Source organism: Impatiens glandulifera, chromosome 3, assembly GCF_907164915.1.
Source record: "Impatiens glandulifera chromosome 3, dImpGla2.1, whole genome shotgun sequence".
Taxonomy (NCBI): domain Eukaryota; kingdom Viridiplantae; phylum Streptophyta; class Magnoliopsida; order Ericales; family Balsaminaceae; genus Impatiens; species Impatiens glandulifera.
The window spans coordinates 63,885,989-64,030,167 of NC_061864.1; the positions used below are offsets into that span (position 1 = coordinate 63,885,989).

The 144,179-nt window shown below is 30.3% G+C and overlaps 9 protein-coding genes and 3 non-coding genes across 14 annotated transcripts; 3 read left to right on the top strand and 9 right to left on the bottom strand.

Annotated features, from left to right (window-relative positions):
* Nucleotides 1-2,338: 2,338 nt before the first annotated feature.
* LOC124931162 (cytokinin riboside 5'-monophosphate phosphoribohydrolase LOG1-like) lies at nucleotides 2,339-6,760 on the top strand. Its single transcript, XM_047471559.1, has 7 exons — nucleotides 2,339-2,516; nucleotides 2,960-3,057; nucleotides 3,129-3,159; nucleotides 3,420-3,519; nucleotides 4,690-4,760; nucleotides 5,095-5,238; nucleotides 6,612-6,760. The coding sequence occupies exons 1-7, from the start codon at nucleotides 2,382-2,384 to the stop codon at nucleotides 6,696-6,698; spliced, it is 666 nt and encodes a 221-aa protein (XP_047327515.1). The 5' UTR covers nucleotides 2,339-2,381; the 3' UTR covers nucleotides 6,699-6,760.
* Nucleotides 6,761-10,168: 3,408 nt separating this feature from the next.
* LOC124931058 (putative HVA22-like protein g) lies at nucleotides 10,169-13,309 on the top strand. The gene is made up of 7 exons (XM_047471447.1): nucleotides 10,169-10,305; nucleotides 11,562-11,602; nucleotides 11,701-11,799; nucleotides 11,880-11,936; nucleotides 12,029-12,092; nucleotides 12,169-12,378; nucleotides 12,668-13,309. Exons 2-7 carry the CDS (start codon nucleotides 11,571-11,573, stop codon nucleotides 13,136-13,138), a joined length of 933 nt encoding a protein of 310 aa, XP_047327403.1. The 5' UTR covers nucleotides 10,169-10,305; nucleotides 11,562-11,570; the 3' UTR covers nucleotides 13,139-13,309.
* A 7,349-nt stretch (nucleotides 13,310-20,658) lies between these two features.
* LOC124932557 lies at nucleotides 20,659-31,790 on the bottom strand. Of its 2 annotated transcripts, XR_007098760.1 has the most exons (3): nucleotides 31,654-31,790; nucleotides 24,016-24,194; nucleotides 20,659-21,799 (listed from the first exon to the last, which is right to left on the bottom strand). XR_007098760.1 is itself a non-coding variant. In XM_047473207.1 (2 exons), exons 1-2 carry the CDS (start codon nucleotides 24,078-24,080, stop codon nucleotides 21,547-21,549), a joined length of 318 nt encoding a protein of 105 aa, XP_047329163.1. In that variant the 5' UTR covers nucleotides 24,081-24,285; the 3' UTR covers nucleotides 20,659-21,546. The 2 variants fall into 2 exon arrangements, 1 of the variants encoding a protein (XP_047329163.1); XM_047473207.1 differs by lacking the exon at nucleotides 31,654-31,790 and having other exon boundaries at nucleotides 24,016-24,285.
* Nucleotides 31,791-34,525: 2,735 nt separating this feature from the next.
* Nucleotides 34,526-36,087, bottom strand: LOC124930619 (serine/threonine-protein kinase MHK-like). The gene is made up of 6 exons (XM_047470948.1): nucleotides 35,815-36,087; nucleotides 35,515-35,653; nucleotides 35,299-35,401; nucleotides 35,129-35,181; nucleotides 34,901-34,967; nucleotides 34,526-34,670 (listed from the first exon to the last, which is right to left on the bottom strand). The coding sequence occupies exons 1-6, from the start codon at nucleotides 36,085-36,087 to the stop codon at nucleotides 34,541-34,543; spliced, it is 765 nt and encodes a 254-aa protein (XP_047326904.1). The 3' UTR covers nucleotides 34,526-34,540.
* A 21,292-nt stretch (nucleotides 36,088-57,379) lies between these two features.
* On the bottom strand, nucleotides 57,380-62,491 carry LOC124931337 (transcription factor E2FC-like). Of its 2 annotated transcripts, none has more exons than XM_047471780.1 (14): nucleotides 62,121-62,491; nucleotides 60,928-61,069; nucleotides 60,767-60,820; nucleotides 60,522-60,607; nucleotides 60,320-60,408; nucleotides 60,195-60,246; nucleotides 59,812-59,864; nucleotides 59,683-59,733; nucleotides 59,538-59,586; nucleotides 59,393-59,458; nucleotides 59,235-59,311; nucleotides 57,841-57,988; nucleotides 57,676-57,733; nucleotides 57,380-57,606 (listed from the first exon to the last, which is right to left on the bottom strand). In XM_047471780.1, the coding sequence occupies exons 1-14, from the start codon at nucleotides 62,373-62,375 to the stop codon at nucleotides 57,557-57,559; spliced, it is 1,230 nt and encodes a 409-aa protein (XP_047327736.1). In that variant the 5' UTR covers nucleotides 62,376-62,491; the 3' UTR covers nucleotides 57,380-57,556. The 2 variants fall into 2 exon arrangements, with proteins under 2 accessions (XP_047327736.1, XP_047327735.1); XM_047471779.1 differs by having other exon boundaries at nucleotides 57,841-57,991; nucleotides 62,121-62,490.
* Nucleotides 62,492-72,475: 9,984 nt separating this feature from the next.
* LOC124930884 (T-complex protein 1 subunit beta) lies at nucleotides 72,476-78,834 on the top strand. Its single transcript, XM_047471254.1, has 12 exons — nucleotides 72,476-72,528; nucleotides 72,833-72,898; nucleotides 72,991-73,047; nucleotides 73,152-73,217; nucleotides 73,304-73,415; nucleotides 73,781-73,909; nucleotides 74,082-74,153; nucleotides 74,672-74,787; nucleotides 75,460-75,536; nucleotides 76,143-76,628; nucleotides 77,398-77,713; nucleotides 78,441-78,834. The coding sequence occupies exons 2-12, from the start codon at nucleotides 72,893-72,895 to the stop codon at nucleotides 78,585-78,587; spliced, it is 1,584 nt and encodes a 527-aa protein (XP_047327210.1). The 5' UTR covers nucleotides 72,476-72,528; nucleotides 72,833-72,892; the 3' UTR covers nucleotides 78,588-78,834.
* Nucleotides 78,835-81,285: 2,451 nt separating this feature from the next.
* TRNAG-UCC lies at nucleotides 81,286-81,357 on the bottom strand. The gene has a single exon. It is a non-coding gene; the product is annotated as a tRNA-Gly (tRNA).
* A 9,327-nt stretch (nucleotides 81,358-90,684) lies between these two features.
* TRNAG-UCC lies at nucleotides 90,685-90,756 on the bottom strand. The gene has a single exon. It is a non-coding gene; the product is annotated as a tRNA-Gly (tRNA).
* Nucleotides 90,757-90,986: 230 nt separating this feature from the next.
* TRNAG-UCC lies at nucleotides 90,987-91,058 on the bottom strand. The gene has a single exon. It is a non-coding gene; the product is annotated as a tRNA-Gly (tRNA).
* A 9,576-nt stretch (nucleotides 91,059-100,634) lies between these two features.
* Nucleotides 100,635-104,980, bottom strand: LOC124931981 (prolyl endopeptidase-like). The gene is made up of 11 exons (XM_047472574.1): nucleotides 104,850-104,980; nucleotides 104,501-104,720; nucleotides 104,203-104,415; nucleotides 104,020-104,090; nucleotides 102,684-102,846; nucleotides 101,638-102,600; nucleotides 101,468-101,543; nucleotides 101,309-101,372; nucleotides 100,985-101,120; nucleotides 100,788-100,901; nucleotides 100,635-100,708 (listed from the first exon to the last, which is right to left on the bottom strand). The coding sequence occupies exons 1-11, from the start codon at nucleotides 104,957-104,959 to the stop codon at nucleotides 100,643-100,645; spliced, it is 2,196 nt and encodes a 731-aa protein (XP_047328530.1). The 5' UTR covers nucleotides 104,960-104,980; the 3' UTR covers nucleotides 100,635-100,642.
* Nucleotides 104,981-110,719: 5,739 nt separating this feature from the next.
* LOC124930869 (mechanosensitive ion channel protein 5-like) lies at nucleotides 110,720-114,995 on the bottom strand. Its single transcript, XM_047471236.1, has 5 exons — nucleotides 113,512-114,995; nucleotides 113,304-113,427; nucleotides 111,960-112,253; nucleotides 111,678-111,880; nucleotides 110,720-111,122 (listed from the first exon to the last, which is right to left on the bottom strand). Exons 1-5 carry the CDS (start codon nucleotides 114,798-114,800, stop codon nucleotides 110,831-110,833), a joined length of 2,202 nt encoding a protein of 733 aa, XP_047327192.1. The 5' UTR covers nucleotides 114,801-114,995; the 3' UTR covers nucleotides 110,720-110,830.
* Nucleotides 114,996-124,912: 9,917 nt separating this feature from the next.
* On the bottom strand, nucleotides 124,913-133,202 carry LOC124930870 (serine/threonine-protein kinase STY46-like). Its single transcript, XM_047471237.1, has 17 exons — nucleotides 132,916-133,202; nucleotides 132,629-132,836; nucleotides 132,296-132,404; nucleotides 131,733-131,848; nucleotides 131,528-131,638; nucleotides 130,010-130,064; nucleotides 128,963-129,070; nucleotides 127,772-127,822; nucleotides 127,540-127,685; nucleotides 127,351-127,458; nucleotides 126,958-127,031; nucleotides 126,679-126,854; nucleotides 126,176-126,271; nucleotides 125,573-125,653; nucleotides 125,432-125,485; nucleotides 125,066-125,200; nucleotides 124,913-124,999 (listed from the first exon to the last, which is right to left on the bottom strand). The coding sequence occupies exons 2-17, from the start codon at nucleotides 132,820-132,822 to the stop codon at nucleotides 124,952-124,954; spliced, it is 1,662 nt and encodes a 553-aa protein (XP_047327193.1). The 5' UTR covers nucleotides 132,823-132,836; nucleotides 132,916-133,202; the 3' UTR covers nucleotides 124,913-124,951.
* Nucleotides 133,203-144,179: the final 10,977 nt, after the last annotated feature.

Sequence of the window (144,179 nt, forward strand, 5' to 3'; positions counted from 1 at the left end):
AAGTCCGTTAAAGTTCATGATAATTTGTGAATAAAAACTTGCAAGTAGTAGCCTTTCTTTCATTTTCTTTTAAGTTTTACTTTTTTGTAGGTTGGTAGTATATATGCATTAGTGATGAAATGCCTAATTAAAGTTAAAATACTTAAAAAAACAAAAGGTTTTATTTACATCCATATGAAACTACATGTGGACAAGCATAAATAGTCTAGCAATGTCACATGTCAATAATACCATAAGGGTAGACTTTTCAAAGGAGAAAAGAAGGTGCTAGTTAAAGTTTCATGGATTATTTTATAAGGGTATTTTTGATTATTTGATTTCAAATGTAAACACAAAGGTGCAACCTGCAACTGCCTCAAAGTGGTATATCTTTATACACTCCTTTTTTTCTTCAAAATATTCCATTTAATTTGTGTTTTTCAACCAAAGGTTATTTAATTTGTAATAGATTAATGAAACATTCTCCCCCCATGTAAACGCTAAAAGTGTGAGATTAGACGTTATTTAGTTCCTTTTGTCCATTCAAAATTGGACTCCTTTTTTTCTTCAAAGATAGTCCATTCAATTTGTGTTTTTCTTTCTTCTTTTTCAACCATAGGTTATTTAATTTGTAATAGATTAACGAAACATTCTCCCGCCCATGTAAACGCCAAAAGTGTGAGATTAGACGATATTTAGTTCTTTTTGTCTATTCAAAATTGGACTCATTTTCTTCAAAGATATTCCATTCAATTTGTGTTTTTCTCTTTTTTTTCAACCAAAGGTTATTTAATTTGTAATAGATTAACGAAACTTTCTCCCGCCCGTGTAAACGCTAAAAGTGTGAGATTAGACGAGAGGGGGCTCGAGTATTTATACCCGGGAAATGAATTTCAAAAATGAAATTTTTGAGTTTCAATTTTGATTGTGATTGCAGGATTTTTTAGATGATTCACCTGTTTAGTGTTTTTTATTCAATTTTAGAAACTCCCAAGAAGATTCTCCGATGTAACATCCAGTGCCTAATGAAGTAAAACATCTCAAAACGATACCACCGAATATATTTTTAATTTTTTTTAAAAACAAAATTAAATTTAAGCAAATTTTGATGAAGAATTAATCTTCTTTAGCATAGAAAAATTCTACAAGTGATAAAGGAACAAAATTTAATAATTGAAATAGACGCGAAAATCATGTTTTCGCGTTTTTCTGGCGAGGCTACAACAGTCCTGTTGGCAACGGAGTTGGTCCTAGTCCTACTCATCAACTTTGTTGGACTTAGTGTGTCATGAGGCGGACTCGGTCAGACAAAGTGAGTTACACAATGGACTCGGGCATGACACGGTAAGGGGCGTCCGAGAAGACGAATAAGAAAAGGTCAATGTTTGATCCGGACCGATGGATTATTTTTGAACTGTTATGATGGTTATTCAAAAACTTAAGACCTTGTACTTTGAACTGTTATTTTTATAAAAGTCTTTGATTTTTATTTTCTAAAGTATTTTCAAGCTCTTAGAAAGTCAATTCAAGTGGAAGGGAATAAATAAATTTGATTCTTAATTTTCCAAATAAGTGTATATACCAATCTTGAATAAAAAACGATGATCAACGCCTCAATCGTAGATAGGTAGAGAAAAACATTTTGTATATCGGTGCAGAGAGTTTTGTGATAACGACGAACAACAATAATTTCATTCTCAAAGAACGACGTTTTAGGGCAAATCAATGGATTAAATTTTATAACATGAATTTTTCTCGATGATTGAAAAGATGTTTACAAGTTTAAAACACTTGATTAGATCTTTAATGGGAACACTTCAAAAAAAAATTATTAAACGTCCTGTGATTTAAGTAATATAAAAAATATATCTTAAAGGTTTAAGTAATATTTTAGATTGTAAACCTTATTTTGTGATAACTCTATATTACTCATTATAAACGATATCATAGTGTGGATGGTTTAAACGACTTAAACGTCCTATGATTTTTATTTTCTTGAAGAGTTTTACATACTAAATTTGCGTTTTTTTTTTATGTTGTCTGCTTTGTTGAATGAATATTGATAGGTTATAATCAGAGCACTACAGCAAAAAAATAATCTTTTCCACATTTTTTTTTTTATCTAACCCTATTATCTAAAGGTAATTAAGTAAATTATCCTTTTAAAAACAATTTTTTTCCTTCTTACATCAAACAATATTTTTTATTTTTATCCCCAAATAACCAACATCAAACCAGCTCTTAGACATTGCCAGGTGCCGGGAGAGAATTGGGCCGTTGGTTTGTCAGATCATATAAAAATAAACCAATGACTGTCCTTTCCCTCTTCATTCTCTTTTCTTTCTCTCTCTCTCTCTTAAAAGTAAAAAGACCATTTATTTGCAGAGAAAAAAAGCTTCATAATGGAAAACAATCACAACCACCAACAACATCTCCGACCATCATCAAGATTCAATCGTATCTGTGTCTTTTGTGGAAGCAGCTCCGGCAAGAACCCTATTTATCAACTTTCTGCTCTTCAACTTGGAAAGGAATTGGTCAGTACTCTTTCTTTTTATTTTTACTATCAATCAATTCTATTTCAAGTCAAAATTGTAAAGTTTGAAGCTTTTTTGATTTTTGAATCTGACCCATTATCCATTTTTTTTTAATTTTAAGAAGAATGGATCGAACCCACCCTTAATCAATCTGATCATTTATTGCAGGAATAATTTTCATTATAATAATAATAATATACCAATTGGGTTGTTATAAATAGCATTAAATGTCTTGACTAATTGAATTCTTTAATTAATGGATTGGCATGGTATAGATTAATTTAATATTTCTGTGACTAGTGTTACTTGTTTCCTAAGGTGCATATTAAAAATTTATATTCTTTCTTTTTCTTTGTGTGTAAGCAAGTTGAATGTCTAATTAAAATAATATTTTTTTATTTTTTTAAATAATAATTAATGTAAAAGTGTTGATAAATGGTTAGGTCGAGCGAAAAATCGACTTGGTTTATGGAGGTGGAAGTATCGGTTTAATGGGACTCATTTCTCAAACTGTTTTCGATGGCGGTCGTCATGTTTTAGGGTATCGAATGTTATTTTTATTTTTTTTAAATGTAAATTTATTCAAATGTTTTTTTTTCAATTTATTTTCAGGGTAATTCCAAGAACACTCATGCCTAGAGAGGTAAAAAGATTGTTATTAAAAAAAATTCTTTTTTTGTTACATTTTAAATTAATAAAGAATAATTTCCAAAATTAGAAAACAAAGATTCTTTTTCTTGTTTTCCATAGACCACACTGGTCATGACAAAAAAAGACCAGACAAGTCAGATCTGATGGGATAAGATAAGATTTGATAAATTTAAGATAAATTCTTTTATATAATTTAACATGAAAAATTAATAATAATAAAACAGTAACTAATTATTTATTTATTTTGGATAGATTACTGGGGAGACCATAGGAGAAGTTAAAGCTGTTTCTGGCATGCATCAAAGGAAGGCCGAAATGGCTCGTCAAGCTGATGCTTTTATTGCCTTGCCAGGTAATTTAGTAAATATTGTATGATTTTATTTCGTTTAAATCAATACCCAAATAAGATATTTGTAAAAAATTGAGAAAATGTGTAACAGTTTTCGTTCAAACCCAACTCGAGATTAAGTTGTTTCAGAAACATTTTATTGTCAAGTATCTTACACGAAATATCTTACACGAATGTTGATTAATCGAGATAATTTTATAAAGTATTAATTAAATATACATATATTAATAAATTTGTTAATATTTCATTTTGTAAACTCAATTATCATGTATTTTTTAATATGTAAAAACCAGTCAAGATTATAAAGATGAGTTTCTACAAATAGACCAATTACCACCTTACTCAATAATCACAAAAGGTATTCAATGACTTTGGTGTACTATAGTCTTGCTCGATATATTTTTTCACTATTTTTTTTATTAAATATTAATACCCAATTTTTCATCAAATAAGTCAACATTTTATAATAAAAAATGTAACAACGGGTTAAACATATAGCCCGCAAATATACTTTAACCAGACGTAGAACTTGGTACCTGATGGGGCTCGAACCCAAGACCTCGGGAGGTTGAGAATATCCACATTTTGTTACCACTAGAGTAAAAGAGGGAATAGTCAACATTTTATAATTTCAAACCAAATAAAACTATTTAAATAACACAAATGCAAACAAGACCTATGTGTGTTTTTCCTAGTCAAATATATTTTTTTTTTTAGAAACACTCACATTTTGGAGGAGCTGAATCTAGGTTTTTAAACAAAAAAATATTAAGAAAAAAAATTGGTCAAGTATTTCATATTTAAATTTATTTGAATATTGAATATATTATATATGTTTTACAATATACATTAATAATTTTTTAATTTAAACTCAGTTACACTCTTGTTTAAAATGTTTTCAAACAAAACTATTACATTAATTTGTTTTTAATATTTTAATTTAGATAAAGTTTTGTTTTATTATGTTACTTTGAGAATTACAAATTTTTTAGATTTACATTTTGAATATGAATTCAATTTTCCAAAACAAAATTAGCTAGCTAGGATAAACTTATTCTTTTTTTAATTTGGGATAATATAGGATAAAGAGGAGTTAAGTTAGTTCTTTATATAGATAATTTGCTTAATCAACTCAAAATAATTTCTTATGATACTAATAATTCAATTTTTTAGGTGGGTATGGAACACTAGAAGAGCTTCTTGAAGTGATTACATGGGCTCAATTGGGAATCCATGATAAGCCGGTATACATCTAAAATTGATTAATTTCAAATAAATTAATACAAGTTATCATATCTATCATGGTGGGAGGTTAATATATCGCGTCACATGCAACGCGTAAATAAGATGAACAATCGCAATCTCGGGTGCTTTTTCAAATAGATGACAAAGGTTGTCATTCATTGCACATGAAAAGCTTCCTAATTGAGTGAAGAAATTTTCTTTTTCTTGCTAAATGTTACAAGTCTATGATTGAGATTATTGGTGATTTAAAAGGTGGCCACACTTAAATAATTAAATGACATAATTAGAACATTATTTATCAATTGATTTTGACATATATTTATAATAATGCAGGTAGGGTTATTGAATGTTGATGGGTATTACAACTCACTATTGTCCTTCATAGATAAGGCAGTTGATGAAGGTTTTGTCACTCCTTCTGCCCGTCACATTTTAGTCTCTGCCCAAACTGCCCGTGAACTCATGTGCAAGCTTGAGGTAATTAATTGTAACAAAAAATTTAGTGTACATATCTCTTTTATTTCATATAATATATATATAGATTATGTTAAGGGTAAAACCATTTCAGTATTATAGAGATTTGTTATAATATCTCAATAATATTATGAGAATATTATAACAATTTCTATAATATATGTTAATTGGATCAAAACATATTGACTTATTTGGTATAGATTCTTTTTAATAATATATGAATTATTAAAAAAAACCTTATTAGAAATCAATTGAAATTTCCAGATCTTTTATTTTTAACCTCATAATTTAATGCTCCTTTAGAGTTATATAACATTTCATGATTTTATCTTAAAAGTTTTAAATGCTGACATGATATTTATGAATAAAAGATATATATTATTGATTTAATTCGGTTTATGAATAAAAGATATATATTATTGATTTAATTACCGAATTTCGGTAAAGTGAGGGTTTTGATTATCGATTCTCTGAAATTCGATAGTCAAAATTTTTACTTCGCTGAAATTCATTAGTTAAATTAATGACAAATATATTTTATATAGATAATAAATAGTCTCAAATTATAAGGTTTGAAATAAGACATCATCTCAATTTGTCCTATAAAGAGTCTCAATTTAACAATTGAGGCCATTAAAAAAATGTTGTGATTTTGAAATAACTATTTTTTTGGTAAAAAGATTAAGAGCTTGTTTGATATTGTTTTTTAATTTTTTTTCAGATTTAATTTATTTATTTTTCTCATTTTATCTCTCTATCCCATTATTATAATCAAATCATTTATTTTATTAATTAAAATATTAAAATACCTTTAATTTTTTTCCATTAAATTTAAATTTTAAATACATAAAAACCTTTTAATAATTAAACCAATTAAAAACAAAATAACTTACTTTTTTTCTTAATAGAACAATGTTTTTTTTAGACAAAATCCAAAAAACCCTTAAATAACAAAGATCAAACAAGATTTAAATAATATTAATATATAATAATAATAATAAAATAAATATATTTTTTAAAATAAAAAAAATAGTTTAGTATTTTGATTAATAAATTAAAGTATGTGATTGTTGAGACTCTATAAAATAATATTTGATTATAATGAGATTTAAAAAAAAAAATAACAAAAATTAAGCCTATTGGCTTAGAATAATTTATGAATTATTTAAAAAATGTTGATTTGTGTTATTTTGATAAAGGGTGTATTTTTTTTTTTTAAATAAAAGGTATTTTAATGTTTTTTTTTTTTGTTATGAATTAAGTAACCTGATCATAAACTAATGTCTTAAAGGTTATAGTTAATAGTTGAATTGTTTTAATAAAACCCTACCAAACAAGGTCTTAAGTCAATTGATTAACTAGTTCCAAACTTGTAGGACTATGTTCCCATGCATAGCTCAATGCTTAGTTGGGAGATGGAGCAGCAGTTTGGCTACAACACTAGATCAGATATAGGCCGTTGATTCCAACAGCCTCCATTCATCACAACCGAAGATCTTAACAACAACTTAATTATATATATATATAGTGATATTTATATATACTGCTTAATTAATTAGTACAAAGTTAATGTATAATATTTCACTCTATCTATATTCATGAATGAAGTAGAATATAAGTATGTGTTAAATTAGTGATATTTTCTTACTACATGATGTTATTTACAAATTATGTAGAGAAGTTTGCATTTTATTTGTGAAGTTGTGTAATATAGGATCCGAATTGGTTGTCTAATTGAATATTAATTGATTACAAGTTTGTCAACATATGAATAATTAAAGAATGTTAAATGTTGAAACAAAACTCTTAGTTTATGTTTGGATGGGTGAAAATTGAATTGAAATTGGTATTGATATTGGCATTGAAATTCTACTTTTAATTCTATGAGAATGTAATTCAATCTCAATTCTTAGATTGAAAAAAAAAATATAATAAAAATAATTTTAATATATTATCTATTTTATTAAAATATTAGTTTGACACAACTCATTAGGATAACTCAAGTGTTAAGAAAATTTTTAAGTTTCAATTTTTATTAAAAAAAATATCGATTCAACATGTTAACTTCATAGATTTTTATAAAAAATTTGGTTCGACATTTTAATTTCATAAATTCAAAAACAAAATATCGGTTCAGGTTAACTTCTTAAATTTATAATATATAAATATATATAAGTAAAATGTTAACTTAAAAACTTAAATGAGAAAAAAGATATCGCTTCGATATTTTAACATATTAAATTCAAAAAACAAATTTTTGATTGAAAATATTAATTGTGTTTTAAATATAAAATAAAAGTTAATTTATTTGAAAAGCATAAAAAAATATTTTGAACTAAAATTCAAAAATAATGAAATGAGAGTTATAAAATTATAATAAATTGAATTCATTGAAATTCTAATCTATATATATATAATTATATATAGATGCTTAATTTTTAAAGTGTCCGGATTGCCGGGTCGAGAGTTGTGGTTAATTTGGATATTTATGTGAGAGTAAATGGATACTTGGGTCGGATTGTGGGTTGACCCGCCCATAAACGGTTAAAAATAAATTTAAAAATGTTATTTGTAGGTTTCGAACTTGCAACCTAACAAAACAATTACAACCCTTTAACCAACTAGGCTAACAACACTTTATATTTAAGATTCAACACCAAATTTGATGAACGCGAGACATTTTAACAATAAAAGTCAAATTTTTAACTAACCTATATATATATAATGATGCTTAATTTTTAAAGTGTCCGGATTGCCGGGTCGAGAGCTGTGGTTAATTTGGATATTTATGTGAGAGTAAATGGATACTTGGGTCGGATTGTGGGTTGACCCGCCAATAAACTTAAAACGGTTAAAAATAAATTTAAAAATATTATTTGTAGGTTCCGAACTTGCAACCTAACAAAACAAGTACAACCTTTAACCAAATGTGATTGAGATGTGGTTTGTCGAGGAATAATAGACCGGTATCATTTGAAAGTGGTTAAAGAAATATGAATCAAATATTTAATTGACCAAAGTGTGAGGTCACGATGCTATTTATTAAAAAATATGAATCAAATATTTGATTGACAAAGTGAAAGTGTAAAGTCACGAAATGAGAGATTAATTCAGAAAAAATATGTGATGAAACATGTAAGAAAATAAGTTGTTTTATCGAAGTGAATAAAATGTGAAATGAGAACTTTATATTTTTTATTTTAATAATTTTAAACATTAAATAAATATTATTATAATTTTTTTAATTTTTTTATTTTTAACCTTATCCGTGTGTATCGCACGAAAATTTTTCTAGTTCAATTTATAATTCTTATTATTAAATGTTCTACCAAACTTAATAATTGAAATTAACCTCAATTCAAATTCCAATGCCAACACACCCTTATATGTTTTACACATCGCTCTATTACTCTATCTTAAATTTATATTAATAATAGTTTTTTTTTGTTAATAACGATGGAAATTTTTACGGATGATATGTGCATTAAAAAAGTTGTATTTATAGTTAGTCATTGTCGTATTTGTCCCGAGAAGGTTGAATCGACAACTCACTTACTTTTATATTATTAATGGTGACTAGTATCTAGAGTCTTTTGTGTAGTATCATTAAGATTTATTAAGTGGTCCTGAAAAACTCATTATTTGAAAACAACAAGGTGAAGAACTCGGAAATTCTAAAAAATTCTTTCTATCAAATCAGAACAAGTTCATATAAAAAAAGAAATCAAAATAAGAATAAATAATATTTATCAAGCTCTCAGTTCATCCCTTTTTATTGCAAGAGGAAAAGGAAAGACAAGAAAAAGAGAAAGACAACATGTTAATTCAGCCGGTTGGTATAGAAATAAAAATCCTGATTTGGATAGTTAGAATTTGATATAATTTATAATCTTTGTTTGTATGTCTAATAATCAGGGTCTTTAAAGTTATTTGAATGTCATCGTTTAATTATACATAGTTGATTCTAATGAAATGATTTTAAACGATTTTCTAAAATAAATATTATTCTTTTAGAATTTTATTGAATTTTAAATTATTCTAATTAAAATAAGGTTTTTAATTTGTTTTTAGAAGTAAGGTTTATTAAAAAAACAAACGAAAACCAAAATAATTTATTATTATTATTTTAATTATATATTATATAATTTATTAGATATAATTATATATTTTATTAAAAAAAAATTAGTTATTTTTTAAAATTAATTGAAAAATATAAATTTGAAATTCGAATTTTGGTTTGAATTTCAAAATTGATTTGACAATAAAAAGAAGAAAAAAATCGGTTGGAATTCTAACCGAATGGTTAGAGTTTTTATGAATTTGTTTGAATTCGATTCGGTACGAATTAACTTAAAAAAATAAATATTCAAAAAACTCAAACCGATAAACACGAATAACCCGTAACCACACCTATAACCCCGTAAATATAACTAGCTTAAATCCAAACTTTAATTATATATATAAGAATTCTGTTTTTATATAAAAGTAAGAAAATATTGTATATAAAGAATATTTTGTAGATTTTGAATAAATCTTTGCTTCTTTTACTATCCCTAGTATCCAAGCTGATCGATCATATATACTTTGTTCAACATTCCACTTTGCCCTATTTATTACATCACAGGGCTGTCATGTAATCATGTAACTGCATCCTTAAATTGACATTTATACCCTTGTCTGATTACCTCCTTATTCTACTATGTGCTATGGTTCTATGGTAAATTACTACGCGGGTTACAATCTTAACCGTTCCTTTAATATCACAATTCTGAGATTACCTAACACGTCATCTCATAAAAATAAATAAATCAAGTTAATCATGAGCCGTTGATCGTATATTTCAACGGTGATTAAATAAGTATGTAAATAATTATTTTGCTCCTGGCTGTATTGAATTGCAACCTTTGACGCTCTCTATGAAGTTCAAAGAGGGGGCGGAGAGAGGAGAGAGAAAGAAGGAAGGTTTTATAGTCACCGGTCGTTCGTCTCTCCCTGCCGTCGCCGTCGTTTTTCTCCGGCGAAACTTCTCCGGTACGCTGCCGGCGGTTGTTATTTACTCTTCTGGTCAAGGTACCGATTGATTTTTGACTTCGTTACTTAAGTGAAACTTCACTTTTATAGTCTCTGCGGTGAACGTTTTCATCGTTGATTTTGATTCTTGAGAGAAATCGAATGATTGAATTCTTAGGTTATGGTTTTATCATTTGGAATTCTTAGGTTCATGTTGTTTTGTTCTAATGGAACCTGATTTTTGGTTAAATTTAGTCTAATATAATGGATCGTCTGTTGTTTGTGTTTTAGATGATAAATTTGTCTTCACGAGATGCACATTTCTGCATTGTTAAGATACGAATACATATTCAGTGGTTTTGAGAGGTTGATTAAGATTTTAAGATAAGATTAGGATTTGAAGAACTGTTTTGCTAAGTGGTTTTGATTGTTTGATAATTGATATCAGAACCTTCACTTGATTTTCTTGTGATTATGTGAATATAGGGGATATAATCTTGTTTATTATTGTGTTGTAACTCATAAGCTAAAACTTTGATTATTGTCATGTTTAGTAAACAGGATATTTAGGTTCAAATGAAAATATGGTTCAGAAAATGAACAAGCACATACTTAAACTACGTTCATTTCACGTGTTCAAGATTTCATTTCACGAGTTCAAGATTTGGCATGTAAATTTGCGATAGCTTTGATAGTACAAACTTTAACATTTCAAAACATATTTGTGCTTTCTAACTGGAATGTAGGAAGATGGTAGTTAAATTTTGACATTGTTTCATTACATGAGAAGGGAAGAAATATATCATCTTTCTCTTAAACACTTCAGTAGGTAATAGAGAATATCATAATCTTTTGCCCACTTTAAGGGTAAATGTTCATTTTGCTTCATGAACTTGCATATAGCTCTTATTGCTTCCTCGACATTTAAAAATGGCTCAAAACACTTGTCGCCATCATTTCTTGGTTTACCCGGTGAAAAAAAAATAAATCATTGCTACACAATCTTTGCAACTCCTTAATCTCAATCATTGTCTAAATTATTGTTTTCTTTCTAAAGTGCATATCAAGACACTAACAGTGATAACCAAAAATTGATGATGGAAAGTAGTTTGAGCCATTTTTGAAAGTTCAGAAAGCAAAATGAGTTTCCATCCTAACTTTATCATTTCAAAAAATATTTGTTAATCGTCGAATGCTTAATTGTGCCCTGACCTGGATGTAGAAAGATGGTAATTAAATTGTGACATAGTTATGCATTTGAGAATTTATTTGTAGAAATTGATTAATGTTGTCTCTACTTCCCTTTGTCATGCTAGGTATACAAAATGATTGGATCATTTCTTTCTAGAGGACTGGCGTATGTATTCAAAAACTTCTCTTTTCTATTGGGTTTGATAATGCTGGGATAAATGATTTGTATTTGATGAACTAAATATTCCAATTTCCTTTCACCAGGATGGTATTTGGCTATGCTTACCCAGCTTATGAGTGTTTCAAGACTGTTGAGAAGAATAAACCAGATATTGAGGATCTTAGATTTTGGTGCCAGTATTGGTATGAAATTTCCCAACGCCTTCTAAACTGACAATATTCCCAATTTTGTTAAAATGTCCCTTGATTTTGAACATTTTCAGGATTCTAGTGGCGGTTTTAACAGTTTTTGAGAGAGTTGGTGATACTTTCATTTCATGGTGAGACATGATTAATAACTGACAAAAATAGAGATGTGATATCTGTTCATGATTATGTGATACCAGAGCCTGTTTGTTTATCTTTCTTTTAGGGTTCCCATGTATAGTGAAGCTAAACTGGCATTCTTTATATACTTGTGGTTTCCAAAAACTAAGGTTGGTTGATTTCCATGATTTGTTTGTAAATGCGATAACCATATTATATATAATCCATATCGATTGACTTTTTCAGGGAACCACATATGTTTATGATTCGTTCTTCAGACCATATCTTGCTAAGCATGAGACAGAAATTGACCGCAATTTGTTGGAACTGAGGAGTAGGGCTGGGGATTATGCAATTTTATATTGGCAAAGAGCTGCCAGTTATGGTCAGACTAGAGTCTTTGACATTCTCCAATATATTTCCGCCCAGTCTACACCTAGACCCCGCCCGACTCAGGTACGTGGTTTATACCAAAAGATATGATAAACTAGGGTTTATAACATAAATGAGACGAGAAAGGAATATCCTATGCTTGCAGGAGGAATAGTTTTGTATTTCAACATATAAATAATTTTGTAAGAAAAACCCTAGATACTTCCAAATGTGTATGGAGTTGAATCTGAATCTAGATGAGAAACCTGTCTAAATGTGATCTCATCTGAATTCACATGAATTCAACCATTGATGCACTTTCAATCTCTATTTTCTTTACCAGTCGAGCTTTAATCATGATAAACCAAAACAGGAAACTGTACAAGGAAATCGTCAAGCACCTCCAATTTCATCTAATCCTTTGTCCTCCAATAATCCATCCCCGAGTCACAATGAAGAAGAAGATGACGACGATGAGGATGATGATGATGAAGAATGGGTCCCCTTACCTAGTGCTTCGACCAAAGCCCCTTTAGCAAGCATAATCGCTCAAAAGACAGTTGTTGCTAAACCTTCCGTTGGAACAACATCTAATCCGAAGGTTGGAACAACATCTAATCCTACTACAAAATCTAATCCGAAGGTTGGAACAACATCTATTCTGGCTACAAAAACTGACGAATCCGAAGAAATGGAAACTGATCAGGGCTCGTCTTCGGCTAATGACGAGAGCATAGACAAACCATCATCTTCATCCGTGAAGGAGACTGTCATGGAGGATAATACATTAAGAGTGACAAGGGCCATGTTGCGAAAAACTCGAGGTGCAGGGGCAAGTGGTTGAGTATATTTTTTTCTTCATGCTTTTGTAATGTGATTAGTAAAATCTGTGTTCTGTACATTTGCAGTTATTGTTCAATTCACAATTGCTAACATTTCTCCTTTTTTCATGATGAGGATTGAACTGAATTGGGTATTTTTTTCGAGTAAATTCAATCCAATCTATTATACTCGATTAGTATGGATCGGTTGGTTTAGATTACTTGTATGAAAACCGTATTGCATCGGTTTTGAACTCTTATGATAAAATATGACTGAAGACGGTCATAAAAAGAAAATGTCACGACACAAAATTCTGGTTTTCTTAACTCCCTGTATTGGTTTTGAACTCTTAAAAAATTCTGATTTTCTGAACTCTCCGATTGTATTGGTTTTGAACTCTTATAGATTGTCGATGTAATGATTATTATTATTTTTTTTTTTTGTTATTGCAATTAAACAAGTAAATTTGATTCAAAATAAAAAATTATTTTAATAAAAGGAAGGATAGGACAGTTGAACCAAATTAAAGGAAGTTTGTTGATGAACCTGGAAAGTCGTGGGGTGTGGGTCATAACAATAATAATAATAATTTAGAAGATGTCATTTCTTACCATAAGCTACCAACTATTCCATTTGTCTTCGACATAATTAATACATTAAATTAGGTCAGAAGACTAAATCCCACGTTCGAAACCGAATTTGAATTTGAAAAAATATATATATATAATTTATTTTAAAAATTTGTATTTATTAAATATTTAATTATTATCAATTTATATAAAATAATGTTTTAATATATATTTTAATAAGTTTCACTTCAATTTCGACAATTGATTAACTTGTGATTGATTTCATAGTAAGGCTGCAAATGAGTCCGGTTGTTCGAGAGTCGTTCGGTCAAAATTCGACTTGAGTTTAACTTTAATTGAGTTTGAGCCGACTCATTAAATATTCGAGTCGAGTTTGAACTCATATAATACTTACTCGATACCTTGTCGAGCATTTTTTAGCCTGGTAATAAATAATATATATTTTTTAATATTAAAATTTAAAATTTAATGTAAATATTTTTTCTTCACAAATATTTAAAAATTTAATTTTAGTTCAAGTGTTCGTATCGAGCTGAGTTTATAGGTAAATAGTCGAGCACGAGCTTAAATTTTTAGTTCGACTCGAACTCGACTATTTACTTACAAACTCGTTCGAGTCGAGCTAAAAAATACTTAATCGAGTCGAGCTCGAGCTCAAATTGGCTGGAGCTCGACTTGACTCGTTTGCAGCCCTACCATAGAGCAACTCTATTCAAACATGGACAGATCTATGTAAGGGTTCGGGTGGGCTGAAATCATCCCGAAAAAATAATAATAATAATTTTTTTACGATACAAATGTTATATTATTCATAATTTCTTAATTTTTGTAATTTAATACACTAAGTTTTATCTATTTTTTTTTAAAAGATAAAATTTATTTCTATTTATTCTCGTTTTATCCATAATTTTATCGTAATTTTTTTAAGTCAACCTCAAAAAAATTTCAAACCCATCTCAACTCGGATTTTTAGATTCCTCTCAACACTCAAACTCAAACAAGGGGCTTGTTTGATGAATGAGTTATTGAGATTTTACCCAGTTTTTATCCCAAAACTCAAATATCAGATCATATATCTAATAAATAATTTTATCCATATAAATACCAAAATTACCCTTTACTTAAATATTTTATTTTATATTAATAAAATTTCTTTAATATATATATAATTTTTATTTACATTTTAATTTTTTATAATATAAATTAAATTCTGAAATTATTTCATTTTAAATATTTTGTATTAATTACCTTAAATACAAATTAAAACACAACATAAATCCAACTATCACCTATCATATTATTTAATATTATATTTAAATTTTAAATAATTCAAATAAATAAATAAATATAGAAAATAAAGTTAAGTAAATTTAAATAAAAATTATTAATTAATTTATAAATATATTTTATCTAAATTAAATATTTATAAAAACAATTATTCAATTTTTTAATATAAAGTAACTTTAAATAATCATTTTAAATAAATATTCTAATAAACTTGTTTGATTTTTGGTTATTACCTTATAAAGTTTATTTCATATAAAAATTTTATATTAATTATATTAAATAAAAATAAATACATAATATTAAATAAATATTTTTGGTTATTATCTTATGACATGTGAGTGAATTATATATATAATATATATATATATATATATATATATATATATATATATATATATATATATATATTTAAATTTCACTCTAAAGAATGTAAAAAAATATTGATGTGTATGGGTTAATTTTATATATTTAGATTTTTTTAATATAATTTATTTATATATATAATTTTGTGTTTTTATTCTATATTTTTTATTAATATTTTTTATATATTATAAATTTATAATAATAAAGAATATTAATAAAAAAATTAAAAATAATACTTAAAAATAAAAATTACATTTTTATTAGAAAATGTAGAGCAGTGGAAAATGATATTAACTTTTTAACTTTTTAACTTTTTTTTAATAATTAATTATATATTTATTAACTTCAGAGAAAATGATGATAAAATTAATTATAAATTTTAATAAATTTATTTTATTATTTTTTTTTATCAATATTGTTTATTATTATAAATTTATGACAAATTATAAATACAAAATTAAATATATAAAGAAATTATATAAGGAAAATTTGTCGAGAGAAATTAATAACATAATTTTGAGAATAAGCTTAGTGTAGGATTGGACATGAAAATTCTAATTTGAATTTGTTCCTAAGAAATTTTTTTAAAGAGATTGAAAAAACTCTTTTATTTAGTTTTTATTTAATTGTCTCTAATTAACGTACTTATTCCAAAAAAAAACATAATCCCTTGTAGAATTCTTTATTTTCTTTTCCAGTATATTTCTAATACCAATCACATTTCGTGCTATTACTCATATTTTACATTCTAAGTTTATCATCTTTAATATATAAAATAATCTTAAAACATAAATTATATATATTTATTAACTAATTATGTTGTGCTATTTTTCCAGAATATAAAATAAAAAGTAAACATGTGAAATAAGTTCGGTAACAAGACATCTATATGTCATGGCAAAAACTCAATCACTCGAATAATTTTCGGCACTAGACTAGATTACTTCAATGTTAGCTAGTTATCCTATTAGAAGATGCAAGAAGAAGGAACAATTAGAGAGAGTAGGCGCTTGGAGAATATGAAGTTGTATTTCTTGTGTTTGATTCATGACCAAGACTTGTTTATATACGAGTTGAGGGATCTTTTTAGATCATTCTTATCATTAGATTATTCTAGAGAATTCTATCATCTATCTAGAATTAGGAACTCCTAGAGAATTCTAAAGAGTTTCATTAAAAGAAAAAGCCTACAAAATCTAAAACCTTCTAGAGTATGTACATTGTGGTCTTGATATCTTTGGGCTTTGATCACCCAATTGAAAAAGGCTATGACATTCTCCCCACCTAAGTCGTGGCCGTCCTCACCTTGACCTTGGATCGATACTCTTCAATCTTCTACCTGAATTGCCATAAGTTGCCATAAGTGATCTTAACTTTCCACTATTCTCGGCATTGAGTGGACTTATGGCGGTCAACTCCGCCTTACAGCTCAATGCGTCAACTACACAATTGGTAACCCCACTTTGTACTCCAATGTGTAGTCGAACTCCACTAAGAATTCTTGTCACCTAACCTGATTGTGAGTTAGCTTATTTTGTGTTTGGAAGTAACTTGTGGCTACGTTGTCCGTTCGGACCTTTAACTTGTTTCCGAGTAAGTAGTACTCCACGTGCGTAGACAATGCACGACCACTGTCCTCTCCTTCTCATGAACTGTGTATTTTCGCTATGTGTCATTCAATTTTCGGCCAAGAGTATATAACAATAATAATTTATTATTTTATATAAAAAAATGGACAAATAAATAATATTATAAATTAAAATAAAATATATATATATATATATTAAATATTTAAAACAAATTAGATTTATTTTGATGTTTACAAATATATTTATTACTCATAATTATATTATATTTTATGGATTTATATATATATAAATATATATATATATAAAGAATAATTAATAATTTTAATACACTAATAAAAAAATTATAAAAAATATATATTGTGTTAAAAATATTAGTATTTTATTTTCATATTTGTAATAATTAATTTAACTTTTTATTATGAACTATCTTATAATCTTAAAAAATATAATAATTAAATTATTATTAAAAAATGGTATAATATAGAGTAAATTAAATAATCTATTTGTTTAGTATTATAGATTTGACCTGTCTTTATTATGCTCATGATATATAAGTAATAATAAATATTGGAAATTTTTGTAGACAATTTTTTTTTGATATTTTTTTTTTGGGAAATAGTATGTTATTTCATCAGTGAAATGAAATATTAAAATTTATCTCTTATAATATTTGTAATTCACTTATTCAATGACACATAATTCCTTACAAAAATATCCCTATTAAATTTTCTTACATGTATCATATCTTGAGTATAATTTTATTATTACACGCTTTTAGATTCGTTTGGAAAATCTATTATTAGATCAAAAGATGATTTGTTTTTCTCGAAAGTCTACGAACTCGATAATTGGTTGGACCACGTATTTTTATTCTTATTTTCATGTTTTATAGTTTTTTTTCATGTTATATTTGTGTTTATACTTAAATGACTTTTCATTATTTTTCAATTTATATATATACAGACTTTTTATTAAAAAAAAAGTCGGTTTAAGAGACAAAAAGTAGCTCAATGGTAAGAGTTAGCTTAAGAGACCAAAAGGTCACGGAGAGTTTAAGCGGGGGCCATGACTGTGGGTGTCATGTTAGTTCTCCTTTATTCAAAATATATATATACCGAATATTTTATTAAAAAAAGTTTGACATTTTTAATAGGTTTAATAGATATTTATTATTTTAATTTATAATGTTATTATTTAATAAAATTAATTATATATATTTTTAAAAATATATTTTATTTTAATTTTAATTATAGAAAACTAGTCTTTCACCCTACGTATATGACCTTCAACTTCCATATTCAAAGCACTTCAGTGAGAATTGATATAACCTTAACTTTTATTCAAAACGTTTCAGTGAAAATCGAACTCGTGATATTTTGATCTCTTAGATCGACTATTTCTATCAAATCACTCTATTAAGTTATATTTTTTAAAATATATTATTAAAATAAAACTAAAAAATTGAAAACCAAAATAATAATAATAAAATATTTAAAGGAATAATACTTATTTGAGTTATTCTCTCGATTATTTTATAGTGGATTGTCTATCGAAACTTAATTGTCTGATTCATATCAATCATAATAGTATTAATATGAGACCCTCTATATTTATTTTTAAAAAAAGTGATAAAAAATGTTATATTAAAAACATTATTCATATAAATCAAACATTTTCAACAAAAAATTTTTTTTTACTCAAATTCCAACTTTAAAACATTTTTTCAAATGATCATAAGCAATTGTTTTTTAATTCGAGGTCAATAAAAAAAAAGAATAGTGAACTAGGTGAAGCGAGTTAGTCGGCTGCCTATTAACTCTAAAAAAAAAATTCAACTCTCAACAATATTTAAATTAATTCCTTAATGTTATTATAATGTCTGCCCACTAGTACAAATTATTTTTATTATTTTAAACACAAAAATTAAAATTCCGATCAAGGCACCCCAAACTTCGACATTTATTTGAGAGGCAACACGGGTTCGGCCTTATCATTTGTAATTCCCTCTTTCTTTCTTTTTTTTTTATTTATTATTTTTATATATATTGAAATCAGTATATAAGTTACTCATTCTACTAAACCACTTTAGTTAGAAACTTTTTAGAAAAATAACTTTTGACAATTTATTTAATTTAAGTTTGGGACAATTTCCAGTTATTAACTTTGTATTATTATATATACTCTTCAAGATTAGCCTAATGTTGTAATATTTTGACCTAACATTTCAACAATATGTTTTATAAGTTGAATTTATACTGTCAACTCCAAACATATTTAAAGATGAAAAAATAGAAGATATGTTTGAAGAAGACTATGAAAATGTATTTAAATTCTATTGATATTTAACTATCCAAATCTGTGTTTATTTAAAATTTGTATGAATTTTAAGACCAATAATTTGAATTCGATATCAATTACAACCACCTCATTTATTTCCAATCTTACTGGTCAATAATTAGAGTTCAATTTTTTTTAATATATATATATATTAATTTTTATAAATAAAGCTCAATTCATTTCACTTTAATTTTTTTTATAATGCCTTAGAATTTATTAAAGTTATGATATAAATACTAATGCAATTTACTATTTGTTTGGATGATAAACATGATTTTGGTTTTAAAGTTTTTTTTTTAAAAAAAGAAAGGGGCCCAATATATTGAAATTGTACACATCTAAACTATTTACTCATGTGATTGTTTCAGTGTAACTTTAAAGACACACAATCAAATTTAAGAAAAATGTAAAAAAAAAAAATATTGTTATTTTGATTTGGGATTAATTTCATTATGTATAAAAAAAGAAAAAAGAAGTTGTAACTTGTAAGACACCTCCAAGTGAATAATTGGCCTTATATGAAAATATCTTTTAAATACATTTATGTAATTGAATCTAGAGATGTGATTATAAATGAATTTTTTAAGTTAACTTTAAATAAATTTAATTTTTTAATGTTTTATAATTGGATCTACATAAAAGAAATTTTGAATACTTAAATATAAGTTCTAAGAATGTGAAAAGTTAATTGTATTTGTATCATTTGATTTTTGATACCTAATATCATTTTGGAGTTAAAAAATTTTAACCACAAATAATTAAATTGGGTTATTGAAACATAAATTCAAATTTTACCAAATTTTCTAATATATTTACAAGTGCCTCAATTTAATGATATCCAATGAGACAGCGCCACATGTTAAAATAGAAGAGCAAAAAAGTAGAAAATGTAGAAAATGTGGGCTAATTTGATACTATCTCTTCCCTTTATATACATTTGGCGCTGACTTATCGGATATTATTCAATTAAAAGTGGAAGAATGATTTTTAACCCAAACTTTAAAATGTTATTATACCAATGAGACATGTATTCTTTTTACCACTTGATGATTTGTAGGTTATGACGACCAAAACTCAATGTCATTATACCGATGAGATATGTATTCCTTTACCACTTGATGAGATATGTATTCCTTTACCACTTCATGATTCATAATATCTTAAGTGGGACGACCCAAACCCTCCTACTAGTGAGGACTGAGGAATCGTCGAAGTCACCCTCTTAAATGCAACCACTAGTTTCCGATGGGGTTGGTTGAGACACTTGGCCATGCCATCCTTGTGAGTGGTAAGCAATCTTCTTAAACCCTAGTAGGATTGAATCTAGATTACATATTAAATCAAGAACAATTCCAACACACGGGGGGCAAAGTCAAACAAAAATATATTTGATTCAATTCTCAAGTCAGTCATGTCTCTACAGTGAATTCTTTCTACAATAGAAAAATAATAAATGAAACACATCTTCTTCATCTACAACTTAAATAAATAACAATATCTTCTACATAAACCATTAAGACTTAAATAAATAACCATATCTTCTGCATAAACCATTAACAAGAATCATGGCCACCCTTCTCATGTTCTTCTTCTTCCTCTTCTTCTTCGAATCCTTTCCACCATGTTCAGGATCAAGCACCTTATGCCAAGATTGTTCTCTATCCGTCGAAAATCAAGAAAAAGACATCTTAGTCTCTCCAAACGGCTCATTCTCCGCCGGTTTCTACCCAACCGGAGAAAACGCTTACATTTTCGCCATATGGTTCACCGAACCACTCCATGACGGAAACCACACCCTTGTCTGGATAGCAAACAGAGACAAAACAGTCAATGGTAAGCTCTCTAAATTCTTTCTTACTGGAACAGGAAACTTGGTACTAACAGATGCCGGTCAAATGAATGTTTGGTCTTCCTCAACTAACCCAACCGTTCCGGTCAGGTTGTTTCTCGCTAATAACGGAAACCTGGCTCTTCTAACAATTACTCCGAAGGAAGATACAGTTTGGCAAAGCTTCGATTTTCCCACAGATACTCTTCTTCCAGAACAAATCCTTTCGTTAAGTAACCAACTCGTTTCTTCGAGAAGCGAGTTCAACTATTCCACTGGCTATTACAGGCTTTACTTCGATAACGATAATGTTCTTCGTCTTCTATACAATTTTGGCGATCAAATCACTAGCGTCTTTTGGCCTGCCCCTTGGAAGAACAGTTGGGACAACGGGAGGACCCCTTACAACAATACTAGAACGGCTATGTTCACTTCCTTAGGGAAATTTGTATCCTCCGATAATTTCAACTTCATGGCATCCGATTATGGAGATGTCAACGTTATGAGAAGATTGACGATGGATTTCGATGGAAACGTGAGAATGTATAGTTTGGATAAGAAACGTAAGATTTGGGATGTTTCGTGGCAAGTAATGGCGAAACCGTGTAAAATTCAGGGAGTATGTGGGATTAACAGCTTTTGCAGTTATGATCTTCGTGAAGCTAGTGGCAGAAAATGTTCTTGCGTGCCTGGATACAAAATGAAAGATAGTAAAGATTGGAGTTTGGGATGTGAAGCGGATTTCGAACCCTTCTGCAAAGAAAAGGATAAAGATGACGGGTTCAAGTTCAATTTTATAGAACTTCCTCAAGTTGAATTCTTTGGGTTTGATTTGAACTATACAGAGAAGTTGAGTTTGGAAGGTTGTCAAGAGGCGTGTATTCGCGCATGCGAATGCTATGGAATCCAATACAGTTCGGGAAGGAATCAAGGAGTTTACTCTTGTTACTTAAAGTCATTATTGCTTAGTGGGGATCATAGTCCAGATTTACTTAGTTCATCATACATAAAGGTTCCATCAACCGCCAATCATTTCAGTGATTTCAAGCTCAACTGCTCGGGAGATCAGATGGGGAATATCGAGTCGAGGATTTACAAGAAGCCGAACGAAAACAAAAGTCTAAAACTTGTGGTTTGGATTGCTTGCGGGTTTGGAGTAGTTGAAATAACCTTAATTCTCCTTGTTTGTTGTGTCCTTTTTAACAAATCTCAAAAGGAGAATACCCAAAACTGGATTCAATCTCCGCCAACAAAGTTTCGGAGATTTACCTATAAAGAGCTGAAGAAGGCAACCGACGGTTTCAAAAAGGAGATCGGTAGAGGAGGTTGTGGAGTTGTGTATATAGGAAAACTATCTGATCAGCGAAACGCAGCGATCAAGAAGCTCTTCAACGATGGGATCCATGGAGAAGACGAGTTTCAAGCCGAAGTAAACACACTTGGGAGGCTTAACCACATGCATTTAATAGACATGTGGGGTTACTGCGTAGAAGGAAAACATAGGTTTTTGGTTTACGAGTATATAGAGCATGGCTCATTAAGTGACAACCTTTTCTCGAAGAATCTCCCATGGGAAAAAATGTTTAACATCGCGGTTGGGACTGCGAAAGGGTTGGCTTACCTTCATGAGGAATGTTTAGAATGGGTTTTGCATTGCGATGTGAAACCTCAAAACATACTATTGGATTCTGATTATCAGCCAAAGGTTGCAGATTTCGGCCTCTCCAAACTTGTAAAAAGAGAAGGAGGAGGAAGAATAGGACCATCTTCGTCCAACTCATTTTTCTCCAAAGTGAGAGGAACGAGAGGATATATGGCGCCTGAATGGATTCTAAATCTGCCCATAACTTCAAAAGTTGATGTCTATAGCTATGGAATAGTAATGCTGGAGATGGTAACGGGGAAGAGAATATCATTTGGGTTGGAAGAAGGAGGATCATTAATAAAGTGGGTGAGAGATGAGATGAGATCCAAAATAGAAGAATGCGAGATGATAAGAAGAAGATCAGGTTCGTGGGGATTGGAGAAAATAGTTGATCTGACTATGACAGATAGATGTGAGTTGATGAAGACGAAGTTAAAAGTTTTGGTAGATGTGGCTTTGCAGTGTGTGGAGGAAGATCGGGATGCAAGACCCACTATGAGACAAGTCGTAGTCATGCTTTCGAGCCAAGAAGATGATCGTGAATGCTAACCAGGAACATGTAGTAGTCACACTATCTAGATAATGAATAAGTACTTGTAATTCTCTATTTATGTATGACCATTTGATTATCACACCATAAGGGTATATAGATGTCTAGATCTTAACTTCTAAAAATCTAGCGAAAAAGTGTTGATGTTTCCTTTCTATAACCCCATTTTGGCATACACAAAATCAGTCATTGTTTGTTCTAATTATCTTAACTTCTAAACCAAACCATGTCTTAACCATATTACAGAATTCTATAAGAGTATAGTAAACCATGGATTTATCCATTATCATGTATGTACAAGTAGATCTATTATAGTCATCAAGTATATATTCTTAGCATGTAAGGGATAATCAACTATGTATACTATCTAAAAACAGTAATCAAATTCTTCTTTATTTTGCGCTAATTCGATTTCTAGTTCTAAGAGGGTGCTGATATTGAGACAGTCTATGCTTTTGTAACCTTCTATGCATCTTTTGAAAACCAGTTCAGAAAGAGTAAACATTGTCTATTACAGAATTTCCTATTCTACTGTCATTATCTATCAATTCTAGAAAATATAATTTTTCAGATAATTTCCCAGTTCCTATAATGCACTTTCTTTAAGATCTTGCAAACAGAGTGGGTTTTGAAACTAACAAAAGATTATACTTAAATCAAGAACAAATAACACATATTTCATTTACAGGATTTGAGTTTACAAAACATACCTTGCAATTTGCCTTTCTCCATTGGTCGATTTCTTTAGGATGAGTGTGATATCTACAATTCCCATTGATTAACCCTAATTTTGATTTTTACCTCCAAATCCAACCGCATCGCCCTGCTTCAACTTAGATCATGGATTTAACTTCTTCATTTCCTCAATATCTTGCGTAGATCTTCAATCCTGTTCGAATATCATGTAAGAATTCGACTTCATGATGATGAAAGGAGGAGAATTTGAATATTAGGATTAAGATAAAGATTAGGGCTTTATATTTTTTATAAAACTGAATTGGGGATTTTGATAAGCTTTACTCATTTATTATATGTACAAATATGAAAACTATCCTATACTCTTTCAAATTCATTTTTCAGTCTTCAATGTTTTTCATTTGTTCACATTTTATTTTGATTTTATTCTTTACGTTTTCTTTAGATAATAAAGAAAGGTTTTTTTAGTTTTTTAATCAAATATTATTTCATTCACTTTATTTATTAATTAATTAATTAATTAATTAATACAATCATAATTTATAGTAAGTATTTAAGATGGTTAGTTGACCTAAGATAGATGGAGATGATATTTGTAGTGTAGTCCTGACTGTCCTGAACATAATTAAATATATTATCCCAATATATTTATTTATTTTTAATATTTTATAAATTAATTTATTTATAATAATATATATATATATTATATAAAATATCATTTTATCATAATTTATGTATTATAAAATATGATATAAATAGTGTCACGCGGAAATTTTCTAAAACGAAACGAAGATAGTAGTAAAAAATCATCAAATTAGAATGAGGTTGGGATGGTAAATAGGGATAGTGATGGGACGGTTTAGAGCGGAAAATACATTTATCATCCTCGTCTAAGGTCATGTTAGATTGGGCTTTATGTTTAGCTCATCCTTGATCGCCCGTAATAAGTTATCCTTTCTAAATGGAATGTTGAAAGATGAGGTGTACGTCGAGCAACCACTTGATATATGAAGAGAGTGGATGAGAAGAATGTGTTGAAATTGAAAAAAGTCCGTGCCCCTCTACAGACTGAAGTTATCTCTTCGTGCCTAGAATGAGAGAATTGATGAGTATTTCAAGAAAAATGAGTACGAACAATGTTCGTATGAACATTCCTTATACACAATAAAAAAAATCAGAATGTAGGTAAAAACACATTAATTAAAATATAATCTTATGAATGTAAAATATTGTTGGTATCTAAATCATAAAACACGATTTATGTCATACTAAACTTATATTCTAACAATATTACAAATAAAAAACTTAAAAACAAAAAAAATTAATACAAAAATATATAATATCTTCATCAATTTTTTTAGGGTGGGTTAGTACGATATATCTTAATGTTTTATTCATATCTTATAATTTACCAAAAATTTTGGTATATAAAAAATTCATACATTTATCTTACCTTGATTTCGGTATACAAAAAAATATACATTTATCTTACTTTGATTTCGTATACCTTAATTTCGGCACGGTATCGATATTATACCTTTGATACCTAAAAAATATATTAAATTAAAAAAACCAATTTAATATAATTACTACATAAACGTTACACAAAGATAAAAAAAAAAATATTTATCATAAATTAAAACATTCGTTTTAAATCTAACATTTGTAAAAACTAACAAATGTTAAAATTAAAGTTAGTTAAAAAAATTAAAGTTAACACAAATAAACATAAGTCTAGTCTAAAGTTAGAGTAAAGTGGAGGCGATAAAATGAAATTCAGAATCGTCTTTAATCATATTTATATATGCAAATTTGTTTTATAAATTAATAATATAATTCAGGTTAGATAATAATATTAATAATAAATATTAGTTAATTTAATAAATTTTTATAATTTTTCATTTTTTCTAAAACAATTTAAGTTCATCATTGGTGGTATATTTTTATAAGTTCAATTTTTTCCTTTAGTCAATTATTTGTGCAAACCAATATTTTCACCATTTTATCCAAGTTGAAAACAAACACTCTATCCATTGTTAATGATGAGATTGTGAAAATTTTTTTAACAATAATGGAAAGAATTGGATACCAAATTTCACTTTTATCCACCACTCGAAGAAATTAAAGTTTGGTTAGATCTTTTTTTCAATCTAATCGGTAAGGTAGAGATGACATATATAAAATAATATTATAGTATAATTATATTTTGATATTATTTTATTTTTATAATTAAATTAATATAAAATATATTTAATTATTTCTTTATAAATATTGTATATATTTTTTAATTTATAAATACTATTTCAGTATATTTGGATATACTAAAATTTTAAAAATCTCATATTTTTACCGTACCAATAGTTTCGGTATCAATACTATTCCTTACTTTTTTTTTTTTGGTATACCTTAAAAAACAATAATTTTAATATATTGTAATACAGTATTTTTGATATACTTAGTAATTTTTTTCACCTTTAATTTTTTTTATTAAAAATATAAAATTTTATCAATTTAGTTGGTTGGTCAAAGCGGTATCTTATATGATAAGGATAAATAAAATATACTTATTTATTTATATATATATATATATATATATTATTCTTATTTTATAAATAGCAAATTTAATATAACAAAACAAGTTGGTGTGAATAAGGATTGTTATTATTATATTATTTTGTTTTTTTACTAAATTATTTTTATATCAAACTTTTTATTAAAAATATATTTATAAAAATAATATAATTAGTTTTTTAAACAATGACATTAATTTATTTTTATTTATCAATAATAATATAATATTTAATATAAAAAATAGGCAAATAAATAATATTATAAATTAAAATAATAAATATATATTAAATATTTAAAACAAACTATATTTATTTTGATGATTAAAAAAATACATTTTTACTCATTTTTATTATATTTTATGGATTTATTTATATATAATTAAATTATTACTTTACGAAATGTAAAATATAGAATAAATTTAAGAAATAATTAATCAAATTAATTAGTTTTATAAGTTAGACATCTTTTTTATGTGTATGATTTATAAGAGTATTTAATAATACAGGAATATATTTTTTTTTTTTTTGGTAGAGTTTGTAGAGAATATTTAAATTAAAAAAATATATATTATCTATTTTTTCGGAGAATATGTCATATTACCAGTTAAATGAAATTTTAAATTTTTATCTAGTTAGATTTGGAAATCAAATATATAATGCTCACAGTTTCTTATAAAAAAAATTCAATCATTAACTCAAGATTTTAAGAACTCAATAATTTGTTGCAAAGACAAATTTAGAATACAGTCCATTCAATTATTCATCTGCCGATAGGGTCCTCTTTTATCTCTTTGTAATTTTTTTTTTTAATTTGAAATCAGCATATAACAAATATAATATTGCAGCTGGAACGTATTTAGAAAAAAAAAATGCAGTTTGGGACCTTGTTATTTTAAAAAATATAAAATAACTTTTGGTAATTTATGTAATTTAAGTTTGGGACAATTTTCAGTTATTAACCTTGTATTATTTCACTCTTCAAAATTAGTCTAATGATGTAGTATTTTTGCTTAACATTTCAACATTATGTTTTATAAGTTGAATTTATACAATGAATAAGCATGAAAAATATTTAAAGATGAAAAAATAGAAAATATATTTGAAGACTATAACATGTATTTAAATATAATCAGTTAATCATGCTTAAAAATATCTATTGATATTTAACTATCCAAATTCCCATTTATGTGTAATTTGTATGAATTTCAATTAAATCATTTATTTCCTCAACCATTTTTTTCTTCAATCAAATAATTGAGTGTAGAAGGGGGGAATAATTTTTTTTTTCTTTTCTTATTAGTCAACAATCAAATAATTGAGTGTAGACGGGGAGGGGGAATAATTAGAGTTCAATTTTTTAATAGAAAGGTTGAATCCAAACTTTAGAGAGGTGTGGTTTTTTTACCATTCGATGATTTATAGGTTAAATATTTTAAATGAGACGACCCAAACCCTAACCCAATGTTATTATACCAACGAGACATGTGTTCTTTTACCACTTAATGATTTGTAGGTTAAATATCTTCGATAGGACTACCCAAATCCCCTCCTCCCTTCAATAGGCCAACTAGTGAGGAATCAAAGGAGTCACAATGTGGTGAAGAGGCACAATCAATATGGAATGAAAAACTGAAAGATATGACGAGGAAACGAAAGAAGTTTTTCCCAAAAAAGTTCCCAAACAGAAAGGTGTGGAGATGCATATGTTTGAGTCAAGATGAGACTCGAAAGGTCTCCTCCATGGAACATTGATTTTAACGCTTAAAATACTTCAGGATTTTTTTCAAATTTGTATAATATATATGTGTGTGGATGATAGAATTTAATCTAGATTACATATTAAAACAAGAACTAATTGGGCAAAGTCAAAAGTCAAGTCAAGTCATGTCTCTAGAATGTCATCAAGTCTTTGGATTCTTTCTACAATAGAAGAATAATAAATGGAACAAAACACATATTCTTCATCTACAACTTAAATAAATAACCATATGTTCTGCATACACACACCATTAACAAGAAGAATCATGGACACCCTTCTCATGTTCCTCTTTTTCCTCTTTTTCTTCTTCAAATCCTTTTCACCATGTTCAGGATCAAGCACCTTATGCCAAGGTTGTTCTCTATCCGTCGAAAATCAAGAAAAAGACATCTTAGTCTCTCCCGACGGTTCATTCTCCGCTGGTTTTTACCCAACAGGAGAAAACGCTTACATTTTCGCCATATGGTTCACCGAACCACTCAATGACGGAAACCACACTCTTGTCTGGATAGCAAACAGAGACAAAACAGTCAATGGGAAACGCTCTAAACTCTTTCTTACGAAAACCGGAAACATAGTACTAACAGATGCCGGTCAAATGAATGTTTGGTCTTCCTCAACTAACCCAACCGCTCCAGTCAGGTTGTTTCTCGCTAATAACGGAAACCTAGCCCTTCTCACGATTACTCCGGATGAAAATACAATTTGGCAAAGCTTTGATTTTCCGACCGATACTCTTCTTCCGGAACAAACCCTCTTGCGAAGTAACCAACTCGTTTCTTCGAGAAGCGAGTTCAACTATTCGACTGGCTATTACAGGCTTTACTTCGATAACGATAATGTTCTTCGTCTTCTATACAAATTTGGCGATCAACTCACTAGCGTCTTTTGGCCTGCCCCTTGGAAGAACAGTTGGGACAACGGGAGGTCCACTTACAACAATAATAGAACGGCCATGTTCACTTCGTTAGGGAAATTTGTATCCTCCGATAATTTCAACTTCAAGGCGTCGGATTATGGAGATGACAACGTTATGAGGAGATTGACTATTGATTTCGATGGAAACGTGAGAATGTATAGTTTGGATAAGGGACGTAAAATTTGGGATGTTTCGTGGCAAGTCCTGCAGAACCCGTGTAAGATTCATGGAGTTTGTGGGATTAATAGCTTTTGCAGTTATGATCTTCGTGAAGCTAGTGGCAAGAAATGTTCTTGTTTGCCTGGTTACAAAATGAAAGATAGTAAAGATTGGAGTTTGGGATGTGAAGCGGAATTCGAACCCTTTTGCAAAGAAAAGGATAAAAACGGCGAGTTCAAGTTCAATTTTATAGAACTTCCGCAAGTTGAATTCTTTGGGTTTGATATGAACTATACGGAGAAGTTGAGTTTGGAAAGTTGTCAAGAGGCGTGCATTCGCGCATGCCAATGCCTTGGAATCCAATACAGTTCGGGAAGGAGTCCAGGACTTTACACTTGTTACATAAAGTCATTATTGCTTAGTGGGGATCATAGTCCAGAGTTAACTAGTTCATCATACATAAAGGTTCCATCAACCGCCAATAATTTCCGTGATTTCAAGCTCAACTGCTCGGGAGATCAGATGGGGTATATCGAGTCGAGGATATACAAGAAGCCGAACGAAAACAAAAGCCTACAACTTGTGGTTTGGATTGCTGGCGGGTTTGGAATAGTTGAAATAACCTTAATTCTCCTTGTTTGTTGTGTCCTTTTTAACAAATCTCAAAAGGAGAATACCCAAAACTGGATTCAATCTCCGCCAACAAAGTTTCGGAGATTTACCTATAAAGAGCTAAAGAAGGCAACCGACGGTTTCAAAAAAGAGATCGGTAGAGGAGGTTGTGGAGTTGTGTATATAGGAAAACTATCTGATCAACGAAACGCGGCGATCAAGAAGCTCATCAACGATGGGATCGATGGAGAAGATGAGTTTCTAGCCGAAGTAAACACAATTGGGAGGCTTAACCATATGCATTTAATAGACATGTGGGGTTACTGCGTAGAAGGAAAGCATAGGTTTTTGGTTTACGAGTATGTAGAAAATGGCTCATTAAGTGACAACCTTTTGTTGGAGAATCTCTCATGGGAAAAACGGTTTAACATCGCGGTTGGGACTGCAAAAGGGTTGGCTTACCTTCATGAGGAATGTTTAGAATGGGTTTTGCATTGCGATGTGAAACCTCAAAATATACTATTGGATTCTGATTTTCAACCAAAGGTTGCAGATTTCGGCCTCTCCAAACTTCTAAAAAGAGGAGGAAGAACAGGATCGTCTTCATCTAACTCATTTTTCTCCCGAGTGAGAGGGACGAGAGGATATATGGCGCCTGAATGGATTCTAAATCTGCCCATAACCTCAAAAGTTGATGTCTATAGCTTTGGAATAGTAATGCTGGAGATGGTGACGGGGAAGAGAATATCAGATGGGTTGAAAGAAGGAGGATCATTAATAAAGTGGGTGAGAGATGAAATGAGATCCATTAAAACAGAAGGCGAGATGATAAGCGGAATATCAGGTTCGTGGGGATTGGAGAAAATAGTTGATCCGACTATAAAAGATGGATGTGAGTTGATGAAGACGAAGATGGAAGTTTTGGTAGACGTGGCTTTGCAGTGTGTGGAAGAAGATCGGGATGCAAGACCCACTATGAAACAAGTTGTAGTCATGCTTTCGTGCCAAGAAGATGATCATGAATACTTACCAGGAACGTGTAGTAGTCACTATCTAGATACTGAATAAGTACTTGTAATTCTCTATTTATGTATGACCATTTGATTATCACACCATAAGGGTATATAGATGTCTTGGAGATCCTTTAGTAAGTATGTGATCCATTTATGCTCACAAGTTATAGTATATGACTAAATTTAATTTTCAAACATAATCTCATCTAGATACGGTGTTTCTAAATGTAGCAGATCTAGGGTATATAAGAGAAAAGAGATGAGAACAAAATAATCTTAAAAGGAATAGCCTAAGCAGGGAGAATAGTCTTGTTTTTCAACATATAACTTCTGATACAATTACCCTAATTACATCTAGTTATAATAAAGCTAACAATATCTAATTAACTATAATTCTTCTACTAAGGAGCTAAGTCCGTCCCATGAGAACAGGCCTATCAAGACCTATAACCTTAGACATAAACTAATAATGCAGTAAATGTATCATTGGCTTTTAGTGATACAATTACCCTATCAGGCTATCATGTTTTGATTGGATAAATCCATAATTTGACATGCATTTTTTTTTTTATCTATGAGGCTTGTTTGAGCCCATATAAACTCTAAAGTAGTTCACAAACCTGGTTTGATTCTGCCTCTTTATAACCTTCATGTGGGTGCATACAGAATGTCTTCGTCTGGATCCATATGCAAGAATGCATTATTAACTTCCACCTGATGCAAAAAATCATTTATTTGATGCAGTCAAGGTTTAAAGTAATTGAATTGTTATTGTTTTTTATACAGGTGAGAAGTTGTCATGAAAGTCCACTCCATTCTTTTGGTGATATCATTTATCAAACTGATCTTGCCTTATGTCTGTTCATTGTCACATCTAATTTTAGTTTTGTTTTGAACACCCATCGATGCATGTAACTCAGTTTGCATTCCATTGTCATATTATCAAACTGATCTTGCTTATTGTAAGCTTCTAGGTTCCAGTTATGTCAAGCATATTTGCCAAAAATCTAGCCAAAAGGTGTTTGATGTTTCCTTTCTATAACCCCATTTTGATGCTAATTCCAAGTGTCTTGAACAAAGTTTGTCATTATTCACAAAATCAGTCATTATTTGTTCTAATTATCTTAACTTCTAAACCAAACCATGGATTTATCCATTATCATGTATGTACATGAGGTAAACAGAATTTGAGTTTCCAAAACATACCTTGCAATTTGTCATTCACCATCGGTCGATTTCTTTAGGATTTGTGTGATATCCACAATTCCCATTGATTAACCCTAATTTTATTTTTTATCTCTAGCGCCAGCCAACCGCATCGCCCTGCTTCAACTTAGATCATTTTGTCAGGAAAATATATGTTTCAGGGATTGAACTTCTTCATTTCCTCAATATCTTGCGTAGATCTTCAATCCAATTCGAATATCATATAAGAAATTCGAATTCATGGTGATGATGAAAGGAAGAGAATTTGAATATTGGGATTAAGAGAAAGATTAGGGCTTTGTATTGTTATAAAACTGGATTTGGGATTTTTAGAAGCTTTTAAATTTTAATATGTACAAATATAGGGGAATTTGAGGAAATGACCCTAAAGAGGGGTCAAATTATGTTTGGTGCGGGCCCATGTTTTTTATAGCGCTGGTGACCCCCAAAATATTTTCTGCCGAAAATACCCCTATTGCGTCACGCACCCTCCAGTTGCGTGACGCATCCGAGGGCATTGTGAAAAGTCCACAATGCCCTTACTATATAATAAAAAAAATTACAGTTTCTCTCTTTCTTTTCATTTCTTTCTTTCTTCTTCTCTTTCTTCACTTCCTTTTCTCCTCCTTCTCTCTAAAAAGGACAACCACCGACGAAAGGAATCCCAACGAAGACGGCGGAATTCCAACGAAGGAGATGTCTCTTTCTGCTACTGGTATGCTTACTTCTTCCTTTATTTCTTTCTTTGAACGCGTTGTTTGTATGGGTTTAGGGATTAGAGATTGATTAGGTAAATGTCACCGGCGGCGAAATCCGGGTGCGTCACGCAGGTGCGTCACGCAGGTGCGTCACGCAGGTGCGTCACGCAGGTGCGTCACGCAGGTGCGTCACGCAGGTGCGTCACGCAGGTGCGTCACGCAGGTGCGTCACGCAGGTGCGTAACGCACCTGCGTTACGCACCTGCGTGACGCACCCCAAATTATTTATAGTTAGTATTTGCATTTCATTGTTACGGTGTCTCTCGATTGATAGTAGAAACCATCTGAATATGTTAGAGTGTTGAAGAAATGAGGGTAACTGACAACTGATTTTAGAGTGTTGAAGGCTTGAAGCATGTTAGTTTATTCTTGATTATGAAATCTTCCTCAAATTGGATCTATATAGTTATCTGGTGTCAATCCAAGCTGTGTGGCCCATAAAAGCCAAATTTTGTAGTTTAGGATTGTAGTAGATTGATTAGTTTCTATTTTTAATTTGATGACATAGTTTGTCACATATTTCTCCATTGTCTGTTGAAAACTCAGGATAGAGAGATTGATGAGTTAAATGAGCAATTGGAAGAAGATGCAAAATGTGTTGAACACCTGCAAGTTCATCTGTTGGAGGAGAGAAATAAAATGTCTCATGTAGAAAGAGAGAACGTGAGATTGCAGAGCCAGATCAACATGTTAATTAGTTTGGTGCAGGAAAATGACGACGAAGAACCCTAGTTTCTAGATCTGATCAATCTCTTTTATGATCAACAAAGATCAGATGATATGTGTCTTTATACTGTCTTTTATAAATTGTTTTTTCTTTATAGAGAATTCATGATATTATCACATAGATGAGTAAGTAAATATGTAATTACATTGGTTTGTAAATCAGACATTACTCAATAATGGTCACCCTATGTTTGAGAACTTTATAAATATTTGAAATTTGATGATTTATACTGAATTTTCGAAGTTTTCGCGGACGGAAGCATGAAAAAATAAAGTCGAGTTTGGTTCGAAATAGGTAAAATCGAGTCAGGTTAGAATCGTTAACCCTGCCAACTTAAATTGTCACCCTTAATATTTTTACAATTGAAACTATACATATTCATTGTACATTTAAAGGAAAGACTAAAGCAGAAACAGTAGACCTATTATCTATACACAACTTATTAATGTCGATTTCAGAATCCTCTTAACAATCATTCATTTACTAGAACAAGATTTCCCAACAACAGATTTAAGGTTATCTAGTTTGGTTCATCTTGGAATCCTCTAGAATGTTGAACAAGAACTGTGGGAGAGAAGCAATTTTCGGGAGATTAGCCAGCAGCTCACCAAGTGAATCTATTCTCGACATCTTCGGGAGATTGCATGACTGTCCATTACTGCATTATGATCAGAATTTGTCAATTGATGAAATGAAAGGACAACAAAATAATTACTATACAAACTATAATTAGTTGCACTCTACCTGATTAACTATGAGAAGGCTCATAATGTGGAAACATTCTGGAACATTTAGGATATCAGCAGCTAGAGGAAATTAAAAGGAAAAAAATATTACCTCAGAATAACAAAGATTAGCTAATAGAAAAACGTTCCTTGCTTCAGGAAATGTAGTCCAATCTGGCTTACCCAGAACACAGCAAATCTTGTACAATTGATCTGCCTCACTGCAATTAAATAAATTAAAGATTGATAAGCAATAGAAAATTGGCAAGCCATACTCAGTACTTTTGGAAATGTTTACATAGATTTGTGTAATTTCAGAAAATTGCATCTTAGAACTGCTGTTTCAATATTCAATTCAATCCTTGATGGGGAAATTTAAGAAGACTAACAATCACAATGAAGCTATTTTAATATGTTTCTTTATGTATCAGTATTAAATTCGCGTGATTACCTTTCTCCCGGGAAAATGGGACACAAAGTGAATAGTTCAGCTAGTATTGCGCCAACAGCCCACATGTCTGATAACAAGTTACAATTAGATTTCAAAGCACAACAAGGACAGCGTAATTGTAACTGCATTAAAATCGCTAAGCTGAAGATTTAGAAATTCAGGAATAGTAAGCATACAAAAAATTCATCCATTCATGAGAAGAACAAGGAAGAATTGTATATAACATACCAACGGATGGAGTATATAATGGGGATTGCAGCAAGACTTCGGGCGCTCGGTACCTTAAAGTATGAGTGAATGCAAAAAACGTAAAGATGCTGACAGAAGCTTCATATTAAGACGAACTACACATAAAATGAGGAAGAGAAGGCTCCTGAGATAGAATTGCTTAAACTTACCAGCGTGTGGAGACATACTCAGTAAAGGGTGGCACTGATGATACTTCCCGAGCCAGTCCAAAGTCAGCCATTTTTATAATCTGATTGGTAACCAACAGGTTCTCTGTAGAATCAGATAAGAAAAAACAGTTATAATTATCTCATAAGTTGGAAAAATTACTAGCAACTTGTTGACGTAGTGATAAAAGAATTGCAAGAGTGCACTTTATACCATACCTGGTTTCAAATCACGGTGAAAATACCCATTTTTATGCATATGAGCTAGTCCTTCAAGAACCTGATACATGAGATCTCTAATTTCTTTCTCTGAAAAAGGATTTTGCCTGTCTCGCATAATCTGATATAGATTATACTCCTGTAACATAGTCAGCATTCAAAATAATAAGTAAAAGGTCAATTTATATCAAGGTCTGAATTTAGAGATATCTTGGTTAAAATGACATTCTAGACATCACACAAGAAAAAAAAATCAATTTTCTCAAAGAACTTGAAGTTAGTATAGATCTTCAATGTTACCATGTACTCAAATACGAAGAAAAGTTCATTGTTCTCTCTGACAATCTCCTTCAGCTTTATGATGTTAGGATGATTCAATCTGCGAAGTGACTGCAAAAAGAACATCAAGAGAGATGAAATATAATCCTGCAGAAGTAACACTATGAAACTATATACAAGAGGGGAAGGAATGACATTTAAATAAGAGGAGCAAAAAGGTAAAGATGCATAACATCTATCTTCTGTACAGAGGTAAGAGTTTGCATCCGAGATGACGCATCCTTCTTGACGCATCCATCTTGACGCACCTTGCGTGACGCATCCTACGTGACGCATCCTACCAAACAAACAACCTGCATTCAACGAATCAGCGAATCAATGAGGAACGTTCTGTAAATGAAATATACACGAACTGAATAGGAAATCAAAACAAACAATAACGAAATAAAGACAAAATATAGTGGAATGGTCGAATGAAATGTCAATTTGTTCGAAATCCTCAGCGCTGTGCAAACTCGTCTCCATTGGATGTTCTTCGAAGCTATAGGCCGTTGAATATGTTCGAAATCCTCTTCGATTCGTTCTTCATCGCTGAAAAAGAAGAGAAAATCTTCTCCGCCACCATTAGGGTTTCACGGCGGAGAAGACGGATGAGAGAGAAACTGAAACGAAAATGAAAAAAAATTAAGTTTTTATAGGGTTCAGGGTGCGTCACGCACCTGGAGGGTGCGTGACGCATGGGTAAAATGGTCATTAAAAAATTTGGGGGTCACCAGCGCTATAAAAATCATGGGCCCGCACCATCGGCTATTTGGCCTTATTTTGGGGTCATTTCCTCAAATTTCCCCAAATATAACTCTCACAATTCTTATATTTAAAAAATATATATAATAAAAAGAATTTAATATATATTATCTATTTTATTTAAATATTGATTTGACACAACCAATTAAAATAACTCAAGTATAAATAAAAAAAATTTAAATTTTGTTCGAAATTTTAATTTTCTAAATTAAAAACAAAATTGTTAAACTTCTTAAATTATATATATATATATATATATATATATATATATATATATATATATATATATATTTCAAAGTGTCATTTTACTACATTATAAAATAAAAAAAACATGGCTTGATATTTAAACGTTTTAAAAAAATAATTATTAATTAAAAACTTTAATCGTGTTTTAAAGATAAAATAATAAGTTATTTTGTTTGAAAAAACATAAAATAAAATAAAATTTGTAATTACAATTTTAATATAAAAAAAGTAAAATTGAAAATTATAAAATTATATTAAAATAAATTCCATTGGAATTATCTTAGACTTAATAGATAATTTAATATTAAGAATTAAAATTCCAATAAAATTAATTTTAATATAATATTAAAATATTGTTGATGAAGAAAATGTACTGAAAGATCATTTTAGAGTTTGTTTATGGATTGAAATGTTATTGTTCATAACGATTTGATTTTCGGGACACGTTCATATCAATCCTGTTGAAAAAAAGGAATTTTGAGTATAGTATTGGTGTTTTCAATTGTGTGTAGAAGATATTCAAGAGGAGAAACCGAAGAAACAAGTCAAACCGGTGAGTCGACTCACAAACTGGCTAGTCAACTCAGGTCTAAGGATAGTCAAACGCGGGTCAACCAACTGAATGATGGATTTGGCAGCCCATTTAAAATTTGAATTTTGTTAAAATTGATGGATTATTTGAAAAAAGGGGATTTGTCCAAAACATAAGGTGGACTTGAATCTTTAGAAAGTCATTGAGTTTTAAATGGATTTGGAACTTCAAAACTTCACCATGGCTTCAATACTTTATGGAATCCAATTATTTTGGGTGTTTAGAATCGGGGTTGAATCCTTTACAAGGACTATTTAAGCTCAATTTCACGTTGGGGTCTCCTAGCTAGACGAAATATTGACGTGAAAAGAATGTGTTTAAATGAAGATCAATCTGGACACCTCTTTACTCAAAAATTCATAACTTGAGTTGTAGTTTGTGGATTTGAGTGATTCAACTTGGGTTGGAAGGCTAATCCATGTATCTTTCTAATGGCGCCGATACCAAACCATGGCTCAACGTTTAGAGTACTTTCCCAGTCGATGCAAGTGAACTCATGCTCGAGGTTTGAATCCTAGGGGCTAATTGAAGGTAGACTACACTTTATAAATTCATATCTTTAAATTCATTTGGCCATTTTTGGTGAATTAGCTATCATTAGAAATCCCTTTGAGTCAGCTTTCCAATGGTACCAAGTACGCCTCATGGTGAGTTGTTTAACCCATTCTAGGTCGCCCGTAATAAGATTAGTACATGTGGTGACTCGTCTGTGTTCAGTCATTTCCTGGTCAATACAGACTCTATTTGTCAAAACTCAAAACGTGAGAGTTGTAAGCAAGACTCGGGCATTTTCAATTCCTCCTTGCTCATCCCGTGAGGAGCTCTAAGTCAAAAGTTATGGGTGTTTAAAGTTCTAGATGTAGAAACCGCAAGGATGATGAAGATTAAATAAAAATGAACTTTGAAAAATCATAACTTGGGCTAGGGGACATCATTTGAGCTGATTCAAAAAAAAAAGGTCAAGTTTGTTGGGTTATGAGTCTACCATAAAAATATCAGGCTCATTGGGTCAAAAACTTGGCTGGGTCAACTCATTGAAAAAGAAGCTGCTAAGGGAAGACAAAAAGAATAAGTTTCAAAAGATAAAAAAAAAGGCAAAGGAATTTCATTTTTTAATGACGAGCGTACCCCTCAAAATCATTCATATAGTTGTTCAAATCTTGGTTGATGTGTATGTTCGGAAGGGCTCCAAATGTTATAATTATAGGTCAATGTCACGCCATGGTAATTGCAATTGAAGAGGTATTTCCGAAATCTCATCACCGTTTATGTTTTTGGCATATAGCAAAAAAAACTTACAGCTGAGCTAGGAGAACATGTTTATTATAAAATGATTAAGAAACAATTAAAGACTATTGTGCATAACTCGCTTATCATTGATGAACGTGATGTGAATTGGCAAAAGATGATTGAAGAGTTTAAATTAGAAAATAATGTTTGGTTAAAATTTTTGTATGATGAACGTAATAAATGGATGTATGTATATGTCAAAGATAAGTTTTGGGCATGTATGTATACTAATTATTAAAGAAGTGAGAGTATGAACGCTTTTTTTTTTATGATTACGTACATTCTAAAACATCTTTGAAGCAATTTGTTGAGCAGTATGGTAATGGTTTGAAGAAAAATATTGAGAATGAAAAAACTTTGGATTTTGTTTCAATCAATTCTATCATATCAATAATAACTAGTTATCCTATTGAAAGACAATTCAAAGTGTCTACACTAACAACTTATTTAAGTTGTTCCAAGATGAATTAAGAGGGTTGATGTTTTTCAATGTCTCACTAGTTAGGGAAGAAAGGACAACTTTGATATATTAAATAGTGGAGACTATATTGGAAAAAATGGAGAACCCCTACGAGAAGTTCGTTTTGTGGTGCATTACATTGTGTTAAATTGCGAAATAAAGTGTTTATGTTGACTATTTGAGTTTTGGGGAATTTTATATAGACATGTGATCTTTGTGTTGATAATGAATAATGTTACTGAGGTTCCTACAAACTACATTATGGATTGATGGCGGAAAAATATAAAACGTGGGTATCAAAGTATCACCAACATTTATGATGATCAAACGTATGATGAAGAAAGTTATCGGTACAATATTTTCATGTCATCGATTCAAGAGGTTCAACAACATGGGGCAAAACATGAAGACGGTTGTTCTATTTTGGTAGAATTTTTGAAAGACATTAAAGACAAACTGATTGTTATTGATCTTGAGCATTTAAGGGCTGAAAATGATTGTAATTTACCACCAATAACTGAGGATGACACACTAAAAGAAGTGGTTACATCAAGTACAAAAATGATATACTCTCCATTTAAGGTGTGAGCGCGAGGATGTCCACCTAAAAAGAGAAAACAATCTGTTGTTGAATAAAAAGACCTACATTTCACATTTAGTTAGTTTAAACTTTGTTTCACATGTCTTGCATATATTGTCTTGCATATATGAAGATTGGCGTGTCAGTGTATTTATTGTGGAACAGTCGTGAAAGACAACGATGAGGTCAGCATTTTTTATGTTTTATATTTTTGGATAGGGTAAAAAAGATAAGGTTGCAAGGCATTCATATAACTTGTACTAGAGATTTAAACTGTGGTTTTTGGCTTGGTTAACTATGCAATGTAACAGTTGTGTTTGACTTGTATTGTTAAATATTGTCTTTCCTTTCAATTGTCTCATGTAATTTGGTTTGACTTGTAATGTTAAACTTTGCATTGTCTTTCTTTTGAATTTAAGTGTACAAAACAAACGAGCGAAGATCTAAGCGACGAAGAGCTAGGAATATGTGTGCAAGACGCACAACGGATGACTGATTCAGTATCCGCAGCAAGTTCAAATTCCCCATGTCCAATTGTATTATTTCTCTTATTATGCTTACCCCTTCGAAACTTTAACCTCCGATCATTTACAACTAGCTTCGGCCTATGATCAAATGTAAAAACCTTATCCACGACAGAATCTTCACTCAACAACAAAAACAAACAAAAAAATGAAAATTGTATTCAACTCTTGTTTGTATATAAGAAATTGTAAAAAAATACATACCTTTAGTATTATCCTCTTGATTGATAGTTGAACTCGGACTAAAGTAAGTAAAGCTTGGCATCGATAGAATTGGCAATGAAAACTCCGACATATCAGATTCAGAAAAGGGTACAGCTACAGGACATGAAGGATTCTCGTTAGAGATGGCAACGGTACCCTACCTGCCAGGTAGTGAAGTACCCATTTCCGAACCCGAATTTTATTTTATTACTCATCCCCGACCCCAAACCCAACGGATATATCTATTTTTATCCCCATCTCCGATTCGCCGGGTACCCGATACCCGACGGGTACCCCATTATCCGATTAAAATATGAATTTTTATTTATTATTTTTTAAATATATTAAATACTAAATATTAAAAACACATATGAAAATATTACTTATTTGTATAGTTATATTATAGAAATTAACAATATACATACATGAACTTCAATAAGAATTAGAGAGAATTAGAGAGAAGTTTAACAAAAAAAAAAAATATAGAGAAAAAATGTAACAAAAGAAAGATAAGAGATGTTAATCTTGAAATAAGAAGTGAATAGAGATGGAAAATATTTGTTATTAAAGAAATGGAAGATTAAGAGTATGGGAAATATAAATTAAATTAATGATGGTGTGGGAGTGGGTAGTTGAGTGTTAGTATAACTAATTAATTAATATATTTAATATAAATTTGTAACGATGGTATTAATGTAAAATTTGAAAAAGATATTTAAAATTTTAATATATATATATAATATTAATATTTTGAGTATCTGGTTTGGGTTTTGCACACTTCCCATCCCGACCCCGATCGGGGTAATCATTTTCATTCTCATTCCCGACCCAATCCCAATTTAAAATACCCGAACCCGACCATCGGGTACCCACAAATATCGGATATACGGGTACCCATTGTCATCCCTAATGTTATAACTGATGCGAGAACAATGATAATAATAATAAAAGACAGAATGAAAGCGACACCCGATTTAACGTGGTATCCAGCAAAAGTGCTGACTAATCCACGGGCAGAGCCACTGAAAATATTCCACTATAATCGTTAACACGAATTACAGATACTGATAGTGCAAGAAAAAACTAACACACAAGGCCTTTATTTATAGGACCAGGTCAATACATTTTTCTTACTCACTTCCTATGTGGGACAAACACCAAAAAAGGAATATTCTAGGCAAAGAAACCAACAAATCTCCACCTTGACTTGAATATTTCCCAGATAGCCAGATGCACCAGATGTACATTAAGTACCAGATGTGCCAGATGCATTACACTGAATGCCCAGATAAAAAACAGATGCATTACACCGAATGCCCAGATGTGACCTGCTCTGCCTCAGGCCTTGCCCCTTCAAGGGCAATCAACAGCTTCTAACATTGAGCAAGTTCAAACAATGTTGAAACTTGCTCTGCAGAACCGGCTTGGTAAACATATCAGCTGGATTGTCTGCAGTACCCACTTTGTTTACCTTGATCCTCTTCTCACTTCTCAGAAAATGGTACCTCACATCAATGTGTTTTGTTCTCTCATGGTGAACTTGATCCTTGGTTAAGCATATTGCACTCAAACTGTCGCAGTACACTAAAGCCTGATCGTGGTGTAGACCCAAGTTACTAACCAATCATTTCAACCAGATTCCCTCCTTAGCAGCTTCTGTCAAAGCCATATATTCTGCCTCTGTAGTAGACAAAGTTACTGTCGGCTGCAGAGTAGCCTTCCAACTCACAACAGAACCACCAAGCGTGAATACATAACCAGTCATTGATCTTCTACTGTCTACATCTCCAGCATAGTCAGAATCTGAGTAACCAGATACTAGACACTGACTATCACCACCATAACTGAGACCAATATCAGATGTACCCCTGAGATAGCGAAAAATCCTCTTCACTGCTTGCCAGTGTTCCTTACCAGGGTCTCCCATGAACCTACTGACAACACTAACAGCATGTGCAAGATCCGGTCTAGTGCAGACCATAGCATACATCAAGCTTCCCACTGCACTAGCATAAGGAACATGTGACATGTATTCCTTCTCCTGAGATGATTTAGGTGCAAATGCTACAGACAAATGTGCATTTGAAGCACTAGGAGTATCAATGGGCTTAGCAGTAGCCATTCCAAATCTCGATAGAACTTTCTGAATATATCCCTTCTGTGACAAGAATAGCTTCTTATGACTTCTATCTCTGTAGATCTCCATTCCCAAAATTTTCTTAGCAGCACCCAAATCCTTCATTTCGAATTCTATATTGAGTAGCCCCTTCAACTTTTGAATGTCAGACTTCTTCTCAGCAGCTAGCAACATATCATCTACATACAATACCAAATAGATGAAGGAACCATCTTTGAGCTTGTTGTAGTAGACACAATTGTCATACGGACTCCTTGAATAGCCAATCTCAAACATGTAGCTATCGAACCGCTTATACCACTGCCTCGGAGACTGTTTCAATCCATATAAGGACTTCTTCAACTTGCAAACATAGTCCTCTTTTCCAGGTTCCTGAAAACCATCTGGCTGAGTCATGTATATCTCTTCTTCCAACTCTCCATGTAAGAAAGCTGTCTTCACGTCTAGTTGTTCGAGTTCCAGGTCCTGATGTGCAACTATAGCAAGTAGCACCCTGATGGAAGTATGTCTGACTACTGGTGAGAATATCTCATTATAGTCCACTCCCTCTTTCTGACTGAACCCTCTAGCAACTAACCTAGCTTTATACTTGACCCCCTCAGCTGGTGACAACCCTTCCTTCTTCTTGAACAACCATTTACAAGTGACAACCTTTCTCTCTGGTGGTCTTCTAGCTAATTCCCAAGTCTGATTCTTTTGAAGTGACGACATCTCATCTCCCATGGCAGCAAGCCATTGGACAGACTCAGTACCTGTAACAGCTTCCTTGTAGGTGGATGGCTCATGATGATCCACTTCCTCTGCAACCTGTAAAGCATAGGCAACCATGTCCTCATAGCCATACATTATAGGAGGTACTCCAAAATTAGCTCTTCTAGGGCGATTAAGAGCTAGATTATGATGTTCTACAGATGATGATGGAGCAACTGGAAAATCTGCCTCTGAAAGTGGTTGAGAAAAACTCTCATCTGCTTCACAACTAGCCTCAGTCTTTTCCTGCTCCACCTGTTTCTTGACACCACAATCTACCGGAATGGTGAACTTCACAGTTGGGTTAACCATGGAATTTTCATCAAAGACAACATTCCTACTCAGAATAACCCTCCTCTCAGAAGGGGACCAGATCCTATATCCTTTCACACCATCCCCATAGCCTACAAATACTCCCTTCTTTGCTCTTGGCTCCAACTTCCCCTCATTGACATGATAGTAGACCGTGCAACCAAAAGTTCTCAAATTAGAGTAATCAGCAAGCTTCCCAGACCACAGTTCATAAGGAGTTTTCAGATTTATACCTGTGTGAGGTCCACGATTAATCAGATAGCATGCTGTGTTAACTGCTTCAGCCCAAAACATTCTTGTTAACCCAGCATTTGAGAGCATACACCGAGCTCTCTCCAGTAGTGTCTGATTCATACGTTCTGCTACACCATTCTGCTGAGGTGTATTCCTAACCGTATGATGTCTGGCAATCCCCTCAGTCTTGCAAAACTCAGACCAACAGAATTCCAAATCATTATCAGTTCGCAACCTCTTGACCTTCTTCCCAGTTTGATTCTCCACTAATGCCTTCCACTGCTTGAAGTTCTTGAAAGCATCACTCTTATGCTTCATTATGAATATCCAGGTCATCCTTGAATAATCATCAATCAACGACAGAAAGTACCTGTGACCCCCCAAAGACTCTACACGTGACGGCCCCCAACAATCAGAGTGGATGTAATCAAGTGTGCCTTTTGTTCTATGAATCGCTTTGGGGAACTTGCTGCGATGTAGTTTCCCAAAAACACAATGTTCACAAAACCCAAGATCCTTTATCTTATGCCCACACAGAAGATCATCTTTAGCCAAAATTTGCATCCCCCTCTCACTCATATGCCCAAGCCTCATGTGCCACAACTTCGTCATGTCTCCTTGGTCAATCTCGGAGGAAGCAACAGCAGCAGAATCAGATAGCGTAGTACCTTGTAGAAGATACAAAGTGCCCCGCTTCACACCTTTCAGAATCACACCTGAACCATTGTAAACATGTAAAGCTCCACTTTCACCTTTGAAACTAAACCCCTTCTTGTCCAAAAGACTTAGAGATATGAGATTCTTCGTCATGTGTGGAACATGTCTAACTTCGTTCAGTGTACAGAATTTTCCATCATGAGTCCTAATCTTGATCGAGCCCATCCCAACCACCTTGCAGGTAGAGCTATTGGCCATAGAAATATTTCCACCATCCACCTGCTCATAGGTTGAAAACCATTCTCTCCTAGGACAAATATGGTAAGATGCTCCAGAATCCAGAACCCACACATCAGTGTAATGTGTGCGACCATCAGCAACTAAGGCAATATCCTCTTCGGAGTTTGTACCATCTTCAGCAACTGCAACAGTACCTGGTGCCTTCTCATGTTGTCTTTGTCTCTTCTTTGGACATTCATTCTTCCAATGTCCCTTCTCCTTACAGTAATTGCACACATCTGTTAGTTTCGGACCCCTACTGACTGGTTTCTTGGGGAACTTCTTTTTCCCCGGTTTACCATATCCCTGATGGTTGTTTGCTACTAGCCCAACAGCCTGACTATCCGAAACAGTGCCACTGCAGCTATGTCGCAATTCTCTACTGTGAAGGGCAGATCTAACTTCTTCTAGAGCCAATGAATCTTTACCACTAATGAAAGACTCCCTAAAGTTTTCATATGATATTGGTAAAGAAACTAACAGAATCAAGGCAGCATCCTCATCATCTATCTTAATATCAATATTACGCAAATCTAATAATATTGCATTTAATTGATCTAGATGGTCTCTAAGAGGTGTACCTTCCTGCATACGCAGACTGAACAGACGTTGCTTCAAAAGCAACTTGTTGGTTAAGCTCTTCTTCATGTATAAAGTCTCCAGCTTAGACCACAAACCAGCAGCGGTTTCCTCCTCAGCCACCTCAGTAATGATATCGTCTGCCAGAGCCAAGAGCAATGTCGAGTGTGCCTTCTCTTCCAAAGACTCCATATCAGCAGGTGGTGGGACAGGTGCAGGCTTCATCAAGGGAGCCCATAGGCCGTGTTGTTTCAACAATGCCCGAACCTTGATCTGCTACAGACTGAAGTTATTCCTCCCAGTAAACTTGTCGGCTTTCAAACTTTTACTTCCAACCATCGTTCTTGCTTGAGCAGATCTGAACAACCAAGCTCTGATACCAGTTTGTTATAACTGATGCGAGAACAATGATAATAATAATAAAAGACAGAATGAAAGCGACACCCGATTTAACGTGGTATCCAGCAAAAGTGCTGACTAATCCACGGGCAGAGCCACTGAAAATATTCCACTATAATCGTTAACACGAATTACAGATACTGATAGTGCAAGAAAAAACTAACACACAAGGCCTTTATTTATAGGACCAGGTCAAGACATTTTTCTTACTCACTTCCTATGTGGGACAAACACCAAAAAAGGAATATTCTAGGCAAAGAAACCAACACCTAATTCTCATTCTCAACCAGAAAAGACGAAAATGAGGACTAACGTGTAAAATCAGTGGTGAATCGTTCCTCCTTTGAATATACCTTTCCAATTTAAATCAGCTGAACAACAAGAGACACTTCTCATCTTCGCCAAACCTCACTTGTGATTAGAATCTTCTTGTGTGTGTGGAATCTATTGCTCATCTTCACCATTTTTTCATCACCAATATGCTTCTGTGTTGGACTTCGAGATCCAATTCTTAAATGGCAGACATTAATTTCTCCCTTGGATGGTTCTTCATTCCACTCTGCAGTCAGATCATTGGAATCGATCTTTAAATTCAACAGTATTGCGGTTCTCATTATCTTCAAAACAAATCCAATTAACTGTTGGAGAATGGGAAGGGGCGGTCAAATATTGACAAACTAACGGTGGTGACTGGTGAAGTAATGAGGAGATCATAAATTAATGTAGAGAGAGACTCTATGACTATTTTGATATTTTATTTTTTTCTGATGTGGATAGTCACAAAAGTTTTGACCTAAGGGTGTTGTATCTATATGTGCTCTTAATGTTAATGTAATTTATATTTATTAATCATTCTATTATATGTATTTAACCATTTATGTAACTCGTGATACTTATTAAGAAAAATAACCATAGTTATCTACAGTTGTATACTCTATTTCTACACTCTAAGTATACAATAAATAATTCGGCTTAATATAACACTTATGTTTGTTTATTGGGCAAGGAAAAACATAGAACATAAAAATGTCTTTTGAAAACAATGATTCAAACGACGAATTTCAAAAATTCTTGAGTCATGAATGTCATTATACCTTCAAAATGACCGACACAAAAAATCGTGAACTTTGAGTATAATATTGTTGTTGAAGAAAATGTACTAAAAGGTCATTTTAGAGCCCGTTTATGGATTGAAATATTGTTGTTCATAACTATTCGATTTCCGGGACACATTCATATCATTCGTGTTGAAAAAAATCAATTTTGAGTATAATGTTGGTGTATTCAATTGTGTGTAGAAAATGTTCAAAAGAGGAAAAACCGAAGGAACGAGTCAAACCGGTTAGTCGACTCACAAGCCGGCTAGTCAACTCAGGTCCAAGGAGAGTCAAACGCGGGTCAAGAAACTGGAGGAGGGATTTGGCCGTCCATTTGAAATTTTAATTTTGTTAAAATTGATGGATTATTTGAAAAAAAAAGGGATTTATCCAAAAGAGAAGGTGGACTTGAACCTTTAGAAAGTCATTGAGCTTTAAATAGATTTGGAACTTCAAATTTTCACCATGGCTTCAATACTTTATGGAATCCAATTATTTTGGGTGTTTTGGAATGGGGGTTGAGTCCTATACAAGGACTATTTCAGCTCAATTTCACGTTGGGATCTCCTAACTATATGAAATATTGACGTGAAGGGAATGTGTTTAAATGAAGATCAATCTGAACACCTCTTCACTCAAAAATTCATAACTCGAGTTGTAGTTTGTGGATTTGAGTGATTCAACTTGGGTTAGAAGGCTAATCCATGCATCTTTCTAATGGTTCCGGTACGAAACCATGGCTCGACGTTTAGAGTACTTGCCCAGTCGATGCAAGTGAACTCATGCTCGAGGTTTGAATCCTAGGGGCTAACTGAAGGTAGACTAATTCACTTAGCCATTTTTGGTGAATGAGCTATCATTGGAAATCCCTTTGAGTCATATTTACAATGGTACCAAGTATGCCTCATGGTGCGTTGTTTATCTCATCATAGGTCGCCCGTTATAAGATTAGTACATGTGGTGACTTGTTTTTGTGCAGTCATTTTTTGGTCAATAGAGACTATATTTGTCGAAACTCAAAACGTGATAGTTGTAGGCAATACTCAGAAATTTCCAATGCCTCCTCTCTCATCCCGTGAGGAACTCTGAGTCAAAAGTTGTGGGTGTTTAAAGTTCCGGATGTAGAAACTGCGAGAATGATGAAGATTAAATAAAAATGAACTTTGAAAAATCATAACTTGGGCTAGGGGAGACCATTTGAGCTGATTAAAAAAAGGGTTCAAGTTCGTTGGGTTATTAATCCATCATAAAAATATCAGGCTAATTGGATAAAAAAAACTCGGCTATGTCAACTCTCATTGAAGAAGAGGCTGCTAAGAGATGACAAAAAGAATGAGTTTCAAAAGATAAATAATAAAAAAAAGCAAAGGAATTTCTTCTATTTTTAATGACGAGCGTACCCTCTAATTAATTGTTTAAGGTGCTCCGTCATTTAAAAGGTCTGAGCTCAGTTATTCAAAGGGGATTCCATTTTTCAGTTAATGAATTTGTGACTTCTCCTTCTAAACCTTATATGTTCGAGTTCGACCGGTTGCAGCAGCGTAGTAGAGACTGAAGAATCGACGCCTGCTATTTCGTTATTCGTTCAACGTGAGTCTTGTTCGTAGCCTAGATTTTGTTTTACAGTTTTTGGAATCGTTATTCTAAACATCCTGTTAGAGAAATTCTGAATGTTTGAAGCTCCATTTGAGCCAATTTTCTGAAATTTTGTTGTTACATTTTTATATTCTTCCCAAAGTTATAAAAAAATAGAAAAAAGACTCAAAAAACAAAATAAATTAGAATAAATTGTTGATACTTACATAGTGGATGTTATTAAGATTCTAATCTCCAAAATCAAATAAAGGTTGTAAAAACCACATTTGTCTTTCTTTGATTTCTCCTTTTTGTTGAATTGGCATGAATGACTTAATTGTGTGATGATTCATGATAATGTTGAAGTGATTGAATTGATGCATGATTAAAATGCAAATGAACATGCAAAGTCCTTGAAGGCTAGATGAAATACATGCTTTTACTTGTGTTCTGGAATTGAATTGATTATATGAATTTTTAAATGATCAAGATGAATATATGAAAACATGATTGGTGTGTTGAATTGAATTGCATGTTTATTTGCTTCCAATTGATAACTTTATTCAATGATCATGATAAATATGCTTACATGTTTGATTAGCATATTATATCCACGAATAATTCTTGATTGATTCTATTGATTACCATCGCTCTTAATGCTTTACTTTACTTATGGTAATTACTATTTTAATCTTTGCTAGATGATTTAGACTTAGGGTCAAAAACATTTTACCCATTTGCACACATTTTACCCAAATTTATGTGTAGCCGTAGGCAAAACTTCTTACTGTCGCAAAATCACATCTTTTCCAGCACAAATTTATGTGCCAGTAAATCTCCTTATCGCCGCATAATTACACATTACCGTCACAAATTTATGTGTCGGCGTATATCTTTGCCGATTCTAATTTACCAACACATAAGTGCCGATAATATGTTTTGTGATATATTTCGGTGTACTTTTACCGACATTTACATAAGCGCAGGTTATAAGTTTCGTGGTACATAATTTTGTAGAAGTGTTATGATTCATGTATAAAAATATAATAGTAAAGTGTCACAGCCCAATCTTCCTGGCCCAGGAAGAGGAGGCTTAAGGAGAATGTCACGACCCAATCCTCCTGGCCCAAGAAGAGGAGGAGGCTTGAGCCCTCTTAAGCCCAACCCAAGGAAGATTCTAGACTGGAAGGAAGCTGGAAGGAAGGTCCTTGATTAGCTCACCTAATTGAGAGTTAAAAGGAATTCCTTGATTAGTGCATCACTAATTGAAATATAAAAGGAATGTCCTTAATAAGGAATGTCCTTGATTGATAATTATAAGGAATCCCTAAATTAGTGCACAATCAATGTAACAGCTAGAATTAGTCTTATAAATACCTGTGAAGTATTACATTGTAAATCACCAAGTATTCGAGTAATATACTACTATTCTTTGTAAGAGTTACTCTCTATCTAGAATTCTTGTGTCAATTCTATTAAACGCCGAGTGTTGCGTCGAGTAAGGCTGACTAGTTACTCGTTCTTGAGAAGATCGTAACTAGTGCCGCACGGATCGTCAGTGAAAAGACTGAGCCCGTGACAATTGGTATCAGAGCTGAAATGACGAGGAGATCGGAAGAAACTTCAAAGGTCGTGGACGAAGTAGAGAATCTTCCCCACGGGACCGAAGAAGATGGTAGGAACTCTCGCAAAATTCAGGCGGGAGGAACCAAAGATACCAAAGAAAAAGAAAGATCAAGAGATGCTATCGTTGACATTATCGCCAGGTTGGAGAAGGTAGAACTCACCGTGGCGTACGGACAAGATAATGATGGGGACCTAGAGGAATGCATTGTCGAGCTTGAGAAGGAGAGAGACGAGCTCCGAGGAGGAATGTAAGGTGCCCTGAATGAAGGCTTGTCCAAGTGTCAAGAGCAAGCTCAGATCGTGGAGCAGACCCTCCTTGGTGAAATCAGGACCTTGACTGAGAAACTCGAGGTAATGATTTCTAAGTTAGAAACTACCGAAGAGGATGTAGCGTTACTCAAGAAGGCGGTTGCGCAAGAGTGCGGACGCGCGCCTGTAGGAGTCCCCAATCCGATAAGGATAGACATTCCAAGGCCTAAAGCGTATTTAGGCGAGAGGAATGCGAAAGAGATCGACAACTTCCTATGGAGTCTAGATCAGTATTTCAAAGCACTCGGCCTAGTAGAAGAGGCGAGAAAGATAGATACTGCCACGACATACCTGGAAGACACCGCGATGCTATGGTGGAGGCAAAGGAGTGGCGACATTAAAAAAGGTATGTGTTCTATCAATACCTGGGGTGAATTCAAGGAGGAACTCAAGAGACAGTTCTATCCGGAAAACGCTATTCGAGAAGTAAGGGCCAAGTTGCGGCGACTCTCACAAAGAGGGAGTATCAAGGAGTATGTCAAGGAGTTCATCGCTACTCTCCTTGAGATCCCTAACTACTCAGACGACGAAGCCTTGTTTGCCTTCACTGACGGTCTACAAATGTGGGCGAAGTTGGAATTGGAACGACGTAGTGTCCAAGATCTAAGCTCCGCAATTGCCGTGGCTGAATCTCTTGTCGAGATGAGAAGGCAAGAGAAACTAAAGTCGACCTATGAGAGGAATGACAATGGGGAAAATGGTGGAGACCATCTCCATAACAATGAAGACCCAGTTAAGTTTATCAAATCAAATGGTAAAGGAGATCGGGACGAGAAACGTGGAGAGAAACCCCGGATAAAGTGTTTCTTTTGTGAAGGGCCGCACAAAGCGAGAGAGTGCCCAATGAAGAACAAACTATCAGCATTGATGGAGGAGCAAGAACGCCTTCACGATGAAGCTCGATTGGGGTCGTTAAACCTACTTAGTGCCGTTACAGCAAAGTTTGATAAGTCAAAGTCCACGAAGAAAGGACGACTATTTGTGGAAACTAGAGTAAGAAACCACATGGTTAAAGCTTTGTTGGATACGGGAGCCAACAACAATTTTCTAGAGGTAAAGGAGGCGAGAAGACTGGGGATTAAGTACACTAAAGAGAAAGGGTGGCTTAAAGCAGTCAACTCGGCACCAAGTGCGACTTATGGAGTTGCTCGTAATGTAAAGATCAACTTGGGGGAGTGGACCGGCCTTCTGGATTTCTCCATTATCGACATGGATGACTACAAAATGGTTCTCGGCATAGAGTTCCTAGACAAGGTAAATGTCATCCTACTCCCTTCTGCCAATATGATGTACATTCTAGAGCAAGGTAATACTCGCACAATACCTCTAACAAGAGAGGGCAGAAGAGAAACTAGGCACCTATCTACCATGCAACTCTCAAAAGGTGCGGAGTACACCTATCCATCATCTTTTGTCATTGTGAAAGAAGATGAGAAGACTGCGTCTAAAGAGAAGATACATCCAGAAGTTACAATTGTCCTAGAGAAATGTCACGATGTAATGTCCGCTGGAGTATCAGAGAAACTCCACCATAAGAGAGAGGTGGAGAATAGAGAAGAGTTAGTAAAATGTACAAAACCATCGGCGACGGTTCTTTATCGCATTAAACCTCCCAAATTGGAGGAATTGAAGAGGCAACCAGAGGAGTTTCCATTCAAGAAAGAGAAGTGCGAAATAGCCAAGACCGCCAAAAGAATGAAGAAATGGGAGGAAAAGAAGAGAAGACACTTGGAGTTCGGAGGAAACCGAGTGATAGTAAAACTTATCCTCCATCAAGAGAGACAATTTTCCAAAATTCATAAGGGGCTTGTGAGGCAATACGAAGAACCTTTCTTAGAGAAGAAATGGGTTAGAAAGTCAGCACGTCGCTCAAAACTTTTATCTAATGTGGAGACATCATCCAGGCCTACAAGGAGGAAGCGACGAGGACGTCGCCAGATTGAGTGGGGGAGAATGTCACAGCCCAATCTTCCTGGCCCAGGAAGAGGAGGCTTAAGGAGAATGTCACGACCCAATCCTCCTGGCCCAAGAAGAGGAGGAGGCTTGAGCCCTCTTAAGCCCAACCCAAGGAAGATTCTAGACTGGAAGGAAGCTGGAAGGAAGGTCCTTGATTAGCTCACCTAATTGAGAGTTAAAAGGAATTCCTTGATTAGTGCATCACTAATTGAAATATAAAAGGAATGTCCTTAATAAGGAATGTCCTTGATTGATAATTACAAGGAATCCCTAAATTAGTGCACAATCAATGTAACAGCTAGAATTAGTCCTATAAATACTTGTGAAGTATTACATTGTAAATCACCAAGTATTCGAGTAATATACTACTATTCTTTGTAAGAGTTACTCTCTCTCTAGAATTTTTGTGTCAATTCTATTAAACGCCGAGTGTTGCGTCGAGTAAGGCTGACTAGTTACTCGTTCTTGAGAAGATCGTAACTAGTGCCGCACGGATCGTCAGTGAAAAGACTGAGCCCGTGACAAAAGGCATCGGATATGTACACAATAAGGATTAAATTTATTTAATCAATTATCAAACTCATATTAATCGAATTCATAATATATAATATTAGTTCAATCACCTAAACTAAATTTAGTTTATTGGAGAAATTAAATTTATTCAACTCATTTTTTTTAATATGTTCTTAATTTGTTTTACTTGATTAATACGTTTTTAAAATGTTTAATACAATTTTGACCCGTTTAATATGTATTTTAGTCTGTTTTTAACATGTTTAACTTGCTTAACATGTTTTTATATGTTTTAACCTATGAAATATCTCCTAGAACTGAATTGTTTGATGAGGGAAATTGGAATTGAAATTGGCACTGGAATTCTAATTCCAATTCCATGATAATTGGCATTAAATTACAATTCAATTTCTATGTTTGGAAAAGTTATAGAATTATAATTCAATTCTAATTCCTATGTTTGGGAAAATAATAGAATTGTAATTCAATTCCAATTCAAACAAAATAAAATATCGGTTCAAAATGTTAACTTCTTAAATATGTTTTCACGTTTTTGACATTTTAACACATTTAATACGTTTTTTACACGTTTAACACGTTTAAACACATTTTTGACATTTTTAACACGTTTTCACACTTAAAACACATTTTCTCATGTTTAACATGTTTTTCACGTTTTTGGTATGTTTAACACGTTTTTAACATTTTTAATACGTTTAACATGTTTTTCACACGTTTTGATAAATTTAACACATTTTTGGCACGTTAAACACGTTTTTGGCATGTTTAACACATTTTTACACGTTTTACACATTTTTGACACGTTTAACATGTTTTTCACGTTTTGGCACGTTTAACACGTTTTCACACGTTTTTCACGTTTTTCACATTTTTCACGTTTAACATGTTTTTTACGTTTTTGACACATTTAACACGTTTTTGATATTTTTAATACGTTTAACATGTTTTTCACACGTTTTGATAAGTTGAACACGTTTTTCACGTTTTTGGCACGCTTAACACGTTTTTGGCATGTTTAACACATTTTCACACGTTTTACACATTTTTGACACGTTTAACACGTTTTTCACGTTTTGGGCATGTTTCACACGTTTTTCACGTTTTGGCACATTTAATACGTTTTTGACACATTTAACACGTTTTTGACATTCTTAATACATTTAACGTGTTTTTCATACGTTTTGATAAGTTTAACACGTTTTTCACGTTTTTGGCACGTTTAACACATTTTTGACACATTTAACATGTTTTTCACACGTTTGACACGTTTAACACGTTTTTAGCACGTTTACACATTTTTGGCATGTTTAACACGTTTTTCACATGTTTAACATGTTTAACACGTTTTTAGTACGTTTAACACATTTTGACAAGTTTAACACATTTTGGCACGTTTAACACATTTTCCATGTTTTTGGCATGTTTAACACATTTTTGGCATATTTAACACGTTTTAAACATGTCATAAGTGTGTTAAACGGGCCAAAACGTACTAAACATGTCAAAATGTGGTAAATGTGCCAAAATTTATCAAACGTGTTAAACGTGCCAAAAAAAGTGTTAAACATACAAAAATGTGTTAAACGTGTCATAAACGTAAAAAACGTGTTAAACGTGTCAAAAACGTATTTAACGTGCCAAAAACATGATAAACGTGTTTAATGTGTTAAAAACGTGTTAAACGTGTCAAAAACGTAAAAACATGTTAAACGTATCAAAAATGTGTTAAATGTGCCAAATAAGTGAAAAACTTGTTAAACGTGTCAAAACGTGAAAAATGTGTTAAACGTGTTAAAAACGTGTTAAACGTGTCAAAAACATTTAAAATGTGTCAAACATGTCAAAAACGTAAAAAAACATGTAAAACGTGTCAACAACGTATTAAACGTGTTTAATGTGTTAAAAACATGAAAACGTGTCAAAATGTGTTATACGTGCTAAATATGTGAAAAACTTGTTAAATGTGTCGTTAAACGTGTCAAAATGTGGTAAACTTGTCAAAAACGTAAAAAAAACATGTTATAATATTAAAAACATGTTTAACGTGCCAAAAACATGATAAACGTGTTTAATATGTTAAAAACATGATAAACGTGTTTAATAGGTTAAAAACATGTTAAATGTGTCAAAAACGTGAAAACATGTTAAAAACGTGTCAAAAACGTTTTAAACGTGCCAAATATGTGAAAAACTTGTTAAACGTGTCAATACGTGCAAAATGTGCCAAACCGTAAAAAACGTGTTATACGTGTCAAAAACGTGGTAAACGTGTCAAAACGTGTTAAAATGTGAAAATCGTGTTAAACGTGTCAAAAACGTGTTAAACATGTCAAAGACGTGAAAAATATGTTAAATGTGCCAAAACGTGTTAAACGTGCCAAAAACGTGTTAAACGTGAAAAAAACATGAAAACATGTTAAATGTGTTAAACATGTTTAATATATGAAAAACGTGTTAAACATGTCAAAAAAATGTGAAAAACGTGTTAATTTGGATTTACAATTCTGACCTAAAAATATTGGAATTGGGAACTATCAAATTACACTATATTGAATTCTATTGGAATTTTAATTCCAATTCCAATTCTTAATATTAAAATGTCTAACCAACATAAGAATTAAAATTGGACTCTCCAATTCCAATTCCAATGTCAATTACAGAGTTACCAAATACACTCAATATATTTTGACTCGTTTAACACGTTTTCTACTAACACACTATTAATACATTATTGATAGTACTAAAAAAAATTATAATTACAATATTAAATAAATTAATATAAATATTAAAATAAATTAATAAATGTTATTAAAATAATAGTATTTTTTTCATTATAATCACTTTAGGATAAATTAATTTTATTTTATGTTTTTAAAAATTTTATTATAATGTAACTAATTAATGTGATTAAAGTTTATTTTGATTTAATGTGAGATATTCTATTTTTTTAATTATAAAAATTTAAGTTGAAAATAATATTTAAATAATTTTAAAAAATTATTTTTTATAATAATAAATTATATTTGTAAAATAAATCAAAATAAAAACTTTAAAATATTTTATCAACCAAAATATATAGTGTTAATGTGAAATTTGAATTATTAGAAAAAATATTGAGTTTGAAAGTGTAACCATTAAGTTTGGATAATATGAATTATTCAAATTAACTCAAACTACAATCAAACCGAAATCAATCCTCCTCGATATCAACTCAAATAATTTACTTAGTTTGGTTTATTGGAATGAATATTTTTTTTCCTTTCTAATTTTTGTTATATTAGATGTTATTTTATTTAATATTTTGATGTTATGAATTGTTTTAATTTATAATATTGACGATATATTTAATATTTAATTATCTTGTATTTAATTAGGGTAGGAAAATTATCGATATATTTAGTATATCGAAAATATCATACCGTAAAATATCAGTTTTTCGGTATACAGATACAAACAATAAAATAAAATCATTATGAACTAAGTAACCTAACTTAATAAATTTATTTTTGAATATATTATTTATTTTATCTCTTTAACTATAATAGATTTTTTTTTATCAAAATATGTATGCAGTCAATATTTAGTATATTATTTGGATTATACCAATATTTAGACATACCAAAATAACACTCCTAGATGTTCAAATATATCAAAACGGTCAAATATATATATATATATAAACTCAATTCAATTCAAAAAATATTTGATATCAGATATAAAATCGAATCTATGCATATTTGATGTTAGATATAAATATGAATATAGAATTTTTAGATAATAAAAACCTATATATTAATAAAATCTCCTCATAATATATAAAGTAGTCAAATCAATTACCAACTTGACTTTCAACTTTCAAGTATTTGTTTAATAAAAAACTTAGTTTATAAACATATCTATGATAAAAATATAACTAACTTAGTAAAATCAAATCTAAATTTATCTAAAAAAGATTTTAAAAAATCCATCAAATCTAGTAATTGATCCCCTATTTAGTAATGAGATAATAGGAAACAAACATTACAAATTTTATTTTTTTCAAAATTGAGATATATTTGAAATGGTGAAAATTTGTAATTTAGATGATAAAAATATCAAAATTAAAAACCTAAGATTAAAAATAATTAAAAGAAAAAACATGATCTCTTAGTTAAAATCAACAAAATGAGAGTATTGGGCAAGAAATGATATCAAACCAATTCAAATTTGAATGGTTTAAATTGAAACTAGACAACCAATAAAAAATGCAATACAAAATTGAAAATAAATAATTTAAAATTGTCAAATAAACATCCTGAAAGGCTGAAACTACATATTATTTATTCTAGGAATAAAAATAAATAAACTATTACCAATATCTAGTTGTATATCTCAAATCCTTTATTTTTGTCAAATCATTTATTGTTTAGTTCTATATGTTATTGCATACCCAAATTGGCATATATTGCAATCATCTTAAATCTTTTCTTATTTATTCTCACAAGTTATTTAGTTTGTATATATTGCATGCACATATGTGACGCCAACACTCATATAAATCAATAATAAGAATATCTAGCCACTATATTTACTTGCAGGTATACTCTTGCTCGCTTTTCGTCACGATTTCCATTGATGAGCTACTCGGGATTCCGAGGAAGGCGCATTGCTGGTCTCCTTTCATCTCTTTCTGTTAACAGAGATGAACAATTACAAACAGAAACAATGTAGAGTTAAGGAAGTAAATAAGATTACTTACCCCATAAGTCTGTAATGCTTACTTCTTTATGAGATTGGAACCAATAATCATCTTCTCTCTGAAGAAAAAGAGAAACGGGTATTAATCGTGCTGCTACAAGCATTACAAAGAAACCTTCAATGGGAATGTGATTTTCGAAGCAAAAGAAAAGGAAGATTAGCTTACAGCAGATTCTGGTATTGTGATCTTCTGAGTTCTGGATTCCACAGGACCTGTTGAGGAAATGCCATCTGGTATTATTGGATCCGTTCCTGAAGATATATCTGCTAGATTTTTCTCATTGACATTCACATCCTCCTTAATTTGGCTTCCACTGCTACAAGCATTATGCAACTCGATTAAGGTTTTATAAAGAAAAATAAGGTAGCAAACAATGAAATCTAGATATTTTGATAGAAATATAAAGTGTTTCTCATATAATGAGCCAAAATGACTCTGAACATGCATTAGGCAAAGTAGTCCAAACCTTCACTCTCTCTTTCTTTCTATTAACGGGTATTTCCTTCCAAAAAACAACCAAGATGGTACCCAAAAGGGGCACCCTTTTCAAATAGGAACACAATAAAAGACATGATCAAATAGAAAATGAAGGGATTTTCTATTCTTCAAGATTTGGAAACACTTTGTGTTTCTCAATCTGGATCCAGATGAGAGACTGCCAATAAATTTTTGAATCTGTACCTAGCTAAATTGTGTTTGCAAACGTGATCTCATCTTAATCCACATCCAATGTGAGATCTCACAGAAGAGGGGGAAAAGGGTGTTTCTCAACATTGATTGAAATTTATCCCATAAACTCATAAAAGGAAGTTGATCCTGTATGACGGTGATTAACATACCATTATCTCCTTACATTCTAACAGTTGCAATTTAAATCTTCATAGCATGTGGGCTCGCATCTTGTGCAACAAAATGCTCACATTCAAGAAGTCGTGGATTAACAGCAGTGTCTTTATATCTTAGGATCCTTGTACTAAGCCATATTCATTCTAGCACATTATTCTAGGGTATAGTAGATGATCATAAGAATGACAGTAAATTGATTTGATACAAATGGTGTGTGATTAAGAAGAAATGGAAGTGAAAAATGAAGAAAACACTTTAGAAGAAGTTTCATTCCAAAACATTTCTCGAAATCAATTCTAAACATGTGATCTCTTCACTATAAGGAAACAATAAAGTTCCAAATGTGAGACCATGAATTGCATGGCATGGTAAACAGTGTCCTACTTTCATTTTATTTCAGACGAGGGAGGGCTTTATTCGTGGAGGAGGCTAGCACAACATCCCACACAACTTCAATCAAGGTGCTTACAGGCGGAGGGTCCAACCCGTAATTGTCTTATTCTAATAACTTCTTTCGTTTCCATATTCATCAAGTTTAAGGTATTCAAAAAAACAACTAAATCCCAAGCAAAATCCAACTCCATTTTGTTTATCCCGAAGAAAAGCAAACTGAAGAACTATGACAGAAAGGCAAAAAGAGATGTGGCAACGAAATCACAGGAATGATAAAGAGAAATATTGCATAATAAGGAGAATGAGAGGGAAATAGGTACCCTAATAGATACAAATCAATTGGGCCTCTTATACTTCTAACAATTAATCTAAACTCCCTTTGTTGGAAACCAGTTTCCTGTCAACAAAAGTGAAATGTCAGCTGCAGGCATTTCTTTGAAAGATAAAAACTAATTCATCCATGCAGAAAATTTCCCACCTCATCTGGATCAGGAACTTCAATACAACTAGCATGTGGAGCTTTTATTGCAATAAGAGTTTGATCCTGTTGCATACAGTTCATGTGAGTATGAAGCTTAAGGATATAAATAACAGGAAAAAAGGAAACCAAGACAAATAAAGACCTTGAAGTGAGGAATGCTTGTGATATCCTCCTCAGTCAAGAAAAGGTGCCTGAAAAAGATCCAAAAATAAGTTCCCCCATAGAGATGATACTTTACATAATCCCAGTTTGAGAAACAACAGATAAGAAGTAAAAACACTACTTACTTTTTAAAATTCTCATGAGATCTTAAAATCCTCAAATGCTCTTCTCTTTCCCTATATTGAATGAAGCCGACATTAGCTACATGGTCAAAGAGATCATTAGGAGAAAAGTAAAGAATTGATTCTACACACCTTATACAAGCATCAAGCCTGCTATCTTCAGCATATAAATTTTCAAGCTCAGCCTGACAAAAACCAAAATTGTCAGCAGACATCATTTTTAATTTGTTATCCTTCTTCACCATTACAAGAAACCACAAAATTCATTGAAGCACAATAAGAAACACAGCAAGGCATTGTATGATGAAGCGTTAATCCAAATAACCCCTTTATCATGGAATCACTCATAAATCAAATAATCAACTAAAATACTAAATACCCTTACTTTATTTTTTGAATACAAAAGATATTTTCATCATACTTCAATAAAGAGAGCACTGAAATTAAACATCAACCAATGTTGATAAAATAAAAGGAATTGAGAACTAGAATTTCATCATCCTATGAATGCACACCTTTAACAAGTTAGCATCTTCATTGATATTGCTTGGTACCATCTCAAACCCCCTGTCAAAAGAAGCCTATCAGTCATAGAGAAATAGACGAAAATAATTAGATAAAAAAGGGCTAGGACCATTACTTCCACATTATATGGTTTTTTGTGGTTTTCTCTATCAATCCTATTCCTTCCAGAACATTGGTAATGTCATATATCCTCCTTTTCTGAACCTGTGTATGCAATAAAAATAAATGTACAGATGTTATGGCAATTTTCTCATGTACAACAAGAATGGTGACTCAATACATGCCAAGGTTACACAGTATCAATATTGACAACATGCCTTGAGGGCTTCTGCAGTCTTGTTCAGATCAAGCTGGCCGCCTTCTGCCTTATGGACCAAATCAATGAACTTCTTTGTTAGCGTTCCTGCCAAAAAACACATTAAAGCCCTAGATAAATTTAAAATCAATCTACAGCTCAGAACTAGTAAGCTATCTAACTAACTTACAACACGACAATTTGATAATTGTTTCACCTATATCGCGGGTAATATTGCAACAAAAAACAAAGTTGAAGCATGCTTACCTAGAGAACTGTCGAAACGACAACCAGTCCCATTAGATGCATTATAAGATGGTACTGGCAGAAAGATCAGGAAATAGGAGGTCATCATGATAGTTATAGGGAAGACTAAACATAATTTGGTAACAATTACCACATTAATATATAAACACATAGAATTTTACCTGCAACTGGACCTGCTGGAATCAAAGGTTTCCATTGCTTTGGAACTTCTGAGGAATTGAAGATCGCAATACCTTCAGAGGGCTTTAGACTAAGTGAAAGATTGGTATCATATTCAGCTTTGGTACAAAGTTGAGGATTGACCTGTCAAGTATCAATTTCTATAATTATTTCTTTTCGCTTCGACAGAGAAACGCACCAAAGAACATAGCAGCTCAGTAAGGAATTTACATATGTTACTTCGTAAATAACTTTTCAATTTTAGACAAATCACCCTCACATGACAAAAGAAGCCATTTTTTTAATGAATGTTAATAAATTAGCATATACATACAATAAGATCTGATAGGCAAATCTAGCTCAAACAAAACAGTTAATACCACTTATTATATTTGTCGCATATGGATGACGACGTGGTACTGACAATTTGACAAATAGCGACAAATTTTCAAGTCAAATTTGTTCACGAGACAGTAATTAATGGGCGAACTGTGGGATCTTACAGGAGAGTTATAAAGTCTTGCATCCTAAAGCTTTGGATAACAAATTCAAAAATCTCAATCGAAGCACAATATTAGATAAAATGCTTCATCAACTAGCATTTCAAACTCTTCTAAGATAACAAATAATCATAGTAAGATACTCAAGTATATAGTGTAGTCTAGGCATGAGCAGTCATTCAGTCCTATAGCAATCTTCATTTGTTTAACAATGAACTAGATCCAAATTCAGAAACTTTTATTTCCCTGGCAAATACTCAATAAGATAGGTAGCTTGAACATTAATTTGTATGGAATAATAATGAAACAAGCAAGGTAAAAGCTGATATGGACAAATTAACAGAGCCAAGTCATTCATTTCCCTATTTGGATCAGAAATTATTCCTAATTTCCTTTCATAGCTCAATATACAGATTTAATAGAAATCCATATCCATCACAAATGTCCAAGATCAGGGCTTTATGTTTGTTTGATGTTTACCCTTTTATCACATTAGGTTGAATCACCATGCAACAATGTTAAAATGCGATTATATTCACAAAACCCTTAAGATGTAAAAAAAAAAAAAAAAAAAAAAAATTAGATATCTTGTGTCAGTGATCACATGTTCTTAAATCCCCAGAAGACGATTCAAAGCTAGATATATACTAAAGAAAGAAAGAAAGAAAGAAAAGATAGTCGGAGGTGGAGCTAACCGGCGAGTTATTGAAAGTCGGATGTGGTTGTGCAGATAAGAGATCTGTGCGTGAGGAGGGATAGTCATTGGAGGGTATTGGCGATGAAATCATAGATGAAGAATGAGAAGTTTGTAAGTAGAAAGGGAGAGATTGACTGGAAGCGGAAGGTGTGCAGAGTTGATATCGCGGATGGAAGACTGAATCTATCTGAATTTGAGACAGAGATTGCTCAAGTTGCCATCGATGATTCGAATCTTCGCCAGGAGTCGCCATTAGAGAGAGAAAGAGAAAGAGAAAGAGAGAGAGAGAGAGAGAGCGGTCAGTTCGAATCAGCAGCCCCGCCTTTCACCATTTTCTCTCTTTCTCTCTGCCCGCCTTTTTCAACTTTTTTTTTTTTTTTTTTTTTTTACCCTATCACCTCTCTAAAAAAACCCTTTTTCTTTTTTTTTTTTTTCAAATAAACCTAATATTTATTTTTATTTTACAAATTATTGCACAATATTTTTGGAGAAACATGATTTAGGGTGGGTTAGATCTGAAATAAAAAAATTATAAATTAGTTTTAAAAAAATCAAATATATAATTTCAATATTAATTTAGAAAATATATTTTAATTATATATATATTAATAAATTTAATGGGCTTGTTTGAAAAAGTCTACCTAAAAAATCTAAATTTATTTAGAATTTTTTTTAATATTATTTAAATGAAATAATATTCTATAAATATATATAAATAAGGTCTTTTTATAAACAATTTAGTGAATCTGAGTTTGAACCATCAAATTTTATTAAATTGATTAATATATACATAATAAAAATATATTTCATAACATTATTACATAAAATCAATATATTAATAAGATTTAAATAATATAAAAATTTTAAATAAATTAAAAATATTTTTTTTCCAAACTTAAATCCAACAACTATAACTATATATGTTGCCAAATTTTATGTTTTGGGTTAATTTTATAGTAGGATGGTTTAAATTAAATTTGAAAGGGAAATGTTATACATTTGATTGAAGTTTAAGGGTCTTTTGTACTTTTATCCTAAAATAATTTCAATATATTGCCAAAAATAAATAAAATTATTGAACAAGAAAACAAAATCCATGAAAATCTGTTATTAAAATAAAGGCAATCCAAACCGTACAACTTTATTCAATTGAAAATTTTAGCCTAATAATTTAATTAAAAATATTATCAGTTTATTAATAAATTGATCAAAATAAATAAATACAACTATTTGTGATAATTTTTACTTTCACCTCATAATTCAATTGATCTAGAAAAGAATAACTCATTTTTTAATAATAACTAATAAACATTTAATTTAAATTATCATATTCTGCATAGTAAGAGTATACTCATAAATAATAATTAAGGAAAATGAAGTGAATAAATACGAGTTTTAAAACAATATAGATTCAAACAATACTACATAACTAAGAACAATAACACTATCAAAATAATCCATCAAATTTTTATTAAATTACAATATCTAAGTTGGATTATATTTCCAAAGTCAAAAGTTGAATAATTGACTAATTAAAAAATATAAAAGCATATTAACTTTAAATATTTAATTTACTAGTTTATATATTTTACATATTTAACATTTAATGATTTAAAAAAGGAAACCATAAAAAAGCAACAATTTAGAAGAAAAAGCAACAATTTAGAAGAAAAATCAACAATTTTTTTTCTTTGATTCCATTGTCATTTTTTTTTCATCAATTGCACAAAGTATTAATTGTTTTCTGTTATAAATTAATTATAGTGGATAAAGTGATTGTTTTGTGCATTTAATTTCTCTAAAACTTTTTGATTAATTTAATTGCTTTATACTTTATATTATCATATATTTAGTTAAAAGTGATATTGAGAAAATAATTTATATTTATCTATTAATTAAATGTTTGATTTATTTCTATAAATGATTTGATGAATTTTTAGAAATTAAATGAACTCAATATAATAATAAAAAAATATATTTAGATTTTGAAAATATATGGTTGAGTTGGACTATAGATAGTGTCGCATTGCACTTGGCCTGGCCGGCCAATATTAAAAATTGTTTGATGATTATCATGTGGCCATCTCAATATTTATTTAATAAACTGTAAATTTAATATTCATAAAAAAAAAAGTAATCTTACTTTTATTATTTATAATATATATATATATATATATATATTAATAAAAGGTAAATTTAACACTCTTAAAAAAAAGTAATCTTACTTTTATTATTTATAATATATATATATATTAATAAAAGGTAAATTTAACTATTAATAAATTAACAAATATAATTTACTTAGATTTATCGTTTATTATATACAACTATACATATTTTTTTTTTATTTTCAAATTCTTATTATTAAATTTTAATATTTTAAATAAAAAGGAGCTTTACTAAGACATATATAATAAATTTAAATATATTTTAAAATTATATGTATTAATATATTTAAATATATTTTTGTTATTTTAAAATTATATAGTATTCAAATAATATATTAATTTTTAATTATATATATTTGTTATAGATATAAATTTATTATTATATACATTAAAAAGAACTTGAAATTCTCCGTTTTAAAATTAATATGTTTATTTCTAGGGGCAATATGGTAAATAAATAAATTATTTATCATATTGCCCTTCTCTTGTAAGAGGAAACATGCCCACATGAAAGATATTAATTTAAAAGCATAGGATCCGGCTTCATTAAAAAGTTATATATATAAAGAGAAAACAATATATATACAAGATAATAATTTTTTTTCTCCCAACTAATTATACTTTTAGTCATTAAAAAATGACTTTCAATAATAATAATAATTATTATTATTGAGGTTAGATTATGAGTTGGTTTTTATTTCTTCATATGAATTCTCTTATTCAATTAAAAGTCTCATATAAAAATTAATTAATAATATAAAATAACATGTAAAAAATTAAAATAATTAATTAATAATATAATTATCAAAGTATATAAATAATTTATAAAAATAAAATTCTTAATAAAAAAGATCTAATGAATATTAAATTTGTTGATTCTAATTTTAAATATATATTTATTTGAGTTCTTAACCAACAAGTTTTAAAGTATAACTATCTAAACGAACCATAAAAAATAATCTTTACCAAGTATTAGCAATATTAATTTAAAACTATCTTTAGGCGAGGATTAGTAAGTAAAACCGAAAATGTCATGTCAAATTATAATGATTCATCTATGTATATGATTGAATTGTGAGAAACTCATACAAATAATGAGATAATACATTTAAGACAACCTACGGGTGTAAACAAAACCGAAAAAATCGAACAGATCTGATGAAAACCGACCGAACCGAGTTCTACTCAATTAATAAATTTATTGTATCGACCCTGACCGGTTTAGTTGATGATTTAAATAATAAAAAATTAACAATTTAACCGACTATAACGAATTTTTTGATATATTTAAAAAAAGTCCTTCTAGCATAATAGTAAAAGATAGACATGATATTTAGTTGTTTTATTACCTAATTTATTATAATTTTATTATAGAAGTCAATAAGGTTTTTTATTCTTCATTTTTTTTCATTTTTTCTTTAGTTTATTATAATATATATATTTTTGTTATTTCTTCAACGATTAAACTGATAATCCGATCAAAAAAATTTCTAACTAACAAAACCGAACCAACGTTTGACTGTCAACCCACGGATGAAGATTTTAAAAAATTGACACAGGCGGTTGAGATGAATTTTTCGGTGAAAAAACTGACCGAATCAAATCGCTTACACTCCTAAGACAACCTCTATGTGAAAGATCAACTTTAGTAACTCTTTATTAAAAAAAGTGAAAAAGAAGTTAATATCTAATTATTTTGTCTCATTTACTATTGAGGAGACGAACACAGGAGAACTTACCATAACACCATCATAATCACAATCAGATGATATGGACACTAAATGACACCAATGGTTAAGAGTATTACAAAAAAATTGTCATGTCCAACCAAACCAAAAGTAATACCAATTTAATTATAAATAATAATTAAAATAAAACGAGACAACCCTATGATATTAGAAAATTATCGAACTTTTATAGGGTTTTTATTCATAATAGAAGGAGAGAGAAGATAATTTCTAAGAAAAATTATGGTGAAGTATAAACAATGTAGCTTTGACATATTATAATGCACACCTTGTTATTTTAAACTTAAGTGAAATCGGTTAGATTAACAAAAAAAAATATATATATAATAATACTTAATTACACCAAGTTTTTCCATGAGATAGTTAACGCGCAAGTAAGAAATAATATGATAAATTTTATCTTGATCGAGGGGGAAGTTTGTGATAGTGAACCTGAAATTTCTACGAGTGTTGTCAAATTTTATAAGAGTTTGTTTAAAAAGTCATTTAAGGTCGGGCCTAAATTGAATGATATAACTTTTGATTCAATTAGTACAACGCAAAAAGATATGTTGGAGGCTTGTTTTACGTTGAAGGAGGTTAAGAAGACCACACCATTAAGGGGTATGTAAGTGATAAAGCGCCAGGATGCGAAATGTTACTTTTGCTTGTTTTTAAGAAGGCGTAATATTTCCTTAGAACTAAAATTATGGAAGCAATTGGTCATTTTTTTTTATCAATTTCTATCATTTGATAAGAGTTGGAACTCTATTTTGATATATCTCATTTGTAAAGCTCCGAGACTATTGATGTGAAGAATTTTAGGCAACTCAGTCTTGTTTCATCATTTTATAAGATTGTCGCAAAATGTTTGACCAACAAGTTACAGAGGGTGTTAGAGACGGTCATATCTAGTAATCAGATGTCGTCAAATCTATGATGTCGTATTAATAGTCAATGATTGCATTGACTCAACTAATTCAATAGGTAAAAAATGTACTTTTGTCAAGGTAGACATCGAAAAAGCTTATGATCGTGTCAATTGAGAGTTTTATTTGATGTAATGAACAAAATGGGAATGTGTGCGAAATGGATTGGTTAGATTAGATTTTGCCTCTCGACGGTAAAGTTTTCTATTATTGTTAATGGAAGTTCTCATGATTTTTTGAGAGCTCTAGAGAGATTAGACATGGTGATTCACTCTCTCATTTTTTATTAGTCATTGTTATGCAAGCTCTCTAATAATGATGGCTTTCACATAAAACTCGGGACATATTTTAATCTTAATAAATTAGACATATTTTTTTCAAATTTTGTTTCGAATAGAAGAAGGATAAGGTTGGTAAATGTGTTTGGGTTCAAAATTGGTGATCTTCCATCAACATATCTTGGTATGTCATTAGGTGCTAAGTTACGATCCAAAGTCTTTTGAGACTCAATTATCACTAAAATGGAATGTAAATTGTCTAGATAAAAAAGTAAAATAATCTCGAAAGGGGGTCGTATAATCCTCATTAAGAGTGTGTTGTCATTTATGCCCACATATATGATGTTATTCATTATCTCAAGAGTGTGGCGGTGAAAATGTAGAGAATAATGTGTAAATTTCTATAGGGATCTTATAACTCACTGTTTTATCATCTAGTATACTAAGATAAAGTTAAATGTTTTAAAGATTAAGGAGGTCTATATATTCAATAATTTTTTAATAAAACTTTTCTACCAAAATTGTGTAGTAGATTTGCAATGAAGACGAATAGTCTTTAGGCATCGATAATCAAATATAAGTATGGTAATGGTTGGTCTGGTTGGTTGAACAAAATATCCAATATCCAGCGATGTGTATCATTTGGAGGGAAATTTATCCTATGTGGAAAAGTTTCATGAGCAGTCTAGATTCATTGAGAGGGATGATTATTCGATTAGATTTTGGGACGACATTTGATGTAGTGTCAAAAGTTAAGTATGTCGTATCATGAGCTTGCTTCCATTGATATATGTAGAAATGCCACAATTAAAAACATGTTTGATCCTCGGTCTAGTGGTTTCGCTAGCCAAATTAGATATAAAAGGAAATTAAACATTATAGAGACTTTATCCCATAATAGAGTTTTATTTTTGGTAGGACGCATACAAGTGTCACCGTCTAAACAACACATTATTGGCAAAATATGAATAGTTTCCATGTGGGACATTGCTACAATTTTTTTGCTAAAATGATTTCATATATTGGAAAAAACATTGGGAGTCAAAGATTTCATCCAATAACTCATTATTTGGATGAAACGTTATTCATTGTGGAATTCTAACAGATGATATATACATGAAAAAATATTGTATTAAGGTTAATCGTATGTGTCAAGAAGAGGTTGAATCGGTAACTCACTTATTTTTGCATTGTCAATGTGTGACTAGTATTTGGAGCCTTTTGTGAAATATTATTGTGATTCATTGGGTGATGATCGAGTCTTTAGGTAATTGTTGGGAAATTTGGATTGATGCGACTGATGTGGTAGACCTACATATTAGGGTTAGAAACATTGGTCCTAGGCTAAGTGAGGACTCGATCATATGTTTCGAAATACCGGTCCTAGGCTAAGTGAGGACTCTATCATAGGGTTAGAAATATCGGTGCTAGGCTAAAGGGAATGTTCGATCATAGCTGAAGAACACTAGTTCTCGATCCTAGTTGAAGAACACCGGTCCTGGGTCAGAAAACTCGGTATTGGGATTCTTGGTCCTAGGTGCGTTTTCTCAGTCTTGGGTTTTGACATAGGGTTCATTTTCTCGGTCCCTACTGAAGAACAAGACCGAGGATCATCGGTCTTAGGCTAAAACCATAGGTTCGTGTGTTCTTATTTTAGTCCAAATTTCAGACTTCGATAACTTTTGATTGGGATCACTAAATCATAATCCATAAACTACAGATCATGAAAAACAAAATTCCTAACATAAATCATGTTGAAGTCCTAGTCCTTACAATGGTCAATTTTAAAACACCATTTCTAGGTCAAATTTTAGGATATTTTAAATTATGTCGTTTCAAGGTCTAATTTTTGTTCTATTAGTTTTGAAATGAAGAATATAGTTGAACTTAACCAAAAAAAGAACATCATTCAAACATTAAAACAATTTTTGAAGATTGAATCAAAATTCAAAAATTTTCAAAAATAAGATTTGATCAAACATGATCAAAGTGATAAAATAGTTGTTTGGAATTCATTATAACATGTTAACAAACATGTATAACAACTAATTGGATTAATAAATCCGGATTAAAAGCAAGAATTTTTTTTTTAAAAAAAATTCAGTTTTAGGCTTATTTTATAAAAAAAAAATAGTTTGATCAAACATGATCAAAACGTGATTATAGTTACTTAGGATTTATTCTAACGTGTTAACAAACATGTATAACAACTAATTGAACAAAAAAATCAGATTAAACTCAAGAAATGAGAACAAAAATCTAGTTTTCAAATTTTAATTTTCAAAATTTTCGATTCATGCTGATTTGATTTCATTTCTTTCAACATAAACCTCATACAAGATATGTATAATGATTCTCAATAAAGAAATCACATAATCAAGCTCAAGAACAAATCAAATCCGATCAAACAAGAAAACTTGAAAAAATTCAATGTTTTGATTACAAACTGGAATTCAAGGCTTTTAGATTCATACCAACAACTAGAGAACACTCCCGTGAGGTGTTGGAACCTGTTCAAAAGCCTAGATCGAAGTTGGGATCGTTGGAGGAGGTTTTGACAAAACCAAACTTGGTCGGAATCTTCACAGATCGATTTGAGTTGTAATTCTTGGTGTTTGTTTGATAATTTCGTAGTGGAAGGGTATGAGAGTATTTATACTACAAGTAGGTCGGTCGAGGATGACAATCCAAGTCGAATTTGACCTCCGACGAGCTTATCCCTAAGTTCTATCCACTTCGCTGACAGCCTTATCTAGTGTAGGATAAGACTGGAGGATAAGGGCGAAACGTAGGCATTGATGAGAGCAACACGTGACCGAAAAAATCAACGAATTTAATCGCTTGTGGAGGAAGCTAGAGCTTCATAAAAAATCGTGCTCGCGAGGTCGCGAGTCTAGGGAAGAAGACGAAGGAAACAACATCGTTTCGGGTGACAAAATGCAGGGTTCCGTTGGAGTTCCGTCCACGGTTAGCTCAGTTGACTAACGGGGTTAGTCTGTCCTGTTAGTTGATTGGGTGCAGTGAGTTGTGCGCTTGATTCGTTGTAGCGGGGGTTTGACGCGTTCTGAGCTGTTGGATGAGATCTGGGCGCTCTGATGGTCCAGGATCCTACTACAAGATTTTAACAAAAATCCGGCTACACATGATTATCCAATTTTATTTTTATTTAAAAAGTTTATTAAAATCGATTTTTAATTCCTTTTACACTCATTTCTTCACCAAAAAATTCACAAGAAAAATTCTGGAATCATAATAAAAATTATGATCATAATTTATTTTTTGGTATTTTTGGGAATTTTGGAATATTTTATTTAATTAGTTTAAGTCATGAATTAAACATAAATCATGATTAAATCACAATTAAATATTTTTACCCTTTTATTTGGTCTAATTTGGGTAAAATAAATACAATATTTTATCTTTATATTATTTTTGAAATTTTGAATAATTTTCCAGTTTGATTATCACAATAATTAACCCTTAATTATGATTTAATTTATTCTTTAAGTTATTTTGAATATAATAATTTAAAATATTATTTTAATAATATTAAAAATAATAATATTATTTGAAAATTAAGGTAGGTCAAATTTTCATGTTTATAATGCTGAATGACAATAAAATTTGTCATTGTCCGTGGATTAGTAAACAACGTCTATGTCAATTGATACCAATGACGAACCTAAAAAAATAATGAAGATGTCAAGTGATACCAATGACGAACCTAGAAAAATAATGAAGAAAAAAAAGGGTTAAAGTCTACTTAAATTTAATATAAAAACGTATGGGATGGATTTGAAAAAAATATATTTAATAACATGTAGTTCTAGAGTAGCTTTTATGCCGAGACAAATTATATAGGGTATGAGTTTTATAAAAGTATAAATGGTAACAAATTATAAACCGTATATAAGTTACATCCTAGTTGTTTGATTTGAATTAAAAAAAATTATATATAGTTTTATAATTTTGTGTTTGATATATATATAATATAAGATTGTAGGATACCAATAAAATAGTAATTTTATTATTTTAATTAATTGAAGTGAAAATATGAATTTAAATTATATAATAAATATTTATTATTCCTTTTGTTTATTTATTATTATAAATTATTGTACTATTATTATTATCTAATATTATAATTATTATATTTAATAAATAATATAATTTTAATTAAAATATAAAAATTAATTATAATATAAAATTGTAAAGTATATTTATTTAATTTAAATATTATTAATAATTATAATAAAATAAAACAAATATATATATATATATATAATAAATCTATTATTTACAATCTAATTAAATTAAAGTATAGAAATTAGTAATAATAATAATTAATAAAATTATCATTATAAAATATATATATATATTTTAGTTATAATATTGAATTATTTTTAAAATATAATATTAAAATTATTATATTTAATAATAATAATAAAACTAGATTAAATATATTTAATATATTATATAATAATAAATTATATATAATATTAATAAAATGTATAATGAGAAATTAAAAATTAAATAATATAAGAAAAATGTTATACTAGGAGTAGGAGAGACTAGTTACAATTTTATTAAAAAAATGTATAAATTATATATTATACTAATAGTAGAATAAATGAGGTAAATTTAAAAAAATAATGATAAAATTATTAATAAAATAAAAATATATAATATTTTTAAAAAATATTAGGTAAAAAAACACATTATATTAAATTAAAAAATTAGGACAATATTACCTTTTTCAATATATATATATATATATATATATATATATATATATATATATATATATATAACCTTAATACCACATAACAAACACCGTGAGATGAGAATTGAATTCATATTATAATAATTGGAGACGAGAAATTAACTAATTAACTCTTAATAATTAATTTATTTAAAAAAATAAAATTAAAAACAAACAATACAACCGTCCAAATAATATTTATTAATTAATTATTTTATATAAATAAAAATGTGAAAATTTATTTGTTAATATTTATTTTATTTAAATAATATGAATATTTTATGTTTGATAATTTTTATTACTTTATTTAGATATTATTTATAAAACGATTGTTATTTTATATACTAATGATATTAATACTTAAATAGTTTAATTAAAAAAAAAGAAATTTGGATAAAATAGACTCAACATTAGAAGATTAGGGGCATAAATCCTATTCTTAAAAACCAAGGCTCAAAAGAGTATTAAGGGTTAGCTCAAGCTTTCGGCGGGATCCAATTATCAAACTGCTCCGATCTCTCTTTCTCTTTCTATCAGATCAGGTTTGTTCTTCACTCAAATCACTCCATTCATAGATTTATGTTTCTTTAATCAATATCTAGTTAGATTCTCAAGCCATTTCTCTACTCGGTTGAGTGATTCAATGTAATGCACCTCACTTGTTGTTCGATTTACGTTTGTTATAGTCTTTCGCCTGTCTTCTGCTACATTTGAATCACTCATTACATATATGTTTGCATAGCTGAAGTTTAATAGTCCATGACTGTTGGATTTTAGGGCAAGATTTAGTATTAAGCATTACGGTTCCAAGAGTGTAATGCTTTTTATGGATTTAATTTCTTGCAGAATCTATCTTGGTGGGTTGGAAGATAAAATATCAACCTTGATTCTCTTATTTGTTCTCCAATGGGGGTTTGTTTTCTTGTCCATAGATCTGTTGGAATTTGTAATTTTTCCAATTCTTTTGTCATAACAAATGATGCTCACTTGGTTTGTTAATGTAGATTGACAGGCTTCTTAAAGATGAAGCTACGGAAGAAAAGGGTGAGAGGGCCAGAATGGTTAGTACTGTATTCCATTGTTGATTTCAGTTATTATTGAGAAAAGGGTTTCATTAGTTCTGCTAGGTTTCGGTTGCTTATAGTATTATGGTAATCTGTGTTAGGCCTCATTTGTTGGAGCAATGGCTATTGCTGATCTAGTGAAGACAACATTGGGACCTAAAGGAATGGTAATCTTTTTGTATCCTTTTTAAGTGCTCCTATTGTCAAACTTGGGTATTTATGTAATCTATTTTTTTTCCCTATCATTTTACAGGATAAAATTTTGCAATCAACAGGGAGAGGACGGAGTGTTACGGTTACAAATGATGGTGCTACAATATTGAAGTCCCTCCATATTGATAATCCAGCTGCTAAAGTCCTTGTTGGTATCCTTAGTATTGGCTGTTTGGTATAAATAAGTTTCATGTTGATTGTGATCCAGAAAAATCTTCATTTGTCATTAATCTATTTTTTTTATCCATGATTTAAAAAATAATCTGAACATGATGGAGAGAAATATTTATTCCAAATTAAGTAACAAATTACACTGTATTTTGGATTGTGACGATTTGTATACCAAATGAAGCTCTTGCTCATGATCCAAAAAATATTCTGATCATGATGCTGATGCAATGTGGTTATACATATAAATGGCCTTAAGATTTCACATTGAAGTTTAATTTTTGCTTGACATAAAACCAATGTTATTCAATTGTTGGCTCAAAATTTGGAATCTTAACTTGATGATTAGACATCTCAAAAGTGCAAGATGACGAAGTTGGTGATGGGACAACATCTGTTGTTGTTTTGGCTGGTGAACTTTTGAGGGAGGCTGAAAAGCTTGTGGCAACAAAGATACATCCTATGACAATAATAGCAGGTGTATTAAATGTCTTTTTCCAGCTAGTCTTTTATCTTGTTAGTCAGTACAACGTACACCATTCCACTTTGCAACTTGTTAACAAAACCTTTTAGTTAGTGTTTGGTTGTCTTGTTTTGTCTGTCTTTGTCTTGGCTTTTACATACCTTATTTAATTTATTTTATTTTTCAGGTTACCGTATGGCTGTTGAATGTGCCCGCAATGCTTTGCTTGAAAGAGTTATGGATAACAAAGAGGATTCAGGTATCTTATAGAAGTTCTAAGAATCTATCTTTATATGACAAGAAATTAACTGCATTTTACTATGGGTTGTTTCGGTATACCATTTTTCATGTTAATCTGGAAAAATCTACATTTGTTATGTTTGCAAAAAATCACAATGATCTAGAAAATAATCATAAAGATTTTTCATTATGATCTAAAAATAGTTTTTTCACGATTGAGAAAATAATTTCCATACCAAATGAAATATAAAAATACACTATAATTTGGATCATGATTTAGAAAATAATTTGTATACCAAATGAAATGTCACAAATTACACTATAATTATGATCATGATCCATACTAATATTCCAATTTGTTTGTGAAAAAATACAAGCTTTCAAATAGTCTATATATATATATCATTTGAGCAAATAATTGTTTCTTGTAGATGAGTTTTATTTTATCATGGTGATTATTTGCTCTGGAAAACTGAGAATTTCCCATAATTTACGAGTCATAATTGTTTTCTTATGCTTGATAATGTTGTCCTACAGAGAAATTCAAGTCAGACTTGATGAAGATTGCAAGGACAACGCTGAGTTCCAAAATTCTCTCCCAAGACAAGGAGCACTTTGCAGAATTAGCTGTTGATGCTGTTATGAGATTAAAAGTGAGTGATAGACACTCTTCATCTTTAAATTAGAAGAAAGTTTTGCTACATAATTTGTCTTTCTTTGGCTTTAGTCAATATGTCAAGGCTTTCTATAAAAATATTCTTTAAGAATATTAGATTGGCTTGTTATGATAGAGATCATATTGGTTGGGTAGGTCAGCTGGAGAGGTTGTCTACTTTTGTGTCATTCTATTGTTGACACTCCTCTGTTGATTTTTCTTAGAAAGTTTAACAAAGTTAGCAATTATGGTGAAGAAGTGGATTATTTTGGTTAACTGACAAAAGTATTTTTTTCATTTAATATTTTAATATATTATAAAGAATAAATAATGATATTTTGGTATTTTTGCTGAGGATTTGATGGAAAAAGTGATTGATGATGGTAGTTTGTTTGGATTAAATCCAAAAAATCCACATCAAACAAACTCCAAGCCCATCTGCTAGATTCATTTTATAATTGTAGTTATCTCAAAGTCATACATGTGACCTGTCTAGTCTCTCGACTCATAAGAAAGGAATATGCTAATTATCTATTGATCTCAATTCAGTCCCATTTGTTTGATAGTGCATCCCTTTGATAGTAACCATAACTCTGTATCATCCTTATATATACTAGTACAACTTCATAGTTACTCCTATTTGCTTTACCTAACCATTCTCTGGACTCAGGGGAGCACCAACTTGGAATCCATTCAAATTATTAAAAAGCCTGGAGGATCTTTGACGGACTCATTTTTAGATGAGGGGTAAGTTAATCTTGATTTGATTTCTTGTCTAATCATTGATATCCTCTGAAAATTTGTATTCCTGTGGCATCCTAGAAGAATAATTCTCCGGAGATAAATTGCTTGAAATGTGAAATTTTGTTTCAGTCATGGCACTTAAATTTCTTTTAGTGTTGGGCGGTGTTAGATTACACAACTTATCACTTATTTTAGATTCAGCTCAAATTAAGATATAAAAAAAAATCTTGAACCCACCAAAGTAGCTCAAGTGATAAGTCTTACCTAAAAAACCAAATGTTTTGGGTTCGAATCCCACTAAGAACACTCTGATTTAAAAGGGGTGATGAATAAACCCGGGTCACAAAAGAAAACTATAAAATCTTGCTTAATTAAGTAACCCTTCAAATTAATCAATTTTGGTAAGGGTGAAATAGTCTTTTAAAACTCACATTTGTTTCACATTTGATCAAATCAGCTTATATACCAAGTACATAAAATCTAAATATTTTACTTTTTAGATGCTTAATTCAGTATTTGGCATTCAACACTTAATTTCCAGTTGAAATAATAGTATCATTTTTCCTCTTTATGTTGTAAAAACTTTTCCCTGATTAATTCTATATACAGGTTTATTTTGGACAAAAAGATAGGGATTGGTCAGCCTAAGCGCATTGAGAATGCAAAGATATTGGTTGCTAATACTGCAATGGATACTGATAAGGTGAAGATTTATGGTGCACGCGTTCGTGTTGATTCAATGTCTAAAGTTGCTGAGATTGAGGCTGCTGAGAAGAACAAGATGAAAGAGAAGGTGGATAAGATTATAGGTCATGGGATTAACTGTTTTATCAATAGGCAGTTGATCTACAATTTTCCAGAAGAGTTGTTTGCAGATGCAGGAATTCTTGCTATTGAGCATGCTGATTTTGAAGGTATAGAGCGGCTTGGACTGGTAACTGGTGGAGAGATTACATCTACCTTTGATAATCCAGAAACAGTCAAGCTTGGACACTGCAAACTGATTGAGGAGATTATGATTGGTGAGGACAAGTTGATCCATTTCTCTGGTGTTGAAATGGGTCAAGCATGTACAATAGTACTCAGAGGTGCAAGGTAATGTGATCTTGTCTTACCAAATTTAACCGATATCACTCTGTTCCGTTTTCCCATCTGATTCACTACCTGTCTTAGGCTTTGTTTGATTCAAGGTTATTTGAATAACAAAGTGGTTATTTCCAAATAAGCTTGTTTGATATAGGTTATTGAAAATCAGGTCTTTTGGGTAAAAACTTAGGAGTATAAATATATCTATTTTTAAAATAGAGGATAATTTGGTATTTTAGCTTATTTGAATGATGAATAGATTATTGAATGGATAGTATGTTATTTGAAATTAATCTCAAATACACATAAAAAATGGTACTAATCATACAAATTATATTCTTTTTTCTCATCATGGTTAAATCATTTTTCTAGATCATTGTATTTTTTAGAAAACTTCTTTGGCATAGGGTTGTTTCAAATGGATCTGAAAGCTGTAATATTGGAAGAAATCACTCTAATTCCGTATACTCATTCCAAAGCCTTGCTCTTGATCTAGGGTTTGAATAACCAAGTGGTTAGTTCAAAATAACCTTGATTCATGTAGGTTATTCAAAAACAAGTTATTTGGGGCTTAACTGATTATTAGAGTAAAAAAAATAATGGGTGGCAAAAATATATAATGTTTTTTGTTTTTGAAATTGAGGGTATATATTTGACGCGATTGATGAGTAAATTGTTAATTGGATAATGTGTTAATTAAAATTAATCATTTTTTAATATATTCCTTAGCTGCATAAACTTAATCACTGATTTTCCATTTTGGCATTCTCTTTGACAGCTTCCATGTGCTTGATGAAGCCGAAAGATCTCTTCATGATGCTCTATGTGTGTTGTCTCAGACAGTAAACGACAGCAGAGTCTTGCTGGGAGGTGGATGGCCAGAGATGGTTATGGCCAAGGCAGTTGATGAGCTTGCTCGAAAGACTCCTGGGAAGAGATCTCATGCTATTGAAGCTTTCTCCAAGGCACTCATTGCTATTCCCACAACCATTGCTGACAATGCTGGTCTCGATAGCGCTGAATTGGTTGCTCAGCTTCGAGCAGAGCACCATAAAGACGGATCCAATGCTGGGATCGATGTCATTACTGGAACTGTAAGTGTTACTTACCTTACTTAATATTGAGCCGGAGGAAACATTTTGTTTTTTTGTGAGATCTCATTTTGATGTGGATCCATATGAACATAATTTAGTGATTTCAGATCCAAAAACTAAAAGTGTTTTGAAGTAGGCCAAAATTCTATGTTATTTAAGTTTAGGTGGTGTCCCAAATTATTTGGGACTTTATATAATATGGGCTATTTGGGGTTATTTAATCAATCATCATTTTTTCGATCACAGTATTCAATCAACCATCATTTTTTCGATCACATTATTCGAACATCCTTGACTTGACTTTTTCTATTTTTCACAATATTTTAAAATATTAATGTCTATGAATATTTTTTGTCATTTTTATTTCCAAATAATCCACTTTTGCAAGGTCACCTTGACCTTTGGGTGTTTGATAACCCAATCTCAAAATTATTTTCCCTCTTATCACCCAATGTACATTATTTTTTGTTTTGTTTCTCTCTTTACTATGTTAAACAACATTTTGATCCCATTTAGTTTCATACCACCCTTAAAACTGATCCCATAAAATGACTCGCAAGAGTAATAATTCTAAGATGCTTAAAAATTATTAATGGTGTCCCCATTTCGAAACACTTTTCTGAATCTGTTTAGTATAGATTTTTGAAATTGTCTATTAATAAGTCTAGTTTCCAAACGTATTGCTTACAAACTGGACAATAATATCACAATTGGGGGCATTTGTCAGGTTGGGGATATGGAACAACTGGGAATATCAGAGGCCTTCAAGGTTAAGCAAGCGGTATTACTATCTGCAACCGAGGCTGCAGAGATGATCCTAAGGGTCGATGAAATCATTACCTGTGCCCCACGACAAAGAGAAAATAGAATGTGAGACAAATCAGCTTTTTCTTTTTCGGCTGGTTAATGCGAGATGTTTGGGCATCAAATGTTTTTGAGAGTTTCTTGCAGTTTGTTTTCTATATGAACTTGGTTTAGTTCATAGTGTTAAAAAGACTCTAATTTTGTATTGCTCAAAAGACAGACTTTTCTTCTTAATTTTTAATTTGATGGGTTGTTTTTGTATTATTACATTGAAAGATTATGGAGATAATGTTATGATGAGAGCTTATTATGTGTTCCTATGTTAACTGTACTTTTGTTTATATCTAGTTTCAAAATAATTGATAAAATATATGATAAATGTGAACACCATAAACTTTAATGGCTATGCTGTATGCGTCAATCGCGCTTTTAAGACTCTTTTTAGGGTCATTTCATCAAATTTCCCTTCTTAAATGTCAACATAAAATTTATTTTGTCAATTCTTTTTCATTAATATGCAGATTTAAATTGTTTTTATGCATCATATTAAGTTTTTTTTATTATTCTAATGTTTTTTAACCAACAAATTTAAAATTGTTTGTTTGAATTTTTTCAAAATCATACAACTGAATGTGCTGTTATAAGGGTTTAGTAGTTATACTTTTCATATATTTTTTATTGAGTTTTATCTATTGTAACAGTTTGTTTAATGATTTTAAGTTTATTTATTTATTTTAAGACTTTTTAGTGGAATTGACCCAAAATTTTGTTCTCTTAGGCACACGAATTTTAACACTCTGAGTTAGTAGGTTAATTAATGACGTAACTTGTTTGTGTTATTTTTTTTTTTTTTTTTATAGTAACATCCCATACAAATTTGATTTGAAAACAATATTTAGCTTGGCAGTGAAAAAATTAGATGTGTCTGTTTGGGGTAGAATCGGGGTTTATTGTTCTCTAACAATTATCCTAACGATTAGACTACAAACACAATTATTTTTTAAATCTTTATAAACTATCCACAAACATATAAATATAAAAATTGACATTTTGTTTTGTTTGAAAAACCATATAAATACAAAAATTGACATTTTGTTTTGTTTGAGAAAGTGATTTATTCTCCTTTTAATCATTTTTGTTGAAAAACAAACATTTGTATCAATATATTTATTTTTTTTAAACGATTCAATTATATCATAATATTAAAAATATTATATAATGTTAAATTTAACAATCTCGCGTTACATTGAGTAATTTTTTTAACTTTGACGGAATTAATACTTGACATTTTCATAGTTCTGTTAGACGATCGAGATTCTTCTTTCACGTGTGATTTATACAATGTACATCAGTTCAAATATCTTGCCAAATCTACTTGTTTGTCTGTCTCTTGCAAATATAATCAAATTTTGTATAATTTAACTCTTTCACAACATTAACTACAAACATGTTTTTAACTGTGATTTTTGGATGATGTCATTCTTTCGAAAAGTTAACAAACTCATAATTGCGACAAACTTTCTATAACGATTATGAATGAACAACTTCAAACGACATTGACAATTGCCATAAAACATGATTATTTATGCCGATTTTCATATAAATAAAAATAATATTATATATATATATATATAATAGATTACCATATTATCTATCAATTACTTCTTCAAAAGACAATTACATCAAACTTTTCAATATTATTTTTTAATTGTGCACATTCATCAAACAAAATCAGATCGCGCAGTTTAAAGATTATTATGTTAGAAGAAAATTAAGATTAAAATAAGAAAAAGAGAAAAATATTATTTCAGTTAATCCAAAAGAAAATACAAAGATACTTATTCTATAATTCTAAAATAGTACTTGTAAGTTGTATTTCCATAAAAAAAAAATTCTCTGTACAATTTACAATTAATTTTTTCTTTTAAAATTATAAAGTTTTTAATGATAATTAAATTTAATATAATTTTTCTAAAATTTATTTTTGTATATCAATAATTTTTTAGTTAGGTGTTGAGTACTTTTCTCATTTTTTTTTTATTATTGTTCGTTCTTATTTCAATCACATATTTTTGTTTCTTGTTTAATTAATTGTTTTTTAGGCTCTTTTAGCTAAAAACAAATGATAATTTATTGACATTTTTTTTTCTCATAAGTAAAAATAAGACAACCTTATCGTCTAGAGTTAAATATAAAATTTCAAAAACACATAATATGATCATTAACAATCAAATCTTATTACCATAAAATCAAATCACAACAAAATACCATAGTTTTTCAAAAATGTTAGTTTGATAAAAAAAAAAAAATATCCTAAAATACATTACCCAGTAGGGTTAACAATAATAGAGACTGCACATATTAGACAATTAGAAGGTATCTTCGATAATTGCTTGTAGACAATTATTCTAACCATTGGACTACAAGCATGGACTACAAGTATTATTGTTTTGCATCTCTGGTTAAATTGATTGAGTGTTTTGTGGGTTATATATTTAACTCGCGGGGATTAGTCGCAATCCGAAAGGTTCCGCATTCTAAAAAATTGTATCTTAGATATATATAAATAATGTGTTTGTCAGGAGTCGAACACGGATATATTGCTTAAAAAGAAATTATCCTAACCATTGGATTACAAATGCCAGTGTTTTGCATGTCTGGTAAATTGGTTAAGTGTTTTGTGGGTTATATATTTAACTCGAGGGGATTAATCGCAATTCGAAAAGTTCCGCGTTCTAAAAAATTGTATCTTATATAAAAACAAATAATGCGTCTGCCGGGAGTCGAACCCGAGTCTATTGCTTGGAAGGCAATTATCCTAACCGTTGGACAACAAACGCTATTGTTTTACATGTCTGGTTAAATTGATTGAGTGTTTTGTGGGTTATATATTTAACTCACGGTTCAAAAAATTGTATCTTAGATAAAAATAAGTAATGCGTCTGCCGGGAGTCAAACCCGGATTTATTGCTTGGAAGACAATTATCCTAACTGTTGAACTACAAACGCTGTTGTTTTTCATGTCTGATTAAATTGATTGAGTTTTTGTGGGTTATATTTTTACCCCAGAAGGGCGACCCAAGTCTAGACTAGTATCATAACATCTAAGATACCATAGTTTTTCAAAAATGTTAGTTTGATAAAAAAAAAAAATACCCTAAAATACATTACCCAGTAGGGTTAACAATAATAGAGACTGCACATATTAGACGGTTTGAAGGTATCTTCGATAATTGCTTGTAGACAATTATCCTAACCATTGGACTACAAGCATTATTGGATCTCTGGTTAAATTGATTGAGTGTTTTGTGGGTTATATATTTAACTCGCAGGGATTAGTCGCAATCTAAAAAGTTCCGAAAATTGTAACTTGGATAAAAAATATTTGTGGTCCATATAGTAGAGATCCAAAAACATTTTAACGAATATACATAAATTATTTGTGAAATACAAAGAAGAAAAATATTCACTAATGAAATAAATAACAAAAGGATATAGATACTAGCAGAATAATTTAATTAATAAAATTATGACACTCTTCTTCAAGTTAGACTTTTGATAATAAGCCATTAAACTAATATACATGTAAAAAAATGTTTGTTCTATATTTTTCTCTAGCTATATTACAATATTTATAATAGATTTAAAAAATAATTGTGAGGAAAAGCTTTACCAAACTTATAATTTATAGAATTAAATTTATAGTATTTATGTAATATATTATAATAAACAACAATTAAATCAAAGGTGACATGATAACATTATCCTAAAAATTGAATCTTAAAATTTTCTTCTGAATTTATTCATATTATTTTATTCATATGATTATCTGATCAATAAATGTTTAATACATATTATATTAATTTCTATGACAATATTTGAATAGAGAATCCTTAACAAAATATTTTCATAGATTATTAAGATCTTGTTTTTGAAAAAAAAAGTATTTTACAAATTAATTTGCAATGAGTGGCGAATGTATAGATAATGCGAACAACTTTGAAGCCTACCCAGGAAAAAAAATTAAGATAAAATGTAAAATTATACTTTAATTTCTTAAATGTTTTCAATTTAATTCATTATATTGTTTTATAATTCTAAAAAAAATGACAAAATTTACCTTTTTTTATTTTATTTATAATTTTTTCGTTATTTTTTAAGTACATCCAAACTCAGATTTTTGGATCTCCGTTATTGCTTCAATATATGACAATAATGTATTAAATAAAATTTCTCCTTATGTATTTATATATTACTGATATATATTGTTCTTTTAAGACAATATAGGTAGAATCACAAAATTTTCAAAATTAAATCTTTACAATTATATTACTAAATTATATACATTCATTATAAATATAATTCTGAAATATATACTATTATAGTATAGGATAGTTTATAGACATCTCTACACTATCCTCAACACCATATTCTTACTATTTTGTAAGAAATTTAATAATATTTGTTATCTAGATATAAAATGACGACCATTTATTATTATTGTTGACCCACTGATGATCCCTTGAATATATAAAAATAATTTTCTATTTTATTTGTAAAAGGTAAAATACATCTTGAATAGCCATGGTATATCGATTGAGACTCGTTATGTTAGGTTGGCTTTATATATATGATATATTTTTGTTAATATTTGCTTATAAAAATGAGTTACTACCTCTTTCATTGAGTCAATATACTATATTTTGTTATATTATTTAGTTATCGTAACAAAAAAATTTATTTTAATTGTTTTCTTTTAGGGCTATCTACCTCATTATTCAAATAAGAAACTTAAATTGTTATTCTTAAATGTGAACATAAAGTTTTACTTTGTCAATTTTTTCCACTAAAATGTCGATTTAAAACGTTTTTTTATGCATGATATTTAAAAAATAAATATATTTTTAATCAATAAATTAAAATCAACTGTTTAAAATTTTCTCAAATTGATGTATGAAAATAATCTAAAAGAGAAATGATAAACCCAACGAAGGGATAGCGAAAACAAGGAGAGAAAAAGGAAAAAAAAAATATTTTTACATTTCTGCATATCCTCTTTCACCCAAGCGTTTCATATTTCTGCATTTCTTTCTCTCTCTGAAACGCATCATTTATTTCTCTTCTCCGGCTCCGGCTGCATTTATTTCTCTTCTCCGGCTGTATTTATTTCTTTTCTCCGACAACATTTACTTCTCCACGGTATCCTTTTTAAGGATCTTTATTATTTTTTTTAATAGATCTAGGGTTTAGATTTTATAGATCTAGAGTTTAGATTTTACAGATCTAGGGTTTAGATTTTACAGATGTATTTATGGATTTTAACTGTTTGAATTTTCAGGAAACCGAAGCACCGAACTTGAACAACCCAGTAGATGAAGAACTTAACCTGAACAGATCCACCCCTGTTGAACCCGAAAGGTACCCTGAACAGATCTAGTGGTTTCGGGACAAGAAATGGTCATTCCTTGTCCCGAAATGGTTGGTTTCGGGACAAGAAAGGGTCCTTCCTTGTCCCAAAATGGTTGGTTTCGGGACAAGAAAGGGTCCTTCCTTGTCCCGAAATGGTTGATTTCGGGACAAGAAATGGCCATTCCTTGTCCCGAAATGGTTGGTTTCGGGACAAGAAAGGGTCATTCCTTGTCCCGAAATGGTTGGTTTCGGGACAAGAAAGGACTCACCCTTGTCCCAAAATGGTTGGTTTCGGGACAAGAAAAGGTCCTTCCTTGTCCCGAAATGTGTGGTATCTTGTAAAAAAAAAAATATTGTGTTTCGGGACCCGAAATGAGTCGTTTCGGGACAAGAAATGGTCCTTTCTTGTCCCGAAACCAACCATTTCGGGACAAAAATTGTTGTGTTTCGGGATCCAAAATAGGTGGTTTCGGGACCCAAAATAGGTGGTTTCGGGACCCGAAAGTGTGGTTTCGGGACCCGAAATGGGTGGTTTCGGGACCTGAAAGGGTGGTTTCGGGACCCAAAAGGGTGTTTTTAGGACCCGAAATAGGTGGTTTATGGACTTTTTTCTTACGGTTTCACTTAATTTTTGCAGTCACATTCATAGTGTTGGAATGACATTTTCCTCCGAAGAACAACTTCTTGAATTCTACGCATCATATGCCCACTTAACTAGATTCGACATTACCAAATTAGGGAGCAAAAATGTAGGTGGTAAGAGGAAATACTTCAGCGTTGGTTGTGCCAAGAGTTTTATGAAAGAATCGAAGACAAAAAATAAGTTTCATCAGCCTAGACCAATAACGAAGACAGATTGTAAAGCAAAGATTAATGTTGTTGTTCGAAATGAAGGGGAATATGTGATAACAAGTATTTCTCTTGAGCACAACCATACATTAAGCCCTAAGAGAATACGTCATGTTAGATCCTACAAAGTGATTGACGGAAATGTAAAGAGAAGATTGGATACAAACAATGAAGCTGGAATAACTGTGGCCAAAACATTTCAATCACTTGTAGTTGAAGCTGGAGGGTATGAAAACATGTCTTTCGATGAGAGGACATGTAGAAATTACGTTACAGAAGCACGAAGGTTGAGGTTAGGGAGTGGGAATGCTGAAGCACTCACTAATTATTTCTTAAGAATGCAAACCAGGAACTCAAACTTCTTCTACCTTATTGATTTGGACGAGGAATCCCGAACTAAAAACGTGTTTTGGGCAGATGGTAGGTGCAAAGCTGCCTTTGAAGATTTTCATGATGTTATCTCTTTCGATACAACCTATTTGACAAATCACTATGACATGCCTTTCACTCCATTTGTTGGTGTTAATCATCATGGTCAATCCATTTTGCTTGGATGTGGATTATTGTCAAGTGAAGATTCAAATTCTTTCACTTGGTTGTTTAGAACTTGGTTGGAATGTATGCATGATAGACCTCCAAATGCCATAATCACAGACCAATGTCGATCCATGGCGATTGCAATTGAGAAGGTATTTCCTAAAACTCATCATCGATTTTGTTTGTGGCATATAATGAAGAAACTTCCTATAAAACTTGGAAGCCATACTAAATACCATCTAATAAAGAAGAGGCTAAAAAACATAGTATACAATTCCATAAATATTCAACAATGTGAAGAGGATTGGAATAGACTAATTGAAGATTATCAGTTGGAAGATAATGTTTGGTTGAAATCTTTGTATTTGGAAAGATCTAAATGGATACCTGCTTATGTCAAAGGACAATTTTGGGCCGGCATGTCAACATCTCAACGGAGTGAAAGTATGAACGCCTTCTTTGATGACTACGTGCAGTCCAAAACATCCCTCAAACAATTCGTCGAGCAATATGATAGGACTCTGTTGAGAAATATCAAGAGAGAAAAGAAATTGGATTTCCAATCGTTTAATTCTTTGATACCAACTGTAAGTGGATTTGCCTTTGAAAGACAATACCAAACCTTCTACACTCCAGATATATTTAGATTGGTTCAAGAAGAAGTTAGAGGTTTGATGTTGTGCGACATCTCAGTCATTGAAGAGGAAGGGTCAGTTTGTATATTTAGAGTTGAGGAAATCATTTTGGGGGTTAATGGAGAACATGTAAGTGATGTTTCTTACAAAGTACATTACACAGAAAATGATTGCAATGTGAGATGTCAATGTCGATTGTTTGAGTTCAGAGGTATTTTGTGTAGGCATATCATGGCTGTGTTGAAAAAATGAGGGTGAATGAGGTACCAATGTATTATATAATGGACCGGTGGCGTAAAGATATTAAGCGTGGGTATCAAAATATCACCAACATTTATGATTCAGATATGTCTGTGGAAGAAAAAAAACGTCACAATAGTCTAACTCGATTGATGCAAGAGGTTCAACAAGTTGGAGTAAAATCTGAAGTCAGTTGTTCTTTTTCGATGAACGGAATAAAAGGCTTGATGGAACAGTTTATGTCACTTAATCATGGAAGCACTGAAGCATCTAAAGACTAAAGCACAGAAGCATCTCCATCTCCATCTCCATTTCAATCTCCCGTTACATCCATTTTGATACACTCTCCTAACAAAGTTAGAAGTCGAGGACGACCACCAATAAAGAGGAAACAATCTTTAATTGAAAAAATCCCCAAGACTTTGAGATCAAAAAAGAAGGGAAATACGACCACAACATCTACAGTTTTGGATTCAACACAACAACAACAACAACAATGGAATGATCCACTTTCAACTCAATTATCCTTCACATCACTTTTGTCCTCTCAAGCATATGTCGAAGATAATGCGTGTGGGGATAACATTCAACGAAGATAGTATTTATTTGATCATGTTATTGTCACTTTGAATATTTTTACATTTTTATCTTATCTTTAACGAAGATAGTACTTATTTGATCATGTTGTTGTCACTTATTTTTGTCCCGAAACAACATTTTGGGTCCTGAAACCACCCATGTCGGGTCCCGAAACGACTCTTCCGAGGTGGTGACCTCTTCCGAGGTGGTGACCTCTTCCGAGGTGGTGACCTATTCCTAGGTTCTGCTGCTACTACCGCCGCCTTTGGGGTCTCAGACACCCCATCATTCATATCATCCTCCTCCTCATTCTCCTCCTCCTCGTTCTCTCCGAAATCATTATCCTCGTCGTCGCTCTCCTCCCACATCCCCGATAGTGGAATGCGTCCCAGAACGCTTCCACGTCCGAATCATCCATGATCAAACTCTGTATCCAGCCTAAACTTCAACGTTGTGTCATTCCAACATGACAGTATAGGAAATCGCCGCTCACTAACTCCTCCCAGTTCAGGGTTGCTCACCCTATACACGTAGCATAGCTGAAAACATACATATGTTAAAACTATTTTTTTTTGAAAACATGAAAATAAATTAGTGATAACTTACGATAAAGAACGTATGTGGTCCTTGGAAATGTTGTTTTTCATTCTTCTTCACTTTTGCGCATGATTGAACTAATCCTTCAAGTAAAAATTTGCACCAATTGAACTTCTTGATATTGTCAACATCTGAAATAGATTTCAGAATTCTATACCTGCAAATGAAAAAAACATATTTGAGGATTATTTAACAATACATATTTGTTGTCATGCAATTGAAAATAATAGAAATGAGATATACCTGGATATGTTACCTAGGTGATCACACCAGAGAAAGCAACTGACAACAAATAATACGAAGTCTATCTTGAAATTGTTGTCAGCAGCTTTGTTCTCAATGATTTTGATCGGCATAGCAGTCGCTAAAGGAGCGCCATTATCAGGGTTACCCCATCGAGTCCTAAATGCCTTCAACTTGTCATCAGTCTCATTATTCTGATATTCTACAATGTCCAGCTCCCCTCTGGGGGGCTGCTTTGGGAGTTGTTACTATGGGGGATTTGGGAACTGCTTTGGAAGCTGCTTTGGGAGCTGGTTCGGGAGCTGATTCTTGGACATTCCTTTTACGTTTATTTGCCCTACAAAAACAAATGATAAACATTTAAAAACCATGAAGCAGATAATCACATAAATGAAGCAATTCAGGTCCCGAAACCACCCCTTTCGGGTCCTGAAACATCCATTTCGGGTCCCGAAACCATCCATTTCGGGACCCTAAATTCAGCCAAACATTAAGTTATCCAACTTTTGGGTTCTGAAACCTATCATTTCGGGTCCTGAAACCACACTTTCGGGACCCTAAATTCAGCCAAACATAATATAATAGCACTTTCGGGACCCATAACACCATATTTCGGGTCCCGAAACCACACTTTCGGGACCGTTAATTCAGCCAAACATAATATAATAGCACTTTCGGGTCCTGAAATCACACTTTCGGGTCCCGAAACCACACTTTCGGACCCTAAATTCAGCCAAACATGAAATTATCCAACTTTCGGGTCCTGAAACCTATCATTTCGGGTCCCGAAACCACACTCTCAGGACCCTAAATTCAGCCAAACATGATATAATCCCACTTTCGGGACCCATAACACCCTATTTCGGGTCCTGAAACCACACTTTTGGGACCCTAAATTCAGCCAAACATAATATAATAGCACTTTCGGGTCCCGAAATCACATTTTCGGGACCCTAAATTCAGCAAATACACAATAATTTTAGTTTTGGGGACACATAATTCAACCAAACACAATTAAATCATACTTTCAGGTCACGAAACTTTGTTTCGAGACCCATAATGCATCAAATACACAATAATCATAGTTTTCCCTAACCTAACCGCAAAACCCTAACCTTAACCGCAAAACCCTACGATTCTAAAAGAGAAGATGTCTTATTTACCTTGTCCTTGGAGATCTAAGAGATCTTGGAGTCTTGCATGGAGATTTACCTAGACCACCAGCCTGAAAAGAAAATATTACGAAATGAACACGAATGCGGACAATTCTGAAACTGAAATATTAAAGAATAGTCTATTACCATTTTCGATCGAAAGAAGAAAGTAGAAGTCGGGATGCCGGAGAGAAAAATCGCCAGAGAAGAAGCCGGTTCGTTCGTCGGAAGTGATAAATGAAAAGAAGAAAGAGAGGGAAGAAGAAAGAAGGGAAATGGAAACTGAAACGTTTCATTTTAATTTTTTTTCTCTCTCCTAGCTGGTAAGGCCACGTAGGATTCGTGGTCTTGCTTTCGCTAACCCTTCGTTGGGTTTATCATTTCTCTTAAACTATATAGGGATGCCATCTATTGCGATGAAGCAGTGTTTATCATTTTTTTAGAAAATTAGTATCACACTATTTTAGTTTAAGACGATTTTAGTGAAAATTGAATCAGTAGTTTTTTATTTTTATTAATGACTTTTAATATTTGAACTCCCATAATAAATAATTTACTTTAATTAATGTAGTAACTTGTTTTTGAATTTGTACTTTCTTTTTACAATAACATAGATGAATGATAAATGCCAACTTGAGAATTTGATACCCAATGCAAATTTAAATTTTGGAGCTCTTAAATTAGTATTTTTTTTTAATTTAATAATATAAGATGAGATATAAATGGTTAATATATTATAATACGAAAATAAGAGATTAAGAAGGAGATAAAAAAGTTATATATATATATTGTATAATATATATTTAATATTGAAAGAGAAAAAAATAAAAAAAATAAGATTAATAATATAATACTATTAAATATTAAAAAATGAGACCCTATAAATATATGAGACCCTATGTAACTGCATAAGTTGTCTTACCCTAGGGCTGACCCAAGAAGAATGTTACAATGATGACATTGTAGGAGAGTAGAAAAAGTCTATTTGATTATAATGATAAAACAAACAGCTTTTGTTGAACTTGATTTGATTGGGAAACAAGTTTTTTTTTTATAGTTTATTTTATCATTTTGAACATGAAATATGTTTTTTCTTTTAAACTCTAAAGTGATCAATATTGAGATCACATTGATTTGTGCAGCGCAATCTTGATTTGATTCAAAAACAAATTTGATGTTGATCATTTTGAACTTGAGATGTGTTTTTCAAAGTTCAATTTATGATCTTGCACGTTAGTTGAATTGAGAGGCTAATCGGGGAAATGGTGGAGCACACAAACTTGATTTCTATTCGAAAAAAAGTGAAGTCTGACATTCATAATCAATTTTGAACTCGATAGAAATGTAAATGTTGTATATTTAATAAGATATACAACCAGTCATAGAATACTCTAATATATATGGCTGAAAGGCAAGTTTGAGTGGATATCCCTAGTCTCATGAGGTCCTATATTAGATCCCTTCAGTTGACACGTTTCGTTTGTCGGTCAAATTGGTGAGGACAATTGTATCTTAGTCCTTAGATCAAGATAAGTAATGCGTAAGTCTATTGCTTGGAAGAAAATTATTCTAACGGTTGGAAAACAAACGCGGTTGTTTTGTGTGTGGTTAACTAAAATAAATAATGCGTCTGTTGGGAGTTGAACCCGTCGGTCAAGAGTTGAACCCAAGTCTATTGCTTAAAAGACAATTATCCTAAACGTTGGATTACAAACGCTGTTGTTTTGAATGTATGGTTAAATTGGTCGAGTGTTTTTGGGTTATATAACTCGCGGGATAAGTTGCAATCCGGGATTACAAACGCTGTTGTTTAGAATGTATGGTTAAATTGGTCGAGTGTTTTTGGATTATATAACTCGCGGGATAAGTTGCAATCCGGAATGTTCTGCTTTTAAAAAAATTGTATCTTAGATAAAATAAGTAATGCGTCTGCCGGGAGTCGAACCCGGGTCTATTGCTTGGAAGGCAATTATCCTAACCGTTGGACTACAAACGCTGTTGGTTTGCATGTCTGGTTAAATTTCTTGAGTGTTTTGTGGGGAGTCGAACCTGGGTCTATTGCTTGGAAGACAATTATCCTAACCGTTGGACGACAAACGCTATTGTTTTGCATGTCTGATTAAATTGATTGAGTTTTTGTGGGTTATATTTTTAACTTGCGGGGATTATTCGCAATCAAAAAAGTTTCGCTTTCTAAAAAATTGTATCTTAGATAAAAATAAGTAATGCGTCTGCCGGGAGTCAAACCCGGGTCTATTGCTTGGAAGGCAATTATCCTAACCGTTGGACTACAAACGCTGTTGGTGTGCATGTCTGGTTAAATTTCTTGAGTGTTTTGTGGGGATTCGAACCTGGGTCTATTGCTTGGAAGACAATTATCCTAACCGTTGGACGACAAACGCTATTGTTTTGCATGTCTGATTAAATTGATTGAGTTTTTGTGGGTTATATTTTTAACTTGCGGGGATTATTCGCAATCAAAAAAGTTTCGCTTTCTAAAAAATTGTATCTTAGATAAAAAATAAGTAATGCGTCTGCCGGGAGGCGAACCCGAGTCTATTGCTTAGAAGACAATTATCTTAACCGTTGGACTACAAACAATGTTGTTTTGCATGTCTGGTTAAATTTGTTGAGTTTTTTTGTGGGTTATATATATTTAACTTGTAGGGATTAGTCGCAATCCGAAAAAGTTCCGCGTTCTTAAAAATTGTATCTTAGATAAAAAGCGTCTGCCGGTAGTCGAACCCGGGTCTATTGCTTGGAAGGCAATTATCCTAATCGTTGGACTACAAACGCTTTAGTTTTAATTGTCTGGTTATATTGGTGGAGTATTTTGTGGGTTATATATTTAACTCGCTGGGATTAGTCACAATCCGAAAAGTTCCGCGTTCTAAATTTTTTTATCTTAGATAAAAATAAGTAATGCGTCTACCGGGAGTCAAACCCGAGTCTATTGTTTGTAAGGTAATTATCCTAACCGTTGGATTATAAACGCTCTTGTTTTTAACTCTTTTAAAGGTTTATGAACTCTATAAATACAAAGATACCATTTTGTTGAGAAAAGTGACTAATAATTCTTTCAATAAAAGTCCTAAAACAAGTAAGCGTCAACATAATCATTTTTGTTGAGAAAAATAAACATTTGCCTCAGTATATTTGGAATTTTCAAATGAAATTAATCAGTTACATTTTAATGTTAAAAACAATACTGAATTAACTATCTCGCTTGACATAAATGATTTTGGTGAATTTGGTATAATTCATACCAAGGCCTTTAAAAGGAATTATTGAAGATGTTAGCTACAAACATATAGCTTATGACTTTTCTAATGATCCATTCTTGAATAATGTGTTAGTATTCTTGAAACTTAACTTAAACATTCTGTACAGTGAATGAAATGAAAATATGACTATTCATAACTCTGAGTTGTGTTTTTTTTTATTTATTTCAAAATGTACCAGTTAAATCAGAGATTACTAGGAAGAGTAATTGTCATTCCAAGTCAATTGACAACATTCATTTTTAAATGAAATTTTACAATTTTATCATTCTACACAAGGAAAATTTGAAACTTTCTCATAATTTGTTAGGTTTGTGTAACCACCCTTTAACACTGGAATATAATTCCTATTTCATTGCACTAAAATCCTCCCTATATATCCAACCTCATGTTATTTTTAAAACTATTCCCATTTGGATTATACATCTTCTATATATACAACTACCATATAAAAATAATCACTCTTCAAATAATTGTGAAATATGTAGCACTTAATATAGTTGTAACTCAATAAGATAATTTAAATGACAAGTTCGATTATCACCAAAAATATTTTAAGTTGAGGTAGGGACCATGAAGGTCAAATCCTTCTTTCCAAAACTCTACACCATACAATTTACCATGTAATACTGTCAAATGCAATTTTATTCTTAACCCTAAATAGGATTTGTGTAGAGTATATATATACATGAACATTCTATAACCTAATGGACCGTATCTTCGGCCCATTTAATCATATATAATAATAGAATATCAACTAATATAACATAGTCTAACAACCCTCCTCAAGTTGGAGCATGCAAAACACAGATGCCCAACTTGGATCTAAAATGGTCGAATAATTGTTTCCCAAGAGGCTTAGTGAGAATATTAGTCAATTGAGAAGTCGTGGTAACATGAGAAACAACAATAGTCTCATCCTGGATATGATCCCGTAAGAAATGTAAATCCACTTCAATGTGCTTGTTACGCTCACGAAACACTAGATTCTGAGCCATATGAAGAGCTGATTGGCTGTCTGAGTACACATGCATACCCGATTGAGGTACTCCAAGAAACACCATGACCCCTTGTAACAGAAGATAAGGCCACAGTTGGCTGTTTCTTGGACTTCCAGGACACGAGAAAAGAGCCAAGAAACACCAACCACCCAGTAACCGATCTACGAGACTTGGGATAGGATGCCCAGTCCGAATTGCACCATACAGATAACCGAAGATCACAATCACTCCTAAAGAGTATACCCTGTCCTAGGGCATTCTTTAGATATCTCACAACCCGTAATGCTGCCTGATAGTGATCCTATAATGGGTCATGCATAAACTGAGATAATATATGTATAGAGTAAGCTATATCAGGTCTTATGAAAGACAAATATATCAATCTCCCCACCAACCGTCGATAGCTCTCCGGATCCTCCATCTAGACACTCACTGACTCCCCCAACTTATGATTCTGCTCCATAGGAAAACAAGCAGGCTTAGCACCCAGAAAACCACACTCGAAAATAATATTTAAAACGTATTTCCGTTGACACAAAGAAATTCCCTCAACACTCCTGGAAACCTCAACCCCCAAAAGTACTTCAGATCCCCCAAGTCCTTCATATGAAAAGATGATGATAAATATTGCTTGAAGGCCTTTAGTGTCCCCAAATCACTCTCTGATACTATAATGTCATCCACATATATGAAGACATGTAAGACAACATCACTACTCATAAAGGAAAATAGAGAATGATCCGAACGAGACTAAATAAAGCCATAAGAAAACAAGGCAGTTGTCAGTTTGGCAAACCAACAACGAGGCACCTGTTTCAGTCGATAGAGAGACTTACGCAGGCGACACACTTTGTTGGTATGACCGAACTCCAAACCTGGTGGTAGGCGCATGTATACTTCCTCTGTCAGATCACCATGGAGAAATGCATTATGCACATCCATCTGGTGGAAGTGCCAACCTCGAACAACAACAAATGAAAGGAAGACCCGAATAGTAGTCATTTTGACAATTGGATCAAAGGTCTCAGAGTAGTCAATCCCCTCAAGCTGGTGGTTTCCAAAGACAACCAGACGTGCCTTCAAGCGCTCAATTGACCCATCATAATTGTGCTTGATCTTTTAGACCCAGCGACTGCCCAATGCCTTCTTCCCTTGAGGTAAATCCTCCAAACTTCGCGTTCCATTGTCCTCCAAAACTCATATCTCACTCTGCATGGCTGCGCGCCATCCAGGATCACGAGAGGCATGTTTGTAAAATTTAGGCTCAACGCCTCTAGAAATGGAAGCCAAAAAATTCCAATGTCTCATAGAGAATAAATCACAACTCAAATGATGTGCAAGAGGATACCAAGTACCTGAGGAATGGTCGGAGCCAGATGAATGATATCGAAGGGGGTAATATAATCAGTCAACCAAGAATAAGGAGTCTGAGTCCTCATACCTCTGCCCAACTGTGGCTACTTGATGCTCGACTACGACTGTTTAACGCTAGACTCGTTCGCGTGCTGCACAACCGACGAACTAGGCTCCTCAGCAGAGCACTGCGCATTAGTCTCCTTCACCGAATCCTGCGCACCAACCTCTTCGACCAAAGCCCTCTCTGGCTCATCAGACACAATGAACTCTCCTACCAAAACCTAGTCTAGTGCCTCCTCCACAACACTAATGGGAGGAACAGAGATAGGACAATCCACAGGGGTAAAAGGAAACTCATTTTCATAGAAAACAACATCACGAGACACATAAACCTCCTTAGTTTCCCAATCCAATAACCTCCACCCATTCTTATCAAGGGGATAACCTAAAAACACACAGTTACGACTACAACTAGCAAACTTGTCATGACGAGAGTGTAAATCAAAAACATAACAGAGGCAACCAAAAACATGCACGTTAGACAGAGTGGGAGTGATACCATATAACACCTTATAAGGAGTACAAAAGCCCAAAACAAGAGAAGGAGTCCTATTTATCAAGTAGCATGCAGTAAGAACACATTCCCACCAATACTCAATAGGAATAGAAATCTGGAACATGACAGCCCGTGCAACATTCAAGATATGTCGATGTTTCCTCTCTACTTTACCGTTTTATTGAGGAGTATGCACATAAGAAGTTTAAAATAATACAACAGCCTCAGAAAAATAAGATTTCAAACAATTAAATTATGTTTCATTGTCAGTTCTTACATGTTTAATATCAATTCCAAACTGTCTTTTGACCATAGAAATAAACTTTATAAAGATAGTGAAAACTTCAGTTTTAGCAGATAAAAGAACTACCCACACAGCTCGACTAAAATCATCAATCAAAGTAAGAAAATAACGTGCTCCATTAGAGGAGGGAACAACATAAGGACCCCCAAAGGTCACAGTGTACTAAATCAAAAATACTCCTAGCATATGAATCACTGTCATAAAAAACACTCCTAGACTGTTTGGCCTGATGATAGATATCACAAGGGCTAACACTAGGAGAACGACGAGTAACACTAACACTAGATAAATGCTGTAGCACGCTGTCTGCAGGATTCTCCATCCTACTATGCCAAATCCCCAGACTCTTAGTTGAGCAGACAAAAAGTGACGCTGGAACACTACACCAATAGTAGAGAATCCCCCTTCGTTCACCTACTCCAATCACCTTCCTAGTACTACGGTCATGAAAAGTACATAAATCAGATAAGAATGTGATATCACCATGATAATCATCAATCAACTGAGTAACATAAATCAAGTTACAGGTCAAAGATGGGACAAATAAAACATTTTTCAGAGTAATCTCAGGAGATAAGTACACAGAACCCCATATATGAGCAGTAACAATGCTACCATCAGGTAGAGAAATGAGACACTCCGTCCCCACAAAACAATTAACTAAATAGTCATGGACCCCAGTGGCATGTAAGGTAGCCCCTAAATCAATAATCCAAGATAAATGATACTTACCACTCAAACGATCAGTGCAAGAACCATCATTACCAATTATGCGAAGGAGATTCTACCACTGAGTGGGAGTCAAACCAGGAATCTGGTAGGTCGGGCCGCCGGAAGACTACAACTCCGCGTCAAAGACGCCGGAAACATCATCTCTGTTTGACATATCAGCGGTGATTGGACAAAATATTGGGTAGGGTTTAATATTTAGATAGACTCTGATACCATATCAAATGCAATTGTATTCTTAACCCTGGATAGGATTTGTGTAGAGTATATATATACATGAACATTCTATAACCTAATGGGCCGTATCTCCGGCCCATTTAATCATATATATATATATAATAATAGAATATCAATTAATATAACATAATCTAACAAATACTTTAATTATTTTGCAAGTTCACCAATATGATAAAAATCCAATATTAAATATAAGAAACTAACCATGATCTAAGGTCGGATCCCCTTAAAATAACTAGGACTTATTTGATCTTTGACAAAGATTAGGGTATTATTAAAATCTGAATACAAGTTTGAGATGTTATTTGATCTTTCTTCTTAAAAAGAAAATAATTTTTTTTCGAATAAAAGATGTTAGAATAATCTCATTTAACTTAAAACGTTTAAAATGAAATTGATAATGTTAACATTAATCTTTTAAAAACCACTCTTACAATTTAAGCTAACTTAATGGGTTAATGAGTTAGAAAAATAAAATAAAAACATAAGATAAGAAAAAGAGGAAAAAGAAAATACAAAGATACTTATAAACTTATTCTATAATTCTAAATAGTAAGGTTTATTTTTGTAGGATAACTAACCCAACTTGGTAGATGACAATTTAAAACCCTTGGTAGATGACAATTTAAAACCTTGATCTAGCGTTTAATACAAGGTATTAGTTATATAAGTATACGTTGTATGAGGTATAAATTGTAAGAAAGTATTACGAGGTATAAATAATATAGGTTATTAGTGTTTGGTAGAGAGTATATAAAATATATATAAATTATATAAGTTTTATTATTTTGTGTTTGGTTAGTGATATAAGAGAGTAGTACAAAGTTTAAAAGACTATTTTACCCTTATATTTATATAAATTATTTTTTTATTTTTATTATAATATTTAATTATTTATCTTATAGGTATTTTGTATTATTATTATATTAAAATTAATACAAAAATAATATTTAATTATCGTATAATGCATTTTTAATATAAATAATACGGTTTATATTATTTTATATGTAATTAATTCTAAATATTATTTATTAATAATGTAATAAAATTTTATTTTATAAATTAATTGTATATATGATTATTATTTTTTAATTAACATTATTAGTTTTTAAAAATAATTATTATATTTTATTAGATATAAAATTGTCTCATTTAATATTTTTTTTTAATATAATTTTTATTTACAAAGATAAAAAATATATATAAATTTAACAATCAAATAAAAAATAAGTAATTAAGTATTTAAGTACATTTATTATTATTATTTAAATTGTTAAATTAAACCTAGTTAAATATATATAAATATTTAGTTATAATTTATTATTATTATATTTTAAAATATAATAATTAAATTATAATTTTATAAAATGAGAGAGTTAAAAAGAAATTAAATTTTATAAAAGTTTATACAACTTTTGTAAAAGTACAACCTTATACCTCATTTAATGTATAAATAATATTTAAATATTACTGTAGATATAAAAATTATTTAACCAAACACTTAATTAATTTACTGTATATATAATTATGCAATATTTACATTATTATCCTATATACCAAACATAGGCTGATTATCAAGAAGTTTGACTCGTTGTGATCGCAGCGAGTACATAATAATAATAATAATAATAATAATAATAATAATAATAATAATGATAAAAATAAAGTGAGGCAAGATGTAAAGAAATAATGCATCTTTTATGGATTCTCCAAACATTAGACTATTTGTTTTTAATTATTTTTTTAAATGAGCGAAGTGTGAAGACTTAAATATGCATATTGTATAACTCTAATAAGAACATTCTAACTCCAATATGTCTTCAAAAATTTGAAAAAAATAATATAAAATGCGTTGAGAGTCAAATCCGGATCTATTTCTAAATTCGAAAAATATAATATAAAATGCGTATGGGAGTCAAATTCGGGTCTATTGTTTGAAAGACAATTATCCTCACCGTTGGAGTATAAACGCAATTATTTTCTTATTTATTTTAAATGTGTCAAAACACTATAAATAAATATACATTTATCTTTAAAATAAATGTGATATACCAACCTCTTATTAAAAAGTCAAAATTAGGAGACTATAATCATTTTCATGTGACAAAACAAACATTTGTCCTAACATATTCACTTTCGTATAATCAATACTAATGATTTGACAAAAAAATTTCAATTTTGTTAGGCGAAACTCTCTTTCTATGTGCAAGTGATACCAACCAAATTTATTCGTTTGTCCGTCTAATTATTGAGAAATTCATACATTTTTATCCATCGGATTTAGTATACTATAAATCTACAAGTATTATTGAAGATAATCATGCGTCATTCTTTTGAAAAAGTTAATCAGGCATGTAGTTGTCATAACTTATGAAAAAAATTGAATGGTAGTTGTCATAAACATTGACTATTTATGACTCTTAAGTTATCTATTTGTAAATAAAAGGTTTGATTTTTTTTTTAAAAAAATGGACTAGGTTTATGGACCATTCAAATCAAAGATTACAGGAAGGAGTAATCATCATTTCAAATCTTGTGACATTATTCAGTTTTAAATGAAATTTTACAATTTTATCATTCTACTTTGACATTTTTTTTTCAAAAAGAAAGATCAAATAACATTTCAAATCTTGTGATATTATGTTTGTGTAACCACCATTTAACACTAGAATATAGATCATATTTCATTTAACTAAAATCCTTCAACCCAATCTTACTATTATTTTTAAAATAATTTTATTTGAATTGATTGAGTGTGTGCGGACTATAACTTACGAGGATTAATCCAACTTTGAAACGTAAAATAACTCAAATGACAAGTTCAATTACCATTACAAATATTTGAAGTTAAAGTAGAAAATCACACAGGTATAGATTCTAACAAAACAAAAATATTTTTAAAAGAAATACTTCTTTCCAAAACTTTACAACATCCATTGAATACTCTATGATAAAAAAAATGCAATATTAAATATAAAATAAATATTGCAACACATTTAAAACTCTCTCAAATCTACAAACTCATTTGGGTATCAAACTCATATGAATAATGAATTTTTAATTCATTTCTCTCTCTTAGAAATGCATTCACGGTTCATTCACCAAAGCCCATTATATATATATATATATATATATATATATATATATATATATTATTTCTTTCATTTCCTTGATGTATTTTAATATATACAAATGAATTTAAAGTTATAAGTTTAATTTTATTTTTATATAATTAATTTTATTTTTTATATAATATTTTAATATATTAAATTTTATATATATATATTTATATATTAATTTTATTTAATTATATATATATATAATTATTTTTTCTTATATATTTTTTTATATATCCTAAATTTATAATAATTAAAAAAAATTAAAAAATACATTAAAATATAATATAAAATAGGAAATAACATTACAAACTACAAATTAAAAATAAAAGACATTTTAGACTACATTAAATGATAAAGATTTCAAGATAAAAATAGTCGATTTCAAGATTTCATATCTTGGTACGAAAAAAATAAGAGATAAAGAAGCTCACATTGTACCTCGTAATGTATTAATTGATCATACGTGGGAAGAGTACACCAATTTCGAGAATTGATACATGTGTACGAAGTATTTTTTATTTAATTTTTAGCATTGTTTGTTTTGCTGTAATTTTCTTGTTCGGTTATTGTAACTTTTGTTTATGTAACGATGTTTAATTTGATTTTTAATATATATAAATTATTAATTTATAATTATTTTTATTATAATTTCTTTTAATTAAATAGAAAAAAATGTTGAAGTTTAATTTGTAAAATTTATAAATATATAGATAGTATTAAAAATGTTTAAAAAATGGTAAGAAAAATAATATTTTAATAATATTTTTTTAAGTGTGAAAATGAATTTTTGGATTAGAGATAAATTATTGTTGAATATGTTTGACGTTTATCGACTAAACAGAATTTTATTGGATTCTCTATTATTTACCTATTACAATTTCAATATTATAAGCTCAATAATTGATGGACTTATTACAATAACTGTATGACTTATTTGATCTGAATACAAGTGTTTGAGATGTTATTTGATCTTTCTTCTTGAAAAAAGGAGAAGAAAAGTTTAAAGATTATTATGTTAGGAGAAAATCAAAATTAAGATGAGAAAAAGAGAAATATTGTTTCAGTTAATCTAAAAGAAAATACAAAATATAGTTATAATCTTATTCTACAATTCTAAATAGTAAGTTTTATTTTGCTGGATAACTAACACAACTTACAATCAATTTTTTTTTATTTTAAATTAGAACGTTATTATTAATTACGAGGGAGCTAATTTGAGCTTTTAAATTCTAATAACTAATATTTTAAATTAATTCCTAACCTATTTATTCCATAAAAAAATGACGTTAATATTAATGATTATGGGATCCAAGTTATTCCCAACATCTTAGCCATGAAACCATACCGATCTGCAGCTTCATCAATCTGCCGAATGAAAATAGACAACAATTAATACTTAACCCTATATATAAGATATGGGGGAAAATCATATGTTTTTTCTTACCTGTTTTTGGGTTGGGCGACCGGCTCCATGCCCTGCCTTGCATTCGATACGACCCACTATCGGGTTAGTCTGCATGTTCTTCTCCAAGTTCGAGCAAAGAACGTGCTGCATGGTCTGGAAATTGGACTAAATTATGGTTTTTACTAGCAAATTTTATGAATAATGAAACAAAAGTCCAATGTTCGATCAAAACTCACGGCTAACATCTTTAAAGAGTGAAGAGGAACGACACGATCATCATGGTCGGCTGTTAATAACATGGTGGATGGATATTGAGAAGCCTTAACGGGAAATTCTTCCCATGGTCTCCTCACGTTGTGGAGTGGCGAGTACCTAATAATAATAATGAGAAAGTTAATGAACAAGTAAAACATAATGTAATAAGAATCGAATCTAAGACAATCTTCTAGTATGTCTTTTATCATTTTATTTAAATGGTCTAAGTGTGAAGACTTAAACCAATGACCATGGACATTTCTAAATAAAGAGAAGGAACGACAAATGAAGTTAGTTTTATTAACTTGATTAACCAATGGAATTCTTCCTCCTTCGAAGAACATCCGAACTCGGGTATCCATGCATGACCTAACAAGGAAAAAAGAAAAGAAAAGTAACACAATTATTGCTATAAAGATATCATTCTACTAATAACAATTTCCTTTAAGAGAATTGAAACTAACCTATGGTGAATTTATGGAATCTAAGCATATCTATAACACCAACATGAGCAAGAGCACAACCAAATAGATCAGGCCTCTAGAGAAACAAAAAAATAAACAAATTTCAAAATCAAATTTCGAATTTCGAATTTAATAAAACATCGCGAAAAAAAAAAGAACAAGAAATGAACCTGATTTATACACGCCCCAACAAGAAGCCCGCCATTGCTCCCTCCTTCAATACACAATTTCCTCGGTTGCGTGTACCCATAATCCACAAGATACTCACCAACGGATATAAAATCGTCGAAACAATTCATTTTATTTCCAAGCGAACCGTCTTTATGCCACTCTTCTCCATATTCACCACCCCCACGAATATTAGCCAAGCAAAAAACAACTCCCAAATGTTTCATCAAAATTACACGACTAACATCAAAGTACGACGTGAGACTACAACCAAATCCACCATACCCATAAAGTAAACACGGATGCGATCCATCTAGCGAAATCCCTTTTCTAGACACAATAAACGCCGGTATTCTAGTCCTCCCATCTTTACTCGCAACAAAAACTTGCCCAACAATGAAATCCTCACGATTGAATCCATGCACAACAACCTCTCGAAAAATTCTCAGCTCGAAGCCGGGTTTCAAATTACATTGGTAAATAATCTTCGGAGTGAGGAAGCTAGTGAAACCAATGAAGGCGATACTATCTTCACGCCTACAAGAAATCTCAGAAGCAGTGCCAATATCAAAAGGGAAATTATGAAGAAGTGAACCCGTTTTAAGGTCCCTTAATTGCACGACATGCTTAACATCCCTAAGGTAACGAACTATCATTTGATCTTTGTTAACAGCGTTGGCTGATAACAACACATCTTTGTCCTCTTCGGGGAGAACATCGTTCCAAATGCTTGGTTCGTTAAGATCAACGCGAACCAACTTGTATTTTGGCGCATCCTTATTAGTTCTAAACGTAAACGATGAATCATCGTTCGACACGACGATATATTCTGCGTCGAAGTTGTCTACAAGCTTAATGAAGGGAATCATCCCTTTGAGCCCATTAGAGAGTTGTGAAGTTTTGTATTCATAATAGTATAGTTTATTAACCGAGCTGCAACCGTCGTAAATATAAAGTAGGACATACTGCATTACAATAAAAGTATCAAAAGTCACATCTTTTAAATAATGTTAACTTGATTTTTGAGAAAACAAAAACTTATTTGTACCTTGCCATCATTTGTAACATATGGTTGAGACAAGTGGTTTGGATTTTGTGGATCATTCCAACATAAGATATCATCAGATTGGTTGGTTCCAAGGAAATGATAATACAACTCTTGATTTATGTTAGCATTTGTTTCTGTTCCAACATCCAACTTTTCTCCCTCCCTGCAAAACAAACAAAGTGATTTTGATCTTAGGTATAGGTAATGGGTTATTTAAATAATATATGTGAAATTTAAAAATGTATGATTGTAGATGATTTTAAGAAAATGGATAGTTTTTGGTACAAATATTTAAATGATAATTTTAAATATTATATAATGTAAATTTTAATAATTTGATTAATGAATTGAGTGATGTAATAGATATAAAATAAGAAAATGAAATGATGTTTGATTAGATTATGAAATTGTTTATTGAGGCAAATATAGTGTTGATTATAAATTTTATATCTCAATTTTATAAAAAATAATAATAATTTATTTAGTGAATATTCAAATAAAATCCAACCATTATATCCTGAAAATATCTATAAATTTAGAAATAGAGTTTTAATATACTAATTTTGATTGAGGTTAAGAAATTTTAGTTTTAATTCATATTTGATTTGAACTTGTTGAATATTAACTTTTTATTATTTTAATATTTTGTTTTTCTTATTATTAGAATAATTATGTATATGAATAAACAAAACTATTTTTTTGGTTCTATTTTGAATTACTAATAAATGTTATATTTGTTAAGTAATTTATTCTTTTTATTTAATTATATTATTTTAATTATTATTTATCCAAAAAATTCATTTTAAACAATTATAAGTTATTATTATTAATTACTTATACATTATATTTTTATCTTTATTTAATAAAAAAAATTGTTTGAACTAATATTGTGATAAATGTGACATGAGACTAAATGTGATAATTCCTAACTTCACAAAAATAAATTAATAATTTATTTTTAAATATCAAAATATTTCTTATTTTTAAAAAAATACTATATAATTATAAAACTAAAATAATTATAAACTAATAAAATCATACAAATTTAACTTAGTTTAACTAAATCAAGTTAGTAGTATAATTTAAAATCTTAAAATTTATAATAAAAAAATCAATTTTAGATGTTAACTACCTTATACTTGATTAGATTATAATTAGGTCTTTTAAATTTGTTTGAAAAAACAACTTAATTTGTTTGAGAAATGATCGGAAATAATATGACAATAAATTTGATCGTATCTCAACTTTTTGTCATATTATTCTCGTCCATTATCATTTCCCTTTTTAACTCGAAGTATTTAACAACTAAAATTACAAAAATTCAATATTAACTTACTCGGGAGCTGAATATCGATTGTAAAAGAACCCTTTAGAGTCTTTGGTCCAACAAATGCTTGAAAACTTGACCTAATTACAACACAAAAACATACCATAATACAATAATAATAACTATAAGTTAAGAACATTTAAATGGAAATGAATATCCTTATGAACAAACCCTAGAAATTAAATTTCTCACCCATAACAGAGTATCATCCTCCAATCGTCTATCCTTAATCCGCATAACCTTGATTGTAACCCAATCACTTCCACTCGAACTAATTCCATACGCAACGTATTTCGCATCTTCACTCACGCTCAAAATCCGTAACGCAACGGTTCCATCATCACTTAGTTCATTCGGATCTAGTAATACATTACCTTCTAAATCTCCATCTCCATTCAAACTATCCTAAAACAATGAAAACGGAAATGAAAACGGAAATGACGAAAACCTAACCTAACACAGATTGATTGTTGAATAGTTAGTATAAAACCTGAATGTAGAGGACGTCGTGAGCTTGAAGACCTGTATTATGATAATAGAAATAACTGTCTCCTCTTCTAAACGGCGCACCGTAACGCGGATGATCGAAGAGATCTGTTAATTTCTCACGAAGAGAATCTCTAGTTTCGCATTTCTGAAGAACGGAATCTGTTAATTGTACCTGTTTCTCAATAAAATCATTCACCTCCTCTGATTCGCGATCTTCAAGCCTGTGTATACAATGTAATGATAAACATCGATTTCCGATAATCAGTAATCACATTATCAGATCTTAAATCAAACAAATCTAACAAATCAATCATCAATTACATGATCCATGAGAAAAGTAAGGAAATCACCATCGATAAGGATCGGGAACAAGGACGCCGTGATAATCGTCTACGATGGAGTCGTCTCTTCGAACAACTGGATACTGTAATGGCGAGCTCAAAGAAGAGAGAGAATCCATTGAGATGGTAGAAGAGAGAGAAATCAAGGTAATGTGATAAAGGAAATGAATATTGATTTGTATATAAAGGAGACTGGTTAAAGAAGAAGATGATTGGAGATGGCGGGAGAATGAGAACATATTATTCTGTTTTGCTTTTTATTCTCAATTAATAATATCATTATTTTTTCAAATATTAATTATTGATTTTATTTTTATTATATTCTTTTACAACTCGTTAAGATTTGTACATCTTCTTTAAAAGACGAGATTTCGAATTTTGTTAACTTTTTATTTATTTAAAATTTATAAATAAAATATTTATGTCATTAATTTAAGTATTTTTACTATTAAATTTGAGAAAATAAGTAGTTAAAACCTTGATAAATTTAGATAGTTAAATTATTGAATTTTATTTAATTATTTATAAATATCAGGTAGATAATTAGTTAATCGCGTTTTTGAAACTATTAAAAACAAAACCTACCTTTTTATAACTTTTAAAAATAATGAGCTCCAACCGGTCCAACCGGTGAAGATAGAAAAAAGAGATCCCAATTTCATAATTTAATCAATTTTTTTAATATTATTTAGCAATTGAATGGAGATATGTTATTGAATGTTGGATGCATGACCTTCAAGATTTAATTGAGATATGATTATATTGTTTGTAATCTTTTAAATATATGGTTTTTTTTTTTGTAGTAATTGACAAATTGTTATGTGTTTTTTTTACTTTAAAATAAGTACTAATTAATATTAATCTAAATTATTTTATAAATAATTCAAACAAAAAGAATAAGTTTTTATTATAACTTTTTTTTGATAGATGACCAACAATAGGCAATTATGTCGCCATAGTGTGGATTATTGTGTTGACATTGATAAAATCAGAATCTTATAATTATATATATTAAAATATTTATATTTAAATAATAATAAAAATACCCAAATTCTAGTAAGAAGTACACACCACAACAATTAACTATAATACATATATTTATCCATTGATTATTAATAATGATTCCCCATTAATAATAATTTACCCAAAACAAATGTAATTTGACTCTATACTAAAGTTTGGAGTCAAAATTAACCCACAATAAAATCCAAACACTTAGTTCTTACTATCAATATTTTTTAAAAATAATTTTATAAAATTAAATAAAAAAAATAACATATAAGAAAAAATTGTGACTATGATAACATTAAAAACTCTAAGCTTTAGTCTCAAAAACCTCAATACACAAACTACTCTAAATTAGTCTTGCTTCAAGCAATACCATTCAATTGAGAGATCTTATCGTTCAATAACATAACATTATGTGTTTTATTCATTTTGAGTAATAAATATCTTTAAAGATAATTATGTGTTCTAGTTATATAATCGCAATCTATTTTTTGAACATATTGGTTAACCTACATTAGTAATTGGTTTGGATGTTGATTTCGTTAGTTGGATAATATATACTCGATTTTCTCAAGAGATTATAGATTTTAGACTTGTGTTTGGTTAGTATTAGATATTGACAAACGCTACACTTTTATCGTCTTTGAAAGCAATACAAATAATATATCAAATGACATGTTTTGGATAGGAGGAAAATTTTGACATTTTAAAAGAACGGTTGAAAGATAAATTTCATTTTGTTTCAAAATTACTTTGATATCCCCTCGTCTGACTTAATATTCGGGGTTTAAAACCTATTGTAAATTTCTTAAAAACAAAATATTTGGTAACTTGTACCACTTTTAACAATTTAATTTTTTTTTAATTAAAAAAAATACCTCGTCTTTAATGGTCTAAACTTTGAACGCCTATTTTAGCTTATATCTCAATATCTTAATTTTAGGAATGATCGTAAATGAATGCCTACACAAGAAACGCAGTACATTCCCACATTCGATGACATTGATAATGTCAGCGTTGCACCTCGAGTCCTCGACATTGATCATAAAAGAACTTCTCCTTCAACTAGAATCAACATCAATTAGAATAAAATTATGTTTTGACTTTAGGAGTTTTGCTAAAACAATTGGTTCATCACACGTTTCAACCAACCTTTTTATTTTCATTTTAAACTAAATTTGATTTTGTATTTTAATAACAATTAGTCCTGATTGGTTACAAGATTATTTATTAAAAATAACATACTAATTTTTATATAAACATCATATAATTTAAATAATTCATTCAATATTCAATTGTACCCCGCACACCTCTCGAATGTATTATAAAGTCAATATCATTAAAAGGGCCTAATATGGAGATAATACTTAAAGCATATTCATATAACTAGCATTTAACCCGTGCATTTGCACGACTAATAATATAAAAAACCGTGAAAAAAAATTACGGATAACATTGTTAATTTTATTTTTAACCGTTTTAAGTTTATGGGTGGGTCAACCCCAAATCCGACCCAAATATCCATTTACTCAACATCATTATATATATATATAGATTAGTTAGTTAAAAAGTTGAACCTATATTAATATTAAAACGTCCCGCGTTTATCAAATTTGGTGTTTAATTTAAAATATAAAGTCTTTGTAGCTTAGTTGGTTAAAGAGTTGCACTTGTTTTGTTAGGTTGCAAGTTCGAAACATACCTCTAACATTTTTAATTTTATTAGGTTGCAAGTTCGAAACATACATCTAACATTTTTAATTTTATTTTTAACTGTTTTAAATTTAAAGAAGGGTCAACCCACAATCCGACCCAAGTATCCAAATTAACCACAGCTCTCGACCCGGCAATCCGGACACTTTAAAAATTAAGCATCATTATATATATATAGATTTGTATTAAATTAATTTTAATATTAACAAAATTTACTGGTCAATGGGTATTTGACTTATTATTGTATATTAATCAATTTTTAGTTACTATGCAAAATGTTGGGTGTTTGAGTTTTTTTTAATGGTTGTTTAATTAGTTTTGAGGCTCTTTTTAGCTTAAAGAAAAGGACAATTTATTGATATTTTTGTTTTCTTATCAGTAGAAAATAAGACAAACTTATCCTACATAGTTAAATATATAATTTCAAAAATGCTTAAAATAATCGTTCACAATTAAATCTTATTATAAAAAAAATCAAGTAACGAAAACAAAACACCCAAACATACATATTAGTCTTCCACTTGTAAATAATTAGTTTTTTAAAGTTACTTTTTTGTTACCACAAATACAATATCCCGAAATACATTGCGCAGTAAGATCACCACGACGACAATAAAAAATACTACATTCTTCGTCAGTTTGACATGTTGGACGATTAGAAGGTATCTTCGATGCATATGATTGTTTCCTAATACCTATAAATATACATAAATTATCTGTGAATACACATGGAAGAAAAATATTCACTAAAAAATAAATAACAAAAATGAGATACATACCTAGCAAAATAATATTAATCAATAAAATTATTAAGACACTCTTCCTCATGATAGACTTTTGATAATAACCCAGTAAACTAATAAACATGTAAGAAAATATTTTTTCTCTAGCTATATTGCAATATTTATACTATAAATATATATATAGAAAATTAAATTTATAGTGTTTATTACTAATTTATGTAATATATCATAAACACCAATTAAATTAAATGTGATATGGTAACATCATTCTCAAAATTGAATCTTTATTGTTTTCTTCTAAACTTATCTCTATTATTTTATTTCATATGGTTATTATGACCATTAAATGTTAACCATATTTTATATTAATCTCTATGATAATATTTGAAAAGATTTACACCATCATTAAAACAAAATATTTACTAGTTTATTAAGATTTTGTTTTGACAAAAAAAAAATAATGTATTTCATAAATTAACTTGCAATATTATGACAGATAAGGAAAATATAGATAGATTCACATAATTTTCAAAATTAAATCTTTACAATTATATTACTAACTTATATAACATTTATTATAAATATAATTATGATATATATACTATTTTAACATAAGATAATTTATAGACATCTCTACACTATATTCTTAATATTTTGTAAGAGATTTAATAATATTTATTTTCTAGATATAAAATGACGATCATTTATTATTCTGACATTGTTGATCCCTCTAAAATTTACAAATAAATTTATCTTTTATTTATACAAGGTAAAATACATCTTGAATGAATAACACTTTTTGAGATTTAAAAAAAAAAATAGAATAATAATGTGTTAGTATGTTTTTGAATTAACAACTAAATAATATAAAAATCATCTCAATCAAAGTCTAATAGAATAAGTTAGTAATTCATACATATTTGAAAATCGTTTTCAAATGGTTCATACACGCAACAAATGTAATGCGCCGCAACTACATCCCACCAGCAGAGCGGAGCCCAAACCCTGTAGCCCACAAACCTTTCCTTCTTCGATGTTTCAACCGAGTCATGTCGAGTCCATCATCAACTCAGCCAGAGTCATGTCGAGTCCGACCGGGATTGCATCGGACCACTGAAACCTCATCGACACAAATTGAAAATTTTCAATAATTTTTCAAATCTAATCTTCACGGAAAATATTCTCCACTATAAATTTTCAAAATCTAAAAAAAAAATGTCTCGTTGAAGGGTTTATGATTTTTAACACTTCAAATCAAACATTCTTAATAGACAATATATTTAAGTGGAGACTCATAACTCTGGTAGATGAAAGGGAGATTGAAAATTCAGGTTTTTTAGTGTATCATTAATGGAGGCTAATAATACTCATATTGATAAAGAAATTAAAACAAACAAATTGGGGATCTGAAATATGAATGTTTATAGTATATGTTTTTTTTTTTATCAAATTATTCACTTAAGAAATAGTTATAGGGCGGATCTATATTAGAGTTAGAATGTGCTGAAGCCGAATTCCGAAATTTTAACTTTTTTACGAATGAAATATGAAATAACCCTTAATTTTTTCAATTTAATTCACTATTTTGAATAGAAAAGGGCAAAACCTATGTTTATACACTCGTTTTATTCATAATTTAATGTTATTTTTTAAGCTTATCCTAATTTTGTTAAGTTAATCCCAACTCGAACTTTTGAATTCGTCCTCACAATGTCAATGGTCCATCAACCTCACTTTATTTTTTCTGAAATGTCGATTTTTTTTATGGTATCGTCGTTCTTTTGACATAATATCGTACTTGTTGCGACTTTTCTTTTTATAGCAAAAGTGAATCGATGTCAACGATATTTTACTTTCAATTTCTTAGGTTGGAACTATATATTTATGGACTTGTTTTTATTATGAACATTCTTATTTTGGAATATTTGCAACACTCGTAGATTTCCTCATGCAGCTAAAATCTAAGTACATTTTTTAAAATAATTTATTTATATTAAAAATGATAAAGAATAGTAAGAAAACGATGAAATATAATAATAAAAATTCCAAAAACAAAACAAAAATTATAGGGCCTGTTTGATTTGTTAAACTAATCTATATTTGGTTGTGAAATTGATTTTATTATGATATCATGATTTTAAAATTTATTTGACAAATTTACTCTTATATATCAATAGGATTAACAGGCATTAGGTTATTTACGAAGTTAATTACATACTAATTGTTTAAAATTTAATTTACCGATTTTATGCAAACTGTGACTGCTCATGTACTTAATTGATCAATACTTAGAGATTTAGAATATCAATTATAAATCATAAAATACTATAAAACTTACAAATCGAGATTACTAGGTGAGGCAATAACAAAAGTGTTTCCTCGATTTTTTGAACTGTTGATAAAGATAATCTAAGTATCGAAAAAGATCCTCAAGGAATAATATTTACAAGGATAACGTGATAGCAACATTTAAATTAGTGAAAACGATAATCAACAACAAAAAAAAGTTACTCTCCGATCAATGGTTTATGATTGGTTTAATGTCGACCAATTCGAGGGAAGTCTAGTTGAGGTTAAAGGAGGCAAATTTCGAACATTGACATCAAGAGGAAGCATGCGATATTCAATTTGAAGATCTCTAAAAACTTTGATCATTTCCTCCACTAAAAGAGCTCTCCTAGCCCATCTCTCGCCCATATCTTGAAAATTTATTCGATGCGATAGCCAAACCGATACTTTAAGCCTGTTCATATCTTCCACGTCTCTCAAAACTATCATCGGGGATGGACACCAATGCTCGCTCTTGTTATCAACATATCTGCAATATAAAACAATGTAGTAGTTATTAATAATTGACCTGTTTCAAAAAAACCTGTTGAGAGTTCGAGCTGAAATTGGATTCATCAATAAATGTTAACAAACAACAATATTTCATCTACATTAATACTTTGATCATGCTCAAAACTCATTCATATATAAAATAAAATAAAAAACACTCACGAGATTCTTTTTGAAACATATATGAGAGAAAACTAACACAATCCCGACATATATCATTATATCACCCTACTTTAACTTAATGCGTTTTTAGTGGGAATCGAATCTGTCTTTTCCTCTCTTAGGCAAGACTCTTTCTACTAGTTAATCTAGTGGGTTACCTCAAATAAGTTTCTAATTTTGAAATCTCTATTTGGAATATAGATTCAAATATGCTTGGTATGAATTTAAGTTGTGACTCACTAAGATACATTAGAAATCGATTCTCTTTCGAATTAGTGTCTACCTAAACTTATCTAGATATGTATCAAGAGTAAAATGGGGATGGAGATACAAATAAAGCCAAAGTGTGCAAGAAAGGAGGAATCATATTTACCTGGTTATTTTTTCTTTCATGAGTGTGATCTTTTCGAAAGGAGTGGCAACATGAATGCAAAAGTCAATTGCATCTCCCATATCTGGACTACGATAATAATTGCTGATGGGTTTGGTAGCAAGAACACTATTAGGGTATGTGATCTTTTGGTTATCATACCTTAAGAAAACTGTAGTCAATATATTCATCTCTTCCACAACCATCTACAAAAGAATAAATTTATAAGAAAGTAAAAATGAAAACAAAATAAAGAAAACACACAAGTTAGATATTGTTTGTTACCTGTACTTGATCAATTTCACAACGATCCCCGACATCAAACGGGTGCATGACAAACAAGAATATGATGGCCTCGAATGTTGTTTTCAAAGTGTTACCAAACATGAAGGCAACTAATAGAAGTTGGGAGCCTAAAAAGATGAAGAATTGTGTAGTTGCTAGTTTGAGAATAAGAAGCCATATGACCAACATGATAACTACTATAACTACGTCCAGCATCCGGTGGAGTTTGTTCACAGCTGTTTTCGTGTCGTTTAGGGACAATGCAAGGGCTCGACGTTCTCTAAAAGAATTAACCTGAGATTGTGAAGAAGTTGATTTAGATGAGATCTTGTTTGACCTAAGATGATATACACATCAAAAAATTATTCTTTGAGCCTAGGTCTCTATTTGGCTACGATCAAAACTTGTTCTGTATTAAGTAACCAAAATCGAGAGTTTACTCAAAATCTTTTTCACATGTAAATTTAAAAATCGAAATTATGTTTTAAATAGTAAGAGTATTGCTGTATTGGTCTTATTGTTAAGTTTAAACTCAACTATCATATTGCGTTGACTTAAAAAAAAAGTTTACATTCAAATAATATTAATTATAAATTATTATTATATATATATAATTAAGTATAAAATTAATTAAAAATAATAATAACAGTTATAAATTCAATTACATCAATTAATTATATAAATGTAATAACTTTTTTTCTAATTTGTAAATAAGAAACAGATTTATGTTTGTAAAATCCTAAACTAAATAATTTATAAAAAGAGTTTAACTCATAAAAGTTTACATAAATATGATTCATTAACCTCTTTTATAATCTTAAAACTAAAATATCTCAAATATAGGATAATCTTATATATTAAATAATTGTGTGTTTAATATATAAAGTTGTACTAGTCATCATAATCAACATATTCATATATAAAAAAATAAAAATAAAATAATAATAATAATAATATCATAATCTCATTAATATATATTAATGTTTCAACCGGACACAAAATTAATATTTAATATTTTTTTATTAAATCATTTAAAGTAATAATAATATTTATATAATAATATAATTCAAAATTTCATCTTAGTTTTTAAATATAACGTTTCAAGTTTTATGCACAGGTCAACCCGCAAATTAACAACCCGATCCGTTTATTTTAACGAAACGGGTTGTGCATTGTGGTGTGAGGACCTAGTTATTTAAAAACCGGTAAAACCGGTGTGATTTGATTTTTTTGGATTATTCAAGTAACTCAAACTTTTTATACAAATATATATTTAGATTTTGTATCTAAAACTAAAATTTGATAGATATTGAATTGATTTTTATATAAGAAAATAAATATTACCACCCAATTCTTGAGAGTACTTTTGCTTATTCCTTTGCTCTCATTTGACCCTTCAATAAGCTTCATAGTCTTCATAGCCTCCTCTTCCCTCATAAATCTCATAAGGTCCTCCAAATAGATGAACCTAAAAGAAACAACACAATATCAAAACTCATGAACAAGAACATAACATGTAAAATGATACCAAGGAATACGATTTTTCGCTTACCTAGATCTTACCATAGCCACATTGAAAAATATCTTCTTTGCTGCAGCTTTTGCTTGACATTCACTAGTAATGTGAAGTACACCAGATCCATTATCATGGTCAAGAGAATCTTGTATAGTTTCATCCATGGTTGAAAGAACACCTTTCTTCACCATACTCATCAACCTCTTCATATTCCAAGCAGAGACATTCATCTGATTCAGCCTCTGCAGATGATCAACCGTAACTCCATCTTCTCTTTTCGTCTGAAAAACATTAGCCTTGATCAGATCAGCAGGAACATCAGCCCCTGCATCTTGTAGCTTCCGAACCTCAGACATCAATCGATCACATTCTTCATTCTCTTGGCGAAGTTTAATCAATGGAGGCCCGGAAAGTGTCTCGATAACATACTGGTTGAACAAAGAGTCATGAATTCGATCGAAAAATCGACTGACATGAAAGGACGAAGCCAGAACCTTCACTAGAAGAGTTTTTAGTAACCATATCAATGTACCCACCAAAAGACAAATCAAGATTCTAGTAACATAAGGTAACACTTCACCATTAGTTATCCTCTCAACTTTCTTATTGAAAATACATTGCCATGAAATCAAAACCAGACCCAACCATATACAGTTCTGAACAGCATTCCTGATTCCATATACAAAATACAAAACCCTTTTTCTCCATATGAAATTTCGTTCAATGAAGAAGACAATTATTCGAATTACCCAACCAGAAACTAATCTCCCACTTATCAAAACTAAAACCATTATTTCCCATTTCCATAGATGGAGTTCGAATAATGTTCTGTTTCTTAACATCCTGATTGCTAATGTACAAGATAAAGCTGCTATGACTATAATGAAACTCACAGTTTGAAAAATAGACCATTTGCTAAACTTCATCTTCTTGTAATACTCCTCCGGGAAATCATCATCTAGAAATGGATCATCTTCATCAACCCTTTGTTTCTGTGATCTCTGATCCTCCGGCGGATCATCCAACAACCTCGACTTCGACTTCGTCTTTGCCCTGAACAAGACTCTCGACTTCCGTTGTTCCATAACTGCATCTCCAACTTCTTCGCGTATAGTTGTCCGTCCATTCTCGTTAAACGAAACCCTTGTTTCCCTCGGCGTTAACTGTCCATAAGTCGGACTGTCTACATTCCTTGGACATCGACCGCCTGATCCACTCGACGGAGGAGGGGAGGCGGCTATTCCAGATTCAAATTCGTTCAAAACCCTTAAAGCATTGGCGGTAGAGAAACTGTAACTGGGATCTTTCCGTTCGTTAATCGACATTGTAACTGATGGGTGATTTCCATTCCTAGTGGATTGTAATGTATAGAGATGAAAATGTTAGGGATTCGAGGAGATGGATCCATGACTCAGCAGGAAAAAGAGTAAAAAATGATGGGTTTTGGAGGGTTTTGATTATAATAATGATAATGAACGAGGAAGGAGTGAAGGAGACGATGATGATTAAGAAACATCGAACCGCCATGGTCGGAGATATGAATATCAGAAGCGTACAATTGTCGAGATCCGGTTGGTTTTCTTTTTCATCAGATAATTTCATAAGATTCTCTGATTTTGTAAATGGACACTTGTTATGTTTAGAGAATGTAATATACTTTTATAAGTTCTTTGTCTAGTAAGTATTAGACATTTATCAAATTTAAATATTTTTTTAATTATATGTTATCTGAAATTAATAACTTATTCATCTACCAAAATGATTTTTTAAATTTATAGAGCAAATTGTAAGTAGAGATGTGAACAAGATAGATTGACAAGGAGACAGAAAGTAAGGATGGCAAGGGAACAAATCGGAGAGTGCAAATTGTAAGTGTGGAAAGTAAGGATGGCAAGGGAACAATTCGGGAGAGTGCGAATTGTAGAGAGCAAATTGTAAGTGTGGATGACAATGAGTCAGATCGGGAGACGGTAAAGACATTTATTATTTTCGTCTCGTTTACTATTTTTACTACTATTTCGCCCCGTTTAATTTTTAAAAAAATAATGAGACATCGTATATATTATAATTTTTTTTTTAATTATATAAACAGATTTTTTTAATATGATATATATATATATATATAATAATATATTTGAAAATTTATATTATTATAAAAAAATAAACTTAAAATTCTTATAAAATATAAATATAATAAATAAATATATTAATAATTTTATAAAGCGAGTGAGATTTGCTAAATTAAAACTTAGATACAAATATCATTTGCCTCGTTTATAATTGGTGAGAATAAAGTATTGGTAGTGGTAGGAGATATTAATATAGAACCACCGTCCAATTGTAGAGATCATGTGAGTCTGGACACTTGTTTAGTTTAGAGAATATAATATATTTTAGACGAGACACTTGTCCAATTAGAAGAATTTTTTAGTTATAGGTTATCTAAATTAATAACTTATTCAGCCAATTTTTTTTTTATTTGAAAATATTGCAGACCTATGACAATGATTCTAAGGCAGGAAATCCATAATTTACTTAATATTTTGTAGATTTTAGTTTTACTTCATATATTAAAAATTTAATTTTAATAAATATTAATTATATATTATTATTATTATTTATATATAATAAATAATTTAAAAAAAATTAAATATAGAATTAATTAAATAATAATAAATAAATGATATTATAAATAAGTTATATTTATAAAATTAAGTATATTAATTCACTTAAATAAATAATATATTTTTTTTAATTTATAAATATAATATATTTTTTAATTTATAAATATAATATATTTTTTTAATTTATAAATATATTTAATTTTTTAATATAAAATCAAATTATTTATATTAAAAAAATAACACGTTTAAAATTTTATCTAAATTAAACTTGTTAGCACACAAGGCTTATTATCAATTTACGTTATTATGCACAATTATGATTCTATGAAATCACAACATTCACGAATATAAATTTCAAATACTTGAGATAGTATTCTTCTTGAATTCACTTTATTTGAATATATACTTTTTTTTTTTTTTTAATAAAGTTCATTTCAAAAAGTTGAATAGTGTTTTTTATGATAGATAATAATAACATGTTGAAAATTATGGATAAATTATTGAACTTCTAAATTGGTTAATTAAATAAAAATAAATATGGAGTTGGTTTGATCATGTTTAGGATGTCAATGGTACATTTAATGCCGTAAACTCTGGTCCTACATAAAGTTCGAAGTTTGAAATTTTAGAATTAATTCGTTATTTTTAAAATAAAATATTATTTTAAAAGATTTTAAATAATTCTGCTTTTAAAATTAATTTTAAAAATAATTAATTTAGAAAAAAAAATAAATAATTTTTAAATTTATAGTGATTAAATTACAATTTAATTTTCTAAAAATCTTTCATTTAAATTAATTTAAAAAATAATTTATTTGAAAATATAGTCGTCAATTAATATTTGAAAATCAATAAATTGACATAGGTGTAAAATATATTTTAATTAGAGTATTTTAAGTTCTGGTTGATACTTGGGAAAAATAATTTTGCGTTTCATCCTCCATACTCGTTTTAAAAACGGTCTATATTTATAAATTTGGCTTTTGAAAATCGGTTGTATAAGGTTTTGTTTTAACTGATTATTCTTCAGATCCTAGACATACGTAGATTTGTACGTATTTAAATAATTATAAGTACACGTTGCTGATGATGACTATGGAGGAAAATACCTAAAAAAAACATTACTTTAAAATGCATTAAGGTTAAAAACTAAATCCTAAACACACCTTTGTCAAAATATTTTTTTTGGAAATATTCCAAAAATATTTTTAAATTATTTTCTAATTTTTCGGGATTTTTAGAAAATGGTTTGGGATTCCAAAATCATGCCTTAGGACTAGTGTCCTAGGTCTTGGGTTTGTTTTATCGATCGGGGCTAAAAAGCTCTCGGTCTTGGTCAAGGACCCCTCAGTCTAGGTTCAGGATCCTCAATCAGGGTGTTAAGGCCTCTTGGTCGGAGTGCTAAGGTCTCTCGATCCTTGTCTAAAATTCTCAATCGGGTGCCATAATTCTTAGAGACCTTTGGGTCCTGGGTTCAGGAGTTCTCGGTCGGGTGCGAGACTCCTTGGTCCTAGGTCTGACTTCTCGGTCTTAGGTTTGACTTCTCGGTCCTAAGTGGAAGTCATCGGTCCTGGGTTCGGGAGTTCTCGGTCGGATGCGAGACTCCTCGGTCCTAGGTCTAACTTCTCGGTCGGATGTAAAAAATCATTGATCGGAAATCTCGGTCCTAGATGAAGAACATCGGTCGGATCTCTCAGTCCTGGCTCAAAAGCATCGGTCGAATCTCTTGATCCTAACTAGAATTTATCGGTCAAACTTCTCGGTCTTGACCGAAATTCTCGGTCGGATCTCTCGGACATCAAGAACATAAAATTGAAAGTTTTGCAATTTTGATAGAGGCTTGGATCCTTTAATCCAAGAGTTTTGGTAGCTTTAATTACAAAGCTTTCAAGAACATTAAAATCATCATCCCAAGGTATCATTCGACATGAATAATGATCATGTTCAAAACAGTTTATGCCAAAAATGAGGTTTTTGGTTTTAAAGTTGTTTTGAAGTAAAATGAGTTTTCAATAACTTACTTATACTTCATATACTTGATTAATACTAAAACATGAACATTGGTTGTTCATTTGGACCAATTTAAGAACTCAAAATATTTTATTTATTTTGAATTTTTTTGATTTTGATCAAACATGATCGGGGTGGATTAACATTATCTAAATAGTTGCCCAACATCATTAGAAATATGTTGGGAAACTTTTTAAGTTATTGTTATTGAGGATTAGCCCAAGAACAGAAAACCTGTTTTTTTAAGTTTTTAAAATTTAAATTTGAGTTTTTCTTTTTAAGACCGATTGATCGGTTATGACTTTCACGGAAAACTTATAAATGATCATAGGATCGATTTACAATCATCAAATTCAAATACCAGACAATAAACAAGCTTATGAAAACTGAAATATAAAAATTTCAATTTTAAATTGGAAGTATGAATTAATGGATGATTGGAAGTTTACCAAGTATTGGAGAACACTCCTTAGACCTTGAGAAAGTTTTTTCGATGCTCAGATCCAAATTTTAAGGCATTATGCAAAGGTTTTGAAAAATTCAAAAGCTTGAAGCTTTAATGATGGATTTTTGTGTTCTTCGGATTGGAAGCTTGAGATTGGATCTCGACTTCGGATTTATTGAGGGAGACTATTTATAGCCTAATGAGAATGCATTTGAAAAGATGTTTTTTTATCGTATTGCGGCTAGTTATCAACATTGTTTTTAAGATGAATCGCAACATTTTTTGAAAATATTGAACATGACACATCAACCAATTTGGTCCGTGAAAACTCCAAGATCGAGTTCTCACACTAAATTAACAATCAACACAAAACTACTTAATATGAAGAGAACAATTGGTCAGAGAGGTCGATTAATGATCAAAATCTTAAATTGCTTAAAGAATTATTGTCCAATGATAATATACTCCTCTAATAACTATCTCAAACAATTGAAGTCAATAAATTAGAGATGAATTTTCTTATGCAAAACTAATATCAATTTTATAGATTTTGACATTAAGAGTTAGATAAAAATAAATATTAATTTATAACTCCTCTTTTGTGGCAGTAAAATTCTTAAAAACATATTGATTTGATTATTGATTTATTGTTTTCAAGAAAAATAATAATGACTATGAGTGGTCATCCACATAAATTTGGTGGTGGTTGTAAGTTAACTAATTTCATTGATGATTCCTCACCAATTTTATAAAATAAATTAATTAGTTTTAACTTTGGTTGAATTGATATTTTCTTTATGTGCATTAATAGGTGATACACAATAATAATATGATTCAATTAGAAAGGAGGAAACCCACAAATTATACAAATGTTGCTAGTGGTCCTATTTCACCCTTTATTTTTAACTCACTGAGAATACACGAATTTTGTACAATCAACTATAATAGAGTCTTTAATTAGACCATGAAACAACTTCATTTCAACATTTATAACATAATCGATGAGTTAGAATGAAGTTGTTTCAAGTGGTTTAGTTAAATGTTCGATTATAGTTGATTAAACCAAAGTTAATACATTAAGAGCTTTGGGGGAAAGAAAGTGTAAATGAAACAACACTAACAGTATAATTTGTGTACTTCCTCCTTTTTACTTGATTCGTATTATTGGGGTCACTTATTAACTCATATAAGAAAATATTAATTCAACTAAATAAAAACTAATCAATTTAATTTAAAATCTCTAAAATGTAATCATTATTAAACCAAATTAATAATCTCCAGAATCTTGTGAGAGATTATCCAAATTAGTTAACTTCAACTACCACCAAATTTGTGTGGATGAATAGGCCTAATAATTATTAAATTTGGTTAAAACAATAAATCAATAATCAAATCAATATGTTTATAAGAATTTTAATGCTACAACAAAAAGAGGGAGTCAATTTATAAAATTATTGTTTATTTCTATGTCAAACTCATAATGTAAAATCTATAAAATTGATATTAGTTTTGCAAGAAAATTCACATATAATTTATTGCCTTTAATTGTTTGACATAGTTCTTAGGGTTGACACACATATAATTTTAAATCATTTATTTGTTTGATGACTTAAAATAAGAAAAAGTAAATGTAAGCAATTTCAAAGCAGGAAGTATAGAATTGAAACTTAAAAATATATATAATTATATATATTCAAATATAGCCAAATTTCTAGTTTATAAAAATCTTGCATACATATATTTGATACTAATAGTTATTTGTAGTTTTCTATACTCATAAAAGTATATAGTTTTCACATACTTCGAAATCTTAAATTCCTTAAAGATATATAAATTAGAGGTGAATTTTCTTAATATCAATTTTATAGATTTTCACAAGTTAAGATAGAAATAAATATTAATTTTATAACTGACTCCTCTTTGTTGCAATAAATTCTTAGAAATTTGGTTATTATTTATTGTTTTCAAATAAATTAATAATGACCAGGTCTCCACACAAATTTAGTGGTAGTTGAAAGTTAACTAATTTAGATAATCTGGCATTTTGGAGTCTACTAAAAAAATATATATTTGGAGTGATTTTTAAAATAAATTGATTAATTTCTACTTTAGTTTAATTGATATTTTCTTATGCTTTAATAAATGACTCACAAGTTATACAAGGTTGTTAGTGGTCTTTTTACCATTTATTTCACAAACTCCTAATACACCAATTTTGATACAACCAACTAATCGAACATTTAAACCTCATTGATCTTAATACAAATATTAGTTGGAATTGTGTTGTTTATAAATTATAGTTGGTTGTAACAAAGTTGGTGTATTAAGAATTTGGAGAAGAAAGTGTAAAAGAAGTATTACTTATAATTAATTAGTGGGTTTTCTTCTCTTTGAACCATATTATTGAGGTCACATTATTAATAGCATATAAGAAAATATCAATTCAACTAAACAAAAACTAATCAATTATTTTAAAAATTCACTCAAATTATATATTTTTTTTAAGTGAGACTAAATGTGAGATTAGATTATCAAAATTAGTTAACTTGCAACCACCACCAAATAAATAATTTTGAGTGAATGACAACTCAAGTCATTATGTTCTTTTAAACAATAAATCAATAATCAAATCACTGTGTTTTTAAGAATTTTAATGCAACAAAAACAAAAAAAAAGAGAAAAAAGAGGTAGTCGATTATAAAATTAATGTTTATTTCTATCAAAATCTATAAAATTGATATTAATTCATAAGAAAATTCACATCTAATTTACTGTCTATAATTGTTTGAGATAGTTTTTAGGGTTGACACGCATCTAATTTAATTTATTGCATTCCAATTGTTTAAAATTGTTCCTTTTAGAGTCTCTCCTCCTAACATGAACATCCCATTTTCAAAATAGGAATTATATATTTGAAACTTAAAAATATTTATATAAATCCAAATATAAGCCAAATTTTTAGTTATAAAAGTTTGCATACATATCTATCTATATATATAATGATGCTTAATTTTTAAAGTGTCTGGATTGACGAGTCGAGAGATGTGGTTAATTTGGATACTTGGGTCGGATTGTGGGTTGACCCGCCTTTAAATTTAAAACGGTTAAAAATAAAATTAAAAATGTTAGAGGTATGTTTAGAACTTGCAACCTAACAAAAACAAGTACAACTATTTAACCAATTAAACTACTAAGACTTTATATTTTAAATTCAACACCAAATTTGATAAACGTGTGACGTTTTAATATTAATATAAGTTCAACTTTTTAACTAACTAATATATAATGATATTGAGTAAATGTATACTTGGATCGGATTGTGGGTTGACCCACCCATAAACTTAAAACGGTTAAAAATAAAATAAAAATATATTAATAGTTATCTGTTGTTTTCTATAGTCACGAAAGTATATAATTTTCACTTACTTTGATATAAATTAACAGTAAAATCAAAGTGATAATAAATGTTTATATTTTGTGTATAATAACTAATATAAAAGATTATAAATTAAATATATTTACCTCATGATGAAAATGAGACCTGTTTTCCTTAGAGAGAATGGCTTAGTGCACTATAGAGGAATAGAGTGATTTTGTCCACAAAATAAAAAAATTAAAATAATTATATATTGTTAAAATAATTAATTTTATAATATAGAATTTGTCAACATTTATTATTATTATAAGTAAATTAATTTAAAATTAACAAAATAATATTAAATTATATAAATTAATTAGAGAATAAACTTAAAAAACTCTATAAATTAATTAACTAAACATAAAATTAGGACATTATCATAATAAAAGTTTATTATATATAAACTTTCGTAATTATAATTGTAAATATATATATATATATATATTATTTTCTTAATTTATTTTATAATATATATATATATATATAATTATTCAACATCTATTTATTAATTAAATAAATTTAGGATTAAAAAATATAAATTAATTTATAAAAATTAGTTAGAGAATAAAACAAATATAAAACTATCTAGAAATATAAAATTAGGACATTTACTTAATAAATTATATTAAGCTTCCATAATAATGAATAAAAATTTAGTCAAAACCTTAGATCTTGTTCGGATTGGGGTTTTTGAAAAAATCTAGAGAGGGAAAAATGTAATGATTGGTGATGATTTTGAGGAAGTGATGATTATTTTTGGTGGAAAGACTTAAAGGGTATTGATATATATGAATAAAATAAAAAATAATAATTTAAAATAGAGGGTATTTTAGTATTTTGGTTAATGAAATGAGTGATGTGATTGTTGAGAAGTGATTGATTGGAAAATTGTTTTGAGATAGGTTTTTTAAAAAACCCAAAGAGAACAAGGCCTTATATTAGGAACATGTGCATAATAAAAGTTATATATATATATATATTATTTTTGTATTTATTTTATAATACATAATTAATCAACATCTACTTATTATTTAAATAAATTAAGTATTAACAAAATACAATTTTATTTTTATATGAACTAATTTGAAAATAAATTAAATTAAATACTTATTCAACTAACGAAACAATAAAAAAAATTATAAGATTTAAATTAGTCAGTTTCATTTCAGGTTTAGGGAGATCTGCTATACCAAACCATGTTCCATGTTTCAGTTTCATTAATTCATTTGTTTTTGAAGGGTGGTTCAGCAAATAAAACATGGACTGATACAGCAGATCTCACCGGTCTAAGTGACATCTAAATTTAAGTGTTTCATTGAGGAAAGGATTTTTTTTTTTTTTATTATTATTATTATTATTATTATTTTTCATGAATTTGTTTTGTTCAATAAAAATTAATAAAAAATTGGTTTTAAAAATTTAAAAACTAATTTATTTTTTTACTTTAAAGGATATGATTTATGTGAGAGAATTAGTTTAGAAAAAAAAATTAAAGAATAATTTTGATATTTAAATAAATAAAAGTATTAATTAGATTATTGATAGATATTTGAAATTTTTTGAAATAAAAACTAAATTTTATAACTAAATATCAAACAAGCCCTGAGACTCGTTCAAAAACAAAATTGTAAACTTGGATTATTGTAATTTAAATTTTTATTGAAGCATTTTTTCTTGTTTTTGTCTAGATTTCTTATCCTGTTTACTTTTAAATAAAATTAATTTTGATGAAATATAAAAAAGAATATTGTTTTTATTTGAAAGGGAAATATGTGAACTTAATATTATAATAAAATCAGTTTTTTTACTATTAAAACTGTATTTATTTTTAATATTAAAATTGGATAATTTAGGACTGCCTCCTCTTTCATTTTTTTCTTTCTAAAAATATAAAAATACATTAACAAATCATATTCATAAAGTACATGAATAGATAATAGTCTGGCGCCATAATTAGTTCACGGATATAGGTCAAGGCTGATGCCCACCTTGAACAAAATATATAAATTTTTTTACTATAAAAATGTAAAATCAACTAGTAAAATTTTCATTTTTTTAATTAATTTCTATAAAAACGAACAAAATTTACTCTTATTCATAATTTTTTTATTAATTTTTTAGTCCACCCAACTCAAATTCCTAAATTCTCCCTAAATATAAGTCACACAAACATGTCTAGTTCTCAAATAAGATAGATTACAAATATTTATATAGTTCATAGTACACTTAATGTGGTCGTGTTATTTCACCTCAACTTAAAACACTTTTTAGAAATCAAACCCATAATATTTTATTGAAAATAAAAGAGATAAAATAAAATGCAACTTAACTAATAAGTTTCATTCCATGAGAATATAGACAATTATAAATGTTCACAAAAGAAAAGAAAATTCAATGGAGAAGCTGAATTTGAAAAAAAAAATGTTATTAAATTTATTAATATACATTATAACTAAAATATTATTACATCTAAGTAAATATTAGAAGTTATTTTTGACAAAAACAAAAATTATATTTATAATTTATATTTGTCCAAATTAAGACACTGAATATATGTGATTTCAAACAAAACCAAGGATAATTTGAAAAAAAAAATACAAGAAAGAATCAAAATAATCTAAAAATAATATGAAACATAATACAAATATCAAATAAAGCTAAAAAACAACCTATAATAATTTGAATCATGATTTAGAAAACAATCTAATAAACAAAATTTTCAATTATCTTGTGATTGTAACAGATTATTTATATCAAATGATCAATTTCCAAATATAATCAAAATGATCAACCATCAAATCATTTTATTTATAATCCCAGCAAATTTCAAATTATCTACAAGCCTGGCTTTAATTATGAAATCATAATAACCAGATCAGATGTTGGATTTAGCACTTCATTCACTATATATATCATAAATCAAATAAAAAAAGACTTTTCACCTACCAGCTATTTTACAAGTCTGTGCATTTGCATTTCTCAGAATTGGTTCCTCCTTTTGCTAGCCCTTTCATCTTCTTCCTTTACCTATTATAAATATATCATTTGTCTTTTTGTTTTATGATCAACTCAGAAAAATAAAATAGAACATACCTCATTAGAAATGTTCTGTAGTATCTTTGTTATTTCGGAGAATTCAGGTCTAAGAGATGGATCTTGTTGCCAACATCTTTCGAGCAGTTCCACCAACTCCGGCTTGACATGTTTAGGTATTATAGGTCTTAAGCCCTAACCAACCAAATGTAAACAACAGTTAAACTCTCAAACAAAAGAAAGTCACATGAACTCATATGTCCTCAGGGTCATGGGTCTTCTCACCCTGGACCATTTTTCAAATAAGAAGAGACAAACTATTTAGTTCATCAAATTGATTTAAAAATGTCAACAGTTTATAAATGCTCTTTGAGAGAATTATCATAATAAATCGCAAGTTTTAATAATTGCAGAAGGAATGTGTACCTTTTTAACAACTCCAACAGCTGCTTGTAATGGGGTCAAACGTTCATAAGGTAGCTGAAAATTTATAAGAAAAAATAAATATATGGTTTCTTTGCACTCTCATATCAGATGATCAATTTCAAAAAGAAAGATTGATGGCACCTTTCCTGTTAAGAGCTCCCACAATACAATTCCAAAGCTGAAGACATCAGCTTTGCGATTGTATGGCTTGTGTTCAATAACCTTGCAGACAAAGAAAAAGGTGAGTATCAAACTTCATATACAAAGTGTCAATATAATTGAGTTTGTTTTCTCATATGCTTTGTTCAATAACAATGGATTTATTTAGAAACACCCTTTATTGAGCGCTTCTAGCAACTTCTTTCGCAGAGTCCGGGTCGTTATAACAGACTCCATTGAGTTCATTGTTACAGAACTCTTCGAAAGGCTAAGACCATTCTCTCCTCATCAATGTTTCTTCTCTAAATATCTAATGGTAAGTTTATAGAACATGACATAATGACAATCATTTTTCGACATTGAGCCTTGTTTGAAGAATGGAAGTTATTACCTATTTGGTATCATAATTTTTAAAAGATCACAATCATCTAGATGATGATCTAGAAAATTATTTGAATCATGATTTTTATACCAAATAAAACACCCATTACACTCTAATTTGGATCATCATCTTAGAATATCTCGATCTAGAAAACAATCTTATATCAAACGAAAAAAGAATTACTTATTTACTTAAAAACTCACCTCAGGAGCCATCCAACGATATGTTCCAGTTTCAGCAGTCATCACTCCAGATTCTGTTTGCACTCTGGCGACACCAAAATCAGACACCTTAACAACCTATTGACAAAGAGACTTGCACATTACAAGAATTTCTAGATACCAACAATGTAATGTTGGAATTTTATGACAAGAGTATATAATACAAGAGCTTGTTTGATGTGGATAAACCACCCTCACGTCATAAAAAACTTTTTACTTTATTCATTAAAATATTTGGAAATATTAAATATAAAGAATATTATAGTTACTTAACTCAAATAAACCCAAATAATCTCATTTCATCAAAAAGACATTTTTCCAAAAACAATTGGTTTGTTTTTAAAAAGCCCTACATCAAACAAGCCATAAGTGCATGCAAGATGTCTTTAGACAAACTTTAAATGATAGAGAAGGGAAAATAATTTCACCCAGAAAACATGAGCCAAAGAGTAATATCATTTCTAGAACATTAGCGAAAAGAATACCTCATTTTCATCCAATAGAAGATTACCGCTCTTCAGATCCCTGTGAATAATATTGTTCTGATGCAAGTAGCTCATCCCATTTGAAACACCAATTGCTACTTTGAGTAACCCTGGAAACTTAAACACACTTTTTTTCTTATGTATGAAATCATACACACTTCCACCTGGCATGAATTCTGAAAGCAAAAGAGAAAAGGCAATGAGCACAAAGGAAAAAAAAGATACATATCCAATAATCTTGAAAGACACCAAACTGTATTGAATAAATCCTTCAGTTACCCGTAACAATGAATAGGTTTGGAGGTCTAGTACATGCACCTATAAACTGTATTATATTCTTGTGCCGAACTCTTCTGCAGATGCAAATGAAAGCTAAGAGAGTTTCTTACTTGAAACAAGCAATCAAACAAAACAAAAGATATAAACCCCATTTGGTAACACCTGGATATAAAAATTCTACATCAAGAAACATAGAACAAAACTTCTTCAAATCATATTTAGTTTCCAACAATGTGCAAAACTGACTTATCACGCTAACAAAAATGTGACTATGAATGTACTAAATAGCATTCTTGAATGTCTAGCCAATCCAAAACTGATAGGAAAATAAGGAGAAAAGTGACTTAACTATTTGTCATGTACGGACACATAGTCACATAATTCCAAACTGACCTGAGTATATAGACTTCCTGACTAAACTCCCTCATTACATCATCATTTAGATATGCAGCCTTAACGATTTTGATAGCCACATCCTGAGTAAGAAAAGTAGCTTTGTACCTAACATAGATGGATCATCATCCTCATATTCTAATTGTTAACAGTCCACATGACAAAATGCGCCAAAAAAATTCTTCTTACATGTCAGAATGCGATGTAGAAGTAATCTTGTCCTCAAATTTCAAAAGCTCGGGATCAATTTCCCAGACATCATCAACACCATTATTAAGGGCTTTCAGATGGGTGTAAGTAGGCTCACCCTCTCTTTGCTTTGACCAAGATACCTTCTGCAGTGCACTTCAACAGCAAGATGTAAGGATACACACTGCAAATAAAACCATCGTATTAGAAATGTATAACATTGGTATGCTACCTCAATCTTCCGAATTTCGTTCATCAACAAACTTCTGAGCTGCTCTGGTTTCTAAATGTTTCAGCAAAGAAGAGACCAAGTCAATCAGTTGTATGAATTAAATAATTTGAAAACTATGATGACACTGCAGAATGAATGAGAAACCTATTAAGGAAAAACACACAATGCAAAATGAAACATCTTAAAAGGAAAATCAGCTACAAACTGAAATTACTTGCATATAATCACATTCTTTTCAAATGAATTATTGGGATAGTGCAAGCTATTTTCTAAGTGGAATCACTTGAGCTACTTTGTGAGTTATTTATAATTAATAGTATAAAAATAGTGTTATTGTTATTATTAATATTCTTTTTAATGAAAAGTTGACCTTTTTACAAAAAAAAAACTATTATTATTAATATTATCATTTTGTTATTATATTTTATGCTAAATAGTAAATAATAGTATCCATTTATTATTATATATAATTATTAAAGTTATTATTATGTTATGTTTATAGTCAAGAAATAATATTTAAACTAACTAATTCTATATATTCATTTAAAAGCCCATTTATTATTTAAAATATAATAATTAAGAATATTAAATAATAGAAAACAATAAAAAATAAAATTTAAAAATAGTAGTAAATGAATTAAAGAATAAAAATAAATAACAAAATAATTTCAAGCTTGACTATCATTTTCAATTGCAAGGGCAAAGAATTTTTTTTTTTCCTTTTACTACATTCTTATATCTCATACCACATACAAAATTATAAAATATATACAACTTATAGATTTTTTATATTTCAAACTAAACAACAATAACATAAACAAATTATACCCTAAAACCTACAAAGGGTTACCTCCTACAAAAGGGTATGTGTGTTCGGTATTCTTATCATACATTGACTGTTTGTAATTTGTCAACCACAATCCACATGACAACAATTGGGGCCATAAAGTGATGATCTGAATTGCCACAAGACAGTTTTTTTTCAAGAAAGTTTTGATGAAATTCAAATTATGGACACATGAATAAGAAAGGTAGTTTAGAACAAAAATTCCATAAAAAATCACAAGTATATGGAAAACCAAAATACTTTATAGAGACAGTAAAAATGCGAGCTGAATTCTACAGTTGCATCTAGTTGGCATAAATTACCCAAAGAATTGTGCCAAGTACAACCAGATGAAGCAAATTTACCTTATCCCAACCATTAACAACAAATACATCCAAGGAATAACCATCTAGAGTTGAAAATGCATGAGCTTCTTGGATATTCAGTCCACTATCAGATAACAAGGAAGTAAACTGACACAAGAGAGTAGATACAATTAATGGTGGCAAAATGAAAAAAAAACAGCATTCTTAGAAGATAGTTTCATGAACCGCCATTTATTCAGTTTCATTGATCAGAGTTACATACTTTTAGGATATTCTATTGAATGGATTTAGTGTTTACGTGATACATCTATATACAGAAAAAAATAAGAATGGCATGATTACCACTACTTGCACCTAAACCCCACTAAATACATGTACATATTTACTGATATTCTGCACTCCCTTCAAGTTGTGGATGGTACAAATAGTACTCCCTAACCTAACTTGTTACACAAATTTTCAAATAATGTCTTTTGAGGAGCTTTAGTGAGTAATCAACAACTTGAGACCTTGATGGAAAGTGAAAGAGTTTCACTATGCCATTATCAATTTTCTCAAATACAAAGTGTTTGTCAATCTCAATGTATTTGGCTAGAACCTTTATACATTCATAAGTTCTTTCTACTATATTCTACAGTTAGCAAGTAACATAATAGCCTCATTTGGCCTGGATACAAAATTTCTGGATTCAAAAATTTATTTGGATGAGACTATGTTTGGAAACTAAACTCAGTTAGAAGAAAAAATTAAATTTTTTTTTGGTGGTTTCTCACCTGAATTCGGATAAGGAAACAACAATTATAAGTGTTTCTAAATGAGGTCAATGTTGTTCAACATAGCAAGTATAATCTAGAAAATTATATGCCTTAAAAAACCAGAAATTTGCAAAATAAAGCAAATGTATGTATGGAACACACAAGGGCACATGCAGGTTAAACTGATACAGAAAAAAACAATGTCACATAGGCTTCCATAATATTGTAAGCAAATGAAGTCCATGAGATGCTTATCATGAACGAAAACAACATTTACACAAACAACAATTAAAAAACAACTGATATAATCAATAAATATTCCTCTGCATACCTGTGAAAGGAACTTTGGTTTGTCTAGTGATGAAATCGTAATTTCATGCAAGTTCCTGCAGGATTTAGAAAATCCAAATTTATTGCAGTTTGTGAGGAAGAAGAAGAATTAAAATCAACTAACCACAAGGTCTAAAAATATCCTAGTAATTACACAATACCCAAAGAGTATGAGAATGCATAGTTATGTTAGGTATATAACTTGCAACAAAAAAGTAATTACAGGTTACATAACCATTAATAATATAACTCCTAAATGAAAATCCATTTTCTGGTGCCTTTTTGCCAAGTTTTAATTATGCAAGGCGATCTTTAATCCATTGAAATGCGAGCAAGAGCTTTTTGTTGAGGGTGATAATGATAGTGTTCAGACTTCACCATGCAAAGAGATTTGGTCTGCGACATCATATAGTTGGCAAGGGCATTGGAGATTATGCTCCAACTACACCGTGGAAAAAAAAGAAAAGTAGGTTTCATAGAGTATCAATCCTGGGAGATGGTAGTTTCTCGAGAAGCATCAGGCCAACCCAATGTGGACAAATTCAGTGGCAAAGGTTCTACAGGTTCTATATCCTTCCTAGCAGTTAACCTAATAAGACACTTTAACAGCCAATAGCTCAAATGGATTTCAATAACTACGGATATTGTTCAGTAATAACGGTTGAAATGTGGGACCTGCTGGCCCACTGCCAACGTCTTAGCTTGGAAAATGAATCTGTAGTGTGTACGTGAATCTTGACTATGACAGTAAATTATTGGAATCCATGGAAGACAAATAAGATAAATCAAAAGTAGGAATCCTACTCAAGGAAAACTGAGATTATTTACAGCATATTGATAATTTGAACGTCTACCAAGAATGAAAAATCTGTGCAGATTTCATAACTATATGAGGCACAAATTTATGTGTTGGGTGTAATGAAATGACACTCTTTGTGTGAACCTATGTGTTAGAACACATTCAATGTAAAGTTTGGGAAGCTGCAAGATTTCCTTTTAAAGAACTGGAAAATCTAATTGTAAGATTATTTGAAATTGCAGTAGAAAAACATATTGTAGGAGATCAAAATCCCAATTTTTCTATCAGCTTCACCCAAGATTAATGCTACATTTTCAGTTCTCTCATCCAACAAAGCAGTGGGTAGTTGAATTCTAAACTAATACAATCTCAACCATATTTTGCCAGTACAATAACTAAATGAGAAGCAAAAAGGAAATGACTTTAGCAAAACAATGAGATTACTGAAGCTCTTCTTCTTACATTTGCTTTCGATAGTATGTGAGGATTATCATAGCAAGTCAAATGATAATATCCCAGTTAAAATAGTGCTTATATGAGTAGTTATTAACATATGTCTACTTCCTTCCAGTTTCCACAAGTGAAAAGTTATAAGATAATCACATTATGTATTGAGAAATAAATATATAATAAGAAAATGAAACAAGAATATTGAGAGACAACCCAATAGGCGAATATTGAGAAACAGACTAATATGCACAAAAGTATCAGAAGTATTACCAAGAAGAATGGGAACTGGCATTGCCTTCACCTATTTGACCATTTAATTTGTTTTTTGTGACTGATAAATCAAGAGATTGGGATGAGCAGAATGCAGGTGGTAGATAATTTCTGAAAATAAGGAAAAGACGAGAGAAGTACAAGGGTATTAATACAATGTCATAGAAATTGATAAGTCATAGACTTTAGTTTTACATGCAGCAACCTGCCAGCATTTTGGACTTCCACTTTGATTCTAGTGCTTGAACTAGTCATATCACTGTAGTTCAACTCAGGTGCTTTATTAGCCTGTAAGTAAGAAATTCCAGAGGTATGCTTACTCTGCAACAGTTGAACACGAAAAAGATATGAGATTTGAAGGAAGCATCACAATCAGGTGCAGCTTGCCCCATACCCCGGGGTAAGCATCAACCACAGACACACACACATAAAAGAAGGCTTTGTTTACCACGAACATGAATCCAAACTTTTGCTCAAAGAAATCAGATCTATCCATAGGACGAAAATGAAAAAGAAATCCTTAGCAAAAAAGAAGGACAATTCAAGGAACATTAGTGATAGACTAATAAACTATCCATAAAAGAATCCACTATGTAATGTAACTCCAATGATTGAAATCAACCAGCATATTAGAGACTTATTCAGTTCTTTAGAGAGGCTCCAATACATATATTTTTTTTTTCTTTTGAGGGTTTTGAGGTAAAGCCAACTCTGTTACAAATCCATATCAAAGACACATAAATAATGGAGTAATGAGTAATGAACTACCTGCACAAGGCGAACCTCAATGGCAGGTCCAGTAGTAGCTATATCCAACAATCTTTTATGCATAAGAACATCTTCTGCTCTATCTACCTTCTTAACATCAACTGCATACCTATAGAAAGTAGCACAAAGAAGGTAACATATTTCATCTCTTTTTTCTAAAGCCTAATCTAAAAACAGTAATATTTCTATATATGTTGCAAGTTAAAGCAAATTCGATTGTCTTAATCTCCTTTGATCCAAAAAAAACCAAACAGAAGTAACAAATCCTGCCTATATCGAAGTTCGAAGAACATAAAGAGGCGGAAAAGAGCTAGGGCTCACGATATCACGCACCTGGGCGTAAGTCGACTAAAGTGAGTCCATAGATCATCCTCAAAACCAGGCCTACTCGCCTCCTTGTTACCTGAATCTCTAAGTTTCCTAAGAACATAATGATAAACCTCAACCTTCTGTCTATCCTTCAAATTACCAGACGAATCCGCGTACGCCTCCGAAGCTCTGCTTCCACAGCTCTCGGTATCTCCCATATCAGCCGGTCCAACTGAAAGCGGAATCAAAAACACGTTTCTATAAGATGAATTTGAGTAAAGAAAACTCTAGAAAATGAGAAATAAACGAACATCTGGCGTTTTTGACGACGATAGCAGATTTAAAGTCGAATTTCCAGGAAGGATAGGCGATTTAACCGACAGGTGATGAATTCAGCATCATATGTAAGAGTGGAGATGAAACTGACGTATATATGTACAAAAAAGAGGATGTATTATAGAGAGAGAAAGTGATGATCATATTGGCTTGTTGTTTCCGCCTTCTCATCTTCTTCTTCCTCTTCCTCGGTCCTTGCATGAAAAATAAATTAGTAATACTAGCAAAAGCAGACGGTTTCCACTCTCTCTCTTCTCTCTATTCTCTTTCTGTGGACTTAGGGATATTCTCCCTATCCAAGAGGACCAGGACTTTCAATTTTTTTTTTCAAAAAAACCCCGCTTTAACTTTGACGGAAAGTTGGATTCTTAAAAAAAAAATCCAATCATTTCTTTTTATTTCCTCCAATTAAAGAAATTGTTTATTTTCGGGTCGAGGAAAGCGTAAATAATTGTTATGAGTTTGTAAGGACGGTTGAAGTCCCTAAAGGAAAAAAATAGAGCTATGAGTAGGACGGTTGATATTGCTACACAAGCTCGATTAGGAGATAGGGAAGATCACAGGAGTACGAAATGGACAATATCGACGAGAAATATCGTCGTTATTGATCGATTTCTCGTTGCTAAAAGGAAATAGTCATAATAAATTAGATAAATTTTGTTTGTTTGTTTTATTTTATTATCATTGTAACACGGGTAGATTCCAAATTCTAATTTTATCCTTGAACAGGGTGATAAACAGGGTGATAGATTAAATTATTTGATTTTTATAATTTAAAATGTCAAACTAAACTAGCTAGGCTTGGTATCGGAAATAATGATCCGGTTAGAAGTCGATTAAGTAGTTATAATTGTTTCGATAAGTTTTTCATGAATTCGATTTGATTGTTTCAATTTTGTTTAACCTCTAGTTGATATTGTCTTTTTTCGAAGTTGTCTCCCCTTTGCACAATTTTGATCATCATTAGTTTGTTGATTATTTACATTTGAATCTCAATATTATTTAGAAATGTAATAGATTTTTCAATCTCTTACTTAAAAAGATTAGTTTGTTCATGGAATTATTTTAAAAAATATTATTTGACATGGATCATCGTTAAAGGTTAGTTAGTTTTATATTTGTTCCCGGTTCATTTAATCGGTTTATTCACCAACCAATTGACCTAATATTGACACTTACCTATAAAAGATACTAATAATAATATGTACTCAAATCCACAACTTGTACATAAAATACTACATTTATTTAATTTCATTACGTTCTTTCAATTTCTTTGTGTGTGACTGTGACCATGAAGTTGAACATGATTTGGCCACCCAAAATAAGTTACTTGTGTATGGTTCGATCATTATGGTATCTACATCTTCAATTGTTCGAAAAATTAAATGGTTTAACCACGAACATTTTGAATATGTCATCAACTATAATAATGTGATTATTTTCATCAACATATACTTATTGTTTAGAGTGTGATCAATGTGACAACTCTCATCGAACCGATAACAGCGATCAATCCAAGTATTATACTTCTTGCCCTAGTGTATCAGTTTCCCCAATTTCTAACAAATGATCTCGAGTCGAGATGGGAAATTTGATAATATGACCCTAAAAACCAAGCTATTTTGAAATATAACCTTACTAATTTAGTTTTTGTTTTTTAACTTTTTTTTATAAATTTTTCCAATTTTACCCCTCAATAACCTTTTCATTTTTTTTAATTTTTTTTTTCTTTTTTCTTTTCTTTTTTCTTTTTTCTTTTTCTTTTTTCTTTCTTTTCTTTTCTTCTTCCCCGCTTTCCCTTTCCCCCGACCCGTGTTGCACTCCCCCCTCCCCAGACCCTTCTTCTTCCCTTCCATTCTTCTTCTTCCCTTCCGTTGCACTCCGCCGATGTTCGCCAAGAAGCCCAACCCTTCCAGCCAGCCTCTTCGTCGATCGCCAAGCCGAACTTCCAGCCAACGACGATCGCCAAACCTCGGACGATTCTAGCCCAACGATTTGAGGTTAGTTTAGGTTTATTGTTTAGGTTTATTGTTTAGGTAATCTTAGTTTAGTTTAGGTTTATTGTTTTAAATGCTGAGAATGCTGAGATTGATATAGTTTGAAATGTTGAGAATGTTTGTGAATGGTTTGTGAATATTTGCTTTGCATGTTTTGATTAGGGTTTTAGGGTTTTAGTTTATTATGAATGCTGAGAATGAATGCTGAGAATGGTATATTTGATTAGGGTTTTAGTTTAGGTTTAGGGCTTGGCGTGGGGGTTGGGCGTGGGGCGTGGGGCGTGGACGTGGGGGTGGGGCATGAGGCGTGGGGGTTGGGCGTGGGGCGTAGGGCGTTGGGAGTGGGGGTTCGTCGTGGGGCGTAGGGCTTGGGCGTGGGGCGTGGGGCGTGGGGCTTGGGGCTTGGGGCGTGGGGCGTGGGGCGTGGGTCTTGGGCGTGGGGCGTGGGTCTTGGGCGTGGGGCGTGGGTCTTGGGCGTGGGGCGTGGGTCTTGGGCGTGGGTGTGGGTCTTGGGCGTGGGGCGTGGGTCTTGGGCGTGGGGCGTGGGTCTTGGGCGTGGGCGTGGGTCTGGGGCGTGGGTCTTGGGTCTTGGCGTGGGGTCACGCAATATGTAAAACTAATTAATAAGTTTCTAAATAAGTGAGGATAGCTTAGTTGGGAGAATGTCAGACTGAAGATCTAAAGGTCAGGTGTTCGATCCACCTTCGCTGTAAAAGTTTTTTTTTTCTATTGGAAATTTTTTAAACAGAGTGATGATATATATAAACATTGAAATGATTTTGATATGTATGAATTATTCTTTCAAAATGGTTGTGTGTACAACATTGAAATGATTTTGATATGTATGAATATTCTTTCAAAATGGTTGTGTACAATTTTTCTTGGGCCAATACTCTAGAATTGTTTACGCTCATACTTATTTCGCTAATATTGTGGCTCATGGTGGTTGGGATGATTGCGACCACATCAGTAACAAGAACAAGTATACATCTTTAATATACAAATCTTAAACATTCATGTACTTTTGATGCATATTATATTAATTGTTGAATTTTCTATATAGGACTGTCTTTTTCGGGATGTACAAGTGTTATGGGCCTGGGACGAATAATTAATTCAATTTCATTATTTGTTGTGTAGTAATTTATTTGTTTCATTGATTCTTTCATAGATGTTGAATTAGTATAAATAGAAATGAATGGTGTTTGTGTGACTTATAAAAATTACATTATAATCTTCTCAAAGTCATTCAAATAGAAAATTATTAAACAAGCCATTTGAATAATTAGTTTCTAAGTTTCAAACCTATTTCTTTTGTCTATGTTTTGGTTAATGATGAATTTTGTTTATATTACGCACTTGTTGTTTTCCTTTGGGCAAAAAACAACTTATTTGTTGCTTTGTGCTCTCAATAATTTTAAGTAAACAATCTTTATATATACAAAAAAATACAAGATTTATAAAATATAAACGAAAGAATTGAGATTCCTTTTCAAGAATAAGAATGTATGTATAATATACATGATTTGCACAATCCCATCAGTGAATTCAATTTACAAATTGTTGAGAGAAAGAGACAACTGAGAAAATAAGTACCTGACTTACTTATAATCCCACCCTTCCATTACACACTGGAGGCTTTTCTCAAGTGCAGCAAATAGTACAATATATATTACACAACAATTAGTAATTTGTTCAAATTTCTACTTCATAAAACTCCATTTTGTGCTGCAAGTACAACAACAAAGCTCCATAACTGACCCTCAATTGCACACTGTAATACCTCTTTCTTTTTGCAAAAAACCAGAAGACTTTGTACATTTGCTGATGTTACATAGATATGTATAATAAAAGTTGTTATAGTCGATTAATGCAAGCACAAAAACAAGAATATAGATTTAGCAAGGTTCATTCTAGATTAAGATTACCTTCTTAGCTCATATTAGAAACTTAAGTTCACATTCGAGATAATGAGAATGTTGGGTATTTTTCCTATTTTCAATTTTAATTTTGTAAGTTCTGCTTCGCTGTTTCATTAATTATAAAGTAAAAGGCAAAAAAAAAAAAAACTTTTATAGTGAAGGTGGATCGAACACCTGACCTTTAAATCTTCAGTCTGACATTCTCCCAACTAAGCTATCCTCACTTATTAAGAAACTTATTAATTAGTTTTACATATTGCGTGACCCCACGCCCAAGACCCAAGACCCATGCCCAAGACCCACGCTCAAGACCCACGCCCAAGGGTCACGCCCCACGCCCAAGACTCACGCCCCACGCTCAAGGGCCACGCCCAAGACCCACGCCCCACGCCTAAGGGCCACGCCCAAGACCCACGCCCCACGCCCAAGGGCCACGCCCCACGCCCAAGCCCTCCTAAAACCCTAATCAAAACATGGAAAGCAAATATTCACAAACCATTCATAAACATTCTCAGCATTTCAAACTATATCAATCTTAGCATTCTCAGCATTTCAAACAATAAACCTAAACTAAACTAAGATTACCTAAACAATAAACCTAAATAATAAACCTAAACTAACCTCAAATCGTCCGTTGGCTGGAAGTTCGGCTTGGCGATCGACGAAGAGGCTGGCTGGAAGGGTTGGGCTTCTTGGCGAACGTCGGCGGAGCTTGGCGTCGGAGAAACGGAAGCTGACGGGGGAAGAAGGGGACCTGGGGAGGGAGGTGACGGAGAAGAAGAACGGAAGGGAAGAAGGCTGGATGGAAGTGCAATCGGTCGTCGGGGGAAGGAAAGGGAGAAAGGGGAAAGCGGGGGAAAAGAAAAGAAAAGAAAAGAAAAGAAAGAAAAGAAAAGAAAAAAAAAATAAAAAAAAATAAAAAAGGTTATTGAGGGGTAAAATTGGAAAAATTTATAAAAAAAGGTTAAAAAACAAAAACTAAATTAGTAAGGTTAAATTTCAAAATACTCATATTTTTAGGGTCATATTATCAAATTTCCCGTCGAGATTAATTTGTCCTATGTTTCATTGTTTATATATATGTGAACTGATAGATTGAGATGGATCCATGAGGAGTTGTTAGGGTTTGGTATTGAGTATATTTGGTTTTGCATCAGATTAAAATTTGGATTATAAACTACATTGATAAGAATCCAAAAATGTTTTAAATCATATTACTTGATTTAGTTTGTAATCCAAATTTAAATACCAAACAAAATTAATAATATCACAAAATTTGGAATCATAATGAAAACATTTAAGAGTGGTTAGTTTTTTTCATGTTTATATTTTATTATAAAAAATTATTTAAGAAATTAAAGATTTTTATTTTGATATTCACTAAAATAAATGAAAGAATAATCTTTACTTCTCACTCTTTAGAATATGAAAATTTATTTTGTTCCTAGCTAATTGAATTTGTTATTTATATTTGATCGTGTTAATGATTATTTTTCAAATTTGTGCATATCTCTATTTTAGTAGCAAATAACATGACTTTGTTAAACATATTTTATTCATGAAACTTAGATGAGATCTTTATATATAGTCGCAACAGAAATTTTGTATTTTTTTGAATATTTTTTTAATTTAATTTTGTAAATATGCGATATTATGTAATATCTAAATTTTTATTTAATTATTATGATTTGATTATTATTTTTAAGCTAACATTTTATAAGTATATATTTATTTGAATTAATAAGGAATAATGAAAAATAAAAATAATTGCAAACGGCGTAATAACGGTGTAAATGAAATTATATGCTGGAGTCAAAGGGCGGTATGAACATTCAAACAAAGCTACATGTTTAGACTAGGTGGGACATGGTTTTTCTTTGTTTGTATCACCCATATAATATTATACATTTAATTTATTTGAAAACTCATATATATTATTTATTCTCCTTGTACGGTCATTCAAAAAAAAACATTAATTAAAATAAAAAGTTATATATTAAAAATTAAATTACAAAATTAAAATAATTAAATGAAAAATCTAGTTATTAATATAATAGGACATATTTGAAATAACTAGAATTATAATGAAAAATGAAAACATCGAATAATCTTGTAATTTTTTAGGTGACTTCAAATATTTGTAACGATAAATAATGAGTATTATAAGTCGAACAAAGCAATCAAACGGAGTCGAAAAAATCTCTGCCAAATATTCTGAATAGCATTAAAAATTGTCATTCACCCAGAGTTGATAAATAACGTCAGAAAAAGTTATATCAAGTAATAACTAATTATCAATACATATGATCAGAAAAATGAAAAACTCATAAAAATAAAATAATTGAAGAATATTTGTAAGAGGTCTCCAACTAAAACATTTGTTTCATTAACTCTTTATTAAAAAAAATGAAACCCCATAAAAATAATTGGAGAATATTTGTAAGGGCTTTCCAACTAAAACATTTGTTTAATTAACTCGGTAATTTCATTTCTTTTGCCGTTAAGAATGGATTGACACAGACTCGAAAAATGATCACTAATAAAATCGGAATGTATGAACAGCAAACGACCCACCAAGCGCTAGGAACATTATACGATTATAAAAATTCATAATGAAAAAATCGATCCGGCTAAACAAAATGTCGAATAAAAAAAAACAACATTAACTCAAATGTGACTAGTAAAAATAAAAACAATGTACATATTATATCCAACCGGACAATATATATTTTTTTTAAACTTATTGGAGAGTTTTTCAGAGAAACTTTTACAAACATTTTTTTAATTCAAACCTAATATTTATGCTTTAAAGTATGAATCTTTTCAACCCCTTAAAATATAATAAGCCATTTTTCTAAAAAAAAAAAAATTAACATTTTATTTTTCTTCTATATAATGCAATGTCATTAATATATAAACATAAAATAGAAAAAACAAAATTAGTAAAAAAACATTTCCTAAATTTTATGTCTCTCTTTCAAACTTTATTTTCAAATACCATATTTATTCTCTCATTCATCTTCCAAAAAAATATTTGTTTTCTTCTACTTTTGTCTTTTTAACTTCTTTTTTTTTCTCCATAAGAAAATGTTTTTTATTTTTAGTTTAATTATCAAATAAATTAATAAAAATATAATATTATTTTTTATTTAGTTTTTTAAAAACAACATAATATTATTAAAAACACCCGAAAAAAATAAAGGATTAAAAGAGTTCAAGATTCAGGCCAAACAAGTCTTTATATATAAAAAAAAAATAATCAACATATGAAAATAGAAAACCAATCAGAATGAGAACAAAAGTGAATGACGATTTTCTCATATGTAATGTTCCATCCTTGATAAATCAACTAATTTTTTCGAACGAGTGAGTTTCCATCAAAGATAACTTTATTCCAAACAAACTCTACATCATTTCGAACCTTTAAAAATGTTTTGCGTTCCTCTCTATCCAAATATGATAAACAACGTTTACAAAGAAGCACTTGAAGACATTTGAACTAAAGTCATTTCACTTTGTCTCTTGATAATTGTAATTTCCTTAATATTAGTCCATTCTTGTGGGAAGCTAAAAGGATTCATTGATGTGGAGAACTTACCCAAAGCAAGAAAGCAAATGGGCATTCTCCTAAGAGATGATCAATGATCTCCTCATTTCTCATACATAGAAGGCAACTTGGATCCAGGATATTCATATACTTCTTAATTCGCTCGTGCATGTTAAGTCTTTCACGGAACGCCAACTACAAAATGAATTATCACAAAGCTTCCTAAAGAGTTTATGAGTGTTCTCCAACTCACAGTAAATTTTAATTCGCATTGTAATTCGAATTACATATTAAAATTAAAAATTTTATATTTTAGTTCGACCAGTCTTAAATACTATATGATTATTCGTTTTCTTTATTTGAATTCGATCTTAAGATTATTTCAAAACTTTCTACTTTAATTAAATTCGAACGAATTCTATTTGATCTTAATATATATATCTTAATATATATATATAGTAACTCCTTATATTAAACTGTAAAAAACAAAAATTTAATTTTTGTCCAAAAAATTGTTCAAATCAAATGGAACGTCTTCCCGATCGATTGATACATCGGGATGATGTTAAAAATGATCTTTGGGATTATATGAAACTTCTCATGCCTTCAGATCAAAGGATATAAACTCCAATCAAAATCTCAAAACTTGTAGTTAGTGTTCTTGACGTCCGATCGAGGAATCCAGGCATCCGACCAAGCATTTTGCCTGGGTCTGGTTTTCGAGCAAGAAACCCATCCATCCCTTACATCCGATCGAGAAATCTTGACCTCGATCGAGAAGCCTCGCACGCGACTGAAGAACCAGCTAATACAATCCTCGACCGAGGGATAGCGCACGCGACCGAGAATCCCTTCTCCACATTAACCGGGTACCCATATTCATTGAACCTAAGTTAAAACCGACCTAGACTAGCGTATTTAACTAAATTCGCGACACATACACCTGCCTAAGGGCCTTTTTGTTTGGATTTTTAATTCTTAATTGTTTTTTTTAACAATTAGATGCCCTAAATATTTTTAAAATAGGTTTATAATTTTTTTTTTTATAAAAGTCTGTTTGAATTTAATTTTAAATTTTAATGCCTTAAACTGGTATTTTTTAGGCGTTTTCCTCAATAATTCTAGACATTAATCGCATGTACCAGCATTTAAATATTATTTTATAATTTTAAATGCAAGAAAAACTCATACATATCTAGAACTTAAAAAATAATTAGTCAAATAAAATGTAATAAAGACCAAACTTTCAAATAGCCAAAATTTTATAAATTAGATACTGTTTTTAACGGGTACAAAAGATATAGTGCGAAAGACATTTAACGAGTATCACTAAACATCGAACTTACAAGAATTTATAATCAAATATACGTTTATATATGTATACAAAATATTTTACTAATTTTAAAGAAAAATTAATTGGCAACTATTATTTTATTAAATAAATAATTTTTTAAATTAATAATTTTTAATCAATTTAAGATACAGATTATTATAATCAAATTGTTAGAGTATTGATAAGTGATCATAAATTATTTTTATAATTAATTTTAAAATATCAAAATACATCTTTAAAATAATATTTTATTAAAAGATTTTCAACTCACAAATCAGTGTTGAAATTTATTGACCTCAAGTTTTTCGAGATAAGAAATTTCTGAGTGCAACAACATTAAAATACAATAAATTACATAAACAAACAAAATACATTATATAAAAAATAAAATAAATAATAAATATTGATCATGTCCAATACATCGCGAACTCCATTTCCCTTCGAATCATGTCTTTTTAAGTCTAGGTAACTTGATGAGTTTTTTTTTTATGTTTATATAGGAATGATATGACATATCATATGTATAAGAAATAATAAACTAAATAGTGATTTTATGTTTTTTGTTTGAAAATGACTATGTCAAGATATTCAATTTTAAAATTTATAGATAATAGTTTAACGTGCAAATATATATTATTCAAATCATTTATTATCTAATTAATTGTATCATTAAATTTAATAATTAAAATGTTAAAATATTTTTAAATTTTTAATTTTTTAAAATTGTATATTCTAGCTTTATACTTTTTAAATTTTTACCAAAAAAATATTTTATTTTAAAACTTAACATCAATAAATATTTTTTAAATAATACAAAATTTATTTAAAAAATTATATATCGATCAAGCTATAAGTCACAGTTCATCTCAATAAAAAAATCTCATTAAATTGTGAATGATTTTCTTTATAAAATATAAAATTATTTTATTAAATATTATTCAATTCTTTTTAATCATAGTCTAGATTATATTGTTATAGTAAGAAAAATTTGTTTAATAATATACTACTTTTCAAATGACGAATTTTTCTTACATTTTCGTCACAATTCACATATTCTATTTTCTTTTTAATTTCCATAAACATCACCGTCATAAAATCAAGATTATTTTTGCTTTAATTCATTCAAATTCTTGACAATCCCATGAAAAAATATTTCTTACTCGAATTCGATCTCAAACAATTGTGTATCGGAACAAATTGTCTCGTTAAACTTGACTTGACGTGAATTGAAATTAATATTTTAAATAATTTAGAATATTTTTTTTTTTAAAATGAGTAATTAAATATTAAATTTATATATTTAGAATATTAGTGGGTCCTATATTTTTATTAATTTAATTTATTCTAGAAGAAAACAAATATAAGAAGAAAGAAAAATGGTTGGTTGGTTCCCAAGCAGTAAAATGACATGCGGGAATTAAGAAATGCATGATGACATCATGTCGCATCGCATACTCACTCCACCAAATCTTATTATTTTGAGTTTTTTTTTTTAAATAAAAAAAATATTTAAATTTTATAAAAAGTATTTTAAAGAATGAATTGAATTATTAAAGTATATATTTTTATAAGAGTGTAAAAACTATATATAAAAAAAATTACCAACATTGATATCTTCAACTCTAATTCCTTTTATCCTACCCAAAAAGAAATATAAATAATGAGAAAAACAAACTTTTAAAATAAATGGCTAAATTTTAATATACAGATTAATAAAATTATATGGTTTAAGCTATAATAAAGAAGAATGGTGAGAAGCTGACTCATTAGCTCAACCTAACTTATATATCAAATTTAAATTAATTTATTATTTTGGGCTCTTTTGTATCATAAGCTCCACCCTACACTACATATTATGAATTGTTTAAACTGTGGGACTATATATTTTTATTTTTAGTATTTTTTTTAATGATCGAAATATATAATATTTTAACATTTAAAATAAATGAATTCAAACTTTTAAGAGAAATAGACAAATTTTTAAAATTATTTTTAGTCATGTATAGAGTAGACCATATTTTGTCGTCGTTGTATAGACTAGAAGTTTCGAACAATTCCATCTATTACTTGAATTTTGAATAATGTATTGATTTTTTAAGTGATTTTTTTGCCACATAATTATTTAATATTAGATATCATTTAGTCAAGAAAAACATGAATCCTTACTTTCTTATAAGGGAAAATGTCCAAATAACTAAAGATGTTAAAGTTTGGGGCAAATTTAAGTATCGAATAATAAAAACGGTATAATTTGAGTTATAAATAGTAGTTAATCCCGATGTATAATATTATGTAAATTATAGTTATTTTTGTTAATGGGGGCAACATTAGGTCGTTTTCTCAATGACATAACAAACCGGTCCCTTTTAATGTTTGATTGTTATTTTAATTGGCTATGTCTAATTTTCCAATTAAATCATCTTAAGGTCCAATTATGAGT

Coding starts and splice junctions, on each gene's coding strand:
- LOC124930869 (XM_047471236.1), bottom strand. CDS start 114,800: ATGTCGATTAACGAACGGAAAGATCCCAGTTACAGTTTCTCTACCGCC. Junction 113,428..113,511: donor GTGGCTATGGTAAGATCTAG/GTAAGCGAAAAA, acceptor TGTTTCTTTTAG/GTTCATCTATTTGGAGGACC. Junction 112,254..113,303: donor GTACTCTCAAGAATTGGGTG/GTAATATTTATT, acceptor TCACAATCTCAG/GTTAATTCTTTTAGAGAACG.
- LOC124931337 (XM_047471779.1), bottom strand. CDS start 62,375: ATGGCGACTCCTGGCGAAGATTCGAATCATCGATGGCAACTTGAGCAA. Junction 60,247..60,319: donor AAAAACCATATAATGTGGAA/GTAATGGTCCTA, acceptor TTCTTTTGACAG/GGGGTTTGAGATGGTACCAA. Junction 59,587..59,682: donor TCTCATGAGAATTTTAAAAA/GTAAGTAGTGTT, acceptor GATCTTTTTCAG/GCACCTTTTCTTGACTGAGG.
- LOC124930870 (XM_047471237.1), bottom strand. CDS start 132,822: ATGGGAGATACCGAGAGCTGTGGAAGCAGAGCTTCGGAGGCGTACGCG. Junction 127,032..127,350: donor CAGGAAGTCTATATACTCAG/GTCAGTTTGGAA, acceptor TTGCATCTGCAG/AAGAGTTCGGCACAAGAATA. Junction 125,201..125,431: donor CTGTTGGAGTTGTTAAAAAG/GTACACATTCCT, acceptor TTGGTTGGTTAG/GGCTTAAGACCTATAATACC.
- LOC124930619 (XM_047470948.1), bottom strand. CDS start 36,087: ATGCGTCAAGAAGGATGCGTCATCTCGGATGCAAACTCTTACCTCTGT. Junction 35,402..35,514: donor TCACCGTGATTTGAAACCAG/GTATGGTATAAA, acceptor CTGATTCTACAG/AGAACCTGTTGGTTACCAAT. Junction 35,182..35,298: donor GAGTATGTCTCCACACGCTG/GTAAGTTTAAGC, acceptor TCATACTTTAAG/GTACCGAGCGCCCGAAGTCT.
- LOC124931162 (XM_047471559.1), top strand. CDS start 2,382: ATGGAAAACAATCACAACCACCAACAACATCTCCGACCATCATCAAGA. Junction 3,520..4,689: donor TGCTTTTATTGCCTTGCCAG/GTAATTTAGTAA, acceptor TCAATTTTTTAG/GTGGGTATGGAACACTAGAA. Junction 5,239..6,611: donor AACTCATGTGCAAGCTTGAG/GTAATTAATTGT, acceptor CCAAACTTGTAG/GACTATGTTCCCATGCATAG.
- LOC124931058 (XM_047471447.1), top strand. CDS start 11,571: ATGATTGGATCATTTCTTTCTAGAGGACTGGC. Junction 11,937..12,028: donor GGTGATACTTTCATTTCATG/GTGAGACATGAT, acceptor TCTTTCTTTTAG/GGTTCCCATGTATAGTGAAG. Junction 12,379..12,667: donor CTAGACCCCGCCCGACTCAG/GTACGTGGTTTA, acceptor AAACCAAAACAG/GAAACTGTACAAGGAAATCG.
- LOC124930884 (XM_047471254.1), top strand. Junction 73,218..73,303: donor CATTGGGACCTAAAGGAATG/GTAATCTTTTTG, acceptor ATCATTTTACAG/GATAAAATTTTGCAATCAAC. Junction 74,154..74,671: donor GGATAACAAAGAGGATTCAG/GTATCTTATAGA, acceptor GTTGTCCTACAG/AGAAATTCAAGTCAGACTTG.
- LOC124932557 (XM_047473207.1), bottom strand. CDS start 24,080: ATGGGAATTGTAGATATCACACTCATCCTAAAGAAATCGACCAATGGA. Junction 21,800..24,015: donor GGAGAAAGGCAAATTGCAAG/GTATGTTTTGTA, acceptor TTTTGTATCCAG/GCACGCAAGAACATTTTCTG.
- LOC124931981 (XM_047472574.1), bottom strand. CDS start 104,959: ATGGATTCTCTCTCTTCTTTGAGCTCGCCATTACAGTATCCAGTTGTT. Junction 104,721..104,849: donor GTTCCCGATCCTTATCGATG/GTGATTTCCTTA, acceptor TTGTATACACAG/GCTTGAAGATCGCGAATCAG. Junction 101,373..101,467: donor ATTCCATAAATTCACCATAG/GTTAGTTTCAAT, acceptor TTTCCTTGTTAG/GTCATGCATGGATACCCGAG.